General features: G+C 31.9%; 12 protein-coding genes and 1 long non-coding RNA gene across 18 annotated transcripts in view; 5 read left to right on the top strand and 8 right to left on the bottom strand.

The window, feature by feature from the left end:
- Positions 1-19,781: 19,781 nt before the first annotated feature.
- On the top strand, positions 19,782-22,251 carry LOC108328694 (uncharacterized). Its single transcript, XR_001832133.2, has 3 exons — positions 19,782-19,963; positions 20,107-20,179; positions 21,972-22,251. It is a non-coding gene; the product is annotated as an uncharacterized LOC108328694 (long non-coding RNA).
- Positions 22,252-28,764: 6,513 nt separating this feature from the next.
- Positions 28,765-35,480, top strand: LOC108327779 (bZIP transcription factor TGA10). 3 transcript variants are annotated; one of them, XM_017561478.2, is made up of 11 exons: positions 28,765-29,454; positions 29,532-29,635; positions 30,369-30,457; positions 30,685-30,807; positions 30,978-31,046; positions 31,158-31,217; positions 31,351-31,428; positions 31,543-31,618; positions 31,707-31,978; positions 32,584-32,823; positions 35,111-35,480. In XM_017561478.2, exons 1-11 carry the CDS (start codon positions 29,258-29,260, stop codon positions 35,258-35,260), a joined length of 1,458 nt encoding a protein of 485 aa, XP_017416967.1. In that variant the 5' UTR covers positions 28,765-29,257; the 3' UTR covers positions 35,261-35,480. The 3 variants fall into 3 exon arrangements, with proteins under 3 accessions (XP_017416967.1, XP_017416968.1, XP_052728157.1); XM_017561479.2 differs by having other exon boundaries at positions 28,766-29,454; positions 29,535-29,635; XM_052872197.1 differs by lacking the exons at positions 28,765-29,454; positions 29,532-29,635 and adding an exon at positions 29,971-30,070.
- Positions 35,481-42,434: 6,954 nt separating this feature from the next.
- Positions 42,435-43,693, top strand: LOC108328211 (polygalacturonase inhibitor). The gene has a single exon (XM_017562040.2). It carries the CDS (start codon positions 42,621-42,623, stop codon positions 43,617-43,619), a length of 999 nt encoding a protein of 332 aa, XP_017417529.2. The 5' UTR covers positions 42,435-42,620; the 3' UTR covers positions 43,620-43,693.
- An 861-nt stretch (positions 43,694-44,554) lies between these two features.
- LOC108327742 (40S ribosomal protein S20-2) lies at positions 44,555-46,150 on the bottom strand. Its single transcript, XM_017561435.2, has 3 exons — positions 45,951-46,150; positions 45,754-45,867; positions 44,555-44,795 (listed from the first exon to the last, which is right to left on the bottom strand). Exons 1-3 carry the CDS (start codon positions 46,060-46,062, stop codon positions 44,653-44,655), a joined length of 369 nt encoding a protein of 122 aa, XP_017416924.1. The 5' UTR covers positions 46,063-46,150; the 3' UTR covers positions 44,555-44,652.
- Positions 46,151-47,420: 1,270 nt separating this feature from the next.
- LOC108326901 (uncharacterized) lies at positions 47,421-51,194 on the bottom strand. Its single transcript, XM_017560504.2, has 5 exons — positions 50,403-51,194; positions 49,072-49,156; positions 48,789-48,958; positions 48,410-48,684; positions 47,421-48,041 (listed from the first exon to the last, which is right to left on the bottom strand). The coding sequence occupies exons 1-5, from the start codon at positions 50,776-50,778 to the stop codon at positions 47,865-47,867; spliced, it is 1,083 nt and encodes a 360-aa protein (XP_017415993.1). The 5' UTR covers positions 50,779-51,194; the 3' UTR covers positions 47,421-47,864.
- A 4,748-nt stretch (positions 51,195-55,942) lies between these two features.
- On the bottom strand, positions 55,943-58,504 carry LOC108328598 (cytochrome P450 93A3). The gene is made up of 2 exons (XM_017562479.2): positions 57,120-58,504; positions 55,943-56,767 (listed from the first exon to the last, which is right to left on the bottom strand). Exons 1-2 carry the CDS (start codon positions 58,014-58,016, stop codon positions 56,132-56,134), a joined length of 1,533 nt encoding a protein of 510 aa, XP_017417968.1. The 5' UTR covers positions 58,017-58,504; the 3' UTR covers positions 55,943-56,131.
- A 272-nt stretch (positions 58,505-58,776) lies between these two features.
- On the bottom strand, positions 58,777-60,861 carry LOC108328506 (cytochrome P450 93A3). Its single transcript, XM_017562382.2, has 2 exons — positions 59,730-60,861; positions 58,777-59,611 (listed from the first exon to the last, which is right to left on the bottom strand). Exons 1-2 carry the CDS (start codon positions 60,648-60,650, stop codon positions 58,976-58,978), a joined length of 1,557 nt encoding a protein of 518 aa, XP_017417871.1. The 5' UTR covers positions 60,651-60,861; the 3' UTR covers positions 58,777-58,975.
- Positions 60,862-65,601: 4,740 nt separating this feature from the next.
- On the bottom strand, positions 65,602-67,545 carry LOC108328311 (3,9-dihydroxypterocarpan 6A-monooxygenase). Its single transcript, XM_017562164.2, has 2 exons — positions 66,493-67,545; positions 65,602-66,311 (listed from the first exon to the last, which is right to left on the bottom strand). The coding sequence occupies exons 1-2, from the start codon at positions 67,384-67,386 to the stop codon at positions 65,676-65,678; spliced, it is 1,530 nt and encodes a 509-aa protein (XP_017417653.1). The 5' UTR covers positions 67,387-67,545; the 3' UTR covers positions 65,602-65,675.
- A 15,451-nt stretch (positions 67,546-82,996) lies between these two features.
- On the bottom strand, positions 82,997-84,308 carry LOC108328398 (protein POLYCHOME). Its single transcript, XM_017562264.2, has 2 exons — positions 83,863-84,308; positions 82,997-83,778 (listed from the first exon to the last, which is right to left on the bottom strand). Exons 1-2 carry the CDS (start codon positions 84,124-84,126, stop codon positions 83,401-83,403), a joined length of 642 nt encoding a protein of 213 aa, XP_017417753.1. The 5' UTR covers positions 84,127-84,308; the 3' UTR covers positions 82,997-83,400.
- Positions 84,309-90,750: 6,442 nt separating this feature from the next.
- LOC108327055 (transcription factor bHLH130) lies at positions 90,751-94,241 on the bottom strand. Of its 3 annotated transcripts, none has more exons than XM_017560742.2 (7): positions 93,334-94,241; positions 92,168-92,484; positions 91,912-92,082; positions 91,683-91,748; positions 91,536-91,604; positions 91,312-91,431; positions 90,751-91,141 (listed from the first exon to the last, which is right to left on the bottom strand). In XM_017560742.2, exons 1-6 carry the CDS (start codon positions 93,833-93,835, stop codon positions 91,360-91,362), a joined length of 1,197 nt encoding a protein of 398 aa, XP_017416231.1. In that variant the 5' UTR covers positions 93,836-94,241; the 3' UTR covers positions 90,751-91,141; positions 91,312-91,359. The 3 variants fall into 3 exon arrangements, with proteins under 3 accessions (XP_017416231.1, XP_017416232.1, XP_017416230.1); XM_017560743.2 differs by having other exon boundaries at positions 90,751-91,138; XM_017560741.2 differs by lacking the exon at positions 90,751-91,141 and having other exon boundaries at positions 91,197-91,431; positions 93,334-94,240.
- Positions 94,242-106,024: 11,783 nt separating this feature from the next.
- LOC108326955 (receptor protein kinase-like protein ZAR1) lies at positions 106,025-109,568 on the bottom strand. The gene is made up of 2 exons (XM_017560590.2): positions 108,117-109,568; positions 106,025-106,800 (listed from the first exon to the last, which is right to left on the bottom strand). The coding sequence occupies exons 1-2, from the start codon at positions 109,414-109,416 to the stop codon at positions 106,139-106,141; spliced, it is 1,962 nt and encodes a 653-aa protein (XP_017416079.1). The 5' UTR covers positions 109,417-109,568; the 3' UTR covers positions 106,025-106,138.
- Positions 109,569-114,030: 4,462 nt separating this feature from the next.
- On the top strand, positions 114,031-119,577 carry LOC108327100 (protein cornichon homolog 1). Of its 2 annotated transcripts, XR_008246754.1 has the most exons (6): positions 114,031-114,151; positions 114,383-114,621; positions 114,788-114,969; positions 116,031-116,153; positions 118,047-118,143; positions 119,264-119,577. XR_008246754.1 is itself a non-coding variant. In XM_017560821.2 (5 exons), the coding sequence occupies exons 2-5, from the start codon at positions 114,544-114,546 to the stop codon at positions 118,090-118,092; spliced, it is 429 nt and encodes a 142-aa protein (XP_017416310.1). In that variant the 5' UTR covers positions 114,031-114,151; positions 114,383-114,543; the 3' UTR covers positions 118,093-118,518. The 2 variants fall into 2 exon arrangements, 1 of the variants encoding a protein (XP_017416310.1); XM_017560821.2 differs by lacking the exon at positions 119,264-119,577 and having other exon boundaries at positions 118,047-118,518.
- A 21,928-nt stretch (positions 119,578-141,505) lies between these two features.
- LOC108329713 (transcription factor bHLH48) overlaps positions 141,506-144,179 on the top strand; it is a 14,877-nt gene continuing 12,203 nt past the window's right edge. Inside the window, exons 1-3 of the mRNA XM_052872196.1 lie at positions 141,506-142,336; positions 142,450-142,578; positions 142,714-142,779. Coding sequence (XP_052728156.1) covers positions 141,812-142,336; positions 142,450-142,578; positions 142,714-142,779 — 720 coding nt within the window. The 5' untranslated portion in view covers positions 141,506-141,811. The remainder of the gene's footprint in view (positions 142,337-142,449; positions 142,579-142,713; positions 142,780-144,179) is intronic.

The following is a 144,179-nucleotide window of genomic DNA, read 5'->3' as shown; positions in this document are numbered from 1 at the left end:
ATAATTATAATTGTAACATCCCAAAAATACAGTCTAAAACTATATAATAGAATAATCACATTTAATAATAATTTAGATCAGTCTTACACTAAGAGAGAGCGTACGATTATGGCCGAACGACCTTACAAAGCAGTACGAGAAATTAAAGCTGTACAAGGGTACAATTCTGACCGAACGGTTTACAAAAGCCTATACCGAATGGTCAATCAAACAAAAAGAGAAGGTGATCGAACGACCACCTTACACTCAAACTAAACTACTGACCGAACGTCCTACTATTCGGTCTTCACTTCTACCTCGACCAGGTTCTCTTCTTCTACCAGCGCCTCTTCCAACAACTCATCTCCTTCTGCTCACATCCACATGGATGATCATTGCAATGACAAAGACGAACATACAAAACAAGATAAGACAGGAAACACATGGTAAGCTTATGTAATTTAATTCATGTATAAACATACATTTCACACAATCAAACACACAAGATATATTTCATCATATGTTTCATATAAAGCCTAATACTAGACTGACTGTCCGGACTGTATGAAATTTGTGTAGCTACGACGTTCGTGCACTCGGGTGATGTAGTAACTAGGATACCCTCAATAGTTGCCACCCGAGGTTAGTCCTATCTGTCCAAATTAACCATAAGGACTAGGACCTCCTGCCGTTCCCACACATGACCTACCCTCCTCTACGTGAGGACGAGTACTCACGGAACATCAGGATGAACCGCCAGCTTAGCATGCCCACATTCATACTTTACCAATTTCAATATTCATTCATGAGTCGTTCCTCCCCGGAACGCTCGTCCATAATCCAACACATTTCATCCATATCACATTCTCTTTATCTTTCATTAATAATTATCTCACTTAACCACCTCGTACAAAGATTCATAAGGATCCCAAATACCGAACGTTAAACCCTGACTCAGAACGAGACCGAACACTTTAAGCGAGACCGAGAGGTCTCCAGTTCCAGAATGGATTTAGACCAAGAGGGTTACTATCGGGTTGGGAAATAAACCGAGTACAATCAAATATCACAAGAAACGAATGGAACGAACGTTAGTTACAAAGTGAGTCAATTAGATGAACTGACTCTTGAGGATTTCAACCGAACACCGAAATGACCATGCCCTGTACTAGGGCTCTATGCCGTAACCAATGAATACAGACACTTCAAGACCTTCCAAGAATAATACTTAGAAGAATTCACATGAAGAAACCGAACGCTTATGAAAACTTATCTTATTTGGGTTTAGTATCAAGAAATCCGAATGTCAGTCAAAGACTGAACACTATAGTGAGCGAACCCTATTCGGCTTGAACGAACGCTCTTATTATGAAGTTTAGCTTAAGGAGCTAGAACGAGTGTCTGGTGTAAGACCAAACACTTGCTTAGTACGAACACTTAGTATAAGACCAAGTGCTACTAAACTTATAGAGAAGAGGCTTGATAAATATACTAAGATACTATTGGGGTAGTGTTTAAGAATAACTAAAATATACAATTACATATATATATATATATATATATATATATATATATATATATATATGTATATACACTTAAGTTTATAACAGAATACCAATACACAACTATGCTTGGTCGAACGCTTGTGCAAAGTAGTTCGAAATGAAGACGCTCGTCCTCAACTAGGATTCTTCCCAAATGAAAGAATCCAATTCTAACCAAGTTTACTAGAAATACCGAACGGTCAATGACCGTTCAGTGACGAACGTACACTATCATAGGGGAAATTTTATACCAGGATCATTTATATTCAAACTCATTTCTCAACATATATATTAATAACTTTATACATTCATATCATAATCAATTTTCATACCTCATACAATTCAAACATATCAAGCATCATATATCATATTAATTCAGTCAATTCAAATGAACGTTCATACAACACAGTAAACATACAAATTAAATTAAATAAGCTTCCCTTACCTTTGAGCGTGAACGAACGTCCTAAAGGCAGGATTAAGGTTCACCTGACTACAATTCCTTCTACCCTCACGCTCAACAATTCTTCAAACTAATTCAAACAATCAGACCAAAATGGTTCAGAATGAGACTATTAATTCATGCAACCAGAACTTGGTTTGCATGTGTCAGAGAACGAACGACTAAGAGAAAAGAAGAACTTACCAGTTCAGAACTTGAAACCGATCGGTTCAAACTGAAGCTCTGGACGCCGGAAGTGCTTCTACGGTGCCTGAACGGTGATAGGAGAAGAGAAAAGGTGAGATTTGGTAGAGATAAGGGAAAGTTTTTAGAGAGAAGGAGGAGAAATGAAAATTTTCAGAGTTTGAGGAAGAAGGGTGCATGCAGAGAGTGTGACGTGAATTTTCCAAAAGTCAGTTTTGCTTCCCACTTCAAAATGAACGTCCGCTCATCTGCCGACACCTGCATTCCACTATCTGATATCCCCCTCCGCTTGACACTTGGCGTCCGTTCAGAGGGTTTTTGGGTGCGTTTTTAATGATTCTGACATTCCCCCTAACTACAAAAATTTTCGTTCTCGAAAATTAAGACTTACCCAAAAACAGATGGTGATACAAGTCCCTCATGGCATCTTCCACTTCCCATGTAGTGTCGCCAGTCTTCTCGTCCCAGACCACTCTCACCAATCTGATGGCTTTTCTCGACTTGGTGCGACTATCTTCAATACGAACTGGTTGCATCTCTAGCATGCGGTCTTGACGAAGACGAACGTCTTCTAACTCCAGTACATGAGAAGGGTCTGCTATGTACTTTCGAAGTTGAGAAACGTGGAAGACTGGATGAAGATTGGACAGTTGAGGAGGCAAGGATAACTCGTACGCAACTGGTCCAATTCTCCTCAGGATTTGATAAGGTCCAACGAACTTGGGAGACAGCTTCTTAGGACGAACGACCCTGCCCACTCCAATGGTTGGATTCAGTATAAGGAAGACATGATCTCCTGCAACGAACTCCAAAGGTCTTCTTCTCTTGTCAGCGTAGGACTTCTGCCTGCTCCATGAAGTTTTCAATCTCTCTTGGATTAACTTCACCTTCTCGGTTGTCTGCTGAATAAGCTCAGGTCCAGTCAACACCTTTTCTCCTTCCTGGAACCAACAGAGTGGCGTTTGGCACTTCCTCCCGTAAAGGGCTTCAAACGGAGCCATTCCGATGTTGGACTGGAAACTGTTGTTGTAGGTGAATTCAACCAAAGGTAAGACTTCATCCCATACGCCCATGTGATCTAGTACACACGTCCTCAGTAAGTCTTCAAGCGTCTGGATGGTTCTTTCAGATTGACCGTCCGTCTGACGATGATAGGCTGAACTCATTTGAAGTTTGCTACCCAATTCGCTTTGTAGGGACTGCCAAAACCGAGACGTAAACCTTGTATCTCGGTCAGAGATGATGCTGGATGACACTCCATGCAAACGAACGATCTCATTGATGTAGAGTTTAGCCAGGTTCGTCATAGACATCTTCAGGTTGACAGCTAAGAAGTGTGCGCTCTTCGTTAGCCGATCCACTATCACCCAAATTGAGTCGTGATTCTTGACCGTACGGGGTAAGTGGGTTACGAAGTCCATGGAAATGCTGTCCCACTTCCGTTCAAGAATCTCAAGTTGCTGAAGTAGACCGCCCGGTCTTTGATGCTCTGCCTTGGCTCGTTGACAAGTTAGACATGATGCCACAAACCGAGCGACATCATTCTTCATTCTCGGCCACCAGAAAGACTTCCTGAGGTCTTGATACATCTTAGTCATGCCAGGATGCATGCTAAGACGAATTTGATGCCCTTCCTCAAGAATAATCCTCTTCAACTCACCATCGTTAGGAACGCACGCCCTATCTCTATACCGTAGGAGACCGTCTGTTCCAGTGTTGAAGTACTTGGCTTGGTCTGTACCGAGCGCGCTCAAAATCTTCTGCAGGTCTTCATCAGCTGACTGCTTCTCTTTGATTCGGTCAAAGACATCACTGGATACTCTAAGGTTACAACATCTGATACTGTTCAGTTCCAAGTCAAACTGCAACCTTAGATCTCTAAAACTCTCCACCAAGCTTATTTCTCTGACCATCATTAACGAGACATGAACTACCTTTCTTCTCAAAGCGTCCGCTACTACGTTCGCCTTCCCTGGATGGTAGAGTAGTTCAAAATCGTAGTCCTTCAGAAACTCAAGCCACCTCCTCTGCCTCATATTCAACTCCTTCTAATCAAAGAGGTACTTAAGACTCTTGTGATCACTGAAGACTTGGAATGTGGATCCATACAAGTAGTGCCTCCAAATCTTCAACGCGAATACCACAACTGCCAACTCCAAGTCGTGCGTAGGATAGTTCTTCTCGTGGATCTTCAGCTGCCTAGAAGCGTATGCGACTGCTCTCCTCTCTTGCATAAGCACACAGCCCAAACCTTGACGAGAAGCATCACAGTAGACTTCGAATGATTTGGCCGTGTCAGGAATGACCAAGACTGGAGCGCTCGTTAACTTTTGCTTCAGTTCTTGGAAACTAGATTCACACTGATCGGTCCAAGCGAACGGGTGATCCTTTCTGGTCAAGTGCGTCAATGGAGCTACTATCTTAGAGAATCCTTCAATAAAGCGCCTATAGTAGCCCGCAAGCCCCACGAAACTTCGGACTTCAGTGACCGAACGCGGACTCTCCCATTCCAACACCGCTCGTACCTTGGCCGGATCCACTGAGATACCTCCAGAAGAGACTACGTGCCCTAAGAGATGCACTTCCTTCATCCAAAACTCACACTTGGATAACTTGGCGTACAACTCATTTTCCCTCAAGACGCCCAGCACCATCCTCAAGTGTTCTTCATGTTCTTCACAACTCTTGGAGTAGATGAGGATATCATCAATGAAGATGACCACAAACTTGTCCAGGAACGGCCTAAAAATGCGATTCATGTTGTCCATGAATATCGCTGGTGCATTAGTGACACGGAACGGCATCACTACATACTCGTAGTGCCGTAACGAGACCAGAAGGTTGTCTTCTGAACGTCCCCTTCCTTAACCCGAATTTGATGATACCCGGACCTCAAGTCAATCTTCGAGAATATTGTACCCCCATGTAGTTGATCCAACAAGTCATCAATCCTCGACAAGGGGTACTTGTTCTTGATGGTCAGCTTGTTCAACTGTCTATAGTCAACACAAAGCCGAGAGATGTCATCCTTCTTCTTAACGAATGAACTGCTTCTTGGCCGAATGTGATGCACTTGGCCGAATGAACTGCTTGTCCATTAAATCTTCAATTTGCTTCTTGAGTTCGACCAACTCTGCTGGTGACATCCGATATGGTGCAATAGAAATGGGCCCTGATATCGACACCAAATCAATGGTGAATTCTACCTCGCGAGGAGGAGGTAGTTCGGGTACTTCATCCAGAAAAACGTCCGGGAATTCATCCACAACCGATCGTCCTACACTCAGCTTGCTACTGGACGATCGTTCATGACTTAAATCTTCACGCTCCTCATCCGCGTGCGTCGTTATCAAATAACAGCTCGCGCCCTCCATGATATTTTCCCTTAGCTGACCGAGCGTTACCGAAAACTCTTCTTCTTCTTCATCAAGAAATACTAACTTCTTCTCAGCACAATCTATGAGATTGCGATTGACAGTCAACCAATCCATTCCTAAAATCACCTCTAACTCTTTTAGAGGTAAACAGATGAGGTTCACCTTATATCTACGTCCCTCAACCTCTATAGGACATCTAACACAAACCGTAGACGTCCTAACCTCACCAGCCGCTGGGGTTGATACCACCAAGTCGAACTGCATCTCACTCTCTGTCAATCCTAGTTTCTCAACGCACGCCTTCGAGATGAAGGAGTGTGTTGCCCCCGAATCATACAACACACAACAAGACAGTCCATACAATAAGCAAGTGCTGATGATAAGTGTACCTGAGCTTGCTGCTTCAGCGCCCGTTATGGCATATACGCGACCAGCCGCTTGCGCTCGGCCACCACCCCTTGGTTGATTCCTTCCGGCATTTGGTGGCCTCATTACCGCTCGTCCTCTCATGTTGCATTTGCTCTCCAAATGTCTGTTCCTCCTGCAACGAGTGCAATATTTTCCTCCCACCAACTGAGGACATGACGATCGATAGTGGGGTCCTCCATACTGAAAACAACTCACTGTCCCTTGCTGTCCAGACCGTCCGACAGCAACCACTGATTGAGCTTGGGACCCATTAGCGTTAGGAGACAGCGCTGGACGAGCGTAAGGGGTCCTTCTCAAATTCAAATTGTTCCTAGAGGTTACCGGTCCTCTAGTCGTCTGTTGTTGCTGCTTCTTCTGTTGTTCTACCTTTTGAACGTTCTTCTCTAATACTTTTGCTCTCTCAACCATGGCAGGAAACGACTTGATGCACAAGTTGGAAATCAACAACTTCAAATCACTTCTCAGCCCATTCTCAAACTTCCTGCACTGCCACTCCTCGCTCGTAGCCATGGAATTGAAACGAACCAAATGTTTGAACTTGCTGGTATATTCTGAAACTGGCATCCCCCTTGCACCAACTGAAGGAATTCCACTTCCTTGGCAAAATGGACGCTATCTGAGAAATACTCTTCAAAAAATTTAGTTCTGAAAACTTCCCAAGAGATGGGAGTCTGGCCGTCCGCTAATATCATCTTCATGCTAGTCCACCAGTGACTAGCCTCTCCGGTCAACAGATACTCCGTGAACGCCAATCGATTATCGTCCGGACACCTCTTGGCATTGAAGATCCTTTCCATATCTCGTAACCACTGGTCGGCCCCGTCAGGAAGACATTTCCCATTGAATTTAGCAGGGTGGTGTTGTAAGAAACTCTCTAAGCTCCACTCGGTCTAATGGGTAGCGTTAGAAGTGGACGCTCCGGGAGTAATCCTCGTAGTTGCTATGATTTCCATTAGCTGTCTTTGGGTCACTTCAGAGTTTGCACGTGCGGCTTCCAAACTCTGCAAAGCGGCCGTGTTCTGCTGCACTAAGGCAGCGTTCTGCTGCTGAAGCGCTTCTATTACGGATTCCAATAATCTCGTGTTGTCAGATGCATCACGATCGACAGGTTGAGGAGGAGGTCTCAGTGCCATTAGTTCTCTGAGAAGCAGAGAAAACAATCGTTAGTTAAATTCAAAGAGTTTGAAACACTCATCAAACGAACGTTGAGCACATAGCAAAAGCATAGTATACTCATAACTTACAGTGTTCTTTAAGGAACAAAACTGCTCTGATACCACTAATGCAACATCCCAAAAATACAGTCTAAAACTATATAATAGAATAATCACATTTAATAATAATTCAGATCAATCTTACACTAAGAGAGAGCGTACGATTATGTCGTTCAGAGGGTTTTTGGGTGCGTTTTTAATGATTTTGACAATAATAATAACAATCATAATAATTTTATTACTTTCTATTATCCTAAGAAAGTTGAACAATAATAAATAATTAAATTATTTTAGTTTTAAAAGTAATTCAATTTTAGTAATATATAATGTATTTAATTAAAATAAAAAGTATTTCAACCAGTTCAATTCAATTTGAACTATTGTTCGGTATAATTTTGTTTTGGGCCAATTGTTTTGTACTTTAGTTCAATTTTTACATGTTTATGAATTTGTTACAATTTTCTGAAAATATTATTCAAAATATATTAAAAGTTTATAAGTTACATGTTTCATAATTATTCTAAAAAATTCAAAATGGGAAAATTCAAAATGCTAACCTGCCATGTGGTGATCCAATATGAGACCCACTCGCTACATGGGCCTATGTTGACTTTCTTTTTCAACCCATTCCATGATTTTTTAGATAAAACCTGAATTTTAACAAAGATACGTTATTAGAAAGATCTTACATGGCAGATTCCCTTTCTTCAATTTAAGATATTTTATTTTTTATTTTTATATTTTTTTATATCATGAGTCCCACAAGCATGGATTTAAAACTAAAGAGAGTGCTTATATAATAAACTTTCTTCAAATTACAAGCATTTCTCTTTAAATTTAAGTAATTTATGCGTGTTCACTTACATTAAAACAATACTTTTATTTATACGTAATTTCCATTATACATGTTAAATGGTTCTCTCGTAGTAAAAGCACATGTTTAAGGGAATTTAAACAAATTCATAAGTACAATTTATTTGTAACATAATTAAGTGAAAACATAAAAGGATGTGTTTCTTTTATATTCTTTAAAAAAATTTATTGGTTGAGCAAAATTGAGTATGAATTTCTGGAAAATATTATGATTTCCCGACCATATAAAATACTATGAAGATCATACAAAATGCCTTAAAAAATTCATGCAAAGAATCATTATTAGGTAAACTCTTTGAATGCCCATTACCACAATTTCATTTTAAAAACTCTAATACAATAGTTTACTAAATCTACAACAATACGTGATGAAGATGTCTCTATTTTGTATAAACCTTTTACACTCTTACTTTTTTTTATTCTATTTTAAAATTACAACCTTTAAACCTTAAACCTATCATTTTGTTACATATGGAAAAAGTAAAATTAAAAAAATCTATGAACTAAAATTAATTGTAGACAGTGATACTCCACAATACAATTATATATATATATATATATATATATATATATATATATATATAGAGAGAGAGAGAGAGAGAGAGAGAGAGAGAGAGAGAGAGAATTAAAATTAATATAAATGATAAAATTTTAATTCATCAAAATAAAATAAGATACCATACTAAGAAATTGGACAAATGCCCTATATTACTCATATGTTTCAGCCAATTACAATAGTTTCTGCTTCTTCCTTTCATTAAAAAAGTTATACCATATAATTGTAGTTAAGTTTTTTCAACCTATACCAATGAAAACATTATTTAGTTTTCCCTTTTTTTAATGTAATTTAAATAAGTTATCTGTTATATTTTATCATTTTCTTTCTTTCAATAGTTTTCAAATTAATAATAAAAAAGAAAACAAGACTATGATTGAAAAAAAAACGTTATATTATAACATTCTAATTAAAAATGGTAAATAAAATGAAAAAAATTGTTTTGTGAAAAATTACTCTTATATAAGAATACAGTATATAGTAGCTAGATAATTTACCCAGTTGTTAATATTGTTGACTTGGTTTGAACAAAATAAATTTGAGATTTCTTTGTTTAGAATGAAATTAATGTTTTAATAAATGAATTTTGGGCAAAAAGATAATAAATCAATTCAAGTTGTAAATATTTAATATAACAAATTGTAAATATTTTATATAATAAATAAGAATAGTATGTTTTAATAGATTACAAATTAATACAAATCACACTTATTTTATTATAAAAATAAAAATACATAATCAATTGGGAAAATACTTAAACTTCTCTATAAGACAATAGAGGAAATATGACCATGTACAAACTATTCTATTGCTTGATTCACAAAGACTAACTCTAAAGCTTTTCTAAGTCTTCAAGATTAACATTATGAAGCACACATGAAGCCTTTATATTTATACATTTTGACATTAAAATATCCTAATCAATATCTCTTAGTCCTTAAATGATTCATTATTTAATGTTATTAGACAGCGACCTGCATTCATGTTCATAACACTATTCAAACATTATACTCAACTCATAAAAAATTAATGTACAAAATATAAAAAGTGATTTATTATAAAATTTCTTAACATGTTTTAGTTATAAAATAATATAATTATTTAATTTTAGAATAATTTTTAGAAAATTCAATCTATGAATACTTATAGTATCATAATATTTATAAAAGTAGATGGACACAAGATAATTATTTTTTGTTTAAATGAAAAAGAATAAACAATGAAATGAAATAATTTATAAAATTATATTTAAATTTAGCTCAATTTTATAAAATAACATAGATATTAAATATTAATAAATAACCTATATGTTTAACCAATAATAAAATTTGCTACAATAGAATATATGATAAAAAAATTAGCTTTTAAGTTTAATTCAAGATTTTTTTAAATAAGTATATATATTTTAAATTAATATTATTTTATTGATTGATGTTAGAGAAACAAGAATAATAATAATAATAATAATAATGAAGGAATGGATTTGAAGAACACAGTAGCAGTGTCAGCTATGCGATGTATGAATGGATGAATAAACAGTCAAAACACGGCAACGTTGTCTGTTCAGCCACCCTGTTTCCTCTGACCTGTTGCATGCATGCAGTCTTCACATTTCCATAACTTTCTCTTCTGTTTTATCTATCAGACTCTTTTCTTTTTCAGTTTCTTTCCAATTCTATTAATCAATGCAATAAAAAAGAAGGTTGACGAATCATAATTATCATTGCAGAAGAAGAGTTACAAACATGAAGACTGTAGTAATAACCAATTTAGCCAAAGACAAAAAAATTCCTGTTTCTGCATGCGCACAAATTTTCATTCTTTTTCGGTATAAAGATTTTATAATAAATCTAAATATTAAATTTAAAAATTTGTAGCTAATAAAATGCTGATAAAATTAGCAACTGAAATTTGTGTACAGTTCTTTATATGACAGATATTTTGTGCAGTGTGTAAGAATCTGTCTTGAAAATGAAAAGAGTAAACCTGTGGTGATATCAGAACAACACAGTCTTCAAATTTGATATAGTTACAGAAGAAATGGAAAAGCTTTGGAAAATGGTACGAAGCAGAAGATCAATGTTTTTTTCTATATTTGGAAACTGAGAAGGGTGGCTGGAAAGAACCACTGTGGAAACTTCAGATTTTCATTTTTTTAATTTACATGGAAAATTGGTCTCATTATCTTTCCTCAGATTTAGGATCTAGCCAACAGAAAGATGGAACACATTACCAAAAGACCATGCTAAATTTGGCATCTTTCTCCATTCCATTCCTGCTGCTTACTGCTCTCAAAACATTCATTTTGTTTGGTGGAGGTTGAATAAAGACAAGTATAATCATAATAAAATAAATGAGAGATAAAAAGAAAATTAAAAGTTGTTTGTTGAAGGAAAATAGAGAAAAGAAAACTTCAAAAATAGATTGAATCACAAGTAGAATTTATTAATACAGTAAGTTCTATCCTTTTTTTTAAATTATTTCTCTCTTCCTTTTCTATCACTAAATTCTCCTTATTAATCATATTTTTGTTTATCCTTTCAACCAAATTCATCTTAAAGTCAACAAATTGTTGATACATAAATGGAGTTAGACTCGACTTCTTCAACAATATTTATTGTTCAATTCTTGTAGATAGAATAAAGTGAGTAAGGAGGGAGGTCCTAGTCAAGTTTTTTTTTAAAACTAATTATCAGCAAAGACTTATAAATATTTTCGTACTAATAATATATTTATAGAAAAAAACTATATTTTATATTAATTAAGTATCGGCATTTTGTTGGGCTAAATTTAGTAATTTTTAAAAGATATTGCATAATATAATAAAGATTCCTAAAAATATGTTTTTTGTTGCTTAAAATTAGTTTGAAAAACTAAGATGAAGAAACCCTTTATTTCTCATCATCAATTATGGATGTATCCTTAAATAGGTCAATGTTTAAAGGCTCCCTTCTCTCCATTTCACTTAAAGTTCTTAACTTTAATGATATAAAGCCCTTTAGCATCACAAAATTTCCTGATTAAACGGATGGTAAATAAGATAATTTATCAAACATAGGATTTGGAAACATAATTAATTTGAATGAAATTGGTATTTTCTCCTGGGTAAGTTAATTTGATTTCACTAATTAATCTATTCTTCTGGATACCAACTAAAGTTCATTTAGGGTTTAGTTTCTACATGGTGCCAACAAGTTTAGGTTTAGACATTATTGTCATATCCTATGCTATATCTTCAAAAGGAGGAATTAAGATTACAATGATGACTTCAAAATCTGGCATTAAGTTAAATGGGGATGGATTATTGACCTTTTATATTGAAAATAACATCACTTATTTCCGGCATGGAATATTATGCAGACCACGCTCTTTATTGACATTCTAATCTAACTCATTAAATTATATTAATTGTAATTATATATTTAAGAAGCCAGTTACCTACTAACTGAATATTACAGGAAAAACTATTATTTTATAAGCAATTGCCAAAAAAAAAATAATCATAGTTTACATTAGAAAAAATAATGGAACTATTGCTCTCATCGTGTGAACCCCTTGTCATATATGAATTGTTCAAATGTTACATTTTCATGTGTGAAAAATGTCAATCAAAATCTTTGATATATTCTGACTCCTTTTCTGTATATTAATTGAAATTCATGTAATAACTTGTTACTAGAGATTAATACTCATCTTATTTAGTGAGTTCTACATGAGCTAGCTTCGATTGAAAAGTTCGATTGAAAAGAAAGAATGATGATAGAGAAAATTGTGTTATTTAAGATGTATGTTAGTAACATTTGTTTAATATAACCTCTACAAAAATAAAAAGTTTATTTCATTAATCAAAGAAATTAAAAATGAAAACTTTTGTTAATTAGAGAAGCATGCTTTCTCCAATCGTATTTAAAAAGACCCGATGTGTTATCAAGAAATAGTCATACGTAAAGAGAATAAAATATTATTTGTTGTATTAAAAATGCATAAAAATATATTATTTAAATAATTTAAAATATTTAATAGAACTTATATATACTAGTAGACATGCGAGAAAAGAACCGAATAAATAAAATAAGAATTTTGGAGCAAAGTGAATGGAGATGATAAGGAGTGTGCTTATATACAGTGGCCCAGAGTTTAATATTTTAATTAAGTCAGCTTAAAAGGCTAATTGATAATATGTAGCATCCATGGTATCATTTTCAAATTAAAAAAAATGGTATAATTGCATATATTGAATAAAAAGTTGGATGCATTGAACCTGATCACAATTAAGGGTAACACGTCCAAATCATTAGTGTAGAAAATAGCAGACAAGAGATTATTTATAAGATAATGAAAAAAAACTAAATTTAAGGCTTAATATTTTAACTTAAATGGAGCATCTAAGTATTCAAGTTGTGAAATATATGTTTGGAATAAGTTATTTTATTTAAGCAAAATGATTGTTTATGTAATATACGTAGCAAGTTGAAGCACAGATTCTTGGCATCTGTTTTCCGTTGGAAGGAGTAGATGGTTACCGTTGAATTTTCACGTCGGAGATAATCACTTATGTCAACATCCAAATGAACGTTTACTTGCGTGCATATCATTTTGGTGTGGTGGTTGTGTATAATCTCATTAGCTTTTATACAATAAAAATGTTTTTCTTCTTACAAATTATGGGTTTTAATATTATCAATCCACTTTTATTAAAATTTTTAACGTTTTTTTGACATTTTTATAACCATTATCTCTAATTTAATCGTTAAGCAATATATTTTTCTTGTAACTGATTGATATTAGTTAGTTATTATCATAATACATATAAGAGAAATTCATCTACTTTAAAAGCTTCAGTAGAAATAACCATTGTTAATTCAAGTCTTTAATTCAATTTTAACTTAACAACACAATTAATTACAAATAATCAGGTGTAATTTTGCTCTCATAGAAATGTGTCTTATGAATAACATATATTGTAATTTAGTTATATATATATATATATATATATATATTAAAAATAAAAGTGGAAGACCAACATTCAGTAAAAGAGTTAAAAAGGTCATTTAATGAAAAAATATAGAAAGTTTTTTTTTCATTTTTTTTTCTAGTTTTCTTTTACTTGTATTTATTTAATTTTTTTCATTCATTCACGTATGATAATTGTTTTCTAATATATTTTATTATCATTGTTTTAGAAAATAATTGAATTCACTTTTTTACTGAATTACACTTATGCAATAAATGATTAATAACAATTATATTTTATGAAATAAATTGGATTGAATCATTTAAGTTAAATTACACATGTAAATCATATAAATTTCATGAATTAAGAAAAATAATATTTTTTACATATTATATAGGTAACATAAGGGCAATTAAAAAAAAAAACCATTGTTGTTTTCCCTTACAAATTCTATAATCTCTTGTAGTTCTTCTCTTGTCATAATATGGAATGTTGATTCCAATTCTTAAGATTTGAATCTAAAAGAGGCAAGTTGTCAGCAACATTAAAATTTGATTCTATCTCAAATATTGACTAATGAGGTTGGACAAATTGTAAGAGAATGAACTTATATATCTCCTTTTCATCTACCATGTTTGTTTGTTTGTTTAAAATAGTAAACACATTTCTTGCTAATATTAAAGTTAATTTTAACCGTCTCTAAATTAATTTTAAAAAAATTATATTTAATAATAAAGTTTGTGTTATTATGCCATCTTTTTACTCTATTGTACTTTAACGAGTTGGAAAATGTGTTTTGAGACAATTTTTAGCCAACTGAAAATGTTTATAAAATGTTCATTGATCATTTTATTATTGCAAAGTATTTAAATAAATTCTTGTGAGCTATCAAAGTCATTACTTAAAATTAGTAAATTTTGTCATGGTATACTTTGTAATAAAAGGAGTAAGCCTTAAACTACATTCTTTAAGATTAAATTAGGAAGAGACTTTTCCTAAAAAATACATTTTGATCTCATTCATTCTTACAACAACACTCATTTCAGAAAGCTCTAACAACATGAGTATATTACAAAATCTTATTGAGGCAGAGTTCTATATTTAGATTTTGTAATGAAAAATAATAATTAAATCATATTTTAAGAGGATCTACCTCAAGGAATACAAAAGCAATCATGAATAAATGCTAACTTGCAATGATTTATCATCAGAACATAGAAATTGAAGTAATGATTCAAAAAATTGAAGTTAGAAAGACAACAAGGTGAATTTTTTTAATATTCTCAGAAAAACATGAAATAATTTTTTTTTCATTTTGATAAAAGAGATTAAAAATAATTTATGAGTGTAATTTTTTTTCAGAACATTTAATATTAATTAATGTGTATATATATATATATATATATATATATATATATAGAAATTTTCAAGAACACTAAATAACAAATAAACACATTATATACATTTCAAATAATAATATTCTTAAAGTTTGATTTGTAAAAAATGATTTAGTTAAATAAAATACTGACACGGAAAGCTACCTAAGAAAAGTTGGTATTATAAGAATGTTGAAAATACTTATTCCTTGCTGTATGTTTCAACTTATAACATGGAAAAATCGACAAAGTTAAACTATATTATTCTAATTTGAATTGTAGCTCTCCTGACTAAGGGTGAAAGTTTCTACTTAAACATATCTTTTATGGGTTAATTTTATGAATCTCTTTACAAAACAAACTTACTTCTTTTATATTTAAAACTTTAAAAATTAAAATGGTTGAAGAAAGAAAAGTTATAAAAATATGATAAAAATTAAAAAAAGCGTGTGAGATTAACTAAAAGTGAAACAAATATAATATTATTGGAGTATATAATTCATATTCAAAATAGTAAAACGTTAATCAATAAAATAATTTATATTCAAAATAATTAACGAGTAACTTATGTGTAACTTGCGGATTAAATGATCAATTAGCACGTTTCCTGATTCCAGTATGTTCGTTTGACAAGTTAGGGTCACGCCCCTATGATGAGAATCATTTAAATGATTTTTTTATCATCAACAAATATGATTGAGACAGATATTATACTCGCAAATACCTGTTGGTTAATTTTTATTCATTGAATTTTTTTGATTTATTTAAATTATATTTTAGAAAAAAATATTTTTTTTAATAATTTATTATTTGAAAAAAAATATTACAAATATCTGATACACCTCAGAATGATGACATTGAGTGTGAAAATAAGGAAAAAAGTGTTGAAAACATTAAGTACGAGAATAAAAGGATAATGAAATAAGTCTATTAGGATAGATTCTAATAGTTATAGTACAAAAATATTATATAATAAAAGTAACATTTTAGTCTAACTTAATTTTATAAGTTAATTTATTATGAAATATATATATATATATATATATATATATATATATATATATATATATATATATATATATATATAAATATATTAGTTTTGTTATATTAATTGATAGTATGAGATTTCTAATTTATATTAAGGACATTAAGCATATAAAATAAAGGATTTCAATAGGAAGTGATTTGAAAGGTTTATTAAACTTCATTAAGACATGTTTTTATATCACTTTATAATAGTAAATTTAAAAATTTAATTTAATCTTAGGAAAAGTTTACATTTATTTACATATTATAATTGTATTATAATTGTGTTTGTAATGTATGAAATATAATAAATTTTAATTCATTGTATTTGTAAATGATGTAATTAATGTCTAGTTGAATATATTATAATCATTGTTAAAAGTTGGCTAAAAAAAACTAAAAACATATCCAATGACCATTGTTATAAGAATCATACACTAGTAAAAAAACTGCTTTTTAACTCGCGTTATAGGCTTCGGTTTAGGTGCAACCGAAGTCTATCAAAATGTAGTGGCATTTTTGCAGTTTAAGCCAACTTATACGTCTCGGTCCAAAATCAACCGAAGCATATAAGTCATATTACCTCGGTTAAAGTAATGACCGAAGCCTAAAAGCCCACCTGCCCCTGACAGTCTCTGAAATTTGAAATAAGTGCAGAGCCTATGGCTTCGGTTCGTTCAGAACCAGTGTAAAATAGTGTTTATGCCTCGGTTTAAACGGAAACCGAGGTATATAATCATTTCATATTTTTTTTTTCATTTTTTTCTAAGAACTATAGGCCTCGGTCAGGTGTAGAACCGAGACCTATACGCATGTATGGCTTCGGGCGAGCAGAGAACCGAGACCTATTCATTTTCCAGATCTGATTAACACTCCCTCGCTCTCCCTACCTCGCTCCCTCACTCTCCCTCCCTCTCACTCGTTCTCCCTCACTCTCCCTCCCTCTCACTCGTTCTGCCTCACTCTCCCTCCCTCTCACTCGTTCTCCCTCCCTCTCACTCGTTCTCCCTCACTCTCCCTCCCTCTCCCTCCTCCCTTGCTCTCTCGCTCTGTCAATCTCTCACTCCCTCGCTCTCGCTCCGCCACTCCCTCGCTCTCGCTCCGCCGCTCCCTCGCTCTCGCTCCGCCGCTCCCTCAGTCTCGCTCCGCCGCTCCCTCGCTCTCGCTCCGTCGCTCCCTGGCCCTCGCTCCGTCGTGCCTCCCACCCCGCAACCCCAACCCTACCACCAATCGCCACCCAACCGGACGCGATCTCACTCCACCAGCTGACGCGATCTCAGATCTAGTGTTGTTCGTGGACCGCCTGGTGCGGCCCGTGCCAGTGGTGGAGCCGCTGGCCTAGCACCCGGTCCAGCCCCCTTCCGAGCCCTCAATTACCGTGGATGAAGCTGTTTTGGGACCGTCCGGCTCCGCTTCGAAGGCCGAGGATGACAGCGTCAATGAGGATGAAGGCTGGGTTCTACCAATTGAAAAGGTGACTTCTTTGTACTGGGAAAGGGGGGAGAAGGAAGGAGCTGGGAAATGGGGGCCGAGGATGGCAGCGTCAAATGAGGATTTTCTTTCATTTTTTTCCATTTGTTATGCTGGTTTTATCTGTTCTTAGATGTATCCTTACTCTGATTTATGGTTTTATCTGCTCTGTGATGTATCTTATTCTGATTTTTGGAGTTAATTTGTGTTTTGGAATTATAACTGAAAATGCTTGAGTTCGAATTCTGCATTGAGACATGGCTCCTGTGTTAAAGGATTGAGGAAAGACCCAGAAAATGGTTCAGCAGTTTTCTGAAATTTTTTTTTATTGAATTTTTTAAGATACTGACTCGGTTCAAAAGATAACCGAGACGAAAATCAATCCCTTTTTGACCCGGTTTAGAACCGAGGCATTAAACGTATCCTTTTTACCTCGCCTCTATATGCACCGGTTGTAAAACCGGTGCGTATAAACGAAACTAACCGATGCCATTTTCGTTCATTGCAGTAGTGATATTATGACTCTCACACAACCACACTTATAACTAAAGTAGTCAAAGGTTTCTCTACCATCTTCAAATTTCAAATTTTTTTTTCTAATACATGTATTAACAACGCTTATAAAATCATTCTTGAAATATTATTTTAACTTGATTTTTTCTAACAATCATGTATTAACATGATGAATTATTCTTGAAATACTATTTTAACTATTATGAGTCTTCCCTAACTTGTTGAAGTTTTTTCTGTGTGAAAATGTCAAAGGCTACATCAATCCCTAAGCATGTGAAGGGAATCTATAACAACATAAGATAATTGGTAGATTGTTTGTCTTAATTGGACAAAGGACATTTTGCATCACTAGTTTATGATACCATTCTTTTTTTTTATTTTAATGTGCATTTTCACATGCGTATAAATGGATGAGATGTGTTGAATGACTATCATGTTAAGACATCATTGGTTACCCTCCTTGTGCAAGTGGAAATCCATTATGTCCTTTTTTAAGTGCAATTTTTTTATGCACTCGGAAATAATATAAATTGATAATATACTTTTAAATAACTTATTATCATTCATTTTTTAAATTAATTTTAACAAAAAATAAAAATTGTACTACAAGATTTTTATCAATTAAAATATTATTTTTATTTAAACCAAATTATTTTTAAACCTTTTTAATTTTCTTTCATTTTTTACTCTCTTCCCTCTAATTCAAACAACTTACTTCTCACTTTCTTTTCCCTAATTTTCATCATTTCTCACTTTTCTTTTACTAATATTTCTTTTCAGTGCATTAATGCATCATATCATATAAAAGGTTAAAAGCAAAAAAATAATATTTGTTGTACTTTTAGTTGAGTAATCATAAATATAACAGTGATAATTTTTCACTGTTTATATAAGTTAGTGTTCATATGTGTGTGAATGTGTGCATTTGTGAGTGTGTATGACAAATTCTGATTAAATGCATGATTGATTTTTAAAATAATTTAATAATTTTTTAATTGTTTTATTATGATTAATCTCAAAATAAATTGTGTAGGTTTATGAAAAAGTTAAAATTTATAAATTAAATTTAAGTACTTACTAAAAAGAAAGAAATAGACTTGAGATTTTAAGATATTATGAGTTTACTATCAAGTTTATTTTTTTAACAACCATAACAAAATTTATTGGTTTAGTTCATTTTTTATATACTTATCATTAGTAGTGTCTTATATATTATAATTTTTTTATCTCATATAAAAATATATAGATATGTCAACTAATAAATATGAATGAGGCTATTCAAAACTTTAGAATAAGAGAAAAATTGATGCTTTAATGAAGATAAATTTATAAAAATAGACAAGAAAAATGATTTAGAAAATGACCGTAGGTGTTCTTTTAATGAACAAGATAATAACAATGTAGATATAGGTAGAAAACAATAATAAAGAAATAGAAATAGTTAGTGATGAAGATAATTAAGATTCTGAAACTCATGCTATATTAATAATGAGATTAAGAGACTAGATTATTATTCTAATCTAGATGAAAATATGCATGACCAAGAAGAATATTGATACAAATTTGAGAGATATCAAAACATAAACATTTTAGTTACTTGAATATGTTTAAACCTTGAAATTTTTTTGAAACATGATAATTTGTTAGAACTTGATGGATTGAATTTATTTGTAAAATTAAATATATTAATTAAAAGAAATTATAAGATTGAAAAATGATAAACCAATTGATATATTCTTAATTATATAAAAATAATATATTCATTTTCAAATGCATATAGCTTATTGAATAATGTTAACAATTTTTGTAAGGCCTTATAAAAAAGTGTGCTTCAGAAGAACGTTTCCCCTTTTCTTTCAAGCACTCTCTCTTTTCTTCCTTGTCTTGCCACTCTCTCTATTCCAACTCCAAAATCTAACCATTTGTTTCTCGAATTGAAGCTACCTAGACCTTCAGGACTCTAAAAGCTACGTTTCTACCGATTGATTTTCCGTTTTCTCCAACCGGTAAGAAAACCCCCTTTCTCGTGTGCCCTAGGGTTGTAAGCATGCGATTGAACTGTTGCATGCAACCCATTTCGTTTTCTTCCATAATCTAGCTTCTATTTGGTTCTAAGATTCGTTTTCCATCATCAATTGATGTTTTATAGGTGATTCTAACATTTTGGGAGTGCAAGCAAGTGGTCTAGGGTTCCTACTTGAGCTTGGTTGTCTATACTAGAGGTAAGGGGAGCTAGTTCTACTCTTGATTTTACTGTGTGGAGTGAATGCATGATAAAATTTGTAGTGGTATGTTGTGGAAGCATGAACTTGGTTCTAGTTAAACTTGAAATGCATGTATGGAAGTGTGTGTTATGTGAATTTGGTGATTGATGGCTATAAACTGTTTGGAATGACTTAGAATGATGGAATTATGTATGTTAGAACTGTTTTGGCATGAAAATTTTGTGGTAGTGCTGTTAGAAAGGAAATCAAGTGTCTTTAGGGTCAATTTTAGGCATTTTAGAGGAAATGAGGTAGTGATTTTGAGCAAATGAGGTTTGCAACGTTATTGAACTGTTGGGACAGTTTTATCCACTGTATTATGACTTGTTTGAGTCACTAAATTGCTCAAAATTAGTGCAAAGAGGTAAGATCGGATTTTGGGTCTCTAAGTTGGGAAAAATTGGTGTTTTAGAGTTAGAAAGGAAGTGTGGTGGTCAAATTTAGAGTTAGGCATTCTTGGTGATCCTAGTTAGTTTAGGTAACTTAGGTAGGTCATGTGTGACTTAGTAGGCATGTTTAAATGGTTAAAAACCAACTCCAAGTTGTAGAATTGAATTTAGACCTCTAGGTTGATAAAATTGAAGTTGTAGAACCTAAATCAATGCATAAACACTTTATAATAATGTTAGAAAGGATTAGAATTGTTTAGGTAAGTTTAATTTAGCATGAAAGTTGATTTATGAGTGGTAGAAGTTCACCAAAATGATTAGAATTGGTAAAAGGGAGTTAGAGTTGCTCAATTATGCAGAAAAATCTGCAGAATTTAGCTTCCTCTGCAGACAAAATTCGCTTAGCGCACAGGGGGGTGCGCTGAGCGAATTATGTGTGGCAAATTGAGTGTTTTTGGTGTTTTTGATGTTTTGGGAGTTCCGGACGTCCGTTTTGGACGTTCTTTAGTTCGTTATGGGGGTTTTTGACCCTTCCGGAGCCATTGGTGAGGGTCTCCAAGCTGTTTGAATTACTTAAGTATTGATAATTAAAAGTCCTAAAGAAATTTGTGTTAATAAATGATGGTTTTGTGAAAGTATGTAATGTATGAGTTGTTTTATGACATGGTTGATGTTGTATGATGGTGTATGGGTTTGATATGAGACAATATAGTAAGAATGCACTTGAATGACTATGAAATTTTATGTTTGATGAATCAAAGTGGTTTATGAGGTACATTATTGATCCAAGAGGAATATCATGTGATTTAAAGTGGTCGGATTGAATATGAAATTAAGATCTCTCGGTGGGATCAGTTAGTGTATTGAATGAATGTGAGAGGCTTCCATATATGGGGTTATCCCTAACACTCCAACGGTCTTTCATTCTTACTTAGAGAGGATTGACGCGTGTGGTGGGAGTAGTGGGAGGTCCTAGGGTAAGCGCTATCACTGAAGGTCTATTTCGCAATAACGAACTAGCCTTGTGTATGGTCGGGTGGAACCCCTCGGCAATGGCTTTGCAAAGCAGTAGGGGTCATCACAAGTGCACAACCCGCCCCAGCTCTACATACATTCTATGTCCGGACGTGTCTAGGAGTCTTAACATGATAGGATGCTTGCTTTAATGAGTTTTGTGAAATAAATATTTATGTTTATGATGACTTACATGTTTATGTGTGTATGGACGTTCTTGGAAATGCTAGATTGAATTGAAATTATCTGTATGTTTGTTTGAGACCTAGCTCACCCTTGCATTGTATGTGTTGCATGTGTTTGTCTTCTCCCTTGCGATGATCATCCAATCCTTTGGATGTGAGCAGTAGGTGATGATGTACCATTGGAGCAAGCTTTGGAGGTTGAAGAAGACCCAGCCCCTAGTACTTAGGCCTTCTACTAGCTCTTAGTTGATTAGCGTGTTATTTTGAAAAACTCCTAGCTTTTATTTTATATAGTTCGACACTTTTGGAAAACTTTTTAGGTCTCTTTAAAATTTCAATAGCCTTGTATTTTGGAGAATTTTGGAAACTTGTACTCAAGTTTGATTTTCGTTTTAATTCCCTCTATCTTTTGGATGACTGTATACATATTTAAATACTATTATCTATCTCTCAACTGCTTTTACATATTATAATAGTTGAATCCTATTATATTATATGTGTATATGATATTTTGGGATGTCACAATTCTAGTATAAGTTGGTTTGATTGAAAGGAAGTTTTCAAAGCAAATAATAATAAAAAAATTATTTAAAATCAACAATGCTTTAACAAAGATTAAACATTTGATCTTATTATCTATGGAAAAGAAATGTTAAATGAAATTAATTACAAGTAGATAATTTTACATTACAAAAAATTAAAAAAGAATTAAAAATATTATGATACATTTTATTATAATTTGTTTTAGTAATGAAAAATTCCTTATTCTTAAGTTTCTTTTATGCCTCCCAAATATTTGAGTATGTGAATTTTTTTAAAAAATTTATTTCAATTATATACATCTTCCAAAACTAAAACTACCAATTAAAACTAATTTATTAATTAATTCACAACTAAATGTAAAAATTAATTATGTTCAGATATAAATATAAAGATTATTTCGAAACAAAATAGTTATGATTATTATACTCAAAACTACCTTACTAATTAAAATAGTATAACGACTAAATAATATAATTTTTGATAATTAGAATAATATTTTACATTTATTAATTAATTCACATCTAAATGTAAAAATTAAGTATGTTCAGATATAAATATAAAGATTATTTCGAAACAAAATAGTTATGATTATTATACTCAAAACTACCTTACTAATTAAAATAGTATAACGACTAAATAATATAATTTTTTATAATTAGAATAATATTTTACATTTGTGTGTAAAATTTTAGAATAAATAAAACATATAATTACATGTTATGACTTCTTGTGGTGGTGAAAGGAAAATGGTGGTGTTAACAACTTTCTTTTTTTTTAGACTACAGAGGATTGATGGGATTTGGAGATGGTAGTTCATTAAATAGAGATGATAAATAAATTTGTCTCACATACATTATATTTTTGAAAGTTTTTCCGTGAGAAAATTTCAAATTAATTAAATATATATAATAAATAGTTTCTTAAATTGAATGAGACAAAGATGAGTATTTGTATATTGACTCTTCTTCATCTTTATACTCGTCTTCAATACCAATATTCATCTTTGTATTTATGTCTATTTTAAATTGTTAAAACACAAAAGACTTTATATTAACTTTTATTTGGTTTAGTTTCTTAACTTATTTTTAGAATATGCATTTGTTAATAAATTGATTTTAAGTTTAACTTAATCTCATAAAATCAACTTATTATAAAGTATGATTTGACTCTCTTATATACTATAAGTTAGTCTTATTTTTAGTTGATGTGAAACTTTCAACACACATTCTAATGTTGAGATATATACATCTTAGGCATTAGACTAAACATCAATAAATGATAATAATGGGTGAAACAATAGACCTAATAAATAACCAATTTCACTAAGATAAGCCCATATCAATGACTCTGATATTAAGGAGTAAAATTTGAGCTTAACTCAACTTCATAAAATCAATTTGTGAGATGATTTTTACACCCACTTGTATATTCTAAATTGACTTTATCTCTAGTTGATGTGAAATAATTAAATTATGTATGAGTATTTTTTCATTGATAACCAACAGCTTAACTATTTTTAACTTTAAATATGTATGAGTAATTTTAGCATAATAATATAAACTATTAATAATTTTATTGTTTTCATTAATTTAATTACTTTCTTAAACAGTATGAATTACTTGAAAAGAATTTATAAATAAAAAAATAGCATATTCTTTATAAATACCTATTTTTTCAAAAATTAATTACAAGAGTACATGTCAACAATATATTTGGATTGGTGGAATATATTAATGTATGTTTTCTAAATGAATTCCTCCTTTAATTTTGTAAATTTACAGGAATATACTTTAAACAAATGTAGTTTAATAAGTAGTTAGTTTATTTTGGAAGATGTGCATATACATATTAGTGTAAGAGGATCAATCTGATTATTTAGATTTCTCTTTAATTATATATGATGTGCCTAACAATTTCCTTTAATTATGCTTATAAGCAATGATGGAAACTTGAGATAGTGTTTCCTTAACTTGTACTAGTGTTTTGACCCAATTAAAATAAACACGAAAAACATTAGTCGGTGTCACTTTCAGATAGGAAATATTATTTTAACCTATGGAGAAGTTGGTGAAGCCTTGAATCACCTTAGGGACCAACTTCTTCAATAGTTATTAAATTGCGTATATAGTTTTTCTTATTATCATTATTGCAAACATATTATGCCCTGTTGTATCAACCTTTTTATTGTTATTTTATTTTAATGAATTAAAACTTACTATTTATATATATATATATATATATATATTATTTTCTATATTTGATATATAGTCTATAATTTTAAAGAAAGTAATATTGAAAAAATATAGATAATATATATAAAACGTAGAAAAATGTGACTGCATTATATAATAGTTTAAACCGTTATTTGTAATCAATAAATGATTTATCTTCACTTTTTTTTCTTCATTATTATATACATAACAAAAGAATTTTTGAAATATAATTAAAAACAAAATAAGAATATATATATATATATATATATATATATGTTATACATTATTTACATTATCTTCTCACACCTAATCCTTTTTATCACCTGTTAAAAACAATATTTAATAGGGGTTATAGTTGTCTCTTTCGAAGAGGTTGGTTAAGTAGAATTTATAAAATAGTAAGTTTCACATAAAATAGTGATCTAGAGTGTTGAGTGTTGCTATGTCTTTCTTTTTTAAAATTTCTCTGTATTTTTTCTTTTAAATGTGATTTTGCAACTAATATCGTTACAGTAAATATTTGACACTAATCCAAAGTAATCTGTTAATTATGTGTTGTGTATTAAAAAGTCATTTATATAAGTTACTTATATACACGTACCATCAAAATACATTAATAAAGAAAATGTTTTTAATACACATTTAATGTGATATTTAATTTATCCGTTGCAATATTTAATAAAATCATTTTATTTATTATCCTTTTAACTAGCAAAATGAGTTTTTAAACTTTGTATCAAACCTTGTTTGTATTCAACATATAACAGACTGTTCACCATGTCTCATAAATACATAGTGTGAACGTAATAAATATACCTTATTAAATGTTTTGAATGATTTAAAACATAAATATTAAATAACTTTTTTTTGTATTTTCAATGCCATAATTCATTTGCCTGTAACAACACAAATATATATAAAAAAAAGAGAGATGTGTTTTTTGTACAAGTTTTAACTCCAATTTGGTTCACTTGTTCAATCTATAATTATGGTTTCTTTATTTTGAAAAGACCAAGTCTATCTATTTTTTTAAATCAATAAGTTTGGTTAAACTTTAAATTTTGTATTTATTTAATGATTTTCTTAATTAAATCCTAAACTTAAGATTTACATATATTTTTAATCCATATAATATAAAATGAGTAACTTTTGATTTCAGTTCTTATGATTTTTTTTAAATATTGAAACTTTATTCTTAGTATATGATATTATATAATGAAAAGAATATATTTTGACATAGATATTTTATAATATTTTAACATAGCACACACTTATTTTTTAGTGGTTTCATTGTTTATTTATTATTGTATTGACGTACTTTAAACCAATAAAAAAGATAACATATGTGTGGTGACAAATTGTTATTAAGAAAACTTTGTTAACATATTATACGATACTTACAATTTATATTTAGTTTTTCTAAATATGTGTATCTTCATTAATTTTCTCAAAATGAATATATTCAACACACAGTTAATATGAAAGTAAAACATATCATACTTTTTTTCAACTTTTCAAAACTGACTTATAAGAGAAGTTTACATCATAAACAAATTTATTTTATTTTTAATCAATGTAAAACTTTTAATATATTCATAATCTCGAATATATATATATATATATATATATATATATATATATATTTTGAATAATGATACAAGACATTGATAGATGATTTAATGTTGATCTTATAATAAGTTTTCCAATAAATAATAAATCTAATTTCATATTAAAAATTAAACTTTAAATCTAATTTAGTTTTATAAAATTATAATTTGTACTTATATAAATAATGTAAATTTTATATCCTATGTTCTCTAACAATAACACAAATGAAGGACTAGAATGTAAAATACTTTTTTATTCAAATCCTAAATGTATTTTTATATGAATTCTATATGTGGTGGGTCATGATGTATATGTTGAGAACTTATAGTCTATATACACAGAAAACAAGATGCCATGGAACATAAAGGTACATAGTTTCTGTGAAACGTTGTTGACAACAGTAAAAAAAGTACTTCAAAAAATCTCTGTCTTCCAATTTGAACACATTAAATGAATTTCGAGGGTCAATGCACATGACTTTCAGAAAGCCATTCTTCACCTTGTGAAGTTCATAGCAATTGATAATGGCTACTCTTACTTATCAAAACATACACAAATTTAATACATATAAGTGGGATACGCTGCTGAATCCTGCCTTCAGCGTTTTGAACAACCTTTAGCAAAGTTTGATGTAATGACAAAAATATGTCTGAGCAAAACAAGTTTAGTGGCATAAGAATTTCAAGAGGTGTTGACTTTGGTGGGGTATGTATATATTTTTAGTAATGTTGATAAATAGAAAACAAATCATCATATTCAAAGAAATTTAGAAAAGACATAAAAAATGTAAACAATGATTGATTTGCCCCAATACAACTTGATGGTCTTCACATAGCAAAATGATTCCCAAAGTCAATGTTTTCATTTAATTAATTAACGTACATTATTTCAATAGAGACCTTGGTATGAAATATTTTATAGTATATATTATTTTTAGTCAATATTTGAGAAATACTTAACAACTAACATTTTTTTATCGAATAATTGTTATAATTAGTTAGCATTGTTAATGACTTTTGTGTACATAAATAAGTATGACCTTGACACCTATTTGAATCTTAGCAAATTTTAAATGAATTTTATAAATATTTTATTATTTTTTTCTTTTTTTTTGTAGTGTTTCTATAATTTACTCCTTTTGCTTGTAACACCTTTTAGGATTACATTAGTTGGCTTTAATTAGACGCCACCTTTGGGTGTGGAGTTATGCAAACTTGAATCATATTTTCTTCTGCCTTGAATTTGTATTTTGTGATTATTATTAAGTCAAAGTTTTATGTTTTTTCTTAGTCAATTTTGTCTATATGTTGAGAAGAACCCTAAAATAGATTATAGAAGTTTTTTCAACCATCCGCCATAAAGATAACTTACGTCTGGAAGCCCCCTTCATATGACTGTAACTATTCATTAGATAATTTTTTCAGCCTTGAAAAAGATTTACAAGATTCAACCTGTGATAAAATCATCTTCAAAATTGAGGAATATCACTATCTACTATTTCTACAACGACTTGATTAATTAAGAAGACATGCGGAAATATTATTTATTATATCTCCTTCGATATCATTAGTGAATATTATTTCTATTTCTACAACCTGTGAATATTAATTACCTCTCCAACTTGATAAGAGATTTCAAATTATATAAAAAAAAAACTCTATTTATAAATGAATGATTATTGGTTATTAAATATCTATCATAACTATCTTGTTTGATTTGAAATGGGGCTTCACAAGACAAAATAAAATAAAAGACAGAGAGAAGAATATAAAAATTATAGTCTTTGTTTTGATTATTAAAGGTTTCTACAGTAAATGCTATTTGTGTTTGTATTAAATTTATATTTTAGTCTATCTATATATAAATATTACCCGTTTTAATCATTTTCCTCTCACTTTCTAATTAGTTTTAATATGTTAAAATTCATAGGTATTAAAATAAATTTAAATATACATACAGATCAAAACAAATTAAAAGAAAATGTGTTAGTAATAAAATAAGTAATTTTAAAATGTAAAATTAGAACGTGATATATATATATATATGTATATATATATATATATATATATATGTATATATATATGTATATATATATATATGTATATATATATATATATATATGTATATATATATATGTATATATATATATATATTTATTAATGTATATAGGTGTATTAATGTACATATGTATAGAAAAAGAGAGAGAAAATGTCTGAAAACATGTCACACATGTAAGAAAGTAAATGATAGAAAAAGAATAAATGTTTAATAAACAATAAATGGTATTTAATCAGTTTTAGTTTTTATTTTGTCCGGGTTCAGAATACTTTTGCTTTGCATTAACTTTCACAATTACTTGTTTTTTTATTCAGAAATTATAAATTTAAGAAATTCTTAATTTCATTACTCTATAAAAAAAGATGTATAAATTAAAATGTGTGCTAAATATGTTAAAGGAAGAGAGCCGCCTGAGGGATCAATGTGTAAGCGTGTGCATGAATGTCAATATGAAAAGTTGAACACAGAGCATGACTTTTTTGGTCATTTAACTCTATAGAATAAGTAGGTTTCGCACGGAAGCTTTTAATTTTAAGGTGGTTTTACCATTCCATCTTTCAATTCAAAATTGGTTTCCTCTCTCCCATAAACAAACACAACCTAAGCCATGTTTTGTTGCAACCTCTTCTCTGGTTCTTTCAGAGATATATAGGGTTGAACTTGAAGAGGGTGGTGCCCTCAGAGGACCGTTTAATCTGTAAAAAAAAAATTTGGTTTGCGAAAAGTCATCGTCTAGTTTGAAGAGAGAGAAAGTAGTGTAATAGAAAAGAGTGTTGTCTTTTGTTAGTTTGTGACTTTGCATTCAATTCCATTCTCTCTCTCTCTCTTCTGTGACTCGCTACAAGCTATTCGACTATAACCGCCTCCCTCTTTTACCGTGGAGGAAGAGAATGATCTCAAGTGGAAGACAAAGAAGGCGGTTTCGCCATTGATGGGGTTTTCGAGAGCTACTTTAAGAGAGAACAAGAACAGGAGACAACATAAACAACAGCAATAACATCAACCCTTTTAGGTTCTTCTCTCGTCATGGCTTCCAAGACCACCAACCTAACAACAAATAATCAATTGGAACCACTTCCACCACCTCAGTACCGTCACCCTCATCCTCATCATTATCAGTTACAACAACACCAACCCCAAAACCATCAAGTTCATGACCATCAAATTTCTTTTGGAATGATGCAATCCTCTTCTTCGTCTTCTTCTATCCCTGGAAACTACCTGTGAGTTTTTTTTTTGTCTTACATTATTCTGTGTTTTTATTGTTTCTTTTGTGGTTCAACGTGTGTGTTTATGTCAGCAGAGGCAAGGATTCCGGGGCTTATGACTTGGGTGAATTGGATCAAGCCTTTTTCCTCTACCTTGATGGACAAGCAGACCCCTCCACTGTTCAAGACCAAAGACGTGAGCTTTCTCGTAAACTCTCTCTCACACGCACACACACATAGAAATTTCTTTCTTTGTTTTTTTTTAGCTGCTAACCTTCTCCAAATTCAAAAGAGGGACTTCTTCCCTCTCACTTTTCGTTCGTTTGTGAGATTCTCTTTGTTGGGTCACACCAAAAGCATGTTTGGCTGATTCCTATCTGCAGCAGCTTCGTACTTCCTTTGACCAAATCCTTGCAGAGAAGGGAGGGGCAGAAGATGGAGTAGATATTCCCATTTCTAAAAAAAAAAATAGTGGAAATTGATCCTCTCTTTCTCTCTCTACATTTATTTTTTGTTTAATTTTTTTCTTGTTTTATTCCTTGGATGTATGAGACCATGACATGTAACAAACCGGTGTCATGATCTCCTTCAAACAAAAACACCACTTGTACTGAAAAGGAAAACCAGTAGGGTATGGGGCTTCCTTCTGCCTTTACTTTCTTTGCTCTCTTTTCTTTCTTCCTTTTTTTCAGTTTGAAATGAGAGCTACAAATGCATGATAATTCTAGTACCAATTTAATTGCCTCTCACCTCTTTCTCTCTCATTTTCACGTTTGGGTTATCTCTTAATCATTCTGTACCTCCAAAACAAGACCCTCTTTCCGTCTCTCATTTCTCTCACCTTCTCTTCATTATAAATATAAACTTGCTTAGGTATATTTACACATGATTGATGTTGCTGAATTTCGTACATGTATGCGTCTCTGCAGAGAACTCATCATCCGGAATGAGGCCTCCGACTCTCAACATTTTCCCATCCAAGCCTATGCACGTAGAGCCATCATCATCCAAGTCCAAGGTGTAATCATTATCGATACCTCACTGTCCACTTATATTAGATATATATATATATATATATATATATATATATATATATATATATACTACACTCTCACTCTCTCTTTCTGTTACTATTCCTTGCTGCATACATAGCCTGATGATGGTGATAAGTTTTGGTCAATATTATTCGCTGTAAGTAAATAATAATATTAATATGTTTTATATGTTTATATTTGATTTTGATAGGCTAACATAGAGTTAGTTTCTCCGCAAACAAGTGGTTCAAAGAGACCATCAGAGCCGTCGATGGAGTTGGCCAACCCTCGAAACGAAGCTGCTTCTGCCCCTCAACCACCCAAAGCTGTCAAGGTATACGAACATAATATATTTATATATATATATCAGAGAGTCAAAGCTATCTGTTATAGATGGCTAGGATATAGAGTTTGGTAGCATCTTTGAAGCCTCAGGTTCTGACCTTGAATATAATTCTTGTTATTTTATCTGAAACTTTTTAACCTATGCCTTTAATATGGCAGCGAGAGAGCAACCGCAAAGGTCCAACGTCGAGTTCTGAACAAGAAGGACCAAAAACACCAGATCCTAAGGTTAACTTGTTGATTTTTTTTTTCTTTCTTCCTTATCCATCCTTTTCAAGCTAGTTACTAATTTTTCAAAATACGCAAGTTAACGTATCCGCTTTAAAACGTTGTGCACAGACACTGAGAAGACTTGCTCAGAATAGAGAGGCAGCTAGGAAAAGCAGGCTTAGGAAAAAGGTGAGTGATTCCCAAGGAAGATTATTTTAACTCAACTCTGTTGTTTTACACTCTTTCGGTAAGATTTTCAAAGGCCCCTTACTTCTTAGTCATGTGCCATTCGGTTTGTCTTTTTTCTCTGTCTCTCTCTCAGGCATATGTTCAACAGCTAGAGTCAAGTAGGGTTAGGCTTAATCAGCTGGAACAAGAGCTACAACGTGCTAGAACTCAGGTTAGGAAGAATAAAACCACATATGCTATAACTGGCCATGACACTGCTAAAGTTTCCAACTTCAAACACCCGTGGTTTTTCAAACTTACAAGTAATGCGTGTTTCTATTTTTAGGGCATGTTCTTGGGTGGAGGTTCACTTTTGGGAGGAGAGCAAAGCCTCCCTGTTGCTATGAATACCATTAGCTCGGGTCTCAATCTCTTTCCACTAACTAGATGATATCTGTTCATGCTTTACTCTCTTAAATTTTCCTGATAAAACTTTTAAATAAATTTCAGAGGCTGCAATGTTTGACGTGGAATATGCAAGATGGGTTGAAGAACACCACCGCATAGTGTGTGAGCTAAGAGCTGCAGTGCAAGAGCACCTTCCTGAGAACGAGCTTAGACTCTTTGTGGACAATTGCTTGGCGCATTATGACCAAGTAATGAACCTCAAGAGCCTAGTGGCCAAAACAGACGTGTTTCATCTGGTTTCTGGCATGTGGAAAACCCCAGCTGAACGTTGCTTCATGTGGATCGGAGGATTCAAGCCTTCTGAACTCATTAAGGTACATAAAATTATTGTAACCAAATATGGTTCACAAGTTTTATTTTTTTCAAATATTAATATATTTGTGGGGGTGATTTTATGATAACTTGGAAGTGTTTCATGCGGAGAGTGGGAGGAAATTGGGGTGCGTTATACACGGTATACTCATTACAAGAAGTTTGTCTTATAAATGCTTGAACTCCGTTTGTCGGTGGGTTAACAAAAAACAAAAAGTAGGGTATGAATTCAATGTCATCAATGAAAGATAAAAAGGAATGATGAAGGTTTCCCGTACTGGGTAGAATTAGGCTTCATTCTCATATATAATGCCATACCTTAAACTGCAACTCATGGTTAGAACAGGAGATGATTAAGAAATTAGGGTATTAAAGAAAAAGGGAGTGGCATAGGTCTTTATCTCTCATTTTCTTCTTCCAGCCTGTTGTTGATGGGAAATGGAGATAAGGTTCACGTTTCCATTTCCATCTCTTTCAATGTTCTATAGTAATCAATTAATCTCACTACCATAAATTGTGTCATTTTATAATATTCTTCATATACATGGATGATTATAGTATAACTATATGAGCTTACTTTTATATTGATTTAATTTATGTGTTTTAGATTATTCTGAGTCAAATTGAGCCTCTGACGGAACAACAAATATTGGGTATATGTGGATTACAACAATCGACTCAAGAGGCAGAAGAGGCTCTCTCTCAAGGGCTCGAGGCTCTCAATCAATCTCTTTCGGACACCATAACTTCAGACTCTCTAAGCTATCCTCTCAATATGGCTAACTATATGGGACAAATGGCTGTGGCCATGAACAAGCTCTCCACTCTCGAAGGTTTCGTTAGACAGGTACGTTGCACTACTTTGACTTAACGTGCATCTCCCAAATTTTTAATGTGTGGGTATATATATAGTAATGCTATTCATCACACTTCAAAGTTAATATTCTCTACAATTGACTTTTTAATAATGAAACAGTATATACATATATATTTCTTGTGTTATCTCAAAGAATGTATTATTTTATGCGTGTCAATATCATTACTCCAAAAACATCTTCATCATGGACATTGAATTTGGCATTGGTGATTTGGTGAGGGAGTTTGGTGACCGTTTGATCTTGGTTGATTAGTTCAGTGGTCCCTACGACAATGTTTCCATAACGAAACCATGTTTCCATAACGAATCTCATGGGGTTAGGTAAGAAGAAGAATCTTTTGTTCTTTGGGTAGGGAAACCTGCCCCAACCCCATAAACTACTCCTTCCATATTCATGTCTTTCTCTTGAGGTTGTTACATGGAATCTACAAACACATTATAAAATCTGCATCTTATTTAGAGCTCTACATTGGGGACTAATGTTTATATCTCGAAAAGGACTCCTTTTCCTTTCGGATTTGTCTGGTACAACTACTTGGACACATTATATATATGTGTAATACCAGACACAGGCTAAATAAACATACACCTTAATAAGGAAAATTACGTGCAACGCAATTGGAGTTTTGTGTACTAAAGATTAAAAGCTGTAGGAAAACAACATCCCGATTATAGTACTAGTTAAGATTAAATACCTAAATATAAATTTAGTTTGTTTGACATAGTTTGGTACCAACGCATATTAAAAGCATACTGCAAAGTTACCATAACAAGAACAATAAAACATATATAGCTAAAGTGCAGTAACTGTAGTGCTGAAAGTTTAAATTGTTTTGAACATTTCATTAACATTGAATGCCAATACCAAAGGTAAGTGTGTATACTGATCATATACACGTGACACTAAACAGATGAGTGGTCCCTCACCAATACAATTCTAATCGAAAGATATTTCTTAGCCCCATATCAGTCTGATGTCATGGTCATAAACGTTTGACTTGAAGACACAACATAGACCCTTCCCCATAACTTCCGTTTTGACTAATTCAAACAAATGGACAGTGTTGAGTCTAATATGGAGCTGTGTTCTCTGAGTGGACTTTGGGTTTCAAACGGATGCAACATATGGTGTAGATGAGTTTTGAATGGAATGGGACATATGCTTCTTTTCTAAGTAGGATTAGGCATTTCATTTTGGAATTTTGTTGTAGTAGAATTAAGTTAATAGTGTAGGTAATCTGAATTTCTTTGGGAAATATATTATAGTTAATCTACACCAGTCATATTCATTTTTTCACCAAATTTTATTAGTAATTTCTAGAGATGAATAGATTGTTTAATTAAATACAAGGAAATCCAGAATAGACTAATAATCAGGAGTAAAACATCAAAACAATGGGAAACCGAAAACCAGAGGAATCTTTTGGTAGATATACTAAGCATAATGAGTTTTGCAACAACCTTTCCCTAATTCATATCTAAGCTCACCACTGGTAGTTTGACCACTTTTATTATGGATTCTATAGACTTATTTTAGCCACAATGCTGACTTAAAACTACTCCTACATGGTCCAGTGTTTACTGTGATCATTATTGTTATGTTGTCACCATTTAAGAAATCCAATCTTTGAAAATATTGTCTCTATGTTGAACAATAATAGTCAGTTAGTCACCCTATTTGAATAAAATGCATAGACTATATACTAATTTTATAATATAATAGTGTGTTGAGTAAATTCACGATCCCGTCACAAATCTTCCACCATCTTCCAGGTTGAGTGCTTTTAAGGTTAAGGATTCAAATTTTGATTAAAAGTTCCACAGTTTGACTACGAAAATTTCACCAGCAGATAAGTGGGTAGAGATTTCAATCTTATTAATGTTGGAAAGCACGAAGAGAAGACTAACACTGTTCCAGTTTCTTTTCCACTCTATTGTGTCTATTTCTGACCACTATGATTTAATATTTTTTCTTCCCAGTTGAAGTTTCACGCAAAAGGTTGATTTTCTACCCACACATGCATTCACAAAAATCAGCCCATACACATATAATCTTATGAGCAAAATTAAAAATAATACACAAAAAGTTTAAATGCAATTCTTACAAGTATTAACAGTGTTAATTCAGTGTTTTGTCTCGTGAAAGTTATCTCCATTTCAGTAAATCAAATCATGAATAGTAATTGAGATTAAATGCTAGTTTCTATATTAAACAGTGATAAGAATAACATTAAGTTTTGTACCTGAAACTTTGCAGGCAGATAATCTTCGGCACCAAACCATTCACCGTCTGCATCAACTCCTAACGACGCGTCAAGCAGCAAGGTGTTTTCTGGCGATAGCCGAGTACTTCCATCGTCTTCGAGCTCTGAGTTCATTGTGGTTGGCACGCCCTCGTGTTGAATAGCAACGGCTAGTTCATGCATGCGTGGCATTAGTATTCCCTACCTAGCTACCTATATACAATATAATATAATATATAACATGCCCTTAATTTATAGCTTCTTAAATTTCCGTTTAATTATATAAATTTAAATGTTCTCTCTTTATTCTGGCAGCATTGCGCGGCACTGTAGATAGACAGATAATTATAGAATTAAATGTTAACAACTGTAACTCTTGAGGTATTTTCTTTCTGCAAATTTCTCAAGGTATGTGTAGGAAGCCGTTTTTGTAAAAGATGTTGGGGGAGAATTAATGGATTATAGGTTGAGTATAATAAAGATCAAAAGAAGTCTTTTTTTTTTTTTTTTTTTTGTGTGTGTGGAAGTTTTGTTTCCTCCGAGATAGAGCGTAAGACAGTTTTTGCTTTCCAAAGGTTACATGCATAGGCTGTCTTGTCATTGTCATTGATGAAACCATATATACATCGGTTTATTCATCGATTTTATTATTTTTTAGTTATATTATTTGCTATATAATATATTCTACAATCGGTATTATATATTTTGCTCCATCTACGTATCAGTTAATTAGGTGGTCCATTATTCTATAAGGTTAGTTGTAACAGTCAAGAAGAAAATAGGAAAAAATTATTATGACAAACTGCATTCTTCGTTACAATGATTTTTAACCACTCTAAATAATAATAATAATAAAATATATTGAATAAAAAATTATTGAAAGTAGTTTTTTTTTGGATGAGAATGTAAACTTTGAAGAATGAGAACCGATTATTATGACATGATTCACATGCATGATGAAAACAGCGTCGATGGAGAAAGCTTACGCAGAGATTAAGAGAAAGGAGAAAGCACACAGAGAAGGACGAGAGGATACTTATACGAAAACAAATCGATTTTTTAAAGTTGTGCATTTTTTACATGACTTTTGTTTCTTCACGACTCAATTTGGAAGTTGTCTAATCTCTCAACAATTTCAACAAAATATAACTAATTATAATGAATAAGTAATTAATTGCATGTAACTAAAGTTGTTGGAAGACTTGACAACTTTTAATTTAAATATACGGTCTTCCAATTTGATATGGTAATTGATTAAAAAAAAATTCCATAACGAATTACTAATGACATCTATTACAAAAGTGTTTTGATCCGTATAATGTAGAAAACATCTTGATTAAATTATTTGTAGTGTATATTTATGGTAATTAAGCTATATAAGTTTATAATTAAGTATCATATGTATGTAGATTGTTAAGCATTGATTGAATAATTTATTTTAATTGATAAATAACAATTAATTTGTATATTCTTGATCATTGATAAATAACATTACTATGTGAAAAAAAAAACATAAAAATAAGCAATATAAATATATAAATGTGAAAGCATTTCATAAATAGATAATAGTCATCAAGATCCAAATAAGTATGTATAAAAAATAAATTTTGAAGTTCAAATAAAAATGTAATAAAATTAAATTTAAGAGGGTTCAGATGACTCAAGTGATGACAGAGGTGACCATGCCTTTCTCAAATTGAGAAACTCGAGCATCAAGATTATCAAATCTAGTTTCAACAGAAGTACGAAGATCACAAATCTCATACATAATATTTGTGAAGAGAGTGGAGAAATATCATGCGGTTGTGGAGATGATGTGCGCTCATTACAAATTGGTTAAGGATCATCACGTTTGTGAACCCACTAATCATCATTAATGTTTTTAACAAAACCAAATGATGTTATAACTTCAATACCAATTTGAAAAGACCTTTTAACTTTTACAAGGCTCATCATCAAGAGGAATGTCAAAAAAAAAGTGAAAAAAAAAATGTCAAGACATTTGGGATATGGTGGAAAATGGGTACAATGAACCCAATGAAGACGAAAATTAGACAATACCACAAATCACTGCGTTGAAGAATCACGTGCAAGAGATAGGTCAACATTGTATTTTCTCTACAATGTAGTAGATAAGTCGGAATTTGAAAAAATAGTGAATGTCACATCGGTAAAGGAAGTCTGAGAGATATTTGAGGTTGCATATAAAGGTGACAACCGCATTAGACAAGTCCGAATACAAGATCTCAAAGGGGAGTTTGAACAATTGAAGATGAGCCCAAGAGCAGGTAACCGAGTACATAACTCAGGTGGAGAAGGTGATCAACTACCTCGTCAGGAATGGAGAACAAATGCAACCAAGCCAGGTTATGGGAAAGATCTTGAGATCCCTCACAAAAGATTTCGAAAGTATTGTGTGCGTCATCGAAGAATCGGAGGACTTGTCAATTCTCATAGTAGATGAACTTGTTGGGTCCTTAAAAGCTCACGAAAAAGGAGAAGGAGTTGGGATGATCGGGTTGAACCTCTCGACCAAGCACTATGACATAGTTTAACTCAAATGAAACTCAGATTACTTAAAGTCGAGGTCCTTGAGGTAGAGGACGAGGAGGCCAATAATGAGATGGACGTGGCTGAAGTAATTTTAAGCATGATAGTGTAGAGCAAATCAATCAGCAAAATTGGCGTGGTCGAGGAGATCAGTCGAGTTGGGTGTTTTAAGTGTGACAAGTACGGTCACTGTGCAAACGAGTGTAGATCGAGAAAGTGCTACAATTGTGATAAGTCTGGTCACATTGCTAAATTTTGTTGAGTTGAGTAGAAAAGTGAGAGAAACCTTCTTACAAAAGAAGATGATGAAGAAGAAATGAGGTTATGTTGAGCGTCGAGTTGTCAAAAAACTCGACAATGCTGATAAAGTGCTCGGAAACGAAGTTGGTGAACTCAGAGGTAGTACCATGTTTGAAATTGGATTTTAAGAAGATTGCCACCAACTCGGTATGATATTTAGATACTAGAGAAAACAATCATATATATGGAGATGAAACTCTCTTTGATGAACTCACCCATGTAGAGGCCAATTTTGTGTCTTTCAGATATGACTCCAAGGTAGCCGTGAAAGGACGTGGAGTAATTCGGCATATGTAGAAGGATGGATGAGTTAGAGAAATTATGGACACTTACTATGTTCCTAAGTTGAAGAACAATATTTTAAGTGTGGGTCAATTGATGGAAAAAGGTAACCCGTTTAATAAAGGACCAAGGTACTATATTTGAAAGATAAGAATGATCGTCTTACAGCCTGGGTAAAAATGAAAAGAATCTGGATGTATAAAATGGAGTTGAAGATCTTACAGGAGAGGTGTTTAAAGTTGGAAATTGAAGATAAATCTATAATATGGAATTTTCGATTTGGACACCTTAACTTTGGAAGCTTGGCCGAGCTCTCAAGGAGAGAACTAGTACTCGAATTACATGATATAGAATTTGAGAAGAAATTTTGTGAAGAATGTATGCTCAAAAAACAGTCAAGAACAAAGTTTCCAAACTCGGTCATGTACAAGGCAAAAGCACAACTCGAATTGGTACACACCGACCTATGTGGACGTATTACTCCTAGCTCATTCAGTGGTAAAAGGTATTTCATCTCATTTATAGATGAATTTTCTAGAAAAGCCTGGTGTATTTTTTACAGGAGAAGTCGTAAGCACTAAGGGCATTTAAGATGTTCATGGTGATGGTGGAAAAGGAAATTGACAAGAAAAGTAAATCATTACGGTCTGATAGGAGAGGTGAATTCACATGAGCAAAGTTTAAGGAGTATTGTGAAGAGTATGGGATAAGGCGTTTTCTTACAGCTCTATATTCACCACAACATAATGGTGTGGCAGAGAGAAAGAATATGATTATTTTTTATATGGTCCGAACTATGCTTAAAGGAAAAAATATGTAAAAGGAGTTTTGGGCGGAGGCTCTGCAGTGTGTTATATATGTACAAAACAGTTGCCCATATTTGAAGCTGGATGGAATGATACCATAGGAAGCATAGAGTGGAAGAAAGACAAGTGTCAAACATTTTAAAGTTTTTGGGAGCATAGCATATGGACATATCCCAAGTCAACTCAAAACGAAATTTGATGACAAAAGTAAGAGGTATGTTTTCATTGGCTATGATGAAAAGGCAAAAGTTTATAAGTTGTACAGCCTGGTTTCAGAAAAAATTGTGGTAAGTCGAGATATCCAAATAAATGAAAATAGTGAATAAAATTAAATTAACTCGAAAGAATAACCTTCATAAAGTATGATTTTTGGGAGAGAGTACTCAAATGACAGTACTAGATACCTAGAGATCACGTATGCATGAGAGTGAATGAGTATGGTGAAAATGAACCTATAAGACCCAGATTTTAGAATCTAAATATATAACTCTACTAGACAACAAAGCATTTATGTACAAAGCACATATTAAACAAAAGCAAGGATGTTGTATCTGTTACTTTAAAAAAAAAAACAGAAAAACAAAAACATGGTTAAACTCTGGTTTCATAAACTAAAAAAAACATATTTGTTTTTGTTAAATTAGGATGGATGCGAATTGGAAAAAATATTTCAGTGTAGGCACAGTAGATGACCACTTAAAGTAATTTAAAATTGAAAGTCAAGCAATTTACAGTCCCTTCTAGCATTATTTCAATTGTACCTTTCAAAATATCACCGTCAATTACTTTATAATATCTGTTTAATTATTTATTTGCTTTGAACCGAGTAATTTGCTTAGTTTGGTTTTTAGACTTTTTGGAGGAAAAAGAAAAGGTTATAATTTACATGGTTTATTATTACAACGCTTTTGGAGATTGCACATGACATCATAAATTACGTGTGCATTGCGCCACTTTCACAAGTAGAAAAAAGTTCTTTATCACCATTTTATTATCATTTAACAATCTCTACAGAGATAAAATTATTTGAGTAAAAGTTAACTTTTATATTTTTAAAGAACAAAATTGGTGAAAGGTATTGAAGAATAGTATGAAATAAATGTAAAAGAAATTATGGGATTTAAGTTCAAATGTGTATTTGTGGTTAGAAAGGCTGGATGTCAATAAACAGGATTTTGATTGTGGGCTAACTGGGCACTTGACCGTGATTTCAGTTCGTTTGATTTTTTTTATAGTAAAAATAAATATAAAAGGAAATTTAATAGATTAATATTTTATATTACATCACTTTAAAGATACACATATAATATTACAAGTAAATCGTTAATATTTGCATAATAAATTTAATGACTAACTTTAATAAAATAATTTAATTGATTTGATTAAAAACATTAATTAATCAATTAAGAATATGTCTATAATTAAAAATGTTTCTAATATAGATATAAATAATTTAAAAAATACAAAATTAATAAAGAAACAAAGTTTACAAAAATTGTTGAACTAGTTTTAATATGATGAGTTAGTTCATCCTATTCCATTTTTAGAGAACCAACGATGAGTTAGGGTTCTCTGTTTTACCATCCAATAAATAATATACGTTGCAATCTTTCTCATTCCAATTTTTTTTCCAACTAAAACAGTGAAGAAAAAGTAAAGACAATATTTTTATTTAATTTCTTATTATTTATTGATTATTACACTAGTAAAAAAAAAACATTATATGTAAACTGATTGTAGATTGATTGCATTTTATAACCTACTTGACAATGTATGTGAGAATAGTTGATTTTAAAAAGCATGTATTATGAGTGATAAATCCAACTACGGTGATGATATGTTGAAGCTAATCTAAAAAACACAGATTAACTATAACGCAGACCACCCGTCATAATAGATTATTTTTATCCATCATAAAAGTAATTTTTACACTAGTGTTATTTTCGTTTATCATAATTACATAAGAACTTAATAATAAAGAATTGAAATAATCATACTAATAAGTTGTATTCCATTATAAATAGTAAAAAACAAAAATATACAAGATAATAGATTATATTTACATATACTTTGTTATTTCTCAAACATAAATAAATTGTATAGTAACATACATGGTTTACCTAGTTTGTCTATAAAATATTTGGATTTTGTCTTGTTGATTTAAGTGGCTATATCAAATTATTTAATCCCATTGTTAACTTGACATTAAGTTGAGGGACCATATACATGTGTCATTTGGTCTTTTTGTCAAGTGAACTTAAGATTGTTGAATTGTGTGTAGTTTCTGTACTAAGAAGTTGGATTTTTATCATTTAAACGTTGCTGAAGACTTTTATATTTGAGCTTTTAGAAGCAAATATTAAAATACTTAGCTTTAATATTCGACCTCTAAGTAACGCTTATAAAGCACTTTCTGAAAATTGTGAAATCATGTATTTTTTTTATTGGAATATATACTCAAATACAAGCATTTCATTAAAATGTTAGATTATAACCCTTTTTCAATAGATAAATTTTAAAATATCATATGGAGATTAGCAATCTAATTGAACATTTAGGTAAGGTCTCCTAAAGAATTTGACTAGAACATTTTGATACCCACATAGAAGTAAATGTTATCCTATCTCCTCACATGTTAAACAGTGCGAAATCAATGGATACACATAAATATACTCCTTCTAAAATTAAAAGGTCAAAAAATTTTATTAAAAAATTAAATTAACAAACATTTGGTTTAATTGATGACATCTATTTATAATAAATGATGGTTTTGATTAATTTATGATTTGCGCATTTGATATGTGGTGTTTTAGTAAACTTCCTATTAATAAACATATATTTAAACTTGTGGTCGATGACTTCTTTTAACACTGTAATCCTGAAAAATGTAATTCTATTTTTGTTTTTTAGAATATTGAAGTTTGCAATTTGGTTTTGTTGAATGAGTATACAATTTTAGAAAAGGAAAATAACTATTTTAAAAATAATTGGTTTTTTTAGAAATTTTGCCTTCCATGAAGACAACTGGCTGCCACAGCTGCCAGACCTGATAATCATGAAAGTTGGCATACAACTCCCAAGTTCAAACTCTTTGTTCTTTTTTGACTAATCCAGCCAGTCCACACATTAGGCATAGACCAACCCATTAATCAATATAATAATTTATCTATTTTTCCTAAGCTTGGTGCCTAGCTTGCCCACCATCAAAATTATGCTTCTCAAGAGATTAGGAAACTCTTAAACTAGAATATGTATATTTTTTAAAATTAAATTTTAAATCTAATTTAACTTTATAAAAGTAAATTTTGTTTCCTTATATTATGTGAAATCTTTTTAATTCTAAGATGAGAGATCTCCAACAATTTTCTCTCTTCTCTGTTCTACAACAATAATAAATTGAGTATGGGATTCCGTGTTTGCAGATTATGGATAACGAGTATGATAAAAGCAATGAGATGGTGTTAAGATGTGGGAGCTTTCGTCACTACCGACATCATAGGAGTGATATTATTAAATAGTTCCAGCGCATGCTATAAAATTCAACGCTCTCCCACAATCGTTTCACAGCCTTCTGATAGCACCCAAAATGGTAACTGTGTTAAGATTATGGTTTGTGACGCTGCTGTTGTTCTCCCCAGTTGCATTGTCTGAACTGTGCAACCCACACGACAAGAAAGTATTGCTGCAAATCAAGAACGACTTAAACAACCCTTACCTTCTAGCATCCTGGAACCCCGACACAGATTGCTGCCAATGGTACTGCGTCGAATGCCACCCTAAAACGCACCGCATCACCTCCCTCGTCATTTTATCCTCTGTTCCCGAAACCAATTTCTCAGGACAAATACCACCCTCCGTCGGTGACCTACCTTACCTAGAGACCCTCGAATTCCACAAGCTTCCTAAACTCACCGGCCCAATCCAACCCACCATCGCTAAGCTCACTAAACTCAAGGAGCTCTATATAAGCTGGACCAACATTTCCGGCCCAGTACCCGATTTTCTGGCCCAGCTCACCAATCTCCAGTTTCTCGACCTTTCCTTTAATAACCTCTCCGGCCCCATTCCGAGCTCGCTTTCCCGGTTGCCCAACCTGTTGTCCTTGCGCCTCGACCGGAACAGGCTCATTGGTCCAATCCCGGATTCCTTTGGATCATTCAAGAGGCCTGGCCCAAGCCTTGTGCTTTCCCACAACCAGCTTTCGGGGCCCATTCCTGCTTCCCTGTCCAACATAGACCCACAACGGATAGACTTTTCAAGGAACAAACTAGAAGGCGACGCTTCCATGCTTTTTGGAAGCAACAAAACGACGCAGATGGTTGACGTTTCGAGGAACTTGTTGGCGTTTGATTTATCGAGAGTGGAGTTTCCCACCAGCTTGATATTGTTAGATTTGAATCACAATAAGATCACCGGAAAGATTCCAGTGGGATTGACCGCAGTAGATTTTCTACAGGGGTTCAACGTGAGCTATAATCGACTTTGTGGTGAGATTCCGCAGGGAGGAAGACTGCAGAAGTTTGACGTGGATTCCTATTTTCATAACAAGTGTTTGTGTGGATCACCCCTTCCCAGTTGTAACTGACTTTTCAGTTCACTCCACCAACCTAAATGCTAAATTTCTAATTCTAATTCAAATAAAAATACTCGTTCCAAAAACATTTATACATTGAAAGATGATGTCAAGCTTTGCATTCGCCCAGGTTTCTATTCTTAAATAACCATGAAACGGATAATGTTGATCTAGTTTCATATTCTCTTTCTTGACTTCTAAATATATCATAGATATTGTTTTAGTTCCACACAACAAAATAGAAACAACAAAAAATGAACGCAGAAGCAGATCAGTATACATTCAGCCATGCATATTTTGCGAATAGAAAAAAATTATGACACCAAAAGTTGAAAAAGTGACATTCGTTTTTTAAAACATAAATATATGCAAAATGGCAATATTAATATAGTATTGTAACGCCATTCTCTTACAATATTTATTCAAGAAAAAAAAATAGTTTAACACTACAGATATGCCTAGGAAGATAGATAAGTCATCAAGATAATGGTTAAGGTAATGTGAAAACAGAAATAGAAGGCATGTCAGTGTGTCAATATCGTGGTTATATAATTTATGCGTCCCAGTTCATAGTAAAAGAAAATCTGATTTATTCATTCAATCACATTTTGAAAATGCTAACAGAAAATCTCAGTGGGTTCAGAAGCTATAATTTTTTTCGTTTCGGAAAAATCGGCACCCTTTGAAATGAAATTAATTCGCTCAATACATTTTGCCTGGTCTTTATTTCGTTTTCACTTGGAAGAATATCTTGAACTAGTTCACCATCAGTATCAGGTTCGAAAATTTGCCGGAAGTAACAAAATGAAGACATAATGATGATAACTGAGGGCAGAAAAAAAGTGTTTTTTAATAATTTCAAAACAACTATATAATAATAGTTTCTGGAATTTCTTCAGATAACATTTCTCTGGTATTTCATCAATGTCTACAACCGTAAAACTAGATAAAACAAACCAACTCAGTCAGGTTATCCAAACTTAGAAATACAGAATAATAATGGAGAAATAACTAGGAAGCATAACAATTAAAATTTGGATTAAGATCAGGCGTCTGCAATGGTCACCTCAACCTCCACACCAGGTTCAATTGTGATCGAGGTAATCTGCTTTACAACATCTGGGGAACTGTAAAGGTCAATGACTCTCTTGTGCACACGGAGTTCAAATCTGTCCCATGTGTTGGTACCTAAAACATGTAGCAGTGTCATGAACACAAGGGACAGTATATCTCATTCATCAATAAACAACATTCCGAAAGTACAAACACTGGACACAATACTCCAAAATAAAAATCACCAGGCTAAACAACACATCAGTATCACTGTTCCAAAAGCACGTGAAAACTGGACACAATACTTCAAAATCAAAATCACCAGGCTAAGCAACACGTGAACCGCATGAAATTAAAAAAAAAACAATATAAGCCAAGAAAACACTACATAAAAAGCTTTTACCCCAACAGAAGTCAGTTTCGGGCTGCAAAAGAAGACCACGCGTACAATCACATTATCAATTGCAAGATAACAAATGACAAAACAATCAAACCGGCGCCTTTGCATAGGACAGTATGTTTATCATACAGCATCACAATTGATTGAAGAACTTTCTGACTTAAGGACCTAAATTACTGGAATTTGGTTTGCCTCTGTGTCCTTTCATCTCAAACTTAATATTTTTTCGAAAGAAACATTTCAACCACCCCTTATTCATTTTTCAACAAACACAGTAACATGGTCTTAATTACAAAAAAAAAAATCATAAAATTCCGTTCCCTTTCCCTTCATTATCCTCCATCATCCAAACGCAGAAGGGTTGAGAAGTCCAAGATCTCAAGGAATGCACCTTTACAACTAATACTTTTCTCCATATAGGATGATTGATATACACTTGTACTGTATTACAATTTAATCCAATTTAACACCATTTTTTTGCATCAGCCAGTTAATTAGTCACTACTTCCAATCATCATGACTTGTCAAATGCTAAAGGCCAACCATATTTAAAATTACAGCTAGTATCAAAGCAAGATCGAAGCACAAACCAAATTGCAGAGCAAACATGAAAGCAGCAATATAAGAATCATATAATAAAAATAAAAGTGAAACACGATAAAAATAATAAAAGAATGAAAAAAGATAAAATACCTTCACCGCAAGGGGATTTCCTTGTAGTGATGTGAAGAACCTTAGTTGGCATCCTAACTGGTCCCTTGACCCTGAGGCGCTTGTCCTTTGCACCGCGAACCAAGTCCGAACAAACTAAAAGTAACATCAAAGTTGAAACATAAGCCTAAGGATTGCAGGAAGCACAAAAAGGAGAAGTTGAATGAATTGATGCATACCCTTCTCGAGATTTTTGACGTGCTTGGAAGATAGGGTGATCCTTATCTTGTGAATCTGTTCCTGAGATTCCTCCAAGCCGGGCTTGGTGGGTTTCATCGCAGCGTATGCCATTGTTCACACCCAGGGAAGAGAACGCTGCTTGTAAAGGTGAGAGGGAAGAAGGAGCAGAAAACCTACAAATAGGGTTTTGAGTTTCCAGGGCAAAATGTGTGTTAAAACTAGAGGTGGTCAACCCGGCCCATCTAATTGGGCCCAATGTTGGCCCATCTTTAGTTTCATTTTGGTTCTCTGATTATATCCTTTAAAAATAAGCATATTTTATAAGAGATTACGAAGTGGTTAGGGCTAGATTTGCAGCTCATGAAAATGTTGGACCGGATGAGAATCTTGTTTCAGATAAAAAAAATTATTAATAATTAAAATTTTAACCATTATATAAAGAGGCACAATTTTTAACTTGTTTGGAGTCTACTCAATATATTATTTAATATAATATAAGATGCTGGTCACTCGATATTATATTCAAATGTCCTATTCTTTTATAATAAATAAGAATAATTCAAACAAAAGCTAATACATAAATATTATAAACGGAATAATTAAAGCTAAATAAGTACTGATAAGAATATGAAATGAGACAGTACGAATATTTACAAATTTACATATTCATCTCATTCCTATATCCCATTAGAAAAATTAAATATTATCTATAACCATATTTATAACTAATTGATACAAAAAGTATATGTAAAAGAACAATTTGAATAATACAAAAAAAATGAATAATATGCTCGTGACAGGTTCATTTTTTATCGATTAAGAGAATTTCTTCCTGACTTTCATAAGTTGTTCAAACCTTACAGGACTGTTTTTGAAACAATAAATTAAATAGAATAATTGATGTTTTTTAATTATAAAAGATGATTTTTTATTATATTAAAATAAGAATAAATTTCAGGAATATAACTACTAAAATAAAAAGGAAATTATTTAAAAAAAAAACACTAAAGAGGATTTTTCTCGATGGAAAAAAAGAACGCATTTCATCGAAAGCTCAATAATTCGTTAATAAATATTCACTTACCCTGTGATTACTATAGGGAAACAAATAGAGAGAAAAGATCGGACAAGTAAATGACAAAAAATAAAGAGGAATTAAGTAAAATAATAGTTGTTTGACATTCAATAAAAAAAAAAACTAAAAAAGTATATTAAATAAAAATCAATGTCTTATTTGAACAAATTAGTTTAAAACTATTGATTTCAAAAAATAAGAAATTAAATGCATTTAATTTAATGAACAGATCACAATTTGCAGATAAAAAAAATAAAAAAAATAAAAAAAAACAAGCTAAAAATTACATTTTAAAAGGTAACTATTTCTAAAAGAAAATTATGTTCACATATCTTCTAATTTATTTTCATTAAATTTAATAAGAAAATTTTAAAAGTAAAAGAATGAAGCATTACAGAAGTAGAATGAATGGATATCAGAAGGTGTTATCCAGAACTCACTCAAAAGTCTTGGAAAATCCCATCATTCTGGCTCCTTTTTTATCACCTTGTTTATTCTCTTCTAACATTTCACCCAAAACACAAACAAACCAATGAATGGATATCATCATCACAAGTGAAAACTTAAACAGAGATCAGAATAGTTAAATCCCATCCAACAATTGCATCAGTTTTTTCACAGAATTCTATCCCATCATTTTAACTTCAATGTTACAATGTACATCTTTTCTTGATGATTGATTATTTACAACAACTCCTTCCCTCTTCATTTGGGGACAGAGATCCGAGGTCAATTATGCATGTTATTAGTTTGGGTGAGAACTGGAAGAGAGGACCATGTATCAATAAACAATGTAAAAAGCAATTTCTTCTTCGTGTGCAATGAATCAATGATCCTGTCACAACTGAGACTCTTTCCATGGTAATCTATCAAGACCATCTTTGATGGCTCTTCGAAACTCGTCATGGTGGAGAATGAAGGATGAGACATGCCCACCTGTGACCCATCTCACCTCAGAACCTGGCCAAGCTTTCTCAAGTTCCAAGATTGAGTGCTTGGGGATGTATCCATCGTCCTGCAAAACAATGTTCACAATCATTAAGAGCAGACATCAAGTGGCAAATGCAGACATCTCAATAAAAACAAGACTTTGTAGACACCAAAGAGTCCATTCTGAGGATTTCGTATACTTTTAACTTGTTCTTTTGTCGTCTCAGTAACAGCCATATTCAGGAACACAGAAATAAGATAGCAGAAAGTGATGTGTTTTCAGACAGTCGAATATCCATGTAAAGGAGCATCATTTATCTGATAGTTCATGCACATTTATCGACATACATCTTGAAAAGGATCTAAACGGATATATAAACAGAAAAGAAATTTAAATGAATGATTGTTAGACGTAAATTTCTTCCAATTTTCACCAAAACATATGGAACTTACAGTGGCAGCAACAAAAATTACAGCACTGGGACTTTTGGGAACTGGAAAACGCGTGACATCTGTGAGAGAGAGAACATTTCTCATTCGCTCTCTAACGTCCTCAAGAGTCATTTCAGCCTTCTGGGTTGCAAGATCCTCCCTCAGTGCTTCCCAGGCGGTGCCATGCTTTAAAATCCCTTCACAGAATGCCACAACAGCAGAATGTGGAGATAGAAAAGGGAGTGTTGCAACAGGTGTAGGGTGAAGTGATCCAACCATGGCAGCATGTACTCCTCCTGGAGTACATTCAAACATTGCAAAAATCATATAAAAGGAAAAGCCAAGAGATTTGAAATGTTAAAACTTGTTTGATTTCTGCACAGGTTCGGACAACCCTTACCCATGCTAAGTCCACAAATACCCATCTTGCCAAAACCTGCTTCACAGTCCAGCCAGTGTAAGAGACTGCGGGCCTCTTCAATGGTTGCTCTTCCTAATAAAAGCAAGTCACTGACACACAGAAGTTTCGCACCACGCTGCAGCACAGGCCGTCTTTGTCCATAAAATGGACTGCAGTTGCAAAACCACAAATGTAGAGCATATATTAAACGAACAGTATAAATAAAACAAAAAAAAAGGATGGTCCTTTTGGTTTCATCATAAGATCATGAAAAGTGATTGACCTCTCAAGTACCATGGTTGCAATGTTTTCCTTCATCAGCGGTCCACCGAGACGCAATCTTCTCTCAAATGTATGGTCTCCAGTTCCTGCACACAATGGAGATGGGTGAATATCTCTTAGTTTTAAAGAAAATGGAAAGATCTCAAAAGACTTGGCTAAGAGGATATATTATTCTGGGTTTCTGTAGAAGAAGTTCTTCTAACATAATGAACTTATCAAACTTTTAATCTAAATAGTAAGATCAATCAAACACTTATAACCTTAAATGCAAATAATTCATGAAAGGAATTAAAGATCAAATAGTAAAACAAACAGAAAATAGTTTAGTATGCCATTCGACGAAGTAACTATTGTGGGAAGTGAAATTCCAAAGACCACAATCTTTTTCCCTAATGGCTGATCCAATCCATCAATTGTATTGTTCACAGAACGAGGTCCCCTTCAATTTTGGTCAAACCACAAAATCAGATCATTCCGTTGCCTGTAAACAGACAAATAATACACAATAACTTTCAACATTCTATGTTAAGTGCTGACCTCAAACAATGTCCTAAAGGGAATCCTTATGCAAGGTCTTTGCAAGGGATATGATAGGGAGGAAAGATGTTAAAGATCTGACACCGACTATAGATATAATCAAATTGTGGGTTTGAACTTCACTTCCGTTTACTAGCCAGGATTTATACGGTTGAGTCAAGCTCAAAGTTCATTTTCTAATATGACATTAGAGTTTATCTTGATGAGATATTGTGACACCTCAGTTTGCCATCGCACCATCCATAAAAAATTTTCCTACCTTACAAGTAGGTTGAGTCAGGGAGGCATAAAACTAAAATTTTCAAAGCACAGATTAATTTGTCTAGAGGGAAGCAAATCAGACGACTAAAGATCATTACTACTATTACAAAACAACTATACAGTTTCATTCTAAACACTTTTAATAACAGTAAACTACAATGACAGATATTTGGTCAAATTTCTCTCAATACCTCAGTTTCTACTCCAATACATACCCCTTAATTATATGAAAAATATTACACTGACACTTTTTACCATAAAAATGAACCCTTTTAATTGTTTGAAAACCATGATACTGTGTACCCTTCCAAGGGAAGTTGTTATAAAGGTTAACACAAAATAGAGACATTGTATGTAATCTCAAGAAATCACATGGTAGAAGTGCAATTTGCACTTAAAATAATGGTTGCATTAGTATATATAAGGTCAACCAGGCAAAAAGACTTTTTTTGTTATCCTATCATATTTTCATAAATTAACAATTACTAAACTGTTTTCCCCATTTGTGTACCAAACCAGCAAAGTTGTTTTTACCTGCAAGATGAACAACACAGGCCATTCTGTTGGGGGACACAGACTTGGGCATGAGGAATGCAACCCTTGCAGTGTGGCTCTCTGGGGGCAATGCACCTAACAGTTGCTCATCACAAGGGGTTCTGAACACCCCTTCTCTCAAACTCGCATTCTTCGTCTCCCAAATGGTTCTCCAAACCGGTTCAATCAACCTCGGAGGCCAATTCTGCCCGGCCACTTCCGGGAACAACTGGTTTATCATCTTCTCCAGCATCTCCAGTTTCGTGCCACCCCAACCTCGCGAGAAGAACGGGGTGCTCATCTTAGTTCGGTGCATGAATGCTCCATAAATGTGGTCCAACACATAGTGAAGCATTCCCAGATTCACCGTCACCATTATTTTCCCAGGCCAGTTGGAAAAAAAATCAAAATTTGAGAAGAATCAAACCCGACCAGGCAAAAGGGTGTCTTATGGTGACAGTGATACACGAAAAGGAGAAGAAGATGTTGTGCAATGTGGATTATTGGTAGAGACAAATCAGATCTGAAAGACCGATGTTTTTGTCAAAAAAATTATAGATGTCCACGAAAAGAGTGATTCATTGGTAAAATTAAAAGTTTGTTGCTGTTATTGGCAGCAAGAGAAAATTTGAGAGAGAACAACGAAGGGATATTGAAATTGTGTCGGGATTCGATAAAGGAGATTCAGAGAGAAGAGATATGGATGCTCTGTGAAAGGTAGAGAAGCAAAAGCAGACCAAACAAAATTGTCTGGTTTTGTGTAGAAAATATAAAACTGTGTGCGGAGGTGGATTAGGACTACAACTGATTTTTTAAGATGTGTTTATAGTTATCTTGTTTAAACTTGAGAATATCTAGTTGGAATCAAATAATTGCTAAATAAAAATTAGATCTAATCCTATTCAACCCATATCTCAAAGAATGTGAGTTAGTATTTGTTGGAGCTAAGTTTGAGAGTGTTTTTTTGGTCTTTGATAACATATATATTTATTTATATTTTGAAATAATTTTGAAAAAAAAAATATATATATATATATATATATATTTATATTTTTTTCAATTTATATTTTAATACAGTTTTTTTTTTAAAAAAAGGCTTAAAATTTCATCTACAAATAAAAATATTGAAAATGTTAAATTAAAGGAGGTTGCTTCGTCCACCACCACATAACGCTACTTGCATCACTCCATTCCAATTTTACCCCTCATCCTCCTCAGTAAATATTTTTTAACTTCCAATTACTTTTCATTAATATTTACACTCGTACCCACCGGTATATAGACTCTGCACCCCCACGTATTTAATGTTCGAGCTCAAATTCTCTGCTTCTCTTCTCCTCCATGTGTGTTTCTCTTCTCCTTGGTGTGTTTTGTTGGAGGTGGAAAGCTTGAGTGCTGGCGTGGTGCAGTGGTAGTTGTTGAAGGTGGTGGTGCATTTGTTGTTGAAGGTGGTTGAAGGTCGTTCAGCAGGATGATTAAGTATAGCGATGGAAACAGGTGCGGATAAATGAAACAGATGTCAATATCCATAATTGTATGCAACAGATATCAAGATGCGTGAACGGATATGGGGATTCGTTGAAGAGTGAATTGACGATGTGTTTCAGTGTTTTAATTATTAGTTATTTTTATACTTTTGTATTTATATTTTTTTAGTTATTTTTATTGGTTAATACTTTTAATATTGTGCAACGGATGTCAGCATGCGTTGGGAATGAATGTGGGAAATCGGACGGACGTCGACATCCGTTAATGAAATGGTGTCTTTCTGCGTGTGGCATAGCAATGGAGTCTTTCTATGAAAAATCTAAAACGGAAATTCCACTTTTTGGCTTCACTTTGTTCTTTTTGCTTGAGAGGTTAAAGGGAATGTTCCTTCTCACCAGTAATATACATGTCCAGTCCATTTCATTTCAAACTCACTGTCTTTCTCCCATTTTTCACTTTCTTCTTCTGCACATCCACATTCATGAAAATTATTAAACATAATTTAACTCAGTGCTAAATTCTTAATATGAAAACAACAAATGGATCACATATCTCAAAATAAAATTTTGAAAAACGCATTATTGATACAAAATGAAATAATCCAAACAGAATAATTTTTCATTTGCTCCATAGTTTTTGGTTGAGAAGGGAGTCACCTTTATTGTCCATCATCTCCGTTGCTGTTTCGATCTTGCAAAGTAGCATTCTTCTTCTTCTTCCCATTCTGGTTCGTTTCGCAGGAAGGGAGGCTAGGTCCTGTGACTCAAACACGACTCATCTCCACGACGTGTGAGTTCGTTGACCTGCATCTCTACAGCGACAAGGGTCTTAGTTAGTGGGTGTTTTCATGACAGACATGGCAGACATGGCCTTGACTTGGGGTTTCGTTTGGGGGATCTTAGGGTTCCTTTTGGATTTTCGTTTTCTCCTTCTCTGATTCGACTTCGTAGAGGACTTTTGTTCTTTTCCTATGCTCTATTCCTGACTAGGGTTTATGAAATCTGGAATTTGGTGATTTTGGAATCTGGTTCTTATGATGGGGTTTTCCTTGGGTATTTGGGTCTGCGAATTGGGTTTCTTGAATCTTCAGTGCATGTTGCGCGATTTGGGGGACAAGAGTGTTGATTTGGGAATCTTTGGTCTTCCCTGTTCTCACGAATGGGTGAAGATTTTGTTCTTCTCTGCAGTTTAGGGTTCGATTGGGGTCTTAGTTATTCTTGGAATTCTTGGTTCGTTTGATGCAGAGGGCTTTTGCACGGAGAGACTTTGTGGTTGTTGTGAGTTTAGGTTTCTCTCAGTCGTGGAAGAGGGTTCGGGTTAGACTGGTAGTTCCCATTCCTTGGTGGTGACGAGGAGTCACGGTGGTCTGGCGATGTCACCAATGATCCTGGTTGGGCAGTTGAACCTAATTGGGCATGGAAGCCCAGAGTTGAATTTAGGGTTGGATACTAAACTGCAATGGTAGAAAAAAAAATAATAAGAATTTTAATTGTGTTGTAGGCCCAGAGTCTGAACTATCCACCTCAACCTCTAATTACTTAACACGTCATCACACATACAACTTAAAAATGACACGTTACCACTATCTTCTGTCAGATCATCAATCCATTAACGCCGTTTGTTTCTATTTAACAGAAGGGATGCGTTAACGCAATATTTACTAAGTGAGGACCAAGTTGACACTCTTTTCAAACGAAAGACCTTTTCGAGAAAAATCAGCAAAATTAGAGACAAAATAGACTATTAAGCCTATATATATATATATATATATATATATATATATATATATATATATATATATATATATATATATAATCTTGATCGTATTACTACAAATTTTATTAAATGCTATATTTTTTTAGACTTATATCTTTCTTACAAAATTTATGGATAAATTGAAAAATCATAAAATTAATTATGTTAATATAAAATTATTTAATATGTCATTTTTATTGTAACATCTTCATTGCCAAATCGCAGTCTATTTTTTTCTCTAATTACAAAAGGAAAAGTCAGCATGAATGGAGGAGAAGACTTAATGAGAAGTGAGAGACTTTTCCAATACTCCTAATAACTCCTAGGAGATTCTTCCAAACATCCAAAAGTGTTTTTCTATCGAAAAATGATTTTTTAACAACTTTTTAAAATCGCTTATGTTACCGCTTGTAATTGGTCCGTTTCAAATATACAAACTAATAAAATAATGACACGTAATCTATTGTAAGAAAGTTGTTAAAAAAAGTTGTTAATAGAATCCTTTCCTATCATGTAAAATTTGAAATACCCCTAATCCACGTGAAAAGCATGTATAAATACCCTATTTTTTACACATTAATATTGTCGTTGCCCGGTGTCGGTTGATAAAACACAAACTGTGGCCTTTGTACAACCATCGCCCGATGCCACTTATGTACCATCGAGTGCCGGAAGCTTCTCTTGCATGTGGTGCTCGACACCATCATCGCTCCTACAACTTTTATTGATTAATGATTTCACAACGCTGGACTCGATTCCAGCACAAATATTTTCTCCAAAATCATTTTTGTCCGAAACATATTTCTTTCAGGTCTTAACTTGTTTTCCTTCATCAGAAATTTTTCCTATTAACTTATTTAACACACTCAAAATAGAGTTAGAAGTAAAATAAACATAAAATAATTCAAAAACATACTAAACTTGAAGAATAAACAAGACAAAAGCTAGGGAGAACTGATTTTATTCACTAAAACAACAAAGTACAACACATAAAAATTAACATTATCAATGGACCCCTTCAAGAGGAGGTTTACGTGCAACAACCAAGTAGTTTTGAGCATAGAAATGAAAAGTGTTAAGAAAAGAACTTTAAGCGTAATTCAACCCTACAAAACTGGCTTGTAAAGTAGAGTTTGCACCCACATATATACTTCTCTAAATTGGTCTTATTTCTAGTTAATGTGGGACTTACAACAACCCTTCATGTTAAAGTATATACATTTCATGCGTGGGACTATACATTAATAAATGATCTAATAATGGTTCGATAACGGGTGAAATAATATATCCAACAAACAATAAATTTCGTTAGAATAAGCTCTAGAGCAGACTCTGATACCATGTTAAGAAATAAACTTAAAACCTAATTTAATCCTATAAAATCGGTTTGTAGCTATATATATACTCTTTTAAATTGGTTTTGTTTTTAGTTGATATGAAACTTTTAACAAAAAGGATAAGGTGTATAGGCTGAAAAAGGCCTTATATGGGCTCAAGCAAGCACCAAAGACATGGAACAAGTGTATTGATGGTTTCCTTGCAAAAATTGGCTTTGTCAAATGCATATCTGAACACGGGTTTTATGTAAAAACCTGGAAGAACAACAATGAGAAGATTATCACATGATGTATGTTGATGATCTTCAGTAACTGGGAGCAACGAAGATTTAATAGCCTGCTGTAAACGTGATCTTCTCAAGTAGTTTGAGATGAGTGACTTGGGAAACCTGAGTTACTTTCTTGGAATTGAGTTGAAGAGACTTCATGTGGGACAGTTTTACATGCAAAGGATTTTCTGAGGAAGTTTGGAATGCAGCAAAGGAATGCTGCCAACACTCCTGTTGAAACAGGGCTAAAGCTAGAGAAAAATCCTGACGAAGAGGGTGTTGATCCTCTAGTAGAAAAGCTGTAATATTTTACAACAGATCCTACTCAGTACAGAGGCATCGTAGGAAGCTTAAGGTACCTCTGTAACACTAGACTAAATTTGAGTTTTAGTGTTGGACTTGTGAATAAATACATGCAAGAACCAAAAGCCTCACACCTTGCAGTAAAACGTATTCTGAGGTACCTACATGGACCTAAAAGCTTGCTATCTTGATGTCAAAAGGAATTGATGATATGTGAAATTCTGATTGTGCAGCATATTCTTTCTTCCTATTGTTCTTTCTCTGTCAAAGGTTTGTGACCAATGTACTGTTACATTGGTTTTTAACAATATTTTCAATTTTTTTTCAAGATTGAACTGTTTTAATAAATTGAAAAAAGAAATTGTACCAAATGGTGGTGAAAAACATGATGAGCATCGAAACTTATTCCTTAAATTTCTATTGATATCACATTTTGTTGTACATTTCATATAATTTATTTCCTTTAGTAAAATTTTCTACTAAACTGTTAAATTTTTGCCTATCACAGATAATATTTAAACTTACATCTTTGGCATGACATGACATGAAAGGAAAAATAATGTTTCTTTTAAGAAAGTCATATTGCAGGGAATGGGCTAAGCCTTGGAACAGGGACACAGATTAAGGGGTGAGCCCTTGGAAGAGTGAGACCTGGCTTTTCTTCCATGTCCACCTTGCCATCTCCACCATTAACCTTCAATTGGAAACACTGAATGAGTGCAGCAAGATTCACATGCAGAACATGTAATGCCAGAGAAATAGCAGGGCACCTTCTTCTTCCAGTTCCAAAAGGAAGAAGATGATAACTTTGTCCCCTAACATCAAATTCACCATGCACATTTCCATCTTCATCAATAAACCTCTCTGGCATGAACTCAAGAGGGTTTTTCCACTGATTGGGGTCTCTGCCAATAGCCCAAATGTTGATAAATAATCGAGTTTTGGCTGGAATATTATATCCACACACCACTTCACTTGTTGATGACTCTCTAATAAGTAATGGACCAGGTGGGTGAAGCCTGAATGTTTCTTTAACAATGGCCTGCAGGTAAGGAAGGTTCTTAATGTCTGATTCTTCTACGATTCTACTCTTTCCAACAACTGCATCTATTTCTAGCCTTGCCTTCTCCAACACATGTGGATGGTTTATTAACTCTGACAGAGCCCATTCAATGGTTAGTGATGTCGTGTCAGTCCCAGCAACAAATATGTCCTGAATATTGTCATTAGTAACACACATGTTAGTTTGCACGAAATGAAATCAAGAATGAAAGGAATTCCTACTCTTAAATAATAATCCTATTACGTGATATGTACAGTGGTAATCTACGTATTAAACTATATCTATAACCTGAGTGAGGAAGGTGACGGGGCTAATGAGAGAAAATGACCAAGACAGAGAGGATATATATATAACATTTCTGATATCCAAAGAATCGTTGATATATCAAGTCATATGATATTCTGAGACTGTCAAACAAAAATAACAAGGTATTCGTGCACAAATATAACTTAACTTCTCTTTAAGCATGAAAAAACTGCATATACTTCCTTTATTGACTTACCAGGATGAAGGCCTTAATATTCTCTTTGTTTAGTTTTATTTCAGAACTCTCATCTTCGAAGATGTCCAACAAAACATCAAGCATATCCTTAAACGGACGTGTTCCATCGGTTTGTTTGTTGCTCCTTCTTTCCTCTTCACGCTGCTTTATGATTCTGTCTAACACAGCATCAAACCTGTCCCGAGTTTGCTTGAGCCTCATGTTGAATCCCTGCAAATCGAGACGCTTCAAGAACCAAATGAAGTCCGATATGTTGAACTTCCCCACAAGCTCTGCGGCATCCGCCACCAGCTTTCTCATCTCTTCAACGTCCTTCTCGTTTTCAGTACTCGTGTGACCCACAGTCATTCTCGACACGATGTTATTCGAGAGTGTCATCAACTCTCCTCCAAAATCCACGGCCTCACCAGCCACCCCTTTTCGGAGCAGGTGTTGGATGAATCTCTTGCTCTCTTGCTGCCTCACGGGAAGGAGCTGGTCTAACATGTGGCCACCGAGAAGTTCAGACATGCACAGTTTCCTCATGAACCTCCAATAGGGTCCGTCAGGTGCGAAGAAAAAGTCTTGGAAGCCGTAGGTTAAGGCCTCAATGGCGACGGTTTGAGTAATGCGGTTGGAGAAGGAGGATTCGTGAGTTTTGAGGAAGTCTTTGGCGGCTTCTGCGGTTGAAGCCACCACACAAGGGACTGAACCGAGGAAAAGGTGCATGATGGGTCCATAATGGATTGAGAGCTTGTGAAAATCTCGGTGAGGTATTGTGGAGAGAAGGTGGAGGTGACCAATGATGGGGAGGGCCATTGGACTTGGTGGAAGGAGGGTCTTCTTTTGTTTTCTCCATAGTATGAGTGCAATGACGATGGTGGAGATCAAACAAAGGAGTGACAGTTGAAATTCCATACCTTGAGTATCAAGTCTTCTTCTTTATTGATTGTGAGGTAGCATATTGTGAAAAACCAAGAGTCATATTAAATAGTAATGAACATCCTCGGAATCTAAACCATTCATCTAAAACTTCAGATCTTTGCACGGGCTTGATTTTTTTGGGCAAGTGAGGAATTTGGCAAATAGACTTAGGAGTATATGAGATAGATTCTTATGAAGTTAACTAATATGGAAAAATGTATAGCATTAACGACAGATAAATTGAGAGAAACTAGGTTCATTGAACTGAGAACCGCCATAACGGTCAGAAATGAGGCTAAAGCAAGTTGCTGCGAGTATGGTCTAATTTGGAATATTGCGTAACTATTTAATTTTATTTAATTTGAGAACTAACTTTTGATGAATATACTTTAAAATCACTTTTGCTTGGCTAGCATGTCTCATCTGGCATATTCATTTTAAATTCATTTTAAAGGAGACAAATATCTTTATGGCTTCAATTTTTCATTTTGACTTGTAATCCACTTTTGACTTAAAACCACATTAAAATCATTCCGTTTCACCGACGAAGCGGTTTGTGTTTAATATGGATGACAGAAGTCGGTCTCATCGTAATAAATTCCCTTAGAAACAACGAGAATAGTTTAATCCTAGTTCTTGTAAGTGTTTCTTTAATTGACGTGTCTTTTCAGGAAAGATCTATATTGGAAGATACCAAATCAACACGACACGAATCCAATTCTGACAAAGGATTGATATCACTTCAACTCAAATGCCTAAGAAAATGAATTTATGTGTCTTCAATATGAATTTAGTCGATATGAAACTTAGAGTACAGTTGAATTCCAGACCCTTCAATACATAACAAAGGTTTGTATAATAGGAACGAAATCTTAGTTCTAATTGAATAACAACGTAAACCTTTTCATTTTGAAAAGCATAGACGAGCTATGTGAAATTTATGGTGATGAGTATTACAGGGGAGGAAAAGGATTAAGCCTAGGCACGGGAACACAAAGCAATGGACGAGCCCTTGAAAGAGTTAACCCAGGTTTCTCTTCCATGTCAACAGTCTCATTTTCTCCTTTAACCTTCCATTCAAAGCACTGAATCATAGCAGCAAGGTTGGTCTGTACAACCTGCAAAGCCAGTGAGGTTCCAGGACAACCTCTTCTTCCACTCCCAAACGGAATCAGATGAAAATATTGTCCCCTCACATCTAACGGGCTCTTACCACTTCCCTCTTCGCTAAGAAACCTCTCTGGTCTAAACTCAAGTGGGTTCTCCCAGTGGTTGGGATCCCTACCAATAGCCCACACATTAACAAACAACTGAGTCTTTGGTGGAATCTCATAGCCCCATATATTGCAGTTTTCAGACGATTCTCTAACAATTAATGGACCTGTGGGGTGAATCCTCAGCGTTTCTTTGACTATAGCTTGTAGGTAAGAAAGGTTGACAAGGTCTGATTCTTCTACTAATCTACCACTTCCAATCACACCATCAATCTCTTGCCTTGCTCTCTCCATCACATCTGGATGGTTGATCAACTCAGCCAGAGCCCATACGATTGTCAAGGCTGCAGTGTCTGTTCCTGCCATAAATACGTCCTGCAAAATTTATACAACTACATCATCAGTTTTCTCATGTTCCACAAATTTTGGATCCAACACAAAAATTTCTTGAAATTGAAGTCAACGAAATTTTAGCCACAGAAAGTGGACTTACCAAGATGAAGGCCTTTATCTTCTCTTTTGTCAATTTTATGTCAGAGTTCTCATCTTCATGTATGTCCAATAACACATCAAGTAGATCCTTGATTTGATCATCATCTCTTCCTCTTCCCACTTCCTTTCTCTTCTTTCTTTCCTCTTGATGCTCCTTGATCACCCTCTCCATCATGGTGTCAAACCTGTCCCGAATTTCCTTCAGTCTCTTCCCGAACCCCTGCACGTCCCAGTTCTTAAAGAACCAAACGAAATCCGACACATTAAACTTCCCCGTGAGAAGAACAGTGTCTTGCACCAACTTCCTCACCTCTTCGGCTTCACTGTCATCTTCGGAACATGTTTGGCTCATAATCATCCTCGACACAACGTTATTCGAGAGTCTTAGAAGTTCGCCCCCAACATCAACAGCCTCACCCGCCTTCCCTTTCTTGAGCATAAGCCTCAGAAACCTTATCGTCTCTTGTCTCCTCACAGGAAGTAGCTGACTTAACGTGGAACCCCCCAGAAGTTCAGACATGCATATTTTCTTCATGAACTTCCAATAAGGTCCATATGGCGCAAAAGAGAAGTCCTGGGAGCCGTATGTCAGAAAATCAACTGCAGAACTTTGCGGGCGGTTGGAGAAACGGGTTTCGTGAGTTTTTAGGAATTCTCTGGCAGCTTCTGGCGTGGAAGCGACGACACAAGGGACGGAGCCAAGGAAAAGGTGCATTATGGGACCATAGCGAGTAGAGAGCTTGTGAAGAGCCTGGTGAGGTATTGGAGCCAGAAGGTGGAGATGTCCAATGATGGGTAAGGCTCGTGGACTTGGTGGTCTATTATTAGTCTTGTTTTGTTTTCTGCTGAGTATGGCTCGAACCACGAATGTGGAGACTAAAAATGTGATGAAAAGAAGGATGTAGTCTTGGTAATCAGCCATGTTTGATTTGAATGTTTCGCAGGTAAGTGAAATATACTAGTTAGCAACGTATATAAGGAAAATATGATGCTTAATTTGTAGTTTATGTTTGCTGCTGTTATCTGTTTTCGAAATGGACATTTATATGTCGCTGGCCGGCATCGTGTCAGTTCTCAGACAAAGACATTGTGAATTTGTGACCAAGTCCAGCCTCAAATAAAAATGTCACCTCGTGGGTTGTCTTTGTCTGCAAAGAAAGTTCCTTTCTTCGAGACATCGTAGCTTTCCATTTATATTTCAACATGTTTCGGTGAGTCTTCGGTGAGTTTTGTGAGACCGAGACACTAACCTTCAAATGGTGCGTTTCGTTTGTTTACTTCCAGTTTGGACCGATTGGTCACCTTCAATATTGCCCGCTCGGTTGTGGAAGAAGGGAAGTACCTGCAAAAGGCACTCCGACGCTCAAGTTAGGAGCGATTTTATGAACTGTTTGTTAGAGTTTAATATTGAAGTCCTAATAGGACGTAAATAGGGCGTATTGTAGTATCAATTCCATCTGTCTTTAACTTCAACCTAAACCCTTATTTATAGAGTTTAAAGAAATCTAAATTAACTTACCTCTTTATGGTCATTAAATGCAAACCTTAATTGTTTAACGGTAGCCCTTATCACATTCATTGTGCATTAACTCTGCCCAATAATTATCGAGACCGAACAGATGCGAAACTGGTCAAGACCGATCGATATCCACTAGTTGTCGAGACTGAACGGATGCGGAACTGGTCGAGATCGATCGGTAGCCTACGAGCCCATAGTAACATAAGCCCCCCAAGTCTGAGTTAATCGTTCGGCTTTAGCCAAACGGTTAACTATAGGACTTATGAGTTTGAGGGAGGTTGTTCCCGTTGTATTAAGTCGTTATATCCCATTTGTGCCGAACAGTTCCATGTATTGAATTTGGCCGCATGCTCGATAGTTCTTGTTATCAGAGCTTCCTGATTGATGAGAGTGAGAACCGTTTGGTTGAGAGGGATTTTTTTCTCGGTCTTTGGCTTCAACTTTGACGAGAGGGTTTTACCTCTTGGCCGATTGGAAATTACCGCTCGGTCGTGATTTGCAGTATCCTGTTACCTGTACTTTTCACCGAGTGGGATTTTACCGCTCGGTCTTCAAATCTTTATAGAGGAATTTACCTCTCCGTCGAGTGGGATTTACCGCTCGGTCTTCCAATCTTTATAGAGGAATTTACCTCTTTGCCGAGTGGAATTTTCCGCTCGGTCTTCAAGTCTTTATAGAGGAATTTACCTCTTCACCGAGTGGGATTTACCGCTTGGTCTTCAAATCTTTATAGAGGAATTTACCTCTTCGCCGAGTGGGATTTACTGCTCGGTCTTCAAATCTTTATAGAGGAATTTACCTCTTCGCCGAGTGGGATTTACCGCTCGGTCTTCAAATCTTTATAGAGGAATTTACCTCTTCGTTGAGTGGGATTTACCGCTCAGTCTTCAAATCTTTATAGAGGAATTTCCCTCTTCGCCGAGTGGGATTTACCGCTCGGTCTTCAAATCTTTATAGAGGAATTTACCTCTTCGCCGAGTGGGATTTACCGCTCGGTCTTCAAATCTTTATAGAGGAATTTACCTCTTGGCCGAGCGGGATTTACCGCTCGATCTTTTTCTTCAGACTCTTCAAGACTTTTTTCGCTGGATATGCACTTCTTTAGCAACGTTTGGGAACGATTGATTGGGCATCAATTACCTGGCCTTATTTATTCCATAATGAAAGCATAGGACAATAACAAAAGTCTAAATCAAGTGAAACTAAATTTAACCATGACATCAATAGAGTTTTGGAGGTTTCTCCTTAGTTGATAAATCCACGAACCGAACGTTCCCGATGACGACTGGGACTGCGACTATAGCCCCGCCCTCACTCGTCTTTCCTAATTGCCCGCTCGGGGCTTCTTCGCGAATATCCTTCCTTGGGGAGGCCGTACCTTGCTTCCTTTATAAACCTACGGAGATGTCCTGCCCGGATAAGATTTTCTATTTCATTTTTTAACGTGATGCAGTCTTCTGTAGTATGTCCATGGTTTTGATGGTACCGGCAACTCTTCCTTTCATCTGCGTTTCTTGGAGATGGTTTCCTTCGGGGTTTGAGAAGTTCCGCGCTAAGGGCTTCTTCGAGAACTTTTGCCCTAGGTGCATTGAGGGTTGTATAATGGTGAAACTTGAATGGACGGGGAAGCTCCCTATTCTTATCGTTATTGTTGAACGGTCGTTTGCCGTCCTTTCTACTTCCGCCCACATCAGCCTCTTGCTGCCGTTTCCTTTGCGACAATTGCATTTCCTCCATACGAATGAACTCAGTTGCTCGCTCTTGGAGCTCCTCCATATTTCTTGTGGTCACCATTGGGTGTCTTCAGCTTGCTCTCGGCCCCACGGTGGGCGCCAAAATGTTTCGGTGAGTTTTGTGAGACCGAGACACTAACCTTCGACTGGTGTGCTTCGCTTGTCTACTTCCAGTTTGGACCGATCAGTCACCTTCAATATTGCCCGCTCGGTTGTGGAAGAAGGGAGGTACCTGCAAAAGGCACTCCGACGCTCAAGTTAGGAGCGGTTTTATGAACTGTTTGTTACAGTTTAATATTGAAGTCCTAATAGGACGTAAAATAGGGCATATTGTAGTATCAAATCCATCTGTCTTTCCCTTCAACCTAAACCCTTATTTATAGAGTTTAAAGGAATCTAAATTAACTTACCTCTTTATGGTCATTAAATGCAAATCTTAATTGTTTAACGGTAGCCGTTATCACGTTCATTGTGCATTAACTCTGTCCAATAATTGTCGAGACCGAACGGATACAAAACTGGTCAAGACCGATCAATATCCACTAATTATCAAGACCGAACGAATGCGAAACTGATCGAGACCGACCGATAGCCTACGAGCCCATAGTAACACAACATATACTGCAGCTGACGTACTTGTTAAAAGTGACTGATATAGTTTTAACTTTCTGAGAATTCTGTATGCTTTCATTTTCTTGCACCTATCTTTCATCAGCTTAGCTTGAAACTGAATACTATGATGCTTGACAGATTTATTAACAGTGTCCGTCCTGTCATCTGAATCAGACACTTTTGGAGTGATTATTTTCTACTTTCGCGAACCTTATGAATAGTACAGAATTATGACGAGCTCATCAAAATTAAATCCTACGAAGAATATTTCGTATTGGTTTAATCTGCTATGGCTGACATTTTATTTGCGTGTATTATAAGTTGGATTGCATCACACGAAAGTAGAACATGGATAATTAAAACAATTTTTTTTCCATTAGTTCTTTTTAGTTTTTAATCCATTGAATACTATAATATTTAACAATTATTCTCTTGGTTTATTCCTTCGGCTTATTCCTAACCTTTTCTCAATAGGATAATAAGAAAGGGACCCGTCATGAAGACAGACGATTTTAATTTAATCTCGATTCCAAACGCTCCCCTACAAATTCACTCGAACCCGTATAGTTGCTACTAGAGAAAACAAAAGGATTCTTTTTTATGACAATAAAAAATAAAAATATAATTAAAAAGTTAGATATTATAATTGCTATTAAAATGTTAATTTGAATACTAAAATTTATTATATTGAAGTTATTAAAAAGTAAATAGTTTATTAACTTTTATAATGTTTTAATTACAGAGCACTTCAAAATAATGGAAGTCAACCTTTAGCTTCCCTCCACTGCATTCCATATTTATTTGGTAATATGAAAGGTAAAATTGAGGTATGTCAAATAATATTTTTTCTTTATTTTAAGATGTTTAACCTTCACATTCGGATAGAAGAATGGTTAGACAAACATACGAAACATCTTCAACACAAAATTGGTTAGGTATAGACTTAAATTTCAACGTAAATAATTAACAGAGGGAATTCTCTGTTTTACATCAGTTGAAGAATTATAGACAAATTTTTGTAGCCTTTCTAATAAGCAACGTTTGTGACTGTGTTTATTGCTATTTGTCCAGAATGATACACCACTCTTTGCAGAAAAAACGGGTAAGCCACTTCCGATGTAACTCAGAAATGACAAAACTCTAATATAAATGTTTAAGTCAGAAATTGATTGTACCTAGGTTTATGAAACAAAAAATTTCAGACACAATGCATATTTTTATATGATAAGAATTATTTCCAAAATTTATCGCTCAACTCGGTCATAGCCTTCGTCCTGAATCAAATCCTTTCATAGTGTTATGTTGAATTGCATTATCTTAGATGTAACTCTTCATTTGATTGTGCAAACCTGAAAACCTGTGCTATTTGGATTATATTGGATCAATATTGTGTTTAAGCTACAATGCAAACCCGAAACATAATATATCAAGATAGGGCACACATGATTTGTAACATGACACAGAGTGTTCTCTTTGTTGTTAACAAAGGATGTTAATAAGAGCAATATCTGTTGGCTCCTACTACAACTAAAACCTTTAACTTTTCTTGTTGGTGCTGATACAGAACTGGTAACTATGTATTCAATGTCATTGTTATTTCTTTTTGAAAAAAGTGAATATCATTTCTCATCCCATACACATGTTTGACAAAAATGAAATTGAATATTATTATATGGTGATTTGCTAACACCAAAATAAATAATGCATGAATACTTAAAACCGAGTTTCCTTTTCATTTGTCCTTTTACTTGGTTAATTAATTGATTAATTCATTGTTTAATCCAGCAATCTCAACCTTCCTCGTGGATTTTTCGTTTGGCTGCTTATTCCCACCAATCTCAAAACTGCTGGCTCCCTGATGGCAGCACAATGAGACACCTCATTATTTGGCAGAAACTATGAATATGTTTAAAACATCACACTTACATGACAGATGAAGATTTTAACTTTTGAAGAAACATAATGTTTTTGCAAACATTAAAATCTGCAGAAGCCATGGTTGACATATATGTTAAAGTGAAGTTGCACTAATCATAGGTGAATGAGTAAACGATGAACCCAAAAACAACATGACGGTGTAGAATTAAAAAGGAGTAAAACGAGTAACAGGATAACAAACAAGTGGCTTTGCCAATCCTGTAGAAAATGATGACCCTTCTTCCAAACAAACCCTCTCTCCCTCTTTGGTCTTCCATTCAAAACATTGGATCAGTGATGCAACTGTCACTTGTATGACAGTTAAGGCAAGGGAAGATCCAGGGCATCCCCTCCTCCCAGACCCAAATGGAAGGTACCTGAAATCACCACCGTTCATTGTAGTTATGCCTTCAGCTCCACCCTTCATCCCATCACTGTCTTCCAAGAACCTTTCTGGTATAAACTCCTCTGGGTTGGCCCACGCTTCTGGGTCCCGCATGATGGCGTACACATTGATCAGTGTCCGTGTCTGGCCCTTTATACCATACCCGTTGATGGTGCAGTCCTCTGCCGATTCTCTAAGAGCAAACGGTGCTGTTGGGTGGAGTCTTAGAACTTCCTTCACAACAGCTTGGAGATAACGAAGATCTGGAAGGTCTGATTCAGTGACCAACCGGCTATAACCCACCACTGCATCAATCTCTGCCCTCACCTTCCTCAACACTCCTGGGTTGTTCATGATTTCTGCCATGGCCCATTGGGACGCTGTTGAAGACGTGTCTGTTCCCGCTAGGAAAATATCCTTCACACCACAAAAATTTAGTCACTTTTGCATCCTACTCTGTGCTACCTTACGCTTTCGTTTTTGAGTATTTATTATGAAAATTGGTTTTTGTAAACTGAGTCAGTCTCCATTCATAAAAAGGTGAAACTTTTTTTAGGTAAGAAACAGTGAATATTCATGGCAAAAGATAAGAACTTACCAGGAAGAAGGCCTTGATATCATTCCTTGTTAACTTCATTTCAGCATTAGGATCTTTGTGGACTCGCAGTAGAATATCCATCATGTCTCCTCTTTCGGAGTTTTTCACTTCATGTTCCTCTAAGATGCGCTCCAAAACCTGATCGAATTTGCCAACTACTCTAGCAAGCTTCTTCCCATACCCAAACAAGTCAAACTTTCCCAACACTTCACCCATGCTCAACTTAGCTCCTAAGTGCATGAACTCCCTCACCAGGCCAAGAATATCCTCGGCATCGTTAACGTTGTCCAAACAGCTCGTACTCATGGCCATCCGACACAGGATGTTGTTGGTCAAAGCAGTGAGTTCATGGCTCAAATCCGTGTCCCTTCCTTCGGAGGAACACTCCGCAAGAGATTTCAAGAGCTTATGTATCTCCTGCTCTCTGATGTGCCGGAAGCGCCCAAACTGCGTTGTGGAGAGAAGCTGAGTAACGCAAAGCTTCTTGATGAAGCGCCAATAAGGGCCATATGGGACAGTGACGAAACTAGAACCTTTGTATAAGAAGTTGTCTGCGGATCCAAACTGGGGTCGGTTGCAGAAATTGAGGTCATGCGTTTTCATCACTTCTTTGGCGACTTGGGCGTTGGAGACAACTACGCATGTTGAGGCACCTAAACGGAGCTGAATGAGAGGGCCATATTGACGAGCCAGAACTTGGAATGATTTTGGGACGACGGAACCCACAAGGTGGAGATGGCCGATGATGGGAAGTGACGGTGGAGTTGGTGGAGGTCGAACACTGCCATTTTTGGTTCTTAAAATGCTAAGGGACTTGAAAAGTAGAGTCAAAACAAGGAAGGCTAAGGAGAACGAGATGATGTAACTCAAAAAGGTAGCACCAGCTGCATCCATAGAATAGTTTTGCTTCTTTTTCTTGGACTCCAAACTCTAACCAAGTTCCACAACTTCCGATATGGCTTGATTTTTAGGTGCCTCACTGGTATAGTAATTTGCAATTTATATTAGTTTGGGATAAATGTAAAAATATTTTATGCACTTCCAATATTTTCTCTTTCAAATATGAAATCAAATTTCTTAATTTTAATTCAATATATTTTTTTTTTGGCTGCATGTACTCTCCCTCCCTCAATACAAATGCAGTTTTATATTCTATTTGGAATGATACCACTGATGGAAATATTTCAACCAATTCGATTAAAAGACTATAAAGGAAGTAAAACGAAAACAGACATCAAACAGTCCAAAGCCTTCTCAATTATCAAAAGTGGTCCTATGTGAATAGCAAAATAATATATATATATATATACTTAGACTTCACATTATCTTATTTTATTAAATCAAAATAAAGATTTAATCTATTTCATTGTTGTCAATATTTATCATGAAAGTTCTACTCCAATTTCTTAAATATTTGATATTAGATCTTAAGAAACAAGATTGGAATTGTGTGAAAGTGAAATAGAGTTTTTATCCTAGTCGAGAGGTCAAAGGCTAATTTGACCATTTTAAAAAACCTGGGGGTATAGGAAGAAAATAATGCAGTAAGAAACCCGGAAGGAGTTTTGCATGGAGCTTGTGATGCACATATCCAAATGGAGAGAGTTCATCTCCCACTATTCCATCTTCTTCCTACACCTATTCAATTTTCTTTTAAATTATAATATTACTCTTTTTAATTTTATCTTTACCAATTTTACCTTTTATCTTTTAAAACTCTAATCACAATTCCCTCTCCCTTTCACTTTCACCCGCAAGCCCCCCATCCCACCCTACTCTCACTTTTTCTCTCTCTTAATTTTCACTTCCGTTAACATAACATTACCTTTTTTGTTTCTTCTTTCTTTTCTCTCTACGTTGGTGGATTCTTGGTGCTTTCTTGGTGCGGTTGGTGGTGTGTTGGTGGTAGTTTGTGTTGGTGGTGGTTCGTGGAGCTAGTGGTTTATGCGTTCGTGGCTCTCCAATGGGTTAGTGGTTGTTTTCTTATACATGATAAATGATACATTTTTTTGATGCATTTGATGTTTAATGTGTTCTGTGGTGTGCTGCGTTTTATGTGTTGTTGTTGCTGTTGTATGTCACTGTTTGAGGTTTTAGCGTGAACGAAGCCCGTGAAGACCACAACTAAAGTGGGATATCCGTTGGGCCTTCAATGGATAACGACATCCGTTGACGGATATGGACATCCGTTAAAGGCCCAACGGATATTCCACTTCTGTTGTGGCCTTCGGATTCTCTGTTTAAAAGTATATGTACGATGTTGATATTATGAGCTATTGAATTATATCCTTTAAGCAAATAATGCGTTCAAATGCATTTTTTTCTTTTCTTCTTACCTTGCAGTACAACGACGGTGTTAATTAACGAGAGAAATCTCTGCACAGACTTAGATAAAGTTGATGAGGCATTCAAAACTAAAGAAGCAAAGACTCTAAATGTGCCCCCACCCCGAATAAAACAAAAGGTATTATGCCACAATAATTGTATGTGGAACATTTATTTTTCTACCAATGTCTGGCTTTCTAACTCAAAACCGATGTTGATATCTGTCAATGGATGTTGACATCCATTTAAGAATCCATTCAACGTATAATCAGATCCCTTTAAATATTACTAAAGGGCAAAAAAGAAATGAAAAGATACAGAAAGCAGTGTGTGGTGGTGGAGAGAGGAACTCCCCAAATGGATCTTGATAGATATAGACTTCTCAACAGAACCTCATATATGTTTTCATAAAAATTAAACTCAACAGACAATTAGTCAAAAAAAAAAAATATTACCCTTTAACGTTCTCTCTCTTAACTAATGCAATTGCTTTCCAGAGGTTGTCAAATGCATTTGAACATATGAGGTCCAGATGTTGTTAATGGGTGATAGAAAATGTCATTGAACATAGAAAATGGAAGAAAAGTCGATGTAAATAATATGTTCTCACAATATCACTACGTTTCCACCACAACTACCTGGAAATAATTATTATTAACATATCATAGAAAAAAAATTAACCACAACTCTTTATCAAAACTTAAGAAAATGTTACCAAACTCTTTGACTATTTCTTTAGTACTTTAATCTTTAACTTAGTTTAGATAAAGTGGAAAGAAGAGTGTTTAGCCGTTAGTTCCCATTTCCATGTATTTATACAAGGAGATCACAAGTAAATTTTTACCACAATTTTGATGATATTAAAAAGTTAGTAATTTTTTTTTATAAAAAGTGTGTTTTTTTTTTTAAAAGTTGTTATCTTAACTAGAGACTCAAAAGAAGATCTCCATCCTTAACTTATTTCGTTCCAAATATTACATTCAACCAAACACCAACCTATACTTTAACAAAATTCAAGAAACTATTTTCTTACACTACAACAAATTCATTAATTTTCTTGTAGAAATTTAATTTTTAGTTGTCATAATTTTTGTTTTATGTTTTGATAAATATTTAATTTTTAACTAACAGATAGACTTCATTTTATTAATAAAAGAAAATATTTATTTCAAAAAATTAAAAGGATCAATTTATTAAAAGCATACTGCTACACATTTAAACACAAATGTGGGCTAGAAACAATCCATTTTCTTCTTTTTGGGTATAATGTAAAAATGGGTCACATACCGTTGGATTATAGGCTGTTTCTGCAACTTCATAAATGTCTTTTTGCAACTCCATAAATTTTTGTATTTCAAATTATATAATCTAAAATATAATTTAAAAAAATAAAAAACAAAAAAAAATAAAAGATAATATCTTTAAAACATTTTAAATTTTTATGTCTGTTATTTATATTTAAGATAGTATCATTATTTATATTAAAAAATCTCTACATGCAACCTTTCGTGGAACATGTGGAGGACACGTAGTAGAGTACTGGTATGTGATGTCCAGTCCTAAATAAGGTTGGTGGCACTGTATTTGCGAATAAGAATAGTGTCTTTGAATATTATTTCCCTGGGAGAGGCCTCGCGTTCCACGCAAGTAATAAAAAAATAGAAAAAGCAATTTGCAAAACGTGCTTTTACTTACTTTATTTTGAGTGTGAAATGGCGTTTGAGAAAGCCCATAAAAGGAACGCCCAATGTTTGTGGTGAATCTGTGTGCCTTCATAGCAACCAATGGCAACCTTGATCGGTTGCCAATATTACTATCTCTTGTTCCTTCTCTGGTTTCTCTCTAGTGTAACCTTCTTTTTAGACACTTATGCTATGTTTCTACGTGTGAAGGTTCTGCTATTGGGTTCCTCTGTTTACTCCTTTGGCGTTAACAGATCAACGTCAACTTCACTGGCTCGATGCTGGCACCATCATTTCAGCCCTATATTCCCTCTGGGGATTCATGCAGATTTCCCCACAGCACAGATGCTTGCTCTTGCTTTTCATTCTTAGCTTCTTCAACGATGCTGTGAGCCCTAGTTTCTTCAAGTCTTAGTTTTCAGAAGAACTCCGTATCTGCTTTTGGATTTCTGTAATCTACTTTTACTCTTTCATACAATGTGTTGCGTAGTTTGAATGGCATACCAATTGTAATAATAATAATGTGTAAATGGCAACATCTCCTCAAATATGAGAGAAACCCGAGTTGGATTCCGTTTTACATTACTCGTCACCTTTTATTACAATTTTTATTAGAGACGTTCGTTTGATTCTTTGCCGGTGACTAACCTGTACAATTTTCTTGTTTTTGTTTTTCGTATTTCGCTTTCTTTCTCAAACCTCACGTAGTGTTGGCTCTCTATTAATTCATTTTTTAACTTAATAGAATTTTATCATCACAGATATTACATTCATATATCATTCATCGATTTAAAATTACTAAACCCAAGTCAATCAAAATATAATAATTAAAAGCACGCTGTTTCCTTATTTTTATCACATCTTGCAAAATTATATTGTTTCTTCCGGATCTAATAATGCCCACTTCAAATTAAAAATCATTCAACGTTTAAAAACATAGTTTTTAATTCCAACTTAATTTTATAAAAAAAATTGTAAAATAATAGCTCGATATGTACCATCACGTTAAAATATATATATCTTAAATATAAAATTATAAATTAATAATAATGGACTCCATAGATCTAACAACTATTTGTATTGTTATATTGGATTAGTTATAAGTTCCGTTTGTAATATAAAATTATGAAGAAATAAAAAAAACAGTTATTTATTTATTTATTTTGAGAAAACAATTATGAGTGCAACCCAGGTGTATTCTATCATGGTACATGTGGCACGTCTTAAATAATGAGACATTAAGAAAGTACTGATATTTGCTAGAAAGGCTTTTTAAAAGGAATAAGATGATTCTACATAACTATACCATTTATAGAACTAAAAATTAAAACAAAACGTGGTGTGGAAACAGTGGGTTCCACATCACTATACCACACCACTTCACCCGATTCACACACCACTTCAAACAAACCAATAACACAAACTATATTTTATTTTTTTCTTTTCATTCTTCAACATTACAAAATTAAATCACCAAAAATGATAATTTTTAATCGGACTATTTAAAGGTAATGATCTTAACTTAGATTGCTAAAATCATAATTAATTGTATGCACAAGCTTTGTTTCATTTATAGACAAATAATTTTGTCCTTTTCTCTGTGAAAATGTTTATGAAAAACTTGTCCATTTATAGAACTAAAAGTTTGTCATGTGTGTTTCTGTACATAACGACAATTCATTTGAAAATTATTTAAACTTTTTATACTTTTAAGAATTGACGTATAAGTAGATATTTAACAGATATTTCTTAGCAGTGGAAGTTAATCCATAACTTCTTTTACCATTTCTTTAGAAGAGTTGAATACATTGTTAGAATTACAAAACAGAATATTTATGTAAGGATAAAATTTAGGATAGGGGAATTTATTTTTTAAAGTTTTTTTCTTTTTTATAAATTGATTTTATAATAAAAATCAATTGTTTATAAATAACAACAAGAGATATAAAGAAGATAGGAAAAGAAAAAGTTGTAGGAGTAGTTTTATACCGGTGAGAGTTGCTCCCTCCATCACTCCAAATGTTTTCTACACCTCTTCATTATTTTTTTTATTCCAAAAACATCCTACATTAATTTAGCCTTTATCGTTTAACTTTATTTATCTTTTTTAAAACTCTAAATCTCCCTACATCTCACTTTTATCTTTTTCTTTCTCTTTCTCTGATTGCACACAAACTACTTTTTCTCTTCCGCTGTTCTTCGCGCACAGACACAGAATCCCATCTCTATTCTTCTCTCTGTCTTGACCCAACTGCTTAATTACTCCATTCTCTTATTTTTCTCACTACAAAACCTCACCTACAAGGCTAATAACCAAATTTGCCTGAGCGTCAATGTCAGAATTGAAGTTCTTCACAAGGTAAAAAGAAAATTATTTTAGGAAAATGCTTAAAGAAAACCTTCAGTAGTATTACTCTGGTATGTATATAATATTTATATGCAAGGCTTGATTATCTAGTAAATTTAACAAGAAAATAATGCTCATAAAGTCATCATAAGATTGATGTTAGGAAAGCACATTCTACCAAAGAGGGGATAATGTATATTAGAATTTACTACAATAGTTATGTAGCATAGCATATGCAATAAACGATTCTTCTTTCATTGAATTCTTATAGTGTTAAATAATTAATGGGATGGCCACTTGGATTAAACTTATTCCTACAACTTATTTGTGTTTTGCAAGCACAAAAAACTTTCAAGGGGGAGAGAAATCACGCCATTAAGAAGGTTACAGGAGCATTACCTTATTGCAATTTTTATTCAGTTTTTCAATGCTTCATTTTATGCTTTTATCAGCTTTTCAGAGAATATTGATTTTCTCTTTTTGGATAATGTACAATTGTGTATCAATGCATCAACTTTTCAGAGCGCTCAAATTTCATCCCAATCCCCTCGATTCTTAAACGGATGTCGGCATCTGTTTGTCCTTCAACGGATGTCGATATCCGTGCATAGATGTTGACATCTGTTTAAGAATCCAATGCATATTCACATTCGTTTAAATATTACTGAAAGGTAAAAGAGGAATAGAGAAATGCAGGGAGTAGTGTGTGGTGGTGGAGGGAGTAACTCTCTATACTTGTTTACATAAGTACATACTCAATCCAAAATATCTAGGTATCGCAACGTATTATTATAGTTATTATAGTATCGGTAATTTTCTTATTTCAAACTGACAAATCATTGTCTTTTAATGGTTTGTCCTCAACAGATATATTTGATATTTAAGTCACATAAATAATGTAAGATTCTAAAACTTTATATAAGCTTATGCCACCATATACACACTGAAATACACATTGTTATCTTGATACTGAGAAATTTTTTATTCCTTACTGAATTGAGTATCGGAGCATCTTTTGTAGGTGGATCTCCCCTTGTTTCTCAACCCTCTAGAGCAGACTAAGAAACTTCTTTAACCCAAACCGTTTATTGTCACACGTTCAATTGTTAATATATCTAAATAAGGACTAATTAATCTGTTTTGAAGATACAAGAGATGAACAACATTTTCTTTGACACACAAAGGATGGGTGGGCATCATTTTCTAGCCAGAGAAGATACACACAATCACTTAAGACAAATGTAGTGAAAGCTCTCACTTTATTAACACTAGGTTTTACACATTTTTTTTAAAAACACAATTTCTTTTTGCAACACAACACTGAACGAAAATTTATTTTTGAAACTAGATTTAGGTAAAAAGTCATTTCGAAATAGACTCTTATTTTTTAAAATTAAGTCACGATAATCAATTATTTCAAAGCGTTTTTGAATTATTTTAGCACTTTCTTAAGTGATTTTATACTAATTATTGTGTAATCTTTTAAACTAAGTTTAATACACAAATATAAAAGATTTATTAAAAAGTTTAAGACTAAATTACAAGTCCTATAATATCATTTGCGTGTTTTGATTTATTTGAACTCGTTTTTTTTATTATAATTAAAATGTCTTGTTCTTCAATTCTTCTCTTCTTACTAACATTCACAACTTCTTTCTCTCTTTTAATTTTACCATCTAAATTAATTTTATATGTCAGATTGTATTATTAATTGTTAATTTATTAAGATATCTTGTGTTGTTACGCAATAATTTGTTGTTCAATGTTTGAATCCAAATTATTAAAATAAGTATACTTTTTGAGTTTATTAGGATGAAAGATGTTTAAAAAATAGAAATGGAATTTCTTACCAATAAACTTTGGATCCGAGTAAAATAGAAGAACTTTAACTTCTTCGATATATATGAGTTTTTAGATTTCATTTAAATAGTTCAAAAACTGAAAATACATACAAATGTAACTTTAAAAAAATCATACGTGTATACAATAAATGTTATTGAGATTCTACGGGGATACATGTTAGTGGAAATATCAGATGTTCATGTAAGAAATATTTTTCATTTTAGTGTTACCAAGGAATATTAGAAGCAAATGAAATCGATGTTCTAGAATTTCTTGTTAAAGAATTTATCTAGAGTATATTCTCTCACCAGAATTTTTCTTTTTCAAAGTTTATCATTTTATACAAGAAATTATTCTACATTTCCAAATTCTAATTCAAAGCTTGTCTAACTAAAAAGGACAATAAATTCTTCGGCCAATGTATAATAAGATTAAATTATAAGATAAAAGAAAAGAAGATAGATAGAGAAAAGAGAGAAGACAAATTTTAGAATCAGAAAAGAAAAGGGATATACATGCAAGTAAATTAAAAAAAAATGGTCTTACAAATGAAAAGAAAAAGAAAAAGAAAGGATGTATAAATAAAACAATAAAAAATATAAACAGTAACTACCAATTCAAAAGCGTGAATAAGATGCAATATAAATTTTTTTTCCAACCTATTATTAAAAGAATCAAATGGTAGAAGCAAATGATATTCAGACGTTTGAATTCTACATGTATTTTTGCCCCTCTTTTTTCAATATAAACAAATAAATAATTGATTTTTTTTTATCTGACAGCACCAATAGGAAAACTTCAAAGCTGAAATTACCTAGTGGTCTTCTAACGTTTTTTTGTTCTTCTAGGTTCCATTTCAATGTTAAAAGACGTTAAAATAGATATTAAATTATATCAAAATAGATATAATTACCTAGTGGTCTTTTAAATAAAGTCATATATTTACTATTTTATATATATATATATATATAAAAAGCAATCGCGTTTATTTTTAACTTTTCATAAATTATCAGTTGTATTTTTAAATATTTTTCTTTCTTTATATATATATATATATATATATATATATATATATATATATTTAAGAACTTATGATTTAATCACATGGTAAAAACCTGAAAAATAAACTATTAGAGTTGATAATAGGTGTTTTAAATTAATGAGATCAAAGTATTTTTAATGTTAAAATAATTTGATAACATAAATAGAATTTTATAAACATGTCTCATTATCTAAAATACTTATTATCTTTCTAGAACTTATTGTCTAGACTTCCTCTTCCCTCTCTATAATCTTGTTAGCTCTTGAGTTATCTTTCTGGTGATCAAGATGTGCTTAGACGGTCATGGAAATGAAGTCTATAACACCATTCGATCAGATTTCTCTATAGAGTAAATTAGTTTCTACTTATTTTTCTTTTGATTTACTGTTTAAGATAGTAGTATTGCCACATGTGTCATCTAACATCCTTTTATAGTTCATTGTCGATCAGTGGTCCTAAGAACCTACCCTATTATGCGGTATATAGGTACCGTTAGCGCTATTTGAGTTGAGGCAAGAGTATTTGGGCTAATAGAGCTGTTAAGGCTTTCCACCAGGTAATAAGCTAATATTTGCTTTAATTTTTATTAAGAAACATGAATATATGTTTGTTAGGTTGTGAGAATGATGTTTGGTTGAATCTAATACAAATTGAGATGATTATTGAGTGATGTTTGTATCTTGATGAGTGAAGGTTTGCTTATTGATGAATATTACTATGTATACTTGTGAATTGATAATTGTTTGGATTTTGATGCAACTAATTGGAGTTTAATTAGATAGAAAAACTAATGTAGAACTGAAAGTAGGAAAAAGGGAGTGTTGTTGGATTGATTATTGGTTTAATTTGGGCTTTTGATAGGTAGATTTCTATATTAGCGACTTTGAAGAGATAACTAATGTTTGGGGTCTATTTTTAGGTCGTTTAAAACTTGTTTAGAACCTTAGTTAAATAAAAAAAATCTTATGTTGAATTGGGAAGTGGCAAATAAGTAGAGTTATAGGTTAGTTTTTGGTCAAAAAAGGAGGTTTTGATAGGCGATATTTTGAGATAAGGGTTGGATGGAAAAATCTGAAGTTTAAGGTACGTTTATAAGCTTGTTAAAACTTGTTTGGACTCTTAGTTCATAGACATATGGTTGGTAATGTGTCAAATCTGATATCTTAGCTTTTAGAGTGTTGGTGAGTTGGTGCAACTAAATTATGATCAAAAGATCAAAATGGTATCTTCTTTTTAATATAAACATGTTCTTGAATCAATTCTAGGGTCAATGATACTAATTTTGATCATTTGAACGACTCTTAAGTGCAACAAAACTAGAAAAATCATGGTAATGTCAAAATTGACAAAAATAATCGATTGCCTTGATAATTGATTATCTCAGTCAGAATGTCGTCTTTTCTTAAAAGTTCTTTGGAATAATCAATTATCTTACTTGATAATCAATTATTACAGTCAAAAGGTTTTCTTTGTATGAATTTTGTCTAGAATAATTGAATATCAGGTGTGATAATCAGTTATCTTAAAAAAAATTGTTGAGCGTTTGGTTTCTAAGTTTTTATATGGTTTCTTTGCTTTGGATTCCTTATTTGGTTAAGTTAGTTTATAAATCTGATATACTTAATTTATTTGAATAAATGGATATTTATGATTTGTGAACATGTTTATATGTATGTTTATGGTTGCTGAATATGATTGTTATGATGATTGTGTCTTGATCATATGCATGATAGATGGATGTAGTTCCATGACTCTCGTAGAGAGGTTCCATGGTGGTGTACAGTTGTATTATTGTAGGAGCTCAGTCTTGAGGGTTATCCTGACACTCAAATGGTCATCAATTCTCAAGTAAAGATAGGTGAGGCATTTGATAAGTGTAGCAGGATGTCTCAGTCTAGGGGTTTTACCTTGACCTACGACGTTGTTTAATGGACTAACCTTGTGTGGTAGTTTGGGATGGGTCACTTGTTCCATCACTATAAATGCACAACTCGCCGTAACTCAACAATATGCATGTATCTGGATATGTTTGAGTCTAGATGTTATATGTTTAGGTGTTATGCCTAGTTTGAAAGTGAAAATGTTATATGTTACTTTGCAAATTTTACGTTGTATTCTTTTTATATTAGCTTATCCTTTTTGTGTTTGTTTTTATTGTATAGACCCTAGGCGGTGAAGACACATATGTATAGTTTGTTATATTGTAGTTAGTTTTCTTTGTATTTGTAAGGTAAGAAATATGTTGTAAATAAGTAGATAGTTTTTAGTTTAGAATTGTATATAAAACTTAACTTATATTTATGTTTTGAATAAATGTAAAGGTTTTTTTATATATTTTTCTTTTGTTAACTGATCTAATTTATTAAAAATGTACGGATGTTTAAACTATTTTGTCACATATCTAATTTATTTTTAATATGTCAAATATGATATTGTGAATAAAATTTTGACTGATTATTGTGTAATTTATCTAAGATAAAAAAACATAATATTTACTGAATTTGCCTTATGTTTGCAAAGTTTCGAATTTTAATATATAAATATTAAATGTTATTTAAAAATAATAATTGTGACATTTTTCTTTTTCTATCACTATGCATGTCTAAAACAATATATAAAATAATTTCGATAATATGTTAAAGGTTTTCTATTTTTTAACACCACACTATTATTTCGAAATTTTTTGATTAGGTTATTTTGAAAAAGAAAAAATAAAACTTAATCGAGTTTGAATTAAAATATAAATTTAGATATTGTAATTGTGTTTTTATTAAATTCTTTTATTTATTAAGTATTTAAGTTTTTTATTTTATTTTTCAATGAGTATTTGTTGTTTAAGTTTTTTTCAGTGGGATGACATCATTGTTATTATGTAGGATATTATCTTTGCTCGTTTGCATATATTATAAGTATAAGATTTGATAGTTGACATAAAATAATATTATAATTAATTGAAAATGTTATAGACAATAAAATATAGTCGAGGTCAGATATTTGACGACCATTTATTGGTGATAACTTGAAAGTTATTGATGATATCATTATCTACACATTTCATTATATACTATTAACAATATATACTAGTGAAAAACAAACATATTAAATAGGATATTAAATGAGCTGTAACAAAACTTATGTAATTAAAAGCATAGTAACAATTTTGTAAATACTAAAATGTATATTAAATCAGTTGGAAAAATCGATTTAATATGTATTTAACATATTATATCGGTATATATTCTAAAAAGAATTTAGTATGAACTCTAAAATTGATGTAATATATTTATATTGCATTAATGATATTTTATGTTAATAATAAAATATAATATTTCTTATCAGATAAATAAACAGAATGATAGAATGAAATAATATCACGTCGCTTAACTAATAAAATATTTAAACAATAAATACTTAAATGAAAAATATAAAAGTGTAGAGTATTCAATGAAATAAAACGAAACTAATAAAATTTAACTAAAAATATCTAAACTTATGAAAAATTAAAATTTAATTAAATTTTAAAAAGCAATTTAATTTTTGTTGTCAATTTCATAATAAAAAAAATACTAAGAGAAATAGGATGTAGTAAATTATTTGTTTATTTGTTACATACATAGAATACATTAAGTTATTTCAAATAATCACTTCTTGTAGTTATTTTTTTGTCAAAGAACTAAATTTAATTATTTTTTTTAAAACAAAAAAACCTAATTTATTGTAGAACGTAGTAATTAACGTGAAATAAACAATTAATTCTATATTAGATATATTTGGAAATTCTTCAGTACCTATAAAATAATAAAAATACATAGTGTTTTATGTAAAATAAGTATTGTAGAACAAATGCAAAAATTATCCTTTTGAATTTTATTCTCTTAACCCTTAAACTTAACGTTTATTTAACAAAATAAATAAATATGTTACTGTTTTTAATATCTTAAAAGTAAAAATATTACGTATAATCATGCTATCTATAGAAAACATCAAAGATATTATTTAATTAAAATACGCACTAAAAAATCGTTTCTCTTGATTCTGGTTTTTATCTTAATGTTATACAATTCTTGAATTTTGATTTAATATTATTGAAATTATCTTGGTTAATTTAACCTTGGAAAAATTAGTTCTTTTATGTTATCTGCATCAACCAATGATACGGTGTTTTAAAGAGCAGTATACATGTTAACATGATGAAGTTTCACGCCGTGACTTAGATGTGGAAGAGGGAGAAAGAGATAACCATGATTCTGTTTATTCTGCTTTGATTATGTTTATTTATTTATTTGATTCCTCCTTAATTTAAATATTCATGATGGATCCTTTCTATTAAAGATAATTTTTTTAATTAACAAATTGTCTGACCAAGATCCATTACATGTGAAATGACACCATTGAACAATTAAGCAACTCACATGAATTCTTAAAGAAAACATTTCAGTCTGTCACATAAGTGCTTTTCCTCTTCCACTATTGCAAATATTCATTCCTATTGGTACTATTTGAATAATACATACTGTTTTTGTTTATAGAAAAACATTTTTAATTGGGTTGAGTTCTGAAGGATCAATATGAAAAATCCACTTTTATATCATGGAAGAATAATATACTTTTTCTAATTCTTTTTATACAATTTTGAAGTTAAAATTTATCTTTTTCAAATGTATTATATCATTTTACTTGATAAATTCAGATAATTATTACTTTCTTGAGAAAGTTAAGTGTTTTGTTATGTATTAAGGTTTAAGTATTTTCTTTTCCATATGATAAACGAGAGATGTTGGTAATAAAGGGATTTAAGGTAGGAAACCTAATTGGACTTTTTTTAAGTATAGAGTAAGATTTGATGGTTGATGACTCACCTCCCAGTAAGTAAGGGAACTTAACTACATATTATTTAATAGCACATTATTTAGATATTTTTAATTTTTAAGTTGATTAAGAACGGAATATAAGTTAATATGTGATTTTTGTTGAGAGTTGAAAACATGGTTTTTTTTTTAAGTAAGAAGTTGAGATAATCATAGGGATGAAATTATGGTTTGGAAAGTGATACATGAGTTTAAATTTATATTATAATTTTTTTTATATTGTTTAAGTAGTAAATTTTTACCACCAAACAAGTCATTATTATATGTATTGCTTAATGTTGCTAAGTACTAAATGGATGTTCAAATAATAAGGCATACTACTCAAATTATGGCTTCAAGTTTGAGTGAGACAGATGTCAAATTAATTATCTTTCTTGTGGAGCAAATAATGATCAAGCAATAAGATATTATTTAAGGGTTGAGTTGAGGTAATGATGAATGAAATTTTGAAATTTGTGAGTCTACGCAGTTGCGTATTGATGCTCAAACATCAGTATATTTGTGCAAGTACTGATGAGATTGTGTAGTTGTTCAAGTATTATTGAGATTCTGTTTGATATTTTGACCTGATAGATTATATAAACAAGTATCATAACTCAAGCATTAAGATGACATTCAAGCATTAGTCACTTAAACGATAAGTGAATGTTTGAACAAGGAATAACTCAACTATCTCTCCTCTCAAATTAGTCAATTAAGCGACAAGAAACCACTTGAATGAGAAAGAGAACAATCAATTATTATTTTTCTACAACTGATTATACTAAAGTGATGAAAGATTGCTCGAATGAAAATGTTTGCATTTTTATAAGGATGCAAAGTCACTTAACTAAGATAAAGTTGTTCAAATGATATGCAATGGTGAAAAGTAATTATGTATTGTATTGTTAATAAGTTTGTGTATGTGTGAGGTTGGTGAGCTTATATCTATTTGTGGTAAGATATCATTGTATTATTGTATTATTGATAAATACCTGTATTATTGATAAATATAATAAGAGACATGTATTTATATAGTATATATTATGTAAATAACTACTTTGACCTTATAATTATACAAATTATAACTCTCATAATGAATCCAATGTTAATATTTAATAAGATATATTTAATGTAAAATTTATGGAAGAAGTTAAATTTAAAATACAACTTACAAATAATTTGTTAAAAATTAGTAATATCTCTTAGTAAGAATATTATACATATATAATTTGCTATTATAAGTTATAATAATATTATATATATTTTTAGTTAACTGCTTTGTATTTAATATATGTGAAAAATATTATAAAAATAAAAATATTAAAATCTTTAATTTATTATATTTGGTAATAAACCAAATAACATAACAAATAAAATTTATAACGTTGAATAGGATTAAGAAAATCGTAGTTCAAAAATACTTTGTAAATGCGAGAACTATTATATTTTTATATTATTATTATTATTATCACTATATATATATATATATATATATATATGAAATAAAGTATACACAAAATTATGCTAGTATACACTGTAATGTTAACTTGAGTTATTTTTAGCCATAAACTATCTTTTGATAAGTATACCTTTCTTAGTTTTTTATTTACTTTTCATTCTTAAAAACTCAAACAATTCACTGTTTTAAACTTTTTTCCTTGTCACTATGGTATTATGATTATATTTTATGCATTTTGTTATTAAATGGTACTTAATTACATATTATATTTAAGTATAATTGCATTCTTAAATATATAATATAATATGTTGTTAAATATCATTTAATAATAAAATATATAAAATATAATTATGTATGTAAACAATTTAAAGCTATTATATGAAGAATTAATTTTTTTTTCTCAGATTATTATTCGTCTCTACAATCATTTGGATTAAGAAACATCATTTTAATCTTGAATCAATGACAAGTATTTAAAACATTAACTTTCTCAACAAAAATTATGATACATTTTAGTAAAAAAAAAAAAGACAGAAGAAACTGCCCAATCATTAATTAATTACCTTCACGTGTTCAATTATCAACACGGTTTTGAAAACAGTTATACTAAAGACAGTTCAGAAAAGGATAAAATTTCAGAGTCCTTAAAACGAGAACCAAATGCGGTTCTCGCCGTTGCTTCACCGCCATGTAAACCTTCCATTGCTTTCGATTCCATAAAATTCTAAAGTCCAAATACATTAAAAACAAAACAATTTTGTTATTTTCCCCTTCAATTTCAATAATTTCATCCGTTACCTAATACAGTTCGAATTAACGGATCAGTTAGACGTTATATTTGTAAATATTTTAAATTTAACAAAAGCCATTTGCGAAAATGGGCGAAACAGATTTCAGTTTCTCAATCGAGCAAAATGGGTAACTTGATGGAAGAAAATTGATGGCAAAGGGAAGAAATTGAAGCCAAAAAAGAATCAATAGACTTCCTGAACAGTTTAACCAATGGTACAATGGTGAAACCTCCAAATCAGAAGATATGGGAAATATGTACAGAGACTGAGACTTACAGCTAAACCTACAACACCGACCCAATACCATCAAAGAATGATGGAAAGAACAAGGGGGCATGCTATATATCAACACTGCTAAAAGCAAGTTCTAATTTCTAACCAAGAAGTTAGATCAAAACTATAAAGAATATCCTTCTTGCACCTTCGAGAAGAAGATCCAATCTGAGCAAACAGAAAACACTGTTGCACGAACCAACCGAATGTAGTAAAATGACTCTAATACCCTTGTTCAGCCTCTGTATAATCCAAATCCTGTCACAATCGGAATCAAAACTGCATAAAATTGAAAATTCACCTCATGGACATCAAAGTGCGCACCCTTTTTTCCCTCTCCGCTTTCTTCGCACTGGGAGTTCGTTTCAGCTTCTTCAATTCTTCAAGCACAGCCTCCTGAACTTGGTCAATGTTGTTCAAAAGCTTCTTCTGCGGTGTAAGGGTTTCCGATTCCCCTTCGGGTAATTCAGAAATGTCGAGGTAGATCTTGGGTACTTTGCAGCCCAGAGGTGTACGAAGCTTAACTCCGACAGACTTCGGAGATTTCGAGGTAGAGGCAGCGGAGGCAGAAGCAGTCTCCGATGGTTCTAGAACTACTTGGTCAGCCGTAGAAACAGTGCTTTCAGTTCGCTGGCCTTCGACTTCCCCTAACCTAGCTCTCCTTCTCTCTATAGCCTAAACCACAACGCATAAAGAAAACATTTAGCAAAAAGATTCAAACAAAGAACCGAAAACGACGGCGCTTTGATGTACACTTACCCTAGCGACGGCAGTGATGTCACGCAGTGGTGTTCGGGGGTACCAAGCTGGTAGCAGAGAACGTGAAGAAACGCGCCCCCTTGTGCGTCGGGCGGAGGGAGGAGTGTTCTCGGAGCCGAGAAAAGCACGGGCGCGTCCCCGGGGCAGAGTTCTTGGAGGAGTTCGGTGCGGCGGCGGGTCGTTGTAGATGAGGAATGCGCGGTTGCGAGCGAAGGCGGCAGCGAGGTCGACGGAGGTTAAGCGACGGTCACGTGATTGGGGCATGGCTGAAGGGGACGGAGGGAGAGGGTGGTGCCGTGGTGGTGTTGGGAGGAGGAGGTAGGGTTTGGCGAGAGGAAATAAGAAGAGAAGAACAAGGGTTTGGGAGAAGACCGAATTGGCAAATTTTGAAATTGAAAAAAGGCGCACTTATATCTCCCCAAAACTCTGAATCTCAATCAAATTCAATTCCTGGATTCTATCTATCTCCTCTCTCCCGAAAAAATGAAACGGCTCATTTTGAATTTCAAATCCCGCTATGCGCGGGACCAACGTAGATTCAATTTCACTTCGAATATTCGTTATTTCAAATCTTGGGCTTTTTTATATTGGGCCTTAAGCGTTTTCGGCCTTTCAATTCTTAAGATTAAAAAAAATAAATACAAAGACTATTGTATTTTTAAATTATAATGAAAAAAATAAATACAAGCATAGTTCTTTTAAACTAATCGAATCGTTTTTTTACGAGTAATTAATAAAACTATTTGCTAACAACTAATATTATCTTAATATCAATAAAAATAAGGTAGTGTACTATCATTTTTTGAAAATGTGTACTATGATCATAAGTATATTTAAAATAATATTTATTTTCGATGAATAACTCTACCAATATCATATTTTAAAAAGAAAAATATAATATCTGCAACAAAGAATATAATCATAACTGTTTTACAACAAATTTTAAATTATTATATTAATTAATTAATATTTAATTAGACGTTTATATTTAGGGATTTTTTTTTTCATTCTATAATAATAAAACTATTTAAAATAATATTTATTTTCGATGAATAACTCTACCAATATCATATTTTAAAAAGAAAAATATAATATCTGCAACAAAGAATATAATCATAACTGTTTTACAACAAATTTTAAATTATTATATTAATTAATTAATATTTAATTAGACGTTTATATTTAGGGATTTTTTTTTTCATTCTATAATAATAAAATATATTCCTTAACAAACCTATTAAAGAGATGATTAATCAAAACTATTTATTTACTCATGTTTGAAGTGGTGAATTATATTGATTATGAAAAAAAAAAATCCAATAAACTTTTTCGAAGCAAGAATCTCATTGAGGTGCATATAGTAATTGAAAAATTTTCAAATATACCAATGTTACTGGCAGGATTCAATAAAAGCACGCAATTAAATTTCACTTGCTTGATTTGTAACTTCGAGAGGAATGATTATATTTTTAATAAGCCACCCTTTAGTTCTTTATTAAATTCCCTATTATGTTAATTTACAATTCTTAATGTTTAATTCACTCATGATGATTACAAACTATATTTTTACCTTTAAAACAATTCAAGTAATTAAAGTTTTTGTATTCAGAATACTGTTATGTTTATTTCCTATTTTCTTGGATGCATATTGGGGGTGATGAGTTGGATCTTGTCATAGCAAATTTGGTCTTAGTAAGATAATATCTATTACAAAAAAACTAAAATCCCAAACATATTATAAACATCTTTAAATAATTGTATTAATTAGTTAATATTTAATTAGACGTTATATTTGGGATTTCTAATGATAAAGTCCTTTAGCAATAATTAGGTGAATGATTATTCAATTTCATTATTTATGTACATAGAAACAAATCCCTCTCAAGAATGTAAATTTAACTGATAAATATCATCATATTAACATTATACATCAGGCTAATAAACTTTCCATATAATATTTCATATTATCGCATTATTTTTTGGTAAAATTAATAGAATCCAATTTCTTATAGTACAAAGTCACTGGAAAACTCATGGAACTTGCCAACTGCATATTCTAACTATTGTCATTCAAGATTTATTTAAAAAATTGATTATTCAATATTTTTTAAATGTTTCAATTAATGTGTGATGTTTATGATATATGTAACCGCCACGATACATGATATGAGTTATTCAATTAAATAAAAAGATAGTTCTATATTTTGTTTTTCGAAAAATAGTAAGTGAATAACATCTAGAGATTAAGTTGCAGATAATTTTTTTTTATCAGTAATATGATAAAAATTAAAGTCAAGTCTTTTTATCTGATCCTAACCCTAAATTAAAAATGACAATTCATTTCATTAAAATAATAATTCCAAGTACATGATACGTAATTTACGTATGCATCCAAAATATATATTAAAATATAAATCGAAAGCAAGCATAAAATAAATAGCCGCCAAAACGGAATGGAATCAATTCATGTGTGATGAGCTATTTTTTTATCAACTAACATGTGATATTTACATAATAGTTGCAGTTGCTACGAAGTTAGTTTATTTGCAATTTAGGCTTATGAAAGAATTTTTTTATGGAAAATTTAAACTCATTTAAGCATGTTATTGACGATTTACTAGCTACTATTAAATGATAAAAGAAAAAACATTTGTATTCTTTCAAAGGTTTAAATTGACTAAATTATTAATTTGATCTGTCAATTTATTTAATTATATCATTTTGGTCTTTCAACTATTAAATTTTTTTATCTTTTAAAACTAATGCAATGTTGCCTTTTCAATCAATAATGTTTAAATTTTCCAGTGAATGGGTCCTATATGATGACTAGATGTAATTTTTCATATTGTCGAAAAAACAATAAGTCAACGTCGTTTTATTGCAATTGGATGAAATAATTTCCATTACATCAATTTTAAATTGTCAGAATCCAAATTCAACCATTTAATAACTGAGAAACCAAATTAATAATCTAAATTATTTGATTTCAAATTTAAAAAAAAATGATCATATGAATGAAAGGAATAACCAAAATACGTGTATATATTATCATTTTGTCAAATCCTTTCTAAAATATAACATTGAAGGGTGTTTTTATGTAGCCCAATCATTTATTACCAATCTTCACTGTCTTGAATACCGAACACCTTAAACTAGTTCAGTATATATGCAAATAATATATAATATATAGTTTTTTGAATTAAAATAACAGTTAATGAAAAAACATGATGAGGTCAACAAGAAGTCAAAGCATCCTTATTATTGTCCTTAATACATAATTTTTAAGATTACTTTAGATATAACGTGTTACATTTCCTATACTTTATTTTTCTGATAAAAAAATCTTATACTTTTTAAACTTCAATTGTATTAATTTTTATTTAATTTTGAATAAATGGCTCTTTATAGTTTAAATTTGTTTGGATTTTCTCTTGCATTTATCTTTGTTGTTTTTTAATAATAAAAGTATTGATTTAATAAGAATTTGGAATTTTTTTCGAACATAGTAGATTATTAGTGTTGAGTTTAATTAGTGATATAAAATTAGATTACGTAAACCTATCTCTAAGGAATTAGAAGCATTTTGTAAGTGTCTTAAGCCACCAATTTTGGGATAATTTTAGTTAAATGAGAAGAAAATATTTTTATGAATACTTAAGGAGATAATTTTTTTGACAATAGAGAAAGTGTAAGGACCTCACATTCTTTTATTTTAGAAAAGAAAATGTGGTGGGGGTGGGCCTCATGTGGGTGGCTGCACGTTCAGCAAAAGTGGAAGTACCACTGTTTTGGCTTTGTTCAGCAGCAGATGTGAGTGGTGGGTCTCCCCACCTTGAGTGTTTCAGCCACCAAGGAAACACCATCATCACCTTCTTAAGTGGATTGGGCACTGAGGATGGAAGGTGGGACGGCTGAGGTTCGTCCAGCTAGCACCAGTGCACGATCTTCTTTCCCTTTAAAAGAACCTACGGATTCAAGGGGGGTGTTGGGTTCTGAATTTCTGGAGGAGTGGAATTCTTGCTGCATATCTGTGAGAGGGTGAAGTTCGGAGCTGCTGAAGTGCAAGGAGGCCTTGGATCGCAAGTCGTAGGAGAGATAGATTCAAGAAGGGTGTTGGGTGCTGCATCCGGAGGAGTGAAGAGCTTTACTGCAAATCTTTTGGAGAAAGATCCAAGGAAGTCTTCAAGAGGTAAGGGGAGCTAAATCTTTTGTTTGATTGTTGAAATATGCTGTATTTGATGCAAATCTGGGAAAAAGGGGATGAAAAATGGGGTTTCTAGGTTTTCTGGAAACTCTGGTGCGATTCTGCAGAATTCTGCAGAACGCGCGTACGCCCAATTTTGGTGAGTCAAAATGGGACGTTAGTCCAATTCACTCGACCAATTAGTGGTCGGCCAAACTAAGCGTTCGGTTTTCGTGAAATAGTGATCCTAGACGTTCGTCCTTAAATAGGTATTCTCAAGTTTAACTTGTAAGCGTTCGGACTTAATTATGATTCTTAGGTTTGGATCTTAATCGTTCGTTCTTGGTGTATAAGTGATTGTAAGTGTGCAGTCTTAATTTGGATGGTTAGGTTGAAATCTTTAACGTGCGGCGTTGGGTATTAGTAAGCGTTCGGTCTTAACTTGATATTATGAAGTTTAGCTCTTGAGCGTTCGGCCTTAGTTTAATTCTGACGGTGAGTGTTCGGCTTTAAGTTAGCATCTTAGATTTCCATCTTGAGCGTTCGGCCTTAGTTTAATTCTGACGGTGAGCGTTCGGCTTTAAGTTAGCATCTTAGATTTCCATCTTGAGCGTTCGGCCTTAGTGTAATTGTGATTGTGAGCGTTCATCATTAATTTGGTATTTTAGGTTTTGATGTCATAGTAGTAGTAAGCGTTCGTCCTTAAATTTCAGGAAGTGATCTTAAGCGTTCGGTATTGGGCATTCGTGGTTGTAAATCGTCCGTCCTTAATTTCAATTCTTAGGTTTGAATCTTAATCGTTCGGTGTTGGTGTATTAGTGATTGTGAGCGTTCGGCCTTAATTCGATATTCTTAAGTTTGAATCTTAAACGTTCAACCTTGGTGTATTAGTGAGTATAAGCGTTCGATCTTACCTTGGTATTCTCGAGTAGCAATCTTGATCGTTATGTTTTAATTTGATAGTCTTAATTTGAATCATGAGCGTCCGGTATTGTTATGTGATTATTGATTTTATATCGTTCGACCTGGATCAGGTATTCTGAGATTTAGATTGTAAGCGTTCAGTTTTGGTGTAGATCTTGACCAGTTAGTCTCAGGCTTCATTCTAAAGTGTTCGATGTGTTAGTGAACGTTCAGTCTTGTTAAAGTTTCAGTTAGTAATCATCCTTAGTGAGCGTCCAATCTTGGTGATGTTTTCTGGTTAATGATCGTTCACATGTAACGGTCGTTCTCGATGATGTTTGTTCGTACTCGTCCTAGGCAGCGTTCGGTCCTGATGAAGTTTTATATTTGAGCGCTTGTACAAACAGTGTTTAATTCAATATGGTGTTCGATGGTTTTGAGCGTTCGACCTGGCAGTGTATGATCTGATGACGTCCGTCCAAACAGTGTTCGGCCTGGTGTTTGGAAAATGGCGTTCGTCCAGTAGCGTTCGTTCCTTGGTGTTTGGTGAATAGTGCTCGTTCAAATAGTATTCTACAAATAATGTTGGATTCTAAATTGAATTATGTGTACAAATGTTTGGAATATATGTTGTGATGTGATGTATGTGAAAATATGAGAATGTATGAAATATGATAAATTACTGTGATGATACGATTGTAAATGTAAATGATGAATGTGAGTATGAAGTGGACATCTTAGGGAGAGATGACTACAAGTGGTTATGTGGTGTTGTGGTTGTTTGGTATAACTGTAGTGAACTTAGGATCGGTCCGTCTATCCCTACACTCAAAACATTGTTCATGCTCACATAGAGAAGAATAGTGTCAGTGCTGAGAGTAGAGGGAGGTCCTTGTCTATAGCCTTTAATGGCAGATATAGGCAGGTTGAGGATTTACCTTGCTAGTGTTGGATAGTGCCAGCAGAACTATGCAAGTGCAAAGACGATTGTTAGTTCGACAGTTATACAAATCCGGAGGAGTCGTGAGTTGTGGTTTTACCTTGCATAGTGTTGGGAAGTGCCAACAGAACTATGCAAACGTAAAGATGTGTGAGTTGTGGTTCAATGAGCATGCTTTAATTGTTCCTTTATATGTATCTATGTATGATGACATGAATTAAATGTATTATATGTATAACATCCTTTTTATATCTAGCTCACCCTTGCATTGTTTTTGTGCTGTTTGGGTATGTTCCTTTGGCGATGATCATCCACTTGGATGGGAGCAGATGTTGTCGCAGAGATTCTCTTGAAGCAAGAGCTGGAGGTTACTGATGTTGCGGAGTAGTCTTCTTAAAAATTTCCTGAATTGAACACTTGTAGTGTTTAATCCTTTCAACTATTCAACTTTAAAATTTCAGTTTCTTTTATTTCTGGATGACTGTAATTTCACATTTAATTACACGTCATACTCCGACTGTTCTCTTTATTGGTATGTTCACGTCTATATTATATAATATTTGTTATTATATAATTTGGATGTTACAGAAAGCATATTATGTAGAAAGCTAAAAAAATAAAGTAATTAAAATAAGACATTTATTCCTCCTCTTCATATAAACAAATCAAAATAAGCTAATTTATATTCAAAAGAAGTAATAAATCACTCTTAGATTTTATTTTTTTGTGTGTGTGAAAGTATAGGAAAGAAGTTGGTGATTCATCCAAAGTTGTGTTGCTCATGAAGACATACTCCTCTATAACAGGTTTCAGGCTTTCTGGATCAAATTTGTCATAAACATATTGTACAAACTAACATTCCTGTCAGTCCAAACAAGTTTAGCTCATCCACTGAAGCAAATTGCACTAGGTATTCAAGAGTTTCATTTTGGATATTATGTCCTCTCTAATCGACAAGACTTGTTACAATACAAACAAGTTTGGCCTGATGCAAATAATAATAATATTTGCTCCTATCATTCATGGAATAGACCCCTAAAAATCCAAATTTAAATGATTTTCTTCTCAGAAAATGATATCCTTTTAACTTACTTTATTTTTGTCTTTATCTTTCAGCTGTTAATTTCAACCTGTTTTGCTATTTTGAGTGTAAGTGTCAACCTTTTGCATCAGATTTTCTAACCATATCTTGAATCTCTACAAGGATCCAAAGGTGGAGTGAGGTCACAGCTGCATCACTTTGCTATTTTCTACTGAAAAAAAATATATTCATTTATAATGCATGAATTCAATATTAAGCAACTCACGTAGGGGAAAAAAAGAATAACATTAAAATAATTCATTACAATTTTTGTATAAAAAATTACAAAATTAAACTATTTGATTTATTGTTCGTGTGATTCATCACGTCAAAATATAGTACCCGGGTCCATGTTTGCATAGTTCCTTTCATCACATGTACAAAAGAAACTCAAGCAATTTTATCTGTTTCTGGTTTCTGCATGTTTATACATTTGCATTTAGCTCGTCTTTCGCTCAGATTCTGCAGAAAGGTATTCAAAATGTCAGTGCATGCATGAAAAGAGTCATTAGTTGCATGGCTATATGACTATGGGGTTCTAACAAATAACTTCTCCCTTTGAGTACCTTGAATTGATTCTGAAGATTTTTTATGTAGTCTACAGCCAAATCCAACATCTCTGCTGTGCTGGTTTGCTGCCAATAACTCAAGAATGTTAACATTCCAAACACAAAACAATGCAAGGGCAAATCAACTTCTGTTTTATTTCTGACCTTCTCCATGTTTGGAACAAGCTCTTGCAATTTTCTTATTCGTTCACTGATCCTAGTTCTTCTCACCTGAGAACAAGTACTTGTTAGAATAATCTTTTCACATAATCATCATTTCTTATTATAGTTTTGGCAAAGGAACACAATTTCATTTTAATCGATAGAACTTCACCATACCAAATGTTTGTGAAAACAAGTTTTGGCACAAACAGATAACATGATACTCTCTTACCCTTTCGGCAATGCTTCGAGGATGAGTAGCAAAGCCTCTCTTTGCTCTGATTTTACAAGGAACAGAATCGTTAAACTGAAGCAAGTTGTCCATAGCAAACATCTCCGAGGATGCTCTCGGCAAACTCAAATGATACGAAAGAGAATGAACTTGATTTCCCAGGTCTCCATTCTGAGTGTATGAGAACATATTTGTATTGAGAACCAGAAAAAAGTTCGGATCAATACAACAAGAAAATTGAAAATCCCAAACAAACCTGAGCTTCAGAAAGTAATTCATCATTACTATTTCGCTGTCTTTTGGGGTTCGACGTCTCATTCCAAGAAGTATAAGGGAATCCAGGGCCGTAATATCGAGCGTCACCATTGCTACCTCCATGTCTACCATCCTCGGGGCTAGTTACCCTAAGACCCTCCGTGCCCATTTTAGAGGTTGGTGATAAAATTCCCAAAGAAGAAGGACTCCTTGGTGAGAAGCTAATGTGATTCTTCATTCTGTTCATAGATATTCTATGCTCACCATCACTGCCGTTAACACCACCAAAGTTTTCAACACCTCTCATACCATCGTACCCTGCAGTTTTCAACATGAACTGAAACTACTTCAGTGACAACTAGGTTTATCTTCGTATAAAATTTGGAAACGTGTTTTCAGAATTTTTAATGCATATCTCCAGTTTTTGATACGCAAAATGAACAAGGAAGAATATATGGGATTTGTTGATTAAAATTTGTAACGTTAAATTTGGATTAAAATTAAGTTCATAAGTAAAAACAAACCAAATCTCACTTTTACATGATTAAGTTCACACGAAAAAAAACAAGGTTTTTAGACAAATTTCAAAACGGAAACATATTTTTGAAGATAATAAAATATTACGAAATTGAATTCATTCTCCAGACTCAATATGGAACTCTTCAAGTTGAAAAACAACCATAACATGTGTTGTTTTGCGGTTAACCATATTCTGAGAATTAAGAGTTTCTTTTTACAAGATCATGTCAATGTGTATGGCAAAGTTAAAGTCCTCAAACCGAAGTTGCTACAAAAAGTATGAAAAGACAAGCTTAAAGTTCAAATATTGACATATGTTATTTGTTCCGTACAAAAACCACAGCTTTAGAAAGTTATACAAGCGCTTTGTTGACATTAAGTGTTTATAGAACTCTTCCCAAATCAAATTATTACGTTGGGAATCATAAATAAATCTTATATGTCTAACCACTCATCATATCCTTGCTGTCTAATTTCAAAAGTCAGAACACGCAATTGCAGTTGAATAAGCTACCACCACCATCTTCAACAGATTGATTTCATTCGGCATGAACAATTTCCATTTGGTGCTAAACAAAACGTACGGACACCCTAAAATCTGCCATAAAAAGTAGTAAACAAAAACTGAATACAGAACAAGTACAGTACCGTTGTGAAAGGAGATGCTGTTAGAGAAATTGCCAGAAGGGAAGCTACTCTGCCTGAGAAGATTGGGATTAAAGCTTTTGCCACCCTGATCCATTCCCACAGAACCCACCATCATAGATGAAGAAACAGTTACTGTCGAGTCATGCCTCGGGTACCGAGAGGGTAACACAGAAGTACTATAACCTTGCTGGGAATTCATGCGACTCAGAGGTGATAATGATGGGGACGACGACGATATTGTTGACTCCTTCGGTTGTTTATTCTCGTTAGAATCCTTGTTATCTACGAATTCTCGTATGGTAGGGGATGTCGTATCGAGGGTGTCGCCGGAATTGAAGAATCTTAAAAGTGGTTCAGAACCCTCCCAGGGGTTGGCGTTGATGGAAGAAGCTTCGCCTTGTTTGAAGTTGGAGAGAACTTGAGTGGGGGCAGAGCGAAAGCGAAGTAAACCGGAATTGGGTTGGTGTTGTTGCTGAACTTGGTAACGGGAATTGGAATCCATGGTTTGGTAATCAGTTGAAAAAGGAGTGAAGGTGATATTGATATGAGAGGCTAGAGAATCATTATGATGAAAATCGAAAAGGTTCTGGAAGTAACCCAAATGGGAAGGAAAAGGGAAAGCTTGGTGGCTCAAAATTCAAGGAGGGGCTTAAAGGGAAGGTTGAGAGGTCGGTGTTGTGCAGAAGAGAAACAGATAAACACAGAAGCAGTGAAAAAGACAAGGAGAGAAATATGTAGAGAAAGATAAAAAGATACGCGTTAGTGCAGTTTCAGAAACCTGATTATTTTGCTTTTTGAAAAAAGAGAGCAAGACCAAGCAAGATCCTGTGAATGAACTAGAGAGAGAGAAAAAAAACAGAGGACAGAGAAAGTGTATGCAGAGAGAGAGAGAAAGAGAAAGAGAAAGAGAAAGAAAAGGAGCTCCTTGAGTTTTTTTTTTTTCTTAGAAACACAACAAGTTCTAAAATCAAGATGAAAAAAAAACATTTACGGCATGAATAATGAAATTTAATAAGAAATAATTGATTTTGTCTTTGTAGCATTTTGAGGCAATTGAACCAATGAGAGATTTGAGGAGTACATCAAGTAGCGTCACAGGACTGGATACTGTTTGTCTGTTCTTAGATTGCTTGATAATTCCGAACACCAAAAAATATTACTTTAATTAACTGAAATATAAAATTGATTTGGTGGTACATTTTCTTTTGTTTTTATAAGCTTGATTATTTTTTAGGTTGGTTAAATTAGGGTTTTCTTTAAGTGCTTAACAACCCTTGAAAACATTACGAAACCTATCACTTACTACTACTTGTTCAATCTTGACCTATATTAAATCCATTTAATACTAAAGAAGAAAGGGTGCATGAACGAATACTCTAGCGCCAATGGTTTACACACTTTAACAGCATAATAAAAAATCCATGGAATCAAATCAAGATAAAGAAGACATGCTAATTATTAAGAAAAGAAACCATGGTTCTTAAAGTTCTAATCTTAAATGGTAAAGAAAATGGTGAGTTTGCAAATATGGAGAATATAGTATGCAGTTTTATTTATGGAAAGACGGCGCGTGTGAGCGTAATCTGAAACGAAGGAGAAGAAAAACCGACGTGGCAACGCTGCTTGTCACTGTTTACACGACATAATCCATCGTATATCTGTCACCACGTCATTCTAACCCATACTCATACGTACCAATGTACAAAGAATATACACCTCCTAGTATGTAAATAGTTTTCATACAGTTTTATTTTTAATGTTATAATACTTTTTTTTTGTTCTAGAAATTGTTTTTATTATTGTAAAAAAAATGTAGACATCTATGAGAGTTTTCATGCGTATTTTTTAAGAGAACTTCCATTATTAGGTACAAAATGCGTATTTAATTAAAGGTAGAAAGATTGAGCGTTTAATTAAAAAATTAAAATAGATTTTGAGGGACATGAGAAATAAAAAGAATGTATATCATTAAGAAGATGTACGAGTAATGAGATGAAAATGATTTTCAATGAATGATATTGATTAAGATGTACGATAGTTACATTTTTTTTGTTTTATATTTTATATTTTCAAACTGCTATCAGGGCACCGCTGTGGATTAATTAAAAAAAATTAATAGTTTAATATTATAATTATTTGTTTCATTTAATGTCCAAGCAAAGAGTGTTTTTAAAATTTTTTGGTAGGTAAGAGTTGTGAGTTTTAAAGGCCTGGTCCACCTTTTTTTCTCTCTTTTTTATTTATTGATCATTTTTCCCCCTTCAACCACGTCTTTTGTTATTAAGAATGTGACTTTCTTTTTTTATTTATTTTTGAAATCTTATCACATTACATATAGTAACTTACGTATTTTAAATTATCATAATTCATTTAAGTATAAATATAGAATTTGTTCTAATATCTTTTAATCTCCGACTTTGTGAATGTTTGATCCCTTTTCTAGTTAGATTGGTTCAGAGAAAGAATTCCTAAACTAGTTTATTCTTTGAATAAAATTTGAAATTGTTTGAACATATTTCACTAGATTTTTGTATTTTTTATGTTATCTGTAACGTTCCGGCAACTCACAGGGATCTTCTCACTCGCACACTTTCCAGGAAAACTTTCCAGAAGGTCACCTATCCCAGAATTACTTCAGGCTAAGCACGCTTAACCATGGAGTTCTTATGAGTCAGGCTACCGAAAAGCAAATGCATTTTTGGTAGCCTGACTCATAAGAACTCCATGGTTAAGCGTGCTTAGCCTGGAGTAATTCTGGGATGGGTGACCTTCTGGAAAGTTTTCTTGAAAAGTGTGCGAGTGAGGACAAAACACACTGGAAAGCTTGGTGGTGATCTGTGGGGGCAGTCGATGGTCCCTGTGAGTTGTCGGGACGTTACATTATCTACTCTTTTTTATATTTATTATTTGGAAAGTATATATAATAGTCAAAGAAAAATAAGAGTAGTTTTAAGTTATAGTTGATTTTTTTAATTTTATCTTTGATAGTATTGCATATTGAAATTTGAGTGGTATGTTTGAATTTGATAAACTCATTGATTTCAATGGTTGCATTGGTTTTGATTTTGACAATGGATTAGAAGAGTAAAAATGAATCATGCTAGCTAAATTAACTAATATGTGTTTTATTGAGTCCAAATGAATGTTCTAAACTTGCTAGAATAATTATTGGTTTGAGTAAAAAAAATATTTAGAATAATTTGATTTTTTTAAATTATGTTTTTTATATTTGAATGTTGATATGTCTTTAAAAAAAAACATCTAAAAAAACATAAACTTGAAGTGCTAAATATTATCGTTTGAGTTAACAAATAGAAGTTCAAACGTTAACTCTCTTCACTTAGGCTATAAACTAAAATTTGACTAAGACATTGATAATGACAACCTTCTCTTTCCTTAAAGCTTATTACTCAAGTGACAATTGGTCACTTAAATGTTAGAATTTTGAGAGTTTAGCCAAAACTTTGTTTTAATTTCTAACATATCGATCAAATCTTTATGAGATGTTTAAGCAATATACATTGTATAACTTGAGCAATAAATGTTTAATAAATTATTTGTTCTAATCACCATAAGTTAAACAACATACTTCTATTCACACGACATTATTGAAAGTCTAATACATAATTAAGTCGAATTAACAAATATAAGAAGGTGATGTTATGATTGTATTTTATATTTTAGTGATTGACATTTTAAGGATAAATGGAATTATATTTTATGAATGAAAATACATAATATAAATTCGAATAAACGTATTACATGTTTAGGACGGTGTGTTAACAATTTGTTATTAGATATTAAGTACAATTTTCTTTAATTAACATAGATCTTGTTAATTCATTCACCATCTAAATTATGTGTATTAAAACATCAAGTGATTAAATGTGGGTGAAGAGTTATTATACATCATGACATCTGTAGATGTACAAACTTATATTGTAATAAATTTACTTTGATAATTGACTATGTAAAGCCCTTGTCAATCAAAATGTTGAATTTAGTCAAATATAAATATCTATTAAAACATATTTAATGAGTCTTATAAAGAGACATATTTTTGTTGTTATTTTTATCTCAATTTGTGTTTAGGTTTATTGTAGATCATTTTATAATGTATAAAAATGATTTAAACAAAGTTTGTTTAATAAATAATGTATACATTGAAACATGTCAACATATAATTGTGGTATTGATATAGAATAGTTCATTAATTCTTATTTTCAATTACTTAACCTATTTTTGTGGATTGTATAAAAATCTATGAGATTGTATTCAGTATAGAAAGGAATATGGAATTGCACATTAAGAATTCAAATTGAAGGGAGTCATAAGATCTCAATTCAGAGTCCTATATTTTACTATAGTATTAAAAATATAAAATTATCAAAATTTCATGTAAAAAAACATATTTTATCTTAACAAGTTATATATAATTAGATTTTGATTTGTATAAGTTAATTTGCAAAGGTCATAATTAACTTTCAAAAATTTATTGTAAATTCAATAATATAGTGTAACAATCATTACCACATTAGAATTACTAAAATAAATAATATATATATATATATATATATATATATATATATTACTATCATGTCCATGTAATATGGTAATAAAGTATATAAAAACAAATCATGTGAACTTATTCTAAATTGTTTATCAATTATGTGGAAACAAATTTATTGCCAACCAAAGACATCGTGTAATTAAATAGATCACTTTTAAGGATAAATAATGAAGAGTTACTTATGTGAGACATTTTTACTTGAGCTCAGAATTGCAAACCTAAAATCAGTACTTTTTATTCAAATAACAATGCATAAACTAATTCTACCTCTTTTGAGCTATATATACAAATACAATTAAAACAAATTAAATAAGTCATCCAAATTATTCCATTATTTATAAATCAATTATAATTCAATATAATATGTTCAACATTGGAAAATATGTCTCAAAACCATTTTCAAAGTAAACTATTATAACATTGTGTTAAAATATAAATCCAAGTTAAACTAAAATGTCCACTTATAACATGTATACATTTACATAAATTTATGTGTTGTAACAAAACTTAATTCTCCATTAGAATTTATAAGTGTTCTTCATATATGTCTATTATATGTAGACCCCTTGATAGTTGAGGACACCTCAACCTATATCACAAAGTAGAAGGACATGTCTGTCACTGTTATGATATAGATCCACTTAGGGGAAAGATAAATTCCAAAAGGATTAATGACAAGTAGACACATTAAGAAAAGCCTAAAACAAGGTAATCCTGTGAAACTTTAGCCCAACAAGTAGGGTCTGTTTAGGTATTATAAATAGTTTTGATTCACAGGGTATGTCAATGATATCATTTATTACAATCTCACTATTTGTTTATTAGTTACTAACTTGAGTGTCATACTGTCTTTGTAAGCTTTTTTGTCGAGGTCACGTCATCCTCATCGAAAGAGAACAACTTGACATCCACAACGAAGAAGACTTATTATTTGAAGAAAAAAGAGAATAATGGATACTAGAGTTACTTGATATGTTTCAGTCTAGTTAAAAGAGTAATATATTTATGGGAATACCTCGGTTCGACAAGAATAAGTACAAAAAAGTATTAGAATTTATAAGTATAATGAAATACAATTGCTCTTGATAAAATTCAAACATTTAACAATTCTTAAATTAATTACACATTCACCTTCTTCAAGAATACAAAACTATCAAACTTGTTCAAAATTTCCAAAATTCAATCAGAGTGCATATAATTACAATGTAATTTTTGAAATTCTAACTTTTCAACCAAGCATATATTATTAACTTAATGTAACAATACAAGTTAAGATAAAAGTAGTTTTCCTTTACCTATGAAATGTCCTTTTCACTTAGTTATATCACATGTTGTAGATGAGTTTAGAATTTAATTTAAGTTTAGAGTCAATAACTCGTTGGTCACCTCTAGGATTCAATTTATAGTCATCAAATACTTAGTAAAAAGGAAGGATTTATTATTTACTCATCTATTTATAACCCCTGCTTACAAAGTTCACCCCTCCATTCCCCTTTTTCTTTAAAAAAGCCCAAAAATAAATGACAAGTTTGTTTACTATTTTTTTCCCCTCACAGAAACAGATTCTCATCTCCCACTTAAACACACTACTCTTTTAAAAATATATAAACTAATTGAGACCATATAATTTATATATTAAATATATCAATAAATAATTTAGAGCTTAGACACAATTTAATTTAATTATTTTACATATTTATATTAAGACATAAAAATAACTTTAATTATTGATATTTTTTTTCTCTACAAAAAGCTAAACAAATTCCAATAAACATGCTGAAAAAGGAAAAGAACAAGTGCTGTATATAAAAAAGAAAAAATAATGTTCTCTCTACAACTTATAAAAGAAATTGTTCATCGAAGGTAATTTTAGTATTTACTTAAAAATTTAAAACTTTTTTTCTTCGATTGTATAAGCAATGCAACACGGATGTAATTTAATATAAAAAAATACATACACTCCTATGTAGATTAATGAAAAAAAAAAGTGAAAACTAAAAATCGAGTAGACATGGAATATGATTTTGAAGATATTTTCCTAATAGTGCAAGAGAAAGAAAAGGTTTGAGCTTCATTCCCTTTTCTTTTATTGGGGAAGAATAAAGCAGAACATTGCATAACGCATAGATCCAATTCCATCTCTATCTGTCTCATCATAGATGAATATGGGCAATCATGTGTATGTGGAGTCAATTATGGAACAAATTCTTAGGGTACCAAAAATCCTATACAACCCAAAGAATTTCAACACCTTGAAGAAAAACAACTTGGATAGAATCTAATCCCCACTTTATACCTTTACACTAATCATTATTACTTCTTTTTAACTCGGATTAGATTTTCTATTAAGAAGCCGCCAAAGTCACATGAAGGACATGAAAATATCTATCTAACTATTATTTTTGCCTCTCACATTCGTTATTGTTCTTGTGATGTTTTTGGCAATAACCTGAGTTTTAACGTTAGAACATAGAAACGGTGGTGGTCGTGTCTCTTTCTGCCGTGGTACCTCGTGTGATGATAAAGAAAAAGAGGAAAAGAAACCAAAAAAGGCCAAAAAAGGAGAAAAGGTAGAGAGGTACAGAACAGGGGCACGCATTTACTTCAAATCTCTCCAAAATTTAAGTTATGTTAAAAGCTACTCTCTGTATGTGTGGAGTGAAACAAACACACGTGAGCACTGAATCCGTTTTCTTTTTCTTCTTACTTTACTTATTTTTTTCATCTTTTTTATACTTTTCAAAAATTAAGTTTCCTTCTCTTCAAGTATTGTTTATGTCACTTGTGCCTTATAACATTAGCTAATAAGTTTACAAGCAAATGTATCGTCACTTCACTTAAATATTTATAAAAGTGTATAAAGGGAGAGAAGTATGCCTTTTTAAAGAAAAAAATTAACAAGGAGATATGAAAGGTAAGTTAGATACCTTATCCTCAATAAATATTATTTTAATTTGCATGGACCCTTACTCAATAACTATTATTTTAATTCAACTTATATAAATGAAGCTTTTAACAACTACTTTATTAGTCTCGTATATATGTATAAATTAAATATATGAAATATTAGTATCAGATGTCTTTTTTGTGTATGCTTTGATGCTAGAACAAAAGTAAATTTTATTTTATTCATATAACAATTTATGTAATCTTTTTCTTTTTATCTCTGTCCATTACAGCATCGGTTGCTTATTTGTTTACGATACAAATTGGTCTACGAATATATTTTCAAAAGGCCTAAAACTGGGCTACTAGAACGGCCCAAATGTATTTATATTACACCCATTGGTATGCCCATAAACAAGAAGATCACCATCAATTCATGGACATTGTTTCTTGCACTCCCATGTTTCCTTGCGGAGCTCCTATAGTTTCTCCGAAATACCTATTATACCCATAATGAAATATATAAAAATAATGGTTTTTGTCTCTTAATTTACGTTAGGGATTGTGTAATCAATTAATCTTTCAAATTACATTATTCAAAATGAAAAATATAATATTTTTTATTTTGTATTATACTTTCTATAATATAAAATTTTATAATACATTTCAAATTATATAATTCAAAATATAAAATTTAATACTTTAAATTACTGAAGCAAAATTTTACATTTTAAATTATACAATCCAAAATATATTTAAAATTTTAGAATAGTTAATCCTGCTTTCTGCATTTTGAAGCACTCGTGACGGTTCACCTTTTCTTCTTTTTCTCTTGAACACGAATTCCATGTGGGGGGTATAGGTGGCGACAAGTCTCCTTTTCCTTTCTCTTGCCAATGCTTTTGGAGGTAACAATGTTTATTTTGGATAACTCACGGTGGTAGAGGACAATGTCGCTCTAGCGGTAGTAGCTCCGACAGTGACTATGGCTGTGGCTGTCTACGGAGGTGAAGGGGTGTCGCCAGTACATGGGCTGGGTAGGGAAAGAAGGAGAATAAAGGACAAAAATGTCATTGCATTAAGCTTCAGGGAATGCAATAAGAAAACATGAAAGGATCAAAAGGAACAGAAAAAAAAAAATACACATTGACAAAATATATTTTTGAAGCTTAAATAAAATCATATTTTATAGGTTAATTTAAAGTTTAATTGCTTCCTTTGTCCCCAGTTTGGTTGAATTGTGTCAAATTCATCCTCATTTTTAAAAAAGTTTCATTGTCGTCCTCACGTGGTGTAAAAGTGTCAATTGAATCCAAACATAGAAAAAATTTGTGTCAATGTAGTCATCTCCGTTAAATACACACTAACGGTGTTAAGTGGCTGATTATTTGGCACTAACGTGGCAAATGAGTCATAGTGGTAATGACGTGTGCACAAACTCTGGCCATGAAGTGTTCCCCTCTTCTTCTGATACTTCCTCTTCTGCTTCTTCTCTTTTTTCTCCAGGGTAGTGACAACCACCGGCGTAACCAGAGCGTCTTTAATCAAATCAACAATCAATTTATCCCTAACATCCCTCATGACAGCATTGATCACCAACCCCACTTTCATCCCATCTAACAAAACACTAAAATCAGCCTTTATATACCACAAATAAGCAGCAACGGTTTTGTCTCGCGGGGATTTCACGAAGAACTTGAGTCTGGCGCCCCACTTGAATTTTCCGTCGAGGACGGCGTTGCGAAGGGCGAGAAGGTCCTGGAGGGTGGAGGTGGAGATGGAGGAGCGGGGGACGTAGGAGCCCGTGTCGTCGGTGGCGACTTTCTGGTAGGCAAGGAGCCAGAGGTCGAAGCGGCGGAGGAGGGGGGAGATGGAGGTGACGACGCGGTCGGGGTGGCGGAAGTTGTCGATCCACATCTGACAGCAGAGGGAGACGCCATCGTCTCTGGAGAGGGTGGAAGAGGAGAAACGACGAGGGGAGGAGAGAGGTGGGTGCAGGATAGGAAAAACTGAAATTGGCCGCAGAGGATTGGTGGTATTGGGGAGAAGTACATGGCGGAGGCGGCCGGAGAAGAAGGGAAGACGGCGACGCATTTGGAATTAGTGTTGTCCGAGCATTGGCTTGGAAGGGAGTGAGGGAGGGAAGCAAAACCCACCAAAAATTAAAAGTGTAAGACTAAAAGCCTCCCCTTGTCTCTCTTCCTCTCCCTGCAACCAAATACAGAACATAATATACATTCATGCTCTTCCCTCTTCTTCTTCTCCAAAACCATTCTAATTAATTAAATCAAAACACACTATAAAATTATATTCTTTTCTTCTTCTACCCCCTCGCACTAATTTATCAAAACCCTAACACAAGATGGTGAAGGTGCGAATGAACACCGCCGATGTAGCCGCCGAGGTTAAATGCCTCCGGCGCTTCATTGGAATGCGGTGCTCCAACGTCTACGATTTGATTCCATTTTCCTTCTCTGCAGACCTACGTGTTTAAGCTGATGAACAGCAGTGGAGTTTCGGAATCTGGGGAGAGCGAGAAGGTTCTACTGCTCATGGAGAGTGGCGTGAGATTGCATTCTACTATCTACATGCGTGACAAGAGCAACACGCCTTCTGGTTTCACTCTCAAATTGAGGAAGCATATTCGTACCCTGGAGAAAAAAGAGAAGAAGAAGAAGAGGAAGTATCAGAAGAAGAGGGGAACACATGGCCAGAGTTTGTGCACACGTCATTACCACACTACTGTGACTCATTTGCCACGTTAGTGCCAAATAATCAGTCATTTAATACCGTTAGTGTGTATTTAACGGAGATGACTACATTGACACAAATTTTTTCTATGTTTGGATTCAATTGACACTTTTACACCACGTGAGGACGACAATGAAACTTTTTTAAAAATGAGGATGAATTTGACACAATTCAACCAAACTGGGGACAAAGGAAGCAATTAAACCTTAATTTAACTACCTTTTACTTTACAAACACGAAATGATTAATTGTACTTCAAGTTTGATTTGACGTTTCCAAAGTTCATAAATTACAATAAAATGTCATGCATATAATATGTTTTGGCCTACATAAAATAATATTTTAAAACAATAATAAGGTTATCAGTTACTTGAGTGGAATACATTAGTGTAGCATAGTATAGAAGAGAAAGTATCACTCACCTCACCTTTAATATTTTCTCTCTAATATATAAGAGAAAAGCACATTAGTGTATGTCCAAACGATGCATTATTTGAGGTAAAATTTACGTTTATTTCAAATTTTGCAATATTGATCCCTAATATTTTCCCCGCAATTTCTGTTTTTTTAATTTTTAATTATTCGTCACTTTGTTAATAATTTTTTTATTTAGTTTAAATTATTTGTAGTTTTATTTAATTTTTCAGTTAAAAAAATGTATCAAATCATAATCTAATTATATTTTGTAATAAGTTTTTGTTCTAGTCAAGAAAGATGATGACATTCTTAACTAGAGTTCCATATTTGTTGTCATATTTTATGTTTTAATAAGTTCTTTTTATAACCGAGTATTCTTATGAACTGATAATTTTATTGTAGAACTAAGATTTATATTCTTAATGATTTATCTTTCGTTTATCATTTATTTTCTCAATTAATGGTTATTTCATCCTACTTAATTATATTAGGTTTTGTTATATTATTTGGTAAATTTGTTTTAGATTACATATTTATTCATATTTGTATTATTATATTTCTTATTAATTTTAAGTGATAAATCATATCTGAATACATAGTATTTTCTTCTGTTACTACATATTTTTTTATGTCCAATTATTTGGATCGAGAGAGTAAATAAGACGGAAAAAGAGTGAAAATTGATGTTATATGGATTAAGAAAAAAAAAAAGTTGACAGTAAGTGAAAACTTTGTAGTAAATTTAATTGACGTGATAAAATAAATTTAACTTTATATTAATATACTTAGATGATATTTTATAAAATAATTTTTTTAAAACAATTTAATGCAAAAATAAATTTTAAAAAATGTAAATTAAAGTTAAAATAAATTTTAAATTGAAATAAAAAATATTATAAATCCTAATACATGAAAAATTATTGTAAGCATTTAATTATTATTTTTTGTTTATATATTTTGAATACTTTATTAAGTTATAATAAATGTTAAATATTTTATTAGTTTCTTAATTCAGATTTTTTGATTTAATTGATTATTCGTAATTTATATTAAACTTATTTTACTCTTGTTCGCTATTCATGGAAGAAAGCTTTGTAGCTTGTTTTTTGTTATTTCATGCCTCATTTTTTAAACTTTCGTTGCATTTTTTAAGTTTCACCACATAACTCTCAAGTCTTTGAGTAACAAGACTTAAATCTTTAAACGATAAGATTTATATTAAAGTAGATCAAGATATTACTTATCACTAGAATTTTTATAATTGTAACCATTTGTAACCGTGTAAAAAGTTGACAAGTAGAAACACATATTCCCATACATATTTCTTCAATTTGATATGTCAGGTTCAAATTAGCAAAAAAGTTATGAATAATCAAAGGACTAAAGGTATATATAACACAAATTGGAAATCAAAATTACATCCAATTTAACTTGTGGGGAAAAAGATTAAAAAAAATCTACGAATTTGATAAAAGATAGATATAAAAATTTAATCCTACATTTTATTATATATCTGGTGCCCTATTTTAAAGCTATTGAGAAGTGCAAATAGCGAAAGAAAGACACTGCATTAAGCATGTGTCGGAATATAGAGAACTTGTGAGCATATATTCCAGAAAGAAACTTTTCACCCTTAAGCCATGCCATGATACAAGTTTAAGCTTTTTCTCATTGTTTGTGTTGTTTTAGTGGTAATGAGAATTATTTGGTGAGTTTGGTGGGGTGCATCCTCAACTTCATGTCTTCAATCAACAACTCCTTAGTCACCTTTCCTTCTTTTCTCTGTTTCTCATGCAATACCAACTATTCAAGATTGGACCGGTTGTTGTCAACTACAACATTATTGCCTCTTAACCATTCAAAAGTCCAATGATTTTAACACTTTCAAATTAATTTTCGAAACTAATTTTAAATTAAAGTGATACCTGTGAGAGTTTTTTTGTATAGTACAATCTTAACTATTAGCTAGATACCATATTTTTAAAACATATTAACCAGAATGTTTCGTAGGAGACAAAACATTCTAGTTAATATGTAACACAACTATCAAATTGGGCAGCTGCATGATTTCCCTTGAAAACGAAAGGAACATTTTCCATTGAGACATTGGAAGTTACAAAACCAACCTCACTAAACACATCAAAGAAAGAAGAAGAAAAGAGTCTAGCACAAGAACCAGAACTATACATGGTTTTCTTGTTTTTCACTGTATTTGATGTGATCAAGGCTCTCTGACACGGTTTTCATTCGTGGCCGCAACTCTGGATCGAGTTCGGTGCAGTTCAGAGCAATATGAAATGCAGCAATCACTTGCTTTTTAGCATAAACTTCAGGGATGAGTGCTTGGTCAATGATATCAGACAGTGGCTGCTCCTCCCTGAACGCTTTCCTCACAAAACTCTCCAGCACCTTCTCATCATTTTCTTCTCCAAAATCTGCCATCCTACCCGTCAAAAGTTCCAAAAGCACAATGCCAAATGAATACACATCACATTTCTGACTGAACTTCCCACCGGCCATACGCACCTCAGGTGCCAGGTAGTGGTTAAAGGAGGCTGCAACCTTTGAACTCATTGCAGTGGTTACAGAAGATTGGTTCAAGCTGCTCCGTTTTGGAGGCATTGCAATAGACTTTGGCGGGCCCAAACCAAGCCGAGAAAGTCCAAAACCTGACACGTATGCATGGAGCTCATCGTCTAGTAAGATTTTTGTTGCCTTAATGTTGCCATGGATATATTTGCGACCATTGAACTCGTGTATGTACATCAAGCCCTTGGCTGCTTCTTGAGCAATTTTTAACCTTGCTGCCCATGACAATGGTGGCAATGAATTGGAAGGCCCACCTGCAACCATACACAACAAATACAAAGAAGAAAATGCTTGAGAAAACCTAAGTAGAAAGTGGAAACTAAAAATGATCTCACAACAACCACCAGTGTATGAGATGAAAAAAATGAGAAGCAAAGCATCAATAATCACGTGAGATTTCGATTGCTATGTCGCAAACAGTGCCAACGATCTTTCCTAGATAACACTGCTGATGCTACAGTAGAGTCACAATAAATCCATTCTTTAACATCAAATTTTATGGATAGTGACTCCATTGTTATAATGCTCAATACACATTACTTCGAGGACCACCGCATTACATGCAAGAAGAAAACCTGTAGATGCAGCCTAGAATCGGTAGAAGACAATAATCCATCGTGGCAAATCACTGAGGTATGAAAATCACAGCATTGGGACCGTGGTCCATGGGATTTTCAATCACCCAAATGGCCTCATGCAAAAATATAAAGCATGATTACTTTTTTGCAGCTATCACTATTGGCACAAAACTAGGACCGTGAAGATATTATGGAAGAATGCTACTGCATGTTCACAAGAAATTCTAAAACAACTGTAAGCTAATAAAGGAGATCAATTAAGAGAAATTGTCCCAAGTGAAAACTACAACACACCTTTTCGAATTTACTCTTTTTATCATTGATTCAAGTTTAGTTTAGACAGTAAATGGAGAAGGGGACCCTCCTAAGATAATGGGCCATACAAAAGTTATAACCACCGATGGAAAGTGTGTTGCCAGCATCACTCATAGCTATGATAGCAGGTATTCACCCGCATAAAGCAATAACTCAGCACGGACAAATTACACAAAAAAGGGATTTTGGTTATCAAGAGCAGAGGCACAATTCACAAAGGACACGATGACCATGGCCCCCAAAATATGTAGTGGAAATACGGAACACCACCAAAAGGATAGAAAAAGAGAAGACACATGTGAAAGTAAAAAGTAGGAACAGGTAAGTGTTTCATCCACCAGCTCCTGCATATGTCCCAGTACAATCATCATGATCACAAAATTGACTTTCAAAAAGGAGTAAAAATTAGAATTTAAACTCATCATCACATGGTGGCCATCACCAATTCAAAGTCGCACACTCAAAATAAGCGGGCATGTTAAGCATTGGCCTTATGCAACTACGCTGCAGCAAATTTAAGCATATATACTAGTTCCATTTTAAGAACAGCAAGAAACGCTGCAAAATTACACGTGACTTCCACAATAACGCATCCACGATAACATCATATATGATAATTAATTGCAGAATTAAAGCACCCCGAATGAATTTGAAAAAGAGAGACCACGAATTGATACCGTGTAAAGCAGTGTGCAAACTTCCATTGCGAATGAAATCGGTGATAAGCAGCTTCTCATCATGGGCATAATAATAAGCTCTCAAAGGAACCACATTGGGGTGACGAACCCTTGCAATGGCCTCCACCTCAGACTCAAACTCCTTAAATCGCCACGTCGCATCACCCTCACTGAGTCGCCGAACAGCCACCACATTCGCCGCCGCGGAAGACCCTCTTCCGACCCCGACCACCTTGTACACAATCCCACTCCTACTCTTCCCAACAACATACGCAGACGCCCTAAGCAAATCCTCCAACTCCAACTCAAACCATTCGTCCATCACAACGAATTTACCATCTTGCCCCTCGCCCACATCCACCTCACCCTCCAACTTCTGCCCCCCCAATTTCCCCTCCTCGCCGCTGCCCCACCGCCGCCGGAAAACCCATAGAGAGAGAGAAACCGCTCCAACCGCGACCGAAAGCCCGGAGATGACAAGAACAGCGACGGAGCCGCCACCGTGTGGTTTCACTCTCTGGTCTGAGCCTTCGGGGTGGAGCGCATTGGGGTTCTGAGGGAAACCCTCTTCAGGGTTGGCGAAAATCCCAGGCTTTTGCGCTTCGGGGCACGCGGTTTGCAAAGGGAAGCCACAGAGTCCAGGGTTTCCAGAAAACGCGGTGGGACCCTGGTTTAGCAGGGATCCCACCTGGGGGATTTTCCCAGTGAGGTTGTTGTTGCGGAGGTCGAGGCTCACAGCCACAGGCAGGTTAGCAAGGGTGGCCGGAATCCCGCCGGAAAAGAAGTTAAAAGAAAGATTGAGAGTTCCGGTGAGAGAAGTGAGATCGGAGAGGGTAGGAGGGAGGGAACCGTTGAGATAGTTGGAGGAGAGGTCCAAATGGCGAAGGAACTTGAGGGAGAGAAAGTGCGAGGGAAGGGAACCGCAGAGCGAGTTGTGAGAGAGGTCGAGGACAATGAGGGTGGTGGCGTTGAAGAGAGAGGGAGGAATGACGTTGGAGAAGTTGTTGTATGGAAGACTGAGTCTTTTGAGGGAGCTAAGAAATCCCAGTTCAGAGGGAATGTAACCGCTGAGGCTCTTGTCAGGGAGAGAGAGTTGGGTAACTCTGTCGCCGGTGCAGGACACGCCGGGCCAGTGGCATGCAGTGGCGTCGTTTTCTGACCAGGAGCTCAGGACGCCGGTGGGATCAGAGTCCACGGCGGCTTTGAGGGCAAGCAGGGAGAGGCCGTCAGAGTTGAGAGAGGTGGCTGGAGGAACAACGAAGAAGAAAAAGAGTGATAAAAGAAGATGATGCATTGGCATTGTTGTTGGTTAGTGAAAGAGCATTAGTTGTTTATGGCAAGTAGTGAAGTACAGAAGAAGAAAAAGAAGGTGAAGAAGAAGAATGAGAATGAGAATGGTGGAGTTTTTGAAATTGGTTTATTTCTCGAGGTGGGATTTGAATTTCCCTGACCGTCCTTGCTTCTACTTTAAATACGTCCTATACTATGCTAAAATACTTAAATAAATACTTGTGAAAGCCAAAATTTTGGGTACGATTATGTTCCAAGTGGGTTCAGTCAACTTTAGTCAATCTTGGTTCACAGTTCAGAATAAGATAACAGAGTCCATCCAAAAAAACACCATGCCACATTTGTCCTGTAATCTTGTTTACAGTTGTGTTTGAAATGAAACTGAGTGCCTGCTACTGTGTTTTAAGTTTTAGTTAAATCATAGCAATTATAGCAAAGGGTTGAAATTTTGAAACGGAATACAAATATTTGCTTTTAATTTGTGATGTGAGAAAATGAGTGATGATGATGAGTTAGGTGTTTGTAGTTTAGCGTATTTTTTATCTGGTGTCAGAAAATCGTATAAAGAAGGACACCACGCCTGTGACTCTTCTTTCACTTTTTCCAGTTCCAACCAAAAACGGGCCTATGCTGCTATAGATCCCGCAAATCCATTTACGGGATTCAAACTGCTATCCCATTTGATTAAGATTTTTTTAACTTACTTTCTGTCCTTCAAATTATTTTAATAATTAAGCTAAAATCAAAATCAAACACATGTCTGACTACAAAATATTATTATTTTTAATTTTAATTATTCTCTCACTTTTTATCATCAAATTCATGAATTCATTATTATTCCATCATTTAATTAATAACAATAATATATTTAATTCATTCTTTCTATACATGAGAGTCCGTTGCATATTAGTACTCTCTTGTGATTCACATTTTTTTTCTTTCATGGAGTTTCTTTGAGATGATTTATTGTGGAGAGGAATTATGTGCAGTTTGTAGGAATTTGTTAGCATTTGATAGCATGGATTAGCGATATATTCCTATAATCTAATTTCGTTCCTGAAGATATTTGAATGTGTATGATGTATATTTACAATAATATTTTTACTAAACCATTAAGTGCATGTGGCATTATCAGGTGTAAACAACTACTTTGTTTTATTTTAGAGACGATGTTTCGTTTCATGGTAAGATTCTTGGGCTCATAGAGATGATTATCCTTCACAATTTATCACACACATTAATAATTATCACTGGAGACTTCACAGTTTCATTTAATTGTTATTCTCGTTGGTATTTCTTACAAATTTAATTAAATTAGTCACAACGACAATGGTTTATAATCATCATTAATAAAATGATATATAATATAATAATAATATATTAATTGTTACTATGAGAGTAAATGCAAGTAAGTTTTTGTGATTATGGGTCAAGCTATGAACAGTTTTATGAACAGAGATTTCAATTACATGTTTACTGGACCACATAAAATAATTGGTGATTGGTACGCTAAACTATTTGACTGGCCCACTTATGTTTTTCAAATTCAATGATGTGTACAGTTGAAAAGAGATTTACGTGAGAATTATGACTTATTAAAATACTTTTGATTAATCATGAATATTATACAATGTGTTTATCCGTGTATTTTAGGAACTAATGGTTTTTATGTTGAATTTGAGAAGAGTGTTATCGAAAACATTAATTAATTTAGAAGGAAAAAAGTTACATCAATAAATAATTGTTATATTAAATAATTAAAAATATCACATCACATTTCATAGATGTGAAACAACTTCTTTGTACACCTTCACTTAGGCTGTGTTCGCATGAAAAGAATTTACTGTTCATGCGAATTACAGAGCGAGTAAATGGATGCAGCGTCGTGTTCGTTTGAGGGAGAGAGCGAGGAAAAGCGAAGACTGATTTGCGGGATTCATCCATTTTTTGTCACCCGCGAATGTGAGAAGATTTGCGCTGATTTGGGATGAAATGTCGTGTGTGCCCCTTTTGCGAACGCGTAACCGGTTACGCGCGATATATATTTTTTAATTTTTTTTATAATTATTTTAATATTATAATTTTTAATTTTTTTTATAATTATTTTAATATTATAATTTAAAAAATGTATATTTTAATAAAAGTAAGTATATTATATTTTCTAATTTATTAAAAATAAGTTGATTATTTAATTTTTATAATTTTTAAACATTAATTTTATAATTTATTCATAATTTTTTTTTCTTTATAAACATATTTACAATTAAATATAACATTTTATATTACTTTTATATCTAGGGGCATTTTGGTAATCTTTAATTTCTACCAATTAAACTAATTTTTAAAATCTATCACATCAATCAAATCCTACACTAATTCTCACAAACTTTACTTCCAAATCCACTCTCAATTACCCACAAATCCACTCAAAAAAACAATAAAAAAATTACCCTCAAATCCACTCAAATCCATTCAAATCATCTCCCCCAAATCATCTCCCCCAAATCACTCCAAACGAACACAGCCTTAACGTTTCTTTAAATCACTTCTTTATCTCTGTTTTGACGTGAAATGGATCATTCAGCCAATTGTTATTCCTGCACACTCCTTTAAACACATTCTTCTTCGTCTTCCCCTTAACAGTTGTTTACATTATATATATATATATATATATATATATAAAATTTTTGTTATTATAGTTGTGTTACGCTTCCTAAACATGTGTGTGTCCGATATTTCATGAGTGTTTTATAAATCATGCAAGCGGTTCCACTCGACACTCATATAGGTAATTTCATCAAGTGTATGCTGCAAATCATACACCACCCATAAGAGATATAAAAATCATTAAAACTTTTGTTTAAGCTAAAATTCTTTCACCATATAGAATTTTAATAACAAAGATTAATCTTTCATAAATGCAGTCTTTAGCACTTTCACACACATTACACGAATGAACATAATTGATTAAAATCAATTTAGAAGTAACAAGTGACTTATTTTTACTCATATGAAATTTATTTATGGGATCTTTAATCACAAAGGTTGGATTTCCATCACTTGTTTGTTTGCAACTAGCTTAACCTCATTCCCCTTGATGTTTCTAATGTCATTTTTTTTCCAGGGTTTTGTCAGAGAATATGCTAGATTTCGTTATGACTTTACATAATGAATAGAAATAGTTCAACTCTTTAGAAATTGCTTCACCAAATTGTGTCTCAATTGTATTTATCTATTCTTTCCATTGTAATTTTAGTTTTTAGTTATAGTTATTGTCGATTGACAATCATAGTGTATTGATACAAATTTTGGTTTAATTCCTAGTATAATGTTTGTTGAGAAGTTTCTCAACCACTCAGCCTCATTACCAGTCATCTCAAGAGCAACAAACTCATATTTCATTGTTGATCTTGCAATAATTGTTTGTTTGGATGATCTAACTGTGAATACAAAACCACTAGTGGATTTTGTCTCATCTAAATCAGAGATCCAATTAGCATCACTATACACTTTTAGTACAACAGGAAATCCACTATATTTAATGACATAATCCTTTGAACCTCTTAAGTATCTCACAAGCCTAACAAGTGCATTCCAATTAAACATCCAATTTTTTTGAATATACTGAGGAGATATAGATTATATATATATATAATCGTGTCACTTAAAAAATTCTTAATTTTAACAAAAATTCTAATAAAAATAGTTTAATTGGATCATTTGAAAATAAGTAAAATAACAAATTGAACTAAATAAAAATTATAAATTTAATTGAATCTTTTATAAAACTTTGAGGATAAAAAAAGATTTTAACCTATTTTTTACATAGAAAATATTCTTTAGATGTTAATCCAACTATCGTATGGTAATCTTTAATTAATATCATATGAAAAAAAAGGACGTGTGAAATGAATTTGTTTAGGCGTGCATGTTTACTTTGAAAATAGTTTGATATAAAATTTTCAACTTAACGCAATTTTTTTTCCACCAAAGTTAGTCACGCAAAGCTCTAGTAACAAAATCAATTTTATTTATAGTAAAAAAATAATATTAACATTAGCTAAAAATCAATCGCATTTGACAGAAGTAAAATCAGATTATATAACTTAATATTATTGTTTTTTTACTAAACATCACGGCTAAGTATATTTGGATTTCAGTTTTTATTGATTACTGTATCTAATGTATTTTACATTTTTCAATTTTACTAAAAACAAAATTCATCTCAAATTTAAATTTACTTAAACTGTGTAATAAGTTATTTATTTTAATTTTAATGAAGTTGAACTCAAACTAATCTCTTAACTGAAATTAAATAATGTCAATATGAAAAACAAAATGATGTTTTTCACCTGAAAAGAGTTCTAAAATGTAAATATTAATGTTCCTCACATGAAAATTAAACATAATTTGTTTATTATATGAAATGACACAATGTTCGATTGTCTAGGTTTTTAAGTTAGCGTAGGTCGGTATCATAAATTGTTATTTGAGTTTTGTCATTGGTAGTTATGTGGTTAACTTTATTAATACAGGGTTTCTTATAATATTGCCGAAAAAAATTGTTGTTAATATTTTAATGTTGCGGTGTCAATACAAAATTTAAAACTGATTAGTTTTGTGGTGTTCATACCTAACAATTTGTTTAATGATTATTAGTTGAAGAAAGATGAAGAATGATGAAGCCAGAGCACCATCAATGGTTGGAAATCTGAAAGTTCAAACCTCAATAAGAAGTAATATAGGTTCGAATTGGATTCACCTTCAGTTGCGAATTTTCTTTCTCTGATTTTGGCATGTATATCTACTTTTTTTTTTCTTACTATTTAAATCTGCTCTTCTACACGAGTAAATAAACTCAAACAAAAAAAATTGCATTCAAATGTGTAAAATATTCCTTTTTTTCTTCAAACGACATGATATCCTGCTAAAAATAATGCTGTTTAAAAAATTGTAATTGTAACTACATCAAACAGGTAATGTGCAACTTGTCGTGTGGAGGCTTCACCACTTCGTCCGTGTTCAGTGTTCCAACAAGGCAACAACTCAAACGTTGTCAACTGTTTGTTGAGGTTTCATCAGCTTCCTCCAATCAATATATTCGACCTATCTCTCTCTGCTTCTCTGTTAATTCATAATGGGTTTGGAGTTGTTCTTTTGGCTTATCATTTGTTTCCCTTTCCACATCGTTTTTTTAGCCTCAACGTTCTACCAGGTATTCATCTAACTTTTCTTTCGCTTACCATTTCAAACTTTTTTCTTTGCCTGAGCTCCGTTATTTAATTCCAATGTGATTGAACTGTCAGAGAGGATTCACGTTCAGATTGATTTTTAGCTTCGATGAATCTAAACATGTTCTTTATTTCTTTTTTGGGTTGAAGGTTTTGATGCTGACTGACTTAGAAGCCGATTTTATCAACCCATATGATGCTTCATCAAGGATTAATTACTTCATCGTTCCTGAGTTTATTGGGCAGGGATTGTTGTGCGCTTTCTGCCTTTTAACAGGTCACTGGATCATGTTTTTGTTGACGGTTCCTGTTACATGCTACCATGTGATGCTGTAAGTACTAAATTTTATACAAAAGGTGAACAATGTGCTGCTCAAGTTACATCAAAGCATTACATGATTTCTCCCCTTTTCAAATTTTGATTCCCCTTTCTTAGAAATTTGTTAAAGCGGAGTTTTTGGTGGGGGTAGTCTAAGATGAATGTTTTTCTTGCTGTGAGAATCTTCCACCTAATAGCCTATTCTTCTACTTTGTTTTGGGGGCAGAAAGGGGGTGGGAAACTAACGAAAGCTAAAATTTGAAGGTTTGAGGATTAGATGCATTCATAAATAATAAGTAACTGATTAAAAGAAATTCCGTGTCACTAAAGGAGTCCTCTCTGTTTGTTTGTTTGTTTTTCATTGCTCGTGATCTAAACAAAGTTATATGCAACAATTTTTAATTTAAGAATATGGATCAATTCAACTTTATTTTCCCATATTGCTATATAATTGATATTAAAAAATTGCAAAATTTGAAAACATGGCAGCAGCTACTCATGCCAATTGATTTAAGTGCTATCATATACATTGATTTAAGTGCTATCATATACACCTTTGTATCGACTAAGTTTACAAATTGGAGATAAACGAATTCAAATCGCTGACATCTGTCACAGGATATCAGGCCCCGACTGATTCTATTATAGAGGCCAATAATAGACAATAACTCCTCTTAACACAGCTCACAACTTTCATCGAAGTGTGTCTCGAGCAACTCTTCTCAAAATATCAAAAGTGGTTTTTTACTGTAGCTGCCAGTAGCTTGAACTTAATGGTTTATCTTCTCTTTAATGCCATCAAGATATTTGTTTGTTTATATTGAGGTTTATTGTTCAATTAATTGGCATTACTAGATTGTATTCTTGAGGTTTGAATTTATTATATAGGAGATTTGGTAATGCCAATAAAAGGAACTTGTGGTCACTAGTTTTGTGTTTGAACAGTTCTGACTTGGGTCGCAATAAATATTGAACCATTGTGCTCATATTTTGTTCTGAACTCCCATACAAGACTTGGAACATGAACTTCTATGTTCTGTTTCAGTTCATTTTTGTTCCATTTCAATGATTCAGGTACATGAAACAGCAGCATCTCATCGATGTTACTGAAGTGTTTAGAGCACTTAACTCTGAGAAGAAATTTCGCTTGGCCAAACTTGCGTATTACTTAACAATCATCATTATAACTGTCTTCAGGTTAGTTTGTGCTGCCCTTAAAATGGCATATGCTTATCTACCATATTTTTGTGTTTTACATTCTCACTGCTTAATATTATGTCTATTTATTTTTCTGATTAATGTGATGCATTGGGATTGTGTTAGGCAAGCCAGCCTGGTTTTTGTTACTATTAGCTAAGGTGTTAGAGTTAATTATTATTGTTGAGAGAAGATTGGAGGTATTCTGTTATTAATGTCAGGATAGGTCTAGATAATGAGAGAATATTGAAGGTTTTCTGTTTAGTTTGTGATCGGGTTTTGGAGGAAGGATCTCAGGCTTTCAAAATTCTTACAGGAACTACTTGTATTCATTATTTATTTTCACAAACTGAGTTTTTTACTCATCCAATGCTAAGGGAGATCTCATATTTTCACTAGTTCTTTCATTAATCTCTGAACCAGTAACGATCACTTTCATAATTCAGGAAGCATATCATTTTACAATTCTAAGGATGAAAAGTTAGTTATATGGGCCACTGTTCTAGGATTCAGTAAGCATATTGTAACAAAACTTTTTCATAATGCATTCTCGGAGCAAGTAACCCATTTTACTTACGGCCAAAATGCGTTGGGGGACAGTGCCTAGTGTTTTAGCTAGTAAAGTTTGGCAGTATTCAATAGGTCTCATAATGACTGCAACTGCTTGAAGGAGTTGGAACTTGCTGTTAATGTTTTCCTATGCAGTAATTTATTTTGCCTTTTTGGGTTTCTTCATAAAGACTCAGCCCATCAACCATCGTTACTATCCTATTTTATACATCACCTTCACATCTACTCTGGTTTGAAAGGATACTTGTCAAGAGAGATTATCTAAGTATAGCTGGGTTTAAGTTTAATACTTGATTTGGGGACATACATGACATAGCAGTCCTTGTGAAATGGTATTCTTCACATCTTTAGTTTTAGTCTGCGATATCATGTAACAGACGTGTGTCTACTATCCATTAAAACCTTCTCTACATAGATGCAGGAGCAAATAAGGTTTACTAAAGTTTCCTTTAAGGTTAATTAAAGCTATTTTTCGGTCTTACGTGATTTCACAAATTTTGTACCTTCTGTCAACCTCCTTCAACAAAATAACTATAGTTGCCATCACAAGGCAGAATTGCAACTGGCTGTTGATGCTTGATGAGGATGGATTCTTGAACAGGTTCCTGATATCCTTCCAAATCATACCAATAGTAATGGATGCTGCAATGGATTTCATCATACACAATTGGGAACTCTTATTTTGGATCTTTAAACGTGTGTTTTCATTTTAAGTGATCATATGAGAACCATGAACTTTGCTTCCTAGTGTATTCCACTTCTGTACCTAAATTTTAGGAACTGAAATTAGAGTTTTCACTGCATTAAAGTATGTGCATATACACCACTAACTGAATGGAACTCAAAGATCTTTGCTGCCATATTAATGTGTTTGTGAGCAAAGGAACCTTTTAGAAAGGTTAAGCGACCTGTGTTAGATTGGTGAAGATGAACAGTACTATACCTCTATCATAATTTATAACCATTCCAGGCTCTGAAATATTGGGTTGCAAAGTACCTAGCCTGTTCACTTGCCTTCTTGTTATGAGTATTTTTTTTCCTTTTTATCTTGTTACAAAATAAAATGAATGTTTTTTTTCTCTTGAAGTTGGGTACGGTAGGGGATGGAAGGTAAGAAAAATATTTTATTTTCAAATTTAAAAGGTTATTTATAAAAATAAAAAAGAGATTAACACATAAAGTTTATGTTAATCAATAATTTTGTTATCAAATAAAAAAACATTAATTGGAAATGGAAAACTCGTCCCCCCTTTTCTAAAATACATACCCTTAAGCAACATTTTTCGTAACTATTTATCATTTTCCTCAACTTTCCATTTGCAGGCTTGTATTGATGCTTGTCTACTATTTAGATTCTGAAGATGAATGATGTGGACAAAGTTTTCAATTCCCACTACCGACTTTACCACTATGGTTTAAGGTGGTGCTTCTTTTTCGTCTTATCCTTTTTTTAGTAATTCTTTTATGAAGATGTGATTGAGTTCTATAGCATAGGATTTAGAACACAAATTCACAGCTCTAAGAAACAGAAATCCGTCACTAATTGAATGAGTATTGCCAACTAAGGTATGTCTTTAGTTATTTGACTACAGTTGGTCATTCTCTCCTGAAATAGCTTACCAACTGATTTTTATGGTAACTGATGATTATGGAATTAGAAGATGGTATTTGGCAAGGGTGCTTTGAACATTGTATATTATTTCCTCAGAATGTTACAACTTGTTATAAAATACCGACACCCAGTGTAAATTTAGCATAAACTTATTATGAAAAAGGTGAGTTGTAATTATTGTCATGTCCACGGTCCTTGTGTTTATTTATTTATTTTATATTTGAAAGGCTAATTATTCATTTAGGTGGAAAATGCATCTTAGTTATTTTAATTACAAGGAGGTCCAGAAATACTGTGATGAGAGATGTACATTAAATTTCAATACATGATTGTGCCGCTTGAGATATGCTTGTCACTAATATAATTATCTTTGAACGTTTTGGGCTCTCAAGGAGGAAAATAATGTGTTGTGTTGTGTTGGAGACACAATCACATAATCTTATGCTAAAAAATTGATTATTTTGAATAGATTTCAGTATGTTTTTATTACCTGAATTTGGTATAGTAACTCTGATAATATGGTTGCTTATGTGACAGATGAAGGATACATTACCAAATGTTTTATTTTTTATTTCTTTTTATTAATTCTTAATTTTGTGAAAAATAAAAAATAAAAAAGAGCAATAAAATTGGATGGACAAGTGTGAAAATTGTGTTATGCGTTGACTGGGTTGTGTTTATATAATGGGTCATGAGGTTTTTGGTTTGACAAGTAAGAATGTAAATTGTTTGGAGGACAGATACCTAGTTATTTGTTTCAAGGACTAAAAAATAACTATGGTTTTTGGAGGACTAATTTTCACATATTTTATAGTAGGTTAACCAAAAACATCGAGTCAAATAGAAAATTAAAAATATGTTTAAATTCTTTTATTATGGCGATAAATATGATAAATATATTTTTCATCATGATCTTTGATGGAAACAGTACAATTTAGAAGGCAACATGGAGCTAATGCTAGTGTTTTTGGACCTGCAATATACTTGACATGCCTGAGCCCAAAACATTGATGTGTTAAGTTAGAATGGCACACATGGCCCTCATCCTCATTATAATAAATTGTTGTCATATATATATTTTTTTTAAATGTTTCGGATTGATCATTCCGAAACACTTCTTTTAGATTGTTCCATCTGTAACATGTTTTGGATTAAGTGTTTAAGAAAAGTGTAAGATATATACGTTCCAGAAAACTTGTTTCGGAACACCTTTTTACACTGTTTAATCTGTAACATGTTCTGGATTGAAAAGTGCAAGATATATATGGTTCAGAAAACATGTTTAGTAAGAACATGATTTTGCATTACAAATTCCAAAAACATGTTTTGAACTTAATGTTTCGGAATGGTGTAGAATATACATATATAATTTGGAAAGCTAGAATGAAATAAATTATAAAGGGTAGAACAGTCATTTTAAAAATAAGGTGTCCAATTAGTAATTATGGGGTGCAGGAAGTAAAACATATTTTTTAAACCAAAATTATTGTCACACTTAAAACTTTACCATTTCCTTTATAAGAATATATATATATATATATATATATATATATATATATATATATATATATATTGGGTGAAAATTCAAGTTAAGTCTTTCTCACAAACTCGCTTGTCATGTTGTAATCTGAGCTACACTATACACCATTCAGTTTAGAGTCAGCATTTGATGATCAATTAACAAACCATGAAAAATATGAACACCCAGATGCAGATACTTCAATGTGTTTCTTTTGTTGATAGTTTGCAGAAAAAATGAATATTGGAGAAAGAGAAGGAGCAAACATTTTTTTATATGAAGTGGGTTTCACAGTATTAAATATGAGAAGATTTGGAAGGGGAAAGAAACAAATGGTATTAAATGAAAAGATAGATGATTCAGTGTTCCTTGAAAATGACTGAAGGCAATAAGCATCTTGGGAGAGGGGACATGGTTTTAGCATAAACCTTTCTCCTTTTTCAACCCTTCTCATAACACCATCCATAATGGTATTTTGATAACTAAATTTTTGTACACCCATTTTTTACATTTTCTTTTAATATTTTTTATTATTATTTTTTTTCTTACAAAAATAAAAGTTTTTTATTTCTTTTATAATTATTTTATCCTTACAATTGTGAAATTTTATCAAACAACATTATTCATTCATGATTGCCTCCACTCATCTTTTCATAACCAACTTTCATGTCTTGACCCTACACAATTCCTCTGTCACCTTCACCAAAAATGTTCGGTCATTTTCGTCTCTGCCGGTTTTCCGATGTGGGACCTTTCCCATCAATCTCCACCCATTTATTCTTCATACCTAAGTTTGGGGCTTTTGGGTAATTTCATCACAACCTTCCTCTTCAATTTCTGAAGAAATTCCATAACACTGTTTTCATTCTTGTTCGGTGGACGCAAATATCATAAATCTTCTGCCTAAAATACCACTCTTCACCAACTAAAACTCTGAACTTGTGTGTCATCTTCGACTTGAACGTCAAATTGCAATTAAAGCTATCACTTTCTCTTTGCTACATAACAAATATATGTATTCATTAATAACAGACAGTAATAAATACGTGTGAGAAGGCCCCCCGATAATGTATCTAATTAATCGCTGCAAATAATTTCAGAAATTAATTTAGTTACAGCTATTTCCTTTAAGATTTCTTAATTCATGACACTCTTATCATTTTGGTTTTTAAGTGAATATTTATCTCTATTATCTTTCGGTCGTAAAATGATTCTTGTGTTTTTATTTTATTTTATTAATAAAGATATACAAAAATCATTATTTTTACTTTTTGTTTCTTTTGTAGGAGTTTTTCTCTCTTTTTATTTTCCCAAAAAATTTAATGCCTATTTATATACTTTCTTTTAAAAGCGGGAAAACAGCTAATATATCTTTATTTTATTGAAAAATAATAAATATTTATTTACACGTTTACATAAAATGAAAATGAAAAAACATAATATTTTTATTTAAATGAAAAATGATAAATTACGAAATCTTATATTTTATGAAACTCTAAAAAAGTATTATAACTTTATTTTGTGAAAAATCCTCTAAACAATACTTGAAAGAATTAAGAGAGTGAGTGTTTTTATAAAATTTAATGGAATATAAATATTGTAACATGCGTAAAGTTACTTTCTATTATGCACGTCATGAATTTCCATCCATCATAAGGATTAAAAAGGTGAATAAAAGAATAGATACAACATGGAACTTATAGTACAACTAGTAATTCCTCAATATTACTCCAACCTACAATAAAATTTTCTCATGTAACAAATATGGTTATTACATAAATATGATTATTTTAAGGTTTAATTATTTAGATAGCTCTTATTTTTAGTGATTTTTTTAAATAGGTCTCTTATTTTTGTTTGTCTTAATTGAGTTTTTATTGTTAGTTTCATACTAACACGGTTAAACAGGTGACACATGTTAGTTCGTGATTTTTTTAAAATATTTTTTAATTATTTATATTTATATTTTTTATTTTTTATAAATAAAATATTTGTCACGTGTCAAGCTGACATTGTGTCACGTGGCAATGACCGTGTGACGTGGCACCAAGACATGTCATTTCATTTGTCTCAATTTGATTCCTATATTTTTATTTTGTCTCAAGTAAGTCTTTGTATTTTTATTTTGTCTCAATTTGGTCTTAAGATTTTTCAAAATTAAACAACTTTGTTCTTCTTCAAATTCAAACAAAATTTAATTTGTATATAAATCTTTATAAAAATTTTAAAATTTAATTTCTATATAAATCTTTACAATTTTTTTATACAATTTGATATTTTTTTATTACAAAAATAAAAAAAATATGAACAACATATGACACATTTTTATTCATGTAGACTGTTAAAAGCAACTTAATTGTATTAAAGTTTTCAAAACAAAAATTAAATTGAGACAAATAAAAATAAAGAAACTCATTTGAAAACTTTCTACAAAATTAAACAACAAATGAAATCATTTAATCTAGATAATATAAATGACCAAACTATACACGTTAACATTTGAATAATAAATATTTTTTGAAGGTGATCTACACAAAATGAGTTTTAGGACTTCTTCAACAATTCATAAAAATTAAAATTAAATTGAGACAAAATAAATATTGTTTAATAATTAGAAGTGTTTAATTTTTATAAAAAAAATAGCACTAAATTGAGATAAAATAAAAATACATTGACTAAATTGAAATGAAATAAAATACAGAGACTAAATTGAGACAAATGTAATGACACATGGATATTATTAGTGTCACGTCACACCGTCATTGTCAGTGACATAATATCAACACGTGACAAATATTTTTATTTTAAAAAGAATAAATAAATAATAATGAAAAGTATTTAAAAAATATTTAAAAAATTTAAAACACACGTGTCACCTATTTAACAGTGTTAGTACGAAACTAACAGGAAAAACTTAATTGATTAAATTTTTTAAAAATAAAAAGCCAATTAAGATAAAAAAAGTAAGAGACCTGATTTAAAAAAAATCACCGAAATAGAAACTATGATTAAACCTTATTATAATTTACATACACACAAAACTTGTAAACAAAACATAAGATGAAAGTATCATTGTGATGTTTAAAATATCATGTATTTGAATGAAAATGAATTTGCATTCAGTCACACATAATATTTTAACTAAATGTAAGACGTCATCCGAAAAGCTTTATAAATCATATATATAAATCTCACTAAAGATTAACATTTGACACATACTAGTATTGGGTCAAAGTCTCGTATAAATGTTCCTTATTTCACCAGATAAAGTCTAAAAACAAACCCATTTCCTATTTATAAGTTAATAGACTTTCTCTACGGGTGACTGATGTTCAAATGTAAAAATTGGAAAGAGAAAATTAAGACCAGAAATAAGTCTATTTATGTAACCAAAGTTTGGAGATGTTTATTTGTAATTTTTTATTTGGAATAAATTGGTTTATGTGGGTATTTTTTTTGTTTATTTTATTATATATTAAGAAATTTATATTTATAAAACTAACTAAAAAATAATATTTTTGTTAAAAAAATTGTAATAATATTTGGTTGTCGAAAATGGCCTTGTTAAGATGGTCCTCCTGGAGTAAAGTGTAACGGTTCACATCAATAAATTAGCGAAGAAAGAAACGACAACCTGAACCTGACATTGGAGAACAACAGTTGCTGAGAAAGCTCCGCGTTGAGGATATAATTGTCGTGTCACATCAACTTGTTAAAAAAACACATCAAAAGAAGTGATAGAATAATGGTTTAATAATATTATGGAACCAAATAATTACTTACCTTATTTACATTTTGAAAACATTGTGAGTTTCACTCGTCATATCTTTGGTCCACATCTTACATGCTATTAGGTTTGCTCATAAACTTTCAAATTCAATAATTGTTTGACATCTAAAAAGAAAGATTAATAATAGCCTTCGCTTGGTCAATTGTGAATTCATGACTATCACCTCCTTTTTATTGCCAGAAGACACTGCCAAATCTCAATAAATTATAATATATATATATATATATATATATATATAACTTTTCTTCCTCCATATTATTTGGGATTTCTTCTCATAGAGATACTTAAAAACTAACATGAGAAAAAACAACATTTAACCTAACTTTAATTTGCATATATATTAAAAAAATAACATTGATAAGTTCAATAAGCAAAAAATTGTTAATAATTTAAATTTATTAATACTAAAAAAATTATCAGTAAATTATTCATCGACAAATGATAAAATCCATTCGTAATTATTAATGACTACAATTTTTTTAATAATTACTAATAATTTTTGGCTGTCGTTAAAATTCAGGATTTTTTTTATATCTTCTTTCTTCTCTCTTGCTCTTTATCGGATTATCGTTCTCGCTCTTCTTGTTTCTTTTTTTTTCTCTTCTTCCATCTTCTTTTTAAATTCTAACAACCACCATCACGTTACTCACGCGCCTCCACATCGCTGTCAAGTAGTCGCTACATCCATTATCGCGTTACTTTCTAGTCATAACTCACCATATAACCTCCATAGAATTTTTCATATTTTTTTCTGTTCTAAGTTGTGTATTACCTAATTTCAACTTCTATACATATTATTTTTAGTTTATATTCAATGATTCAGTTTTATTATTACATGGTATTAAAATAACGGTAATTTATTTTATATACTAATTTTGATATTATAATATTAAATGATTATATAAATTGTTTTCAAGAACATAATTCAACTAAGTAAAATATTTAATATCTATATTATAATTATATATAAAGAAGATATATCTTTTTTTTTCTTTTCCTTATTTTTTTCTTTTCAATTTTATCATTTTAATTACTATTTTTAAATTTAAATAATTATTCGTAAAAGAACTATTTTTTAGTTTTATAGTTTTAGTAACTACTTTTTTTACTTCAATAATTACTTACATTTTTAATCATTTTAGTAACTAATTTTTCAAATTTAAATAATTATTTATAATAAAAAATTATTTACGCAACATTACTTATAATATTTTTTAGGGTTAAATATGTTTTTGGTCCCTTAACTTTCAGCGAAAATTGGAATGAGTCCCTCTTCAAAACTTTGGACTAATTTAGTCCCCAAACTTTAAAAATGTGTGAATTTAGTCCTTTTAACCAAATTTTGTTAACTTTATTTGATGTTTCAAATGCATTTCTCAGTGAACATTGAAGCAAAAATGTGTCAAACGGTGTAAAGAACTCATATGCTATCATGAAACGCACTTGAAACATCAAATAAAGTTAACAAAATTTGGTTAAAAAGACTAAATTCACACATTTTTAAAGTTTGGGGACTAAATTAGTCCAAAGTTTTGAAGAGGGACTAATTCCAATTTTCGCTGAAAGTTAAGAGACCAAAAACATATTTAACCATATTTTTTATTTCAATAACTAAAATTTATTTTATTTATAACTATATACACATGTTTTTTTTAATTATTATTTTTAAAATATAAATAATTTATAAATATTTAAAAAATACACTAATTTTAATAATTAAAATAATCACACACAATTTATAATTGCTTTTAATTTATTATGAACAATAATTTTTTTTAAATAGTAATGTTTTTATTTACAAATATTGTAAGAACCTAGAAAATAGAGTATTATAGTAGATAGGTGTACTAAAATAATGAGACGAACAAGTTACTTTAAAATAATCTTATAATATAAATAGAGCTTTCTAAAGCTCGGTTCAATATCTAAAACACTTCTATCTCTCTAGATCTTCTCTCATTTGGAGTGTCGGCTTGACGATCAGGAGGTGCCTATACGATACTGGCGTCAAGAGCTGCCTATTTCACCGATCAATTTTTGGATTTGGTCAAGTAAGTGAAAAACCCTTTTTCTTGGCCTTTAGGGTTCTTAACTTTTGTAGATGATTATGCTCTTGCATGAAGCGGGTGTTCATCTTCTTGAATTTCTAAATTTCTAGTGATTCTAAGGTTGGGTTCCAACTGTAAATCAGTGAATTGTAGGTTTTCTGTGAGTTCCTTGTACTGTAAGTAATCCACGGAGAGTTTAGAGGGCGTGAGCTATTGAGTCAAGGTAATGAAAGCTAGATTTTTGTTTTAATTAGTAGTATGACATGTGTGTGTGATAAATTCTGTGTTATGGTGCTGTTTGAGTTGAGTCTTAGGTTTTGAGTAGATTAAATTATTTGTTGTTTGAATGCCAAATCATGAAACTGTGAAATGATGATTGTGAACTGAATTGAATGGTGTGTGCAGCTGTAATTGAATATATTAAAGGTGAGTAATCTGTTATAGTAGTGATTAGATAGAAAGTGAAGTGAATTGTGCTTGTTTAGAGTCATTTTAGAGGAAGTGAGGTAATGGAAACAAGAATTAGAGGTCAAGGGCTTAATTGGTCTGTTGGGACAATTTAGGTAAGTTACTTGTGACTTGTTTAAGTCATCAAAATGGTCAAAAACATGTTCAAAGTGATAGATTGTGATTTGGATCCTTAAGTTGATGAATTTGATGTTTTAGATTAGGAAATTGTCCAAAAACACTTTAGATTGAAGTTAGGAAGGTTTAGAATCACTTAGTCAAGTTTAATTAGGTATGTAAAATCATTTAGGAGTGTTAGAAGTTGAGAAAAATAGATAGAATTGGTAATTGGGGTTTGAGTTGCATAATTTTGCAGATTCTCGTTCTGTAGATTATGCAGACTCGCTGAGCGAATGGATTTGCACAGCGAGTCACCCTAGCTAGATGCTCTCTACCAAGGCATTCACACAACTAACTGGTGTGTTGTGCGAATGGTTTGAGAGATTTTCTCTCTATTTGATGATTCGCATGGCAAATCTGGGCGTTGGGCTACTAGTTGTGGTCTGGGAGCACTGTCAAGTTTATTCGAATGGCGAAAAGGGGACGCACAGCGAGTGTTTGTTGAGTTTGGTCTATGTCTGGGCTTCGCATAGCGACCTGGGGGCGCTATGCGAGGGGTTGATGTCTGGTACCTCTGCGAGTTAATTCACACAACGAAATAGGTCGCTGTGCGAGAAACTCCTGGTTTCGCACTACGAATAGGGTGCGCTGAGTGAAATGTCTGAGTTAGTCTACTCTTTATTTCTTTGTCTTGAGTTGAATTAAGTCAAGTGTTGCATGTATTGTGAAAGTGTGTTTGAGGGTGTATGGTAATATATAATTGGGTATTATTATGAGTGAATTTACAAGTGAAAGTATGTGATTTCAAAGTATGGTTGATGGACGTAATTCCATGATCCTCACGGAGAGGTTACATGGTGGTGCCCTGTGTAAGTTTAGAATGATTGCAGGAAGCTCAGTCTTGAGGGTTATCCTGAAACTCCAATGGTCTTTCATTCTCAAGTAGAGAGGATTGAACCATGTCGTGAGGAGTAGCAGGAGGTCTTAGTCTTGGGGGCTTTCAGTATGCCTCAAGGCCCGAAACAGACTAACCTCGTGAGTGTGGTAGGGTGAAACCCATTGGCAATGACTTTGCAAAGCAGTAGAGGCCACCACGAGTGCATGACCTGCCATAGCTCGACAATCATTCTAAGTCTGGACGGTCAAAGTCAGTATAGTGTCTCGCATCAAGTATTTCATGAATGACTATGTATAATTATATGAAATATAGTTGATAAATATAGTCGTTTTCTTTTATTTAAACTAGCTTACTGTTGCTTTTCTGTTGCTTGTTTTTGTATCTTTTCTCTTTTACAATGATCACTTGATTGGTGTGAGCTTAGGGAGACATTTATTGCAGTTACTTCAGCGATAGGTGATCAGGGAATTCAATATAGAAGTTGAACGAATCTACAAGTGTAGATATTGTCTTTCGTAAATTTGTTTCTTATAGTAGTTAATTTATCATATATGTAATATTCATTTTAGTAATATTTTACTATTAAAATGTGATGTTACAAATATAATTTAAATACATTTTACCCATATATACTAAATAATAAATACATTAGTTTATTAAATTATGTATTTAAATCCTTTTAACTATTGTCTTAATTTAAAAGATTATTTATTTTCTTCGTGGAATTCATATTTATACCAATTAATTTAAGTTTATAAAAAAGTAACTACAATTCACCGATTTGTAAACAGTCACAGTATTTTATATTAAATAAACTACGGTTAATTTCTTTTTTTCATTTGATATGATCCAAGTAATGCTGTGAATTATGAATGGGCCTTTACTACTGTATGAAGTGTTCAATTAAAAATATTAAATATCACTGGGCCTATGGGTCACGTGACACGTGGACTGCACTCTTAATATTTTACAATGTTCATATTGTTCATGGGAACATTTGTTGATTTTACTGGAAAAGTGTACTATAGTGTTCACTGAAGTTTTTTTATTATAGGAAAACTATAATAAGCTTACTTGGGGTTTAGAATGATATTACAATTAAATTATTAAAAAAATAGCATACTATCTCACTCTGCGTTTCCTATTAAAGGTGTCACAAAGATTGGGAAAGGAAAAATAATCAACCTTAGTTGGTGAAAATCAATTATGAATTTTTAAGGTGTAACTTTCTATTGTAATCAAATATCCATTAGGAAAGAATAAAAATTGAAAGTATAATTTTAAATAACTTATTATAATTTCATAAGGTTAAAATAGCAATATTTAAAATTTATTAATTATTAATTTTATTTATCACATTAATTAAACTTTTCACAATTTTTTATTTTTATTTTTATTTTTTAATTTTCTCTTGCCTCAAACAGTTTCATATAATATATATGATTGAATTTTGAGATGTAGATTGTGTTTAAGAAATTCTAACCTTGAATTTTTAATTTTATGAATAATGATAAATTATAATATTTTAATTGACTTTTATTTGGATACATATATGTATTTATTAAAAGTGAAGGTTAAGGAGTGGAATTTAAATTTAATTTAATCATATAAAGTCAATTTTTAAAACATTAATTTATATATTCTAAACTTTTCTTATTTATTATTCAAAGTCGGTCTTTGAACATATTCTTTCACCATATACTATATACATCTTCATTCTAAAGATTAGATATTAATGAATGATTTGATAATAATCCAATAATGGAAGAAAAGATAATGTTCAATCAATAACAAATCTCGTTACAATAAACTCTAAATCATAATTTTGATACTATAATAAGATGTACACTATAAACTTGCTTTATCTTTAATTAATGTAGACTCTTCAATTCATCCTCTTATGTTGAGACATATAAATCTCGAATGTGAGATTAAACATTAATGAGTGATCTAATAATGAGTGACACTATAAATTCAACAAATAACAAATTTTGTTAAGATAAATTCTAATTCATGAGTCCAATAAGTAAATTTTATACCTAATTCAATAGTATAAAACAAACTTATAAGACAAGATTTATATATTCAAAGTTAACATTATCACTGATTAACTTTAATACTTTGATAATTGGATGAAATTGTGTGTAATTCGGTTATGAAAAGAAAATGTTGAAGAAAGGCTAAAAGGAAGTTGCAGTGTTTGGTACAAGTAACGTCGTTTGCCCCCGGGTTTCTTGCCGAGCCATCTTCCAGAAATCATCTTACTGAGCAGAAGCTATGTTGATTATCGCACGGAAAAACAAAAGAAAAGCAAATGAATAAAATGAATAGCATGAATGTGCATTATTGCATTGCATCTACTACTACTTACTACATTCTGTGAAAGGCTGAAAATTAAGAAGGGGAAATTGTCAGCATGTGTATAAAAAGGAGCGAAAGAAACTTAAAAAATGGATTGACAGAGGGTGAATTTGAAGTTATGCATGAAACAGAAATATGTTGAGAATGAGAAATATTGGAGGTGTGAGTATAGCAGTGGCGTTATTACTGAAAAGTGGAAACTGGGAATAGTCTGAATGCCCTTACGTCGCTTTACACAGTTGGAAAGTTCATAAATTGAGGTACCCTTCTGCTTGTCATTTCACTGTTGATTCCAACCACAGCACCAAGTACAAACGCCACTGTCAAGCTGCCAACTTTTGTCTCTCTCTTTGTTTTCTTCTTCTCTCCCACCCATGGGGCCAATAATCCTTACAATTACCATTCATTCATTCATTCATGGGAATGGGAACATTTTTTAAGAACCACAGTCAGAGGAATCTCCTTCACAAAACACACACATCCCTCATTCACATACTTCTAGGTCCACACTTTAGGTTATGCCTTTTTTTTAGCCTACCATAGTTTTCAAAATTAACATCATCATTATAAAAAATCTTAAATTTTTAAACTGAACAATATTATGATTAACATGTTAGATGGTTGGCTTAGACCCTTAACCCTAAAGACAAAAGAGGTTGATGGGTTTCTTCTTCTTCTTCTTCTTCTTCTTCTTCTTGTGGTTCTACTCTCTCCATGGAACAAACCCAACTGGTGTTGTCAGCACATGTCTGGTTGCTGTCTGTCTTGCATCAATCTTCTACACACACAATACAGCTACCTAACCAAACCAGCTCATGTTTTTGTTATCCACCAAACCTCGTTTACATTTCATGCTCACATTAAGGAACCCAGCTTTTTCCGTGTCTCATAGTCATCCTTACCGTCACCATATGATATTTTTTTTATTTAAATTAAAAAAGAAACCCTCTTGCTTCCTACAAAAAATGTTGATGTTCTACCTAAATACATTTATGTCATATGTAAGATGTAACGTGTTGTTTTCTTGCCCTGAAATAAGAATATATAATGTAATTGTTTCATTTGCTTAAATTATTTGATTGGATTAGAGAATAAAACAAAGATATTTTATAAAATGAAATTAAGTCCACATATAGAGAAACAGAAGTTGGATTAAGTTTAATTCTACGTCAATTATCTCTTTTTATCAGCAACGTATATTATCAAATATTATTTATATATATATATATATATATATTTATTTATTTATTTATACGAATTGTAAGTTTAAATATAATATTTAAATATCATTAAAGTCAGGTTTTATAAGAGTACTGATAACATAAATTGCTTTCTACTGTAATATTAATTATTATATATTGATTTATTACCTTTATTAGAATTTTTTGAGTTACATATAATAGTATCATATCGTTTTTGAGTTACAGTTAAAAATAATTTAAATATATTTTCTAATTCCAATCTTCTTTCATGTTTTTTAAAAATAAAATTACGACAAAGACTTCAAACTTCAAAATAAATAATATTTCAAATATAATGATTGATAATGGCAATGTTACTTGAAAATAAACCATTTGACTTTTGCTTCCCGTTTGAAAAAAAATATATTGTAAATTGTGTTACTTATCATTTTTATATTTAATTTATGTGAATTGTGTTACGTAGAATGTGATGAAATAACGAGGCTCTAATATGTAAATTAAAATTCTGAGTTTTTAAATTATCGTGAATGAGGGAATTTTATTAGATTGAAATAAAGATAAAAATTAATTGTGAATAATTCTATAAGTATGTCATAGAAAAGTGTAAGTACTTCGACCTATGTGAGAAGTATACCGGAAAAGAAGTTTACAGATACAACAAAAAGGGTGTAAGGCACATCACAAAATTTATTTCATTGTTAAATGTCGTTTCCCCTATTAATACAAAATTAAGAAAAGTGGTTTTCATTTAGTTGTAGATCTAGATGTCACCTAATGGTGTTAGTTTCATTCAAGAAGCACATTTATACACAATAAACTACTGATTTAAATCTTCAAATAAACATAATTGTGGATAATTATATATTTCAAAACACGACAACGTTAACATAACTATTTCTATTTTGAAAAAAATATATGATAAAAGTTTAAAAGAAAATAAGTGGGACAAAACCTAAAACTTAAAAGATCTACTTGTGATTTTAATTGTGTAAATCATATGTGTGTATATGTACATCTACTGAATTAAATCTTGTATAAAAGGATTGATATATGTGAAGACGAATGATAAATTCTGTGATGATAATGTGTGTTATGAGATATTAATGAACTTAAATGTGTCACGAGTTATAAGATTATGTTATATGTGTGTTGTGATTTGTTTTGAGGTGCATGTATAAAAATGTAAATTCTCATAATCTATGTATTATTAGAAGTTTAAGTAATAATTTAGCAAAGTGAAATCCAAATTAAAATTTTAATCATTTGAGAAATCTATGCTGTGAGTCACTGCCAATGACTAATATTACAAAAACAAGTAATGTTGGGATAATAAATAATATTTTGTGCGAGTATGTGTTTTATTCATGTATATGTACTTTTGTGAAAAGTACAATTATATGAAAGTCTCAATACTATTTTAACTTAATTTTTAAAATAAAAATTCAAAACAAAACTAAAATAAATTAAATTTCAAAACCATAAAATGCATTATTTTGGTATACTTATTATTTATTCAGCTTAGTATTGGCTTACCTCTAGCTAATAAAGTCCACTTAACATTAATAAGCTTAACTTAATCGTTGTTAATAGAATTCGCTAATATATTAGACATTAACAAAGTAAGTTAGGTTAGGACGACTTTAACATGAAGCAAGCGGTTTATTTAAAAAATTTAAAAAACTTCAAGTAATTTTTATTTTTTTAATAAATAAATATTTGTATTAGTATAAATTAAGTCGAATTTAACTAAATTAAATATTAAAAATAAGTACAATTCATGTTGATTGAATTGATACTAAGTTAAATAAATATAAAAAAATAAATAAGATTAGTATTAATTTATCTAATATTAAATCAAATAAAAATTGAAAATAAATAAAATTATTGTCCATTTAGTCGATATTTTTTAAATAAATATTAAAAATAAATAAAATAAGTTTATGGATTCATGGACATTTAAATTATTTTTAATTTAAAGGTGTAAATTTAAAAGTATATATATCATCACACTAACTTTTTTTGTTTATATTTATAAATCTTGTCACACCATTTCTTTTATCCATATTTTTCTCTTTTATTAACATTCATTTCTTTCACCAACTCATATATCTTATTCACACACGTCTACTTTGTGTACATTCTTCTTTTCATTTCCTTATCACATTATTCGTCTTATTTTGTTATTCATACTCACCTCTTTTATTTATATTTATATTTTTCATCTATTACAATTTTCTTATTTATTTTTTGTTTATATTTGTTGATCATTAAACATAATACAATAATTTTTTGTTAAGTAATTGTTATTATTGGTCAAACTAATGTAAAAATTAAATTAATATTAGAATAAATTTGATTTAATATCAATTTTTTAAAAAAGCATTAGAATAGATTTGGCCAATGTTAAACTATTTTATTTAAAAAAAGAATTTAAAAATTAGTAATGAATTAGTATTGGGTGATGAGTTAGTGTTAGCTGATGTTAATAAATTAGCATTTATAATGTTAAAGTAACACTGTATGCCATGCAAATATAATGTTAAAACCTGTTTATCGTCAATTTTACTCTTTAAAGTGATGATAATTATAATTCAAGAACATTTGGCTATATTGAATATATAATGTTTTTGTTTTAAATCCATCCATCGATTATTAATGGTTTAAAGTAAATAATTGTTCAATAAATACACTACATAACAAAGTTATTGTAAAATCAATATAAATTATAAAAAAAATAGTTTAGTTTAATTTTCATTAAATAATTAATTTAAATAAAATCAAATCACATGCCGATAAAATTTCTTTAAAGATTATTTTGAATTTTTATTGGGTTAAAAGTATTGAATATAATATGGTATAGTTTCTGAGCAACTTCTGGAGAAGTGGCAACTGTGCATTTGTGTGTTGGCTACATTTGAATCAAGAGTTGAGGTAGTATTTAATGGTCATGGACAATAAATATATATATACAGGTACATGTAAGGATCATGGTTAAGTCGTAATCAGAGCTCTAAAACAACTAGTTACTATTGAAACTGAATGAGTAAGTCTACTTTTTTTCATCATGAATAACATTTAATAAAAGTGGTCACCTTTTTCAATATATTTGAAGGTTTAGGACCACCATTCTATATCAATATCATTTAGCTATTTTCACTTTTGCTTCTGCACCCACACAACACTGATTCATTGCCAATTAACTTCAACCAGATCATACATATGTGAGACTACCAACAAAGTTTAACTCTGCCCAGTCAAAATCTCTCCATATAATTTTCTCATTAATATCAAAACCTATCACCACTGTCACCCTATTGCCATCAACAGATTTTACTGCTTCTTAGATCTTCCAAACACTCTCAACAACTTACACTTTCATCCTTCAATATTAATGTTTTCTTACTCTTTCTATATTATAATCTTCTTGGTTGCTGCAATTAATACCATTACAGAATTCTTTTACTATAATTTCTAAATAACAATTTATAAACTCTACTGCCATTCATTTATTTTCACTTTTCTTCACCTAACTTTTATTTAATTTCTGAAAAATATCTTTCTTCCACTGCATTCATTGTCAATCAAATTAAATAGTTAATAATTTTAACTATTCATGGTCACAGTTAATGCAATTTTATTCAAGTTCTATAACTAATAATAATTAATCGGTAGGATTGTATTGCTTTTTTTAATAGATTTGTGAATTTTGTTTGTATTTGTAACTTACCCTCATTGAATATTAATGCAAACATTTTAAGCTTTTAAGGATGAGGTTGTTTGTTCTCTTAAAATCGGAAATTTATGTTATAGAGCATGATTTATTTTATATATAATTCTTTATTTTTTTACGAGCATATTTCATATATAAATTAATATCATTAAGATTTGAATATTGTAGAACTTATTAGAAACACACATATCAAAAAATAAAGTTATATATGAACTGTTTAATTAAAAAATATAACATTTTATAAATATAAACTAAAAAAGTGGTTGGACACCCACAACCAACATTTCTAATGTCAAACACAATATTCACTAAAGAAAAATGGTAACCCAGTTCTTTAACATATTTTCTAACACGTTCATTAATTTCATCTCTCTAGATAATACTAAGAAACAAAATAATCTTATTAATTGTGGTGAACATTAGTAAGAAAATATATAATTGACACTAGTAAGAGAAAATAGTAATACCTTTTGTTCATCAATTTTATTGTAAGAATTTGTATTTTTTTCTTAAATGAATAATATTTTTTCCACAAATATTAATATATATATATATAACAATCTTATCTATGAAACAAATATCACCATCTCATCTCTTCAATTCGGCCTAACTTCCTTGCTCATATGCGACCATATATACCTTAATGGCCAGCTGCAACTGTATAATAAAAGCTTCTTTTATATGGTTTTATATTTCCCATATTAAATGATCTAAACAACCCTGTTTTATAATTTGAGGGGACCATTTCCTTTCTTTTCATTCATAATTATCAAATTAGTTTTTAAAATTTTTAATTTGAGTTAATTTAATTTAACAACGAAAACTAATATATATATATATATATATATATATATATCATTTTTATTTCTAAAGATCACAAATAATAATAGTTTAATTAGTTCTTATATTTATAAATTTTTGCAATCCAACAAATATTGTTTATTACAATATTAAATACTACACTGTTGTTATGCATCACTGAACACTTTAAAATATTGTTAAAGATTTATGTTTTCCTGTTATAAATACTTTGCACTAAAAAAACACTTACTTGTCTTTTTTTGCTTTTGTGTTATTATTTCAGGTGTGGGTTGAAGATAACAGTTAAACACTCTTTCACACTTTGTTCTTAGTTATTTAACTATTCTGAATCAAATTCTCTTATATTCTCGATGTTTGAACTTCAAATCATGTCGATATGTACCTGTCAAAGAAACTCTAACGTTTAAGTTAGTATTTTAGCATATGGGTTATCACAGTAAAGTTTTATGTTCACAATAAATACGATAACCTATCTCTTTAGTTCAAACTTGTATTTATAAATTTTGAGATGAACTTATAATTAGCAGTACTATAATCACGACCCAATGTCTGATAAGTAAGACTTATTTGTAAGCTTGATTAGTGGTTGTACTTAAGGTTCTTTAGATTTGTAATCATTCGATCATAACACTTTTCTGACCAACTTATTGTAATATGACCGAATATGAGTCAAACTAATTATAAGTAACTTCTAATTATAAGTAACTTGTAATATAGTTTAGATCACCTCCATTAGTATGTAAACATTAATCCTATATAGACTTCAAGCTTAGTAAAATTATAGAGGATAAAAAAATAAATAAAGATAAAATAAAAAAAGTAGAGAAACTTTGATTATCACGTGTCACATGATATTTAAGGAATACCTAATACATTAACTTATGAATAAAACATCATTACCAAAATGAAAGGAAAATATGTTGTGGCCACCATTGGATGTGGGAGCTAAAGGAGTACATAGTACAATTTGAACAACCAAACCTTGAGTGCTAATTATAAGTTCTGGTTTGGTTTCCTTTCATGTGTGAGTGACTCTTTAGTAGCATTACTTGAGAATGGGAGAATTAATGGTACATTGTCCATTGTCGATTGTCCTTTCCGAAAGCCTCAGAATTAACAGGTCCAGTGTTGTCTCTTACAATATCAAATATCACTTTTATAATTGTTGAAATGAATCATGCTGGCTAAAGTGTCCTATAAAGTTGAACCTATTTTCACTTTGATGATGCCACTGTTAGGTTTATGTGAGGTCAGGGTCCTCCCTCAGGATAAACCAACCTCCAATGCAAGTTTGTTAAATGAAAATAACTTGTTCCAGTGATGTGCCCAAGTAGCATAGGGATACCAATGTGTCCCATCCAAAAAACTAAAACATATCTTTGCCAACCCTAGCTAATTAAACAATACTCTTACATTCTTTTCCAAATTCTCAAAACAAATATTTCCAATACTCATTCAATATTTCCATATCCTATTTTATATTTGGTGAAACTTTTTATCTTATAACAGTTTATATTATTAGGGTGTTAGACTGTAAAGACGTACAAAAACATGCAATCATTTCAGTTTATAAATGATTATTTTTGTGGTCCTCATTTAAATATAGTATAAGAGTATAACATCATTATAACTGACCAAGGACAAGAAAACAAAAACAAATAAAATTTAAAAAATAAATAAAAAATAGAACAAATATTTTACAGAAATATAAAATATGTTTAATTTTAAAGATTTTTAACTTTTATCATGAAAGGAAGAATCCTTTCAAAACTACTTTTGCAAGTTTTTTCTATCCTTATCTTAATTAAGAAACAAAAGTAATAATCCTATTCTAAGGCCTTTTTGTCGAAGTTATCAACAACTTATTCTAACTTATCTAATATTGTAATAACTTATGTGAGTGTTTTAAATATTTTGTAAGAATATCATATTATTCAGAATATATTTTGAGTTAAAAAATGAAACGGTATTTTAAGTAGTTTTTTAATAAGTGCTCTTAGGCCTTATCTTAGAGGTGTGTCAAAGTTTATATAAAAATGTATTTTCTTTTTATTACATGTTATAAAACAAAATCATTTTTGACTTTTTGTTTTTTCATCTCTCAAAAGTATGATATACACTTTTTCTCCTTTCATTATATTTTTCTTTTACTCCCTAACATTTCTATGGGCTACACTTCCTTCCTACTTTGTTCATGTTAGCCATCATAACTTTATAGGTCAATTAGGATTCTCAAGGACCACCCGATATCATTTACCCTTTTTTTATTTGTTAAGAGGTAGAGAAAAAAAGAAGAAGAAATGTTGAATTATATTTTTTCTAATCTTTGTAATACAATTAAACGATCATTTAGTTATTACAAGGTTAAGTAGATAATATTGGATATTATAATTAGTACAAAAATTTCATATAACGTCGTTATTTTTTTTGTCTTTCACGTCGAATTCGAGATCGATGTCATATCGGGAGATGTTAAATTTACGTCGAATTTAAAAAATTTGACGTTAATCAAATTGACATCGAATTTTTTTAATATTCGACGTTAAGCAATTTTTTTTAATTAATTGTAATGTTTTTTTACAACTCAACGAGACCTGGAAAACAGAAAACAACAAATTTTAGATTTTGGTATTTTATAAAACATTCGTGTAATATAGTATCAACAACAAACAACAATAACAAACAACAATAACAAACAACAATAACAAACAACAATAACAAACAACAAACAAGTTCAATCAAACAACAACAACAAACAAGTTCAATCAAACAACAACAACAAACAAGTTCAACCAAATAACAACAACAAACAAGTTCAACAAAAAACAACAACAAACAAGTTCAACAAATAAGTTCTTTAAAATCAAAACGAAAACTAACCTTCAAAAGGTGGTTTCGTCGGAATAAAGTGTTTCCACTAGTGAGAGAGAAAGCAAAATGCGCCTATGAAGGACAAAAACATAAAAATAATCGGTCAAAACAAACAAAAATTATACATAAAGTAGTTAATTAACATGCATTTGTATCAAATGAAAGAAAGATTACATGTGATGGTCATAAAACTTCGTTCGAGAAAAGTTTGAGAAGAGAAAAGAGTCTTGTGCGCTAAGATAAAGTGAATGAATTTTCAATCTCCCGCTCAAATTAAAAAGGGGAAACTTTTGGCTGACAATAATACATCGAAGCTCCTACAAAATTCGACGTATTATATGTGGTTTAAAAGAAAAAAGAAAAAAAGAATTAAAAAGAGGTTACCTTTTGGCTTCTGACTGACAAATAATACGTCGAAGCCCTTACAGAATTCGACGTATTATTTGTTGTTTAAAAGAAAAAAGAAAAAAAAAATTATGACTGACAAATTTCACGTTGAACCCCTGCAGGATTCTGACGTACTATTGATGGTTTAAAAGAAGAAAAGAAAGAGAATGATACGCTCCTTTAAATAATTACCATAGAACGTCAAATTGGTTGGGGCTTCGACGTTCTACAATTGCATTTATTTATAAAAATGTTATTAATTATTTTTAACCTTGACTATTCACTGATTGGACGTTAAACATGTGACGTTATATGCTATTTTTGCTTTATATCACAATTTCAATTAAAGGCCACTACTATTCATGTAGCTATTATTTATACGACTTCTTATAATTTTATTTTAGGGAATGACAAGAGCAATGAAATGAAGAGTTGGTTTAAAAGGATAATGTTCATTTAAGTTAATTGAATTTGATAAATTAGTACAACAAGCAATAAGTAAGTTTCAATTAAAGTTATTACATCACCCATTATCTAGGATTCATGGGAATAAATAATATAATAATTTTTGAATTCAAACATGCTATTTTAAGATAAAATCAATATATAAAATATGTATTGCAACATTTATTTTATGACAAGTCACTGGATACAAGACAATTGATCATAATGAATAGAAGAAATATTTATTAGATATCACATGTTAGGAGTTATTATGGTTTGATTTTAGGATTATATATAGTCTTTAGTTCTTTTATTGAAAAAAAATTATTTTAACACATTTTTACACACATTATTCTTCACTCTCTCATTAAAAAAACTTGTAAAATGAGTGTGTTAAAAGTGCTATTTTCATTTTTTTATTAGCAGTATATGATTGATATTTAGTTTTATTTTATTCTTTAGATTTTGGTGTTGATGAACTATAAGTAGAATTTTATTAATATTTAGTATTTAAGGTCTTGACTAAATATTGAACTTGGTTTTATCTAAATATATATCTAGTACCTTGTTTGATTTATTGTTTTTGTCATTACAAGTGAAAACACCTAAAATAAAATCTACTGAAAAAATCTAATACTACATTATTTGTTGTTAAGCCAGTATAAAACACCTGAAACAAAATCAACTTGAAAAAACAACTCATACAACATTAATAATAGGCAAATCTGATATATTATGAATACTTTTTTGTATATGTTATGATGTGAAAAATATATCAAATCATATTTTAATCTATTGTTATATGCCTATATAAAAATACAAAGCTGTACCTTTTACATCATTAACATCTACATCAATTTTACAACAATATAAAATATTAAAAATAACGAATGTAAAAAATAATTTTTCTAATACTCATTATCTTTATATATGCAATGAAATTTTGAAGTAAAATTGCGTGACAAAACTATGATAAAAACCAGTAATCCCACATGATCTTTGTTCCATAGCAAAAATATTTTTTAATAATTAAAACTATAAGTTTTAATAATTTTGTTAATAACATTAATGCCATAAAATTTCCAAATAATACATGATGAATAAATTCAAAGTTGGATGACAAAAATTCTAATATTATCATAATGTTTAATACATTTAATTAATCACCACAAATTAAAAGAACATAACCCTTAAAAAATACATAATAATAAAGAAGTGTATATCAAGTAATATTTATAAGAAAACCTTTAACCTAAAGCCTAACTAATTATGTTCTTCTTCAGTAAATGTGTTAAGAATTATTTTCCTCTAATTAGTTTGTTTCTTAATTAGATTACTAATAAATGTCATTAACTATGGTTTTAAACATACTAAGAATAGTCATACACTTACACTCTTAACAATATATTAATTAGTTGAATAATAGAAGAACTCATATTCATACTCTTAACCCTAAACCTTTATAACAAGCTAATAAACTTTTTTTTATGCTTATCATTTATCATAACTAGAGACCTGAAATTTCAAGAATATTATGTACTTTAAATCTTCTTAGTTGATTTTTGTCATCTTTTTCTCAATTGGTGCTTCAAATGCATTTCCTTGTATACAATCATTTTGTATTTTGTCATTTCTTATATGACCATACTTTCATCTTAAGATTCCTATTTTTTCTGCACTCACATAAGATAGATTTTTTTTTTCTTTCATATGTTTTAAGTTAAGTTTTTTTCTTTCTAATGTACATACATTTAGGTTGGTTGGTTCTTCACATTCTTTGAAATTATACACACACATTTACTAAAGGTGCTCTCACAGAGATGAAGGTGAAAGAATTAAACCTATATATCACGTTATACTAAAACATATTAAAAATATTATATTTGTGTAGTGTGTTTCTTATAAAAAATTAAAAAATAAAAACTCTAATGTCTGCGATATTACTTTTTGTTTGTTTGAATGTCTAGAAACACACCTAAGATTAAAATAAAATATGATTAAATCCATAAATTAAAAACAAAAGAAAACTTTTGATTAGCGCGAAGTGTGTCGTGATGTGAAGCACGTTATGGAGGCAGTAATAAATAATTGAATAAACAGATTAGGCAAGATGAGAATTTCCAGAAAGAGATAATGAATTTAGAAGTGCTTTCAATGACCTAAATATAGCCAAATCGCTTTATAATGACACTTGCAATTCTAATCAGGACCTTATTATCTCATAACAAGGCTACTCCAACAAATTGATTATGATAGGGAATGCTTCAACGGGATTCTTGTCACCCACAAGCACATCGAATCTCCGTAATAGTAGAAAAGAGAAAACAAATTATGAGTAAAAAAAGAATGAAACTGAATCGACGGTGGAAATAGAAGGAGGTCTTTTGAACTGAAAACAATATTTATGAAATTTATGAAATAAATAAATAAATAATATTCCCAGAGCATGGGCCCCTCAAAAGGGTCGTGGTCCCCAACTTTCCCTTTAACCTTACCTCAACGAAACTGTATGGCTAGAACCGTACGCGTACTCAACAGTAGTAGAGTAACCGTAGCGTAGCAATGTTGCTTTCGCAGACTTCAAATGGCTGAGAAGCAATCCAAGAGACAGAATCACAGAACCGGAGAGAAAAAGATAGAGAGAGAGAAATTGACTGATCCCCATTGAAGGACTGCTTCTTCAACTACTATCTCATTCACGCACATTCTTCATTCCTCATTTCCTCCAATTTCCACTGTCTGCTTTATCACTGGTACAGTTCAGAACTCGCATAATTAACACAATTCAAAGGGAATCCACTTCAATTGGATCTTCTACTCTGCGTTTTGTTCCCTCAATGGAGCAAGCTCCGGTAGGATTACGCGGATCCGTGCACGAAGGCGCTACACTTGAGTCAATTCAATTCAACGAAGAAATTCAGGGAATCATGGCGCCGGCACCGGCGCCGGAAAATGCCAGCTCATTCACTGCTCTACTTGAGCTTCCGCCAACCCAGGCGGTGGAGCTCCTTCACTCACCCAACTCTGATGGAGCTCGGAAGCCACCTAATTGCCACGTCAGCACTAATCACAAACCCTATTTGCTCAACTCTTTCGGTGGCAATTTGACCTTTCCTTCCAACGCCGCTTTAATTGAACGCGCAGCCAAGTTTTCCGTGTTTGCTGGTGAAAACTCAACGTCGCCGGGGGAGGCATGTCTGCTTCGGGCCGGGTCAGGTTCGAATTTGGATAGGGTGAAGAACGAGCCGCAAGAGACTGATTCGAACCCGTGCTCCACGCAAGGGTGTGTTTCGGATCCTGTTGTTGAGAACAAGAACAAGAAGACGACCGCGAAGAGAAAGGAGCGAGAGAAGAAAGTAACGGTAACTTTGATGTTAACCTTCCTAATTGCAATAAATTGGATAATTAGGGTTCCTGTTTACAGTATAATTGAACGGTCAAAACATAAAATAGTACATGATTTTGTGGAATTCAGGTTAGAGGATCCTTGAAGAAGAGTAAGAGCGTCGCTGATGAGACCTCCGTTGACAGTGAGAAGCTTCCCTATGTCCACGTTCGAGTTCGTCGAGGTCAAGCCACAGATAGCCATAGCTTGGCAGAAAGGGTAAAGACTTGACTAATCACTAATTAATTTGTTTAATTTTGATCACTTTAGCGTATTTTATAATTTTACCGACTTTTTTATTTTCAATTATTTTGTTGTGATATAACATTACTGAGTTTCTTTCTGTTGTTGTAGGCTAGGAGAGAGAAGATCAATGCTCGCATGAAGCTTTTACAAGAGCTGGTCCCAGGCTGCGACAAGGTTGGTTTCTTTTTCTTTGCTTTCTTTTTCTTTCTTGTCTTAATCTTAAAACCTTAAACCCTTTAGTTTTTCGGATTAATTAATTAATCGGGCTTTGTTCATCTTTCTTTGGGATTATGCCATCCTTTTCCCTCTAAATTGTCTCCCAAAAGTGCAATTATATTAGGAGCTTTAACAACGTTTTTTTTGTCATTGTCATCTTTTCAATCCCTTACGAAAAGTGATTGATTTTATACCAAGAGAAGTGCTTGCTGGCACATCGATTGTCAAAAGTGGTATTTATGTAATTTCAACCTTTCTTTTGCTTTTGCCTTTTATGGGTTTCTTTCCGGTGAGTGCTTACAATTTTTCTCAAAGCTTAGTTTAGTAGTTCCATACTTTGAACTTTTTGGCTTTTACCATTGACAATATATGACATTATAATTATCTTGTAAGGTAGGTGTTGTCTATAACACTGATGGGATAAGATAACATTATCTTATCATTGTGTTCCTATCTCGGAAAGTGGGATTAGGTTCAATGTAATAATTCTTCTCTCTTCTTCATTCTACAAATAGTTGTACGTAAATATATATTATTATAATAATTAAAACATAAAAAGTAGTCTTTTATCATTCATATGTTTTTTAAAGAAAATATTCATTTATATAATTTTTGTAATTGTTTAAAGTTTAACTATATAAATAAAATAAAAGTTTCTACAACTTTGTCAATATCAATTTATATCATATTACGTATATCATAGTTTTTTTTTTTATTTAACATGATATCATATGTGTATTTATATACAAATATATATAATTGTTGTGACATTTATATTTAAATTATATTATCTATCAGAATATTAAAATTAAATATAAATTGTTTAAATATCATATAATTTTTTTATAATATAAGCATTAGTTATATAAATTAGTATTTATTTCAAAATGCATTTTTATAATTTGTTAACAATTTAAATTAAAAATCAATTTTAAGACAACTATATATAATTTAATAGAAAATTTATATTTAAACAATATATATTATATTTTTAATTATTTAACTTGTTATCTTCTCTACACCAAACAATGATATATTATTATAAACCATTCTATTTTAATTATATTATAGTTTTATTTTATCATATTATAATATTTTATTCTATTATATTAGATGGTTCAAACTAGTTGTTACTATCTTCTATGATAAGACACTAGCCTGAGGGTAAGTAGAAGAAACCTTTTAAATTGGTTACTTTCAGAAATAACTAATTAGATTTTTTTTTAATAAATTTGGGTCTTTTTTAAAAGAATTGGAAGGAACCTTCTTGTAAGTCAGCTTGCTTATTCTGGCCCATGTTTTGAGTCTTGACAGAGAAAAACGTTAAAGCTGAGATAAGACAAGCTCTATGATACATT

This window comes from Vigna angularis, chromosome 2 (assembly GCF_016808095.1).
Source record: "Vigna angularis cultivar LongXiaoDou No.4 chromosome 2, ASM1680809v1, whole genome shotgun sequence".
In the NCBI taxonomy this organism is placed as follows: Eukaryota; Viridiplantae; Streptophyta; class Magnoliopsida; order Fabales; family Fabaceae; genus Vigna; species Vigna angularis.
The sequence above is the reverse complement of the archived record's forward strand: the minus strand, read 5'-3'. Positions and strand labels throughout refer to the sequence as shown.

What these genes read in the sequence shown, in the direction of transcription:
- LOC108327779 (XM_017561478.2), top strand. Translation starts at nt 29,258, where the DNA reads ATGGCTTCCAAGACCACCAACCTAACAACAAATAATCAATTGGAACCA. An exon ending in TACAACGTGCTAGAACTCAG is followed by an intron (nt 31,429 to 31,542) that starts GTTAGGAAGAAT and finishes TTCTATTTTTAG; the next exon opens with GGCATGTTCTTGGGTGGAGG. An exon ending in TATGAATACCATTAGCTCGG is followed by an intron (nt 31,619 to 31,706) that starts GTCTCAATCTCT and finishes AATAAATTTCAG; the next exon opens with AGGCTGCAATGTTTGACGTG.
- LOC108328398 (XM_017562264.2), bottom strand. Translation starts at nt 84,126, where the DNA reads ATGCCCCAATCACGTGACCGTCGCTTAACCTCCGTCGACCTCGCTGCC. An exon ending in ACATCACTGCCGTCGCTAGG is followed by an intron (nt 83,779 to 83,862) that starts GTAAGTGTACAT and finishes GTTGTGGTTTAG; the next exon opens with GCTATAGAGAGAAGGAGAGC.
- LOC108326955 (XM_017560590.2), bottom strand. Translation starts at nt 109,416, where the DNA reads ATGCCAATGCATCATCTTCTTTTATCACTCTTTTTCTTCTTCGTTGTT. An exon ending in TTTGCACACTGCTTTACACG is followed by an intron (nt 106,801 to 108,116) that starts GTATCAATTCGT and finishes GTATGGTTGCAG; the next exon opens with GTGGGCCTTCCAATTCATTG.
- LOC108326901 (XM_017560504.2), bottom strand. Translation starts at nt 50,778, where the DNA reads ATGGTGACGGTGAATCTGGGAATGCTTCACTATGTGTTGGACCACATT. An exon ending in GCAACCATGGTACTTGAGAG is followed by an intron (nt 48,959 to 49,071) that starts GTCAATCACTTT and finishes TTGCAACTGCAG; the next exon opens with TCCATTTTATGGACAAAGAC. An exon ending in TATTTGTGGACTTAGCATGG is followed by an intron (nt 48,685 to 48,788) that starts GTAAGGGTTGTC and finishes AATGTACTCCAG; the next exon opens with GAGGAGTACATGCTGCCATG.
- LOC108327100 (XM_017560821.2), top strand. Translation starts at nt 114,544, where the DNA reads ATGGGTTTGGAGTTGTTCTTTTGGCTTATCATTTGTTTCCCTTTCCAC. An exon ending in TAGCCTCAACGTTCTACCAG is followed by an intron (nt 114,622 to 114,787) that starts GTATTCATCTAA and finishes TTTGGGTTGAAG; the next exon opens with GTTTTGATGCTGACTGACTT. An exon ending in ATCATTATAACTGTCTTCAG is followed by an intron (nt 116,154 to 118,046) that starts GTTAGTTTGTGC and finishes TTCCATTTGCAG; the next exon opens with GCTTGTATTGATGCTTGTCT.
- LOC108328506 (XM_017562382.2), bottom strand. Translation starts at nt 60,650, where the DNA reads ATGGCTGATTACCAAGACTACATCCTTCTTTTCATCACATTTTTAGTC. An exon ending in AGATAAAGGCCTTCATCTTG is followed by an intron (nt 59,612 to 59,729) that starts GTAAGTCCACTT and finishes TAAATTTTGCAG; the next exon opens with GACGTATTTATGGCAGGAAC.
- LOC108327055 (XM_017560742.2), bottom strand. Translation starts at nt 93,835, where the DNA reads ATGGATTCCAATTCCCGTTACCAAGTTCAGCAACAACACCAACCCAAT. An exon ending in CAGCATCTCCTTTCACAACG is followed by an intron (nt 92,485 to 93,333) that starts GTACTGTACTTG and finishes TGAAAACTGCAG; the next exon opens with GGTACGATGGTATGAGAGGT. An exon ending in TTGTTCCAAACATGGAGAAG is followed by an intron (nt 91,605 to 91,682) that starts GTCAGAAATAAA and finishes AGTTATTGGCAG; the next exon opens with CAAACCAGCACAGCAGAGAT.
- LOC108327742 (XM_017561435.2), bottom strand. Translation starts at nt 46,062, where the DNA reads ATGGCATACGCTGCGATGAAACCCACCAAGCCCGGCTTGGAGGAATCT. An exon ending in CGTCAAAAATCTCGAGAAGG is followed by an intron (nt 45,868 to 45,950) that starts GTATGCATCAAT and finishes TGTTACTTTTAG; the next exon opens with TTTGTTCGGACTTGGTTCGC. An exon ending in GAAATCCCCTTGCGGTGAAG is followed by an intron (nt 44,796 to 45,753) that starts GTATTTTATCTT and finishes TACATGTTTTAG; the next exon opens with GTACCAACACATGGGACAGA.
- LOC108328211 (XM_017562040.2), top strand. Translation starts at nt 42,621, where the DNA reads ATGGTAACTGTGTTAAGATTATGGTTTGTGACGCTGCTGTTGTTCTCC.
- LOC108328598 (XM_017562479.2), bottom strand. Translation starts at nt 58,016, where the DNA reads ATGGAATTTCAACTGTCACTCCTTTGTTTGATCTCCACCATCGTCATT. An exon ending in ATATTAAGGCCTTCATCCTG is followed by an intron (nt 56,768 to 57,119) that starts GTAAGTCAATAA and finishes GACAATATTCAG; the next exon opens with GACATATTTGTTGCTGGGAC.
- LOC108328311 (XM_017562164.2), bottom strand. Translation starts at nt 67,386, where the DNA reads ATGGATGCAGCTGGTGCTACCTTTTTGAGTTACATCATCTCGTTCTCC. An exon ending in ATATCAAGGCCTTCTTCCTG is followed by an intron (nt 66,312 to 66,492) that starts GTAAGTTCTTAT and finishes TGTGGTGTGAAG; the next exon opens with GATATTTTCCTAGCGGGAAC.